General features: G+C 44.1%; 3 protein-coding genes across 5 annotated transcripts; all 3 read left to right on the forward strand.

The window, feature by feature from the left end:
* Positions 1–7,532: 7,532 nt before the first annotated feature.
* On the forward strand, positions 7,533–10,841 carry LOC130289793 (gastrula zinc finger protein XlCGF66.1-like). Of its 2 annotated transcripts, none has more exons than XM_056537542.1 (5): positions 7,533–7,593; positions 8,286–8,489; positions 9,409–9,597; positions 9,709–9,878; positions 10,715–10,841. In XM_056537542.1, the coding sequence occupies exons 1-4, from the start codon at positions 7,537–7,539 to the stop codon at positions 9,838–9,840; spliced, it is 582 nt and encodes a 193-aa protein (XP_056393517.1). In that variant the 5' UTR covers positions 7,533–7,536; the 3' UTR covers positions 9,841–9,878; positions 10,715–10,841. The 2 variants fall into 2 exon arrangements, with proteins under 2 accessions (XP_056393517.1, XP_056393525.1); XM_056537550.1 differs by having other exon boundaries at positions 8,286–8,465.
* Positions 10,842–12,153: 1,312 nt separating this feature from the next.
* LOC130299779 (zinc finger protein 420-like) lies at positions 12,154–70,358 on the forward strand. The gene is made up of 4 exons (XM_056551491.1): positions 12,154–13,691; positions 65,468–65,647; positions 67,071–67,191; positions 67,953–70,358. The coding sequence occupies exons 1-4, from the start codon at positions 12,165–12,167 to the stop codon at positions 69,791–69,793; spliced, it is 3,669 nt and encodes a 1,222-aa protein (XP_056407466.1). The 5' UTR covers positions 12,154–12,164; the 3' UTR covers positions 69,794–70,358.
* Positions 70,359–99,406: 29,048 nt separating this feature from the next.
* Positions 99,407–113,696, forward strand: LOC130284495 (zinc finger protein 501-like). Of its 2 annotated transcripts, XM_056534938.1 has the most exons (7): positions 99,407–99,488; positions 101,831–101,940; positions 106,468–106,647; positions 108,800–108,926; positions 109,024–109,115; positions 109,245–109,353; positions 112,424–113,696. In XM_056534938.1, the coding sequence occupies exons 2-7, from the start codon at positions 101,863–101,865 to the stop codon at positions 113,470–113,472; spliced, it is 1,635 nt and encodes a 544-aa protein (XP_056390913.1). In that variant the 5' UTR covers positions 99,407–99,488; positions 101,831–101,862; the 3' UTR covers positions 113,473–113,696. The 2 variants fall into 2 exon arrangements, with proteins under 2 accessions (XP_056390913.1, XP_056390986.1); XM_056535011.1 differs by lacking the exon at positions 106,468–106,647.
* The last annotated feature ends 14,394 nt before the right edge of the window (positions 113,697–128,090 follow it).

A 128,090-nucleotide genomic window follows, 5' to 3' on the forward strand; every position in this document is an offset into this window, starting at 1 on the left:
GCGCGCGCGCGCCCTAGAGAGCAGAGCCGCGTGCGCCAGAACATGACAGCCGGGGACCAGGACGGGTAAGTGGCTTGGGATGCGATTCGCGAGCGGGCGCGTCCCGCTATGCGAATCGCATCCCCATCGTGAATGACAGTGCAGCGCTCCCGGTCAGCGGGTCTGACCGGGGCGCTGCAGAAAGGAGAACGCCGCGAGCGCTCCGGGGAGGAGCAGGGACCCAGAGCGCTCGGCGTAACAACTTTAATAGCTTTTTGATTATTGTTGGCTATTCTATAGCAGGGAGAGTTTGTACTTAAAGGGGTATTCCAGGAAAAAACTTATATATATATATATATATATATATATATATATATATATATATATATATATATATATATATATATATATCAACTGGCTCCAGAAAGTTAAACAGATTTGTAAATTACTTCTATTAAAAAATCTTAATCCTTTCAGTACTTATGAGCTTCTGAAGTTAAGGTTGTTCTTTTCTGTCTAAGTGCTCTCTGATGTCATGTGTCTCGGGAAACGCCCAGTTTAGAAGCAAATCCCCATAGCAAACCTCTTCTAAACTGGGCGGTTCCTGAGACACGTGTCATCAGAGAGCACTTAGACAGAAAAGAACAACCTTAACTTCAGAAGCTCATAAGTACTGAAAGGATTAAGAATTTTTAATAGAAGTAATTTACAAATCTGTTTAACTTTCTGGAGCCAGTTGATATATAAAAAATTTTTTTTTTCCTGGATACCCCTTTAAGGTAATTTATATCTTCTTACCCACAATTTGTGGGTGAATTTATAGATTTCTGTCCAGGTACAACTTTAATGAATCTGCAGACACTGACATCTATCTGAACAGAATCATTTTAATTGTATTTGTGATTCATATTTTCCAAAAGAAATAGTCCCGAATTATAGAATTAGTAGGGACATTCCCCTCTGCATAGCCATCAATAATTTATATGTTATCATTTATCAAGGAAAAGTTTCATTCATAATATCTCTAAGCGGGAAAATCACTGTTGCATGTATTAACATATCTTGTATTTCATTTACCGTATATACTCGAGTATAAGCTGAGTTTTTAAGCATGATTTTTGTGCTGAAAACACCCCCCTCGGCTTATACTCGAGTGAACTCTCCGCCTGTTCAGTGGTCTTCAACCTGCGGACCTCCATATGTTTCAAAACTACAAGGGCATACTGGGAGTTGTAGTTTTGAAACATCTGGAGGTCCGCAGGTTGAAGACCACTGCGGCCTTCGTCATCATCCAGACCCCCCCCTTTAGTTTTCTACTCACCTCCCATCGGTGGGAAGGAAGGGTGAGCTGGTCCGGGCCATCTATGCTGCAGGGACCGTCCGATGGGGAGGGTTAGTCATTCCGGGCTGTCCATCTTTACCGGGGGGGCCCTCTTCTCCGCTCCGGGCCGGGCCCCGGCTTAGTAACATTGCCTTGACAACGACGCACGATGACTCATGAACGTCCCTGTGCGTCGTAGTCAGGGCAACGTCACTAGTCCGGGCCCAGAGCGGAGAAGAGGGCCCCCCCGGTGAAGATGGACAGCCCAGAACGACTATCCCTCCCCACCGGACGGACCCTGCAGCATAGATGGCCCAGACCGATGGCTGTCTGGGCATGCTGGGAGTTGTAGTTTTGCAACATCTGGAGGTCCGCAGGTTGAAGACCACTGGATTGACAGGCGGTGATGATGAAGGGGGGGGTGGGATGATGACAGCGGTGATGATGACAGGCGGTGATGATGAAGGGGGGGATGATGACAGGGGGGTTAATGACGGGGGTCTGAATGATGACAGGGGGGGGATGATGACATGGGGGGCATGATGTATTTCCCACCCTAGGCTTATAGTCGAGTCAATAACTTTTCCTGGGTTTTTGGGGTGAAATTAGGGGCCTCGGCTTATATTCGGGTCGGCTTATACTCGAGTATATACGGTACTCATTTCTTATGTATACAAGCTGGCAGTGAGCGCATGGTCCCCTTACCTTCTGCTGCCGACGGGGCTGGGACTCGCACTGGGGGACGCACCCGCATGCGAGCCCCAGTTCGTCACTGTCTGGGTGTTTCCCCTGCCTCTGCTTCCACCTCTCTGCTCCGGCGCACGTGTCCCCGTCCCTTAGGACGTGCGCGCGCCGGAGCTTTAAGATTTAAAGGGCCAGTACGCTCATTAGTGTAACCACCTGTGTCTTGCTGATAAATTCCTCCCCCCCTTCTCAGTTCTCTGCCAGATCTTTGTTGCCTTGTGCCCTAGAGAAAGTGTTCCTTTGTATTGCCCTGCCGTGTACCAGATCTCCTGCTCTTGTGACCTTGACCTTGCTTCTCTGCCGCCTGCCTACTGAACTTCTGCTATGTCCCAACTACGCTACTGTGCTGCCTGCCATGACCTACAGCTATCCTGACTACGAGTTGTCTCATCCTTTCTGTGTTTCGCATCTCCTCAGCCACCTGTGTGGTCGAGCCGTTGCCGGGGGTTACGACATGGGTGTCGCCTGCAGCAGCAAGCCCATCCTGTTTGCGGCAGGCTTTGGTGAAGACCAGCGGCACCTTAGACTCCGTTCCCTGGCACGGTCCGAGTCATCTGCCACACAGGTCCAGCGGATCCACATACACTTGAGTTCCTGTCTTCAGAAACGTGAGTGTTACAGTAAGATCCGGCCATGGATCCTGCTGAGGAACCCCTGCCTGAAGTTGCGGATCTTTCCTCCGTTGTGATACGTCACTCAAAGCAGTTGTCCCGATAGGCGCAGCAATTTTCTCAACTTGCAGCAATGATGCAACAGCTTTTGGCCTTGCAACAGCAGCAGGTACCATAATCACTTTTCACATGAGCACTTTCTCAAGGACTGTACAGTTCGCCCGCCCCTAGGGTATGTGGGAGAGGCATCCCTGTGTGTGAATACTACCTCTCCACGTTTAACTATTCCTGTACAAGTCTTCGCTTCAGCCAAGTCTTCCTTCAGCGCTACTGCATTTTTGGACTCCGAATCTGCAGGTGACTTTATTGATGCGGCTTTAGCCCACAAGTATCATCTTCCTCTTACACAGCTTGCCAAGCCCTTGTTCATCTCCTCTGTAAATGGACAAAATCTGGACTGTAAGGTGCACTTCCGTACTGAATCTCTCGTCATGCAAGTGGGAGTATCGCATAAAGAGAAGATTGAATTCTATGTTCTGCCACACTGTACTTCTGAGATTCTTCTTGGTCTTCCTTGGCTGCAACGCCATTCCCCACAACTGGTTTGGAGAACTGGAGAAATAATTAGCTGGGGACAATCCTGTCAAAATTTTTGCCTCCAATCTGCTCTGCGTAAAGTTGTTTATCGTCCTCCACCTTTACCTGGCCTGCCGCCACCTTACTAAGATTTCTCTGATGTCTTCTGCAAGAAACAGGCTGAGTCTCTGCCTCCACATCGTCCTTACGACTGCCCTATTGATCTTCCGCCTGGTACCACTCCTCATTGGGGGAGGATATATCCGTTTTCAGTTCCTGAGACCATAGTCATGGCTGAGTATATCCAGGAGAATCTCTAAAAGGGATTTATCTGTAAGTCCTCTTCTCCTGCAGGAGCAGGTTTCTTCTCTGTAGTAAAGAAGGATGGCTCACTACGTCCATGCATTGACTACAGGGGACTTAACAAAATCACGGTCAAGAACCGTTACCCTCTTCCTCTTATCTCAGAACTTTTTGACCATTTACGTGGTGCCAAGGTCTTCTCCAAGCTGGACTTACGCGGTGCGTATAATCTCATTCGTATCCGCAAGGGAGATGAATGGAAAACGGCCTTCAATACTTGTGATGGACATTTTGAGTATCTTGTTATGCCATTTGGTCTCTGCAATGCTCCAGCCATTTTCTAGGAATTCGTTAATGATATCTTCCGTGATCTTCTTTACACCTGTGTTGTCATATACCTTGATGACATCCTGATCTTCTATTCCAACTTGGAGGAGCATCGTGCTCATGTTCGTCTGGTTCTTCAGAGACTACAGAAGAATCATCTCTATGCCAAATTGGAGAAATGCCTGTTCGAAAAGTCTAGTCTTCCGTTTCTTTGCTATATTGTCTCCCATCAGGGCCTGCGGATGGATCCAGATAAGTTATCTGCAGTTTTGGATTGGCCTCGTCCCTCGGGCCTACGTGCAATTCAATGCTTTCTGGGATTCACTAACTATTATCGTCAGTTTATCCCACATTTTTCATCCTTGGTTGCTCCTATTGTAGGTCTCACTAAAAAAGCATCAAATCCTAAGTCTTGGCCTCGAGAGGCTGAAGAGGCCTTCTCCCGTTTAAAGTCTGCGTTTGCCTCTGCTCCCGTGCTTACAAGACCTGATCCAGAGAGGCCCTTTGTGTTGGAGGTTGATGCCTCATCTATTGGAGTGGGAACCGTCCTCACACAGAAAAACGCCAAGGGCAAGAGTGTAACTTGTGGGTTTTTCTCCAAGACTTACTCTCCTGCTGAGAGGAATTACTCCATTGGAGATCGTGAACTCCTCGCTATTAAGCTAGCTTTGGAGGAATGGCGACATTTACTGGAAGGTTCTTCTCATCCGGTCAGCATCTACTCCGATCATAAGAATCTTCTATACCTTCAATCTTCTCAGCGTTTGAACCCCCGCCAGGCAAGATGGTCACTGTTGTTTTCCCGTTTCAACTTCTTTATTCACTTCTGTCCAGCAGACTAGAACATCAGGGCTGATGAACTTACCAGGTCCTCTGACGTAATTGGGTTGGACTCCACGCCTAGGCACATTATTCCTCCTGACTGTTTGATTCCTGCCGCTCCTGCCGAGATTCAGCAAATTCCTCCGGGAAAATCCTTTGTGCCCACGAGATTGAGATGCAAGGTCTTGAAATGGGGTCATTCTTCCTTGACAGCAGGACATCCTGGAATACGCAAGACCCTACTTCTTATTTCCCGGCACTACTGGTGGCCCCATCTTGAACGTGATGTTTCTGATTTTTCTCGGTCCTGTGTAACTTGTGCCCGTGACAAAACTCCTCGGCAAAGACCTGGAGGACTCTTACAGCCTTTACCCATTCCAGAGACTCCCTGGTCCCATATCGCCATGGATTTCATCACCGATCTGCCACCTTCTCGGTTTTCCAAGATGGCTCACTTCATTCCTCTACCAGGTCTTCCTTCTGCTCCACAGCTGGCGAAGTACTTCTTGTCGCATGTCTTTCGTTTACATGGTCTTCCACAACATATCGTTTCGGATCGAGGTGTGCAGTTTGTCTCTAAGTTCTGGCGAGCCCTTTGTAACCGTCTGGACATCAATCTGGACTTCTCCTTGGCCTACCACCCTCAATCCAACGGTCAGGTGGAAAGGGTCAATCAAATCCTTGAGAATTATCTTCAGTATTTTGTTTCAGCTCGCCAAGATGATTGGGTCGACCTTCTCCCCCGGGCTGAATTCTCATATAATCTTAAGGATTCAGAGTCCACGAGGTTGTCTCCCTTTTTTGTGGTCTACGGACTCCATCTCCGTCCTCCTCTTCCTCTCCCAGTCTCCTGCGGTGTGCCTGCTGTTCATGAGCTGGTCAGTGACTTCTCCACCATCTGGCAACAGACCCGACAGTCATTGTCCCAGGCTTCTTCACACATGAAGGCGCAAGCGGATAAAGGTAGAAGACCTCCTCCGTCCTTCTCTCCTGGTGACATGGTGTGGCTTTCATCCAAATACATCCGCTTCAAGATCCCCTGTTACAAGCTCGGTCCCCGCTACCTTGGTCCCTTCCAGATTCTACAAAAGATCAATCCTGTTTCCTACAAACTCCGTCTACCTGCTACATTACGTATTCCCAATTCCTGCCACGTCTCTCTCCTCAAGCCTCTTGTTGTAAACCGGTTTTCTCAGAAGAATCCTTCCCCAACACCTGTCTCCGGCTCATCAGATGTCTACAAAGTTAAGCAGATCCTTTCTGCAAAAACTGTGAGAGGTAAACAATTTTTTTGGGTCGACTGGGAGGGTTTCGGTCCTGAGGAGAGATCTTGGGAACCTGAGGAGAATATCCTGGACCCTGACCTTCTCAGGAGTTTCCTCTCTCGTAAAAGGAGGGGGAGACCAATGGGGGGGGTACTGTTACGCTATGCGCTCCGGCCTCACACGCTGGCAGTGAGCGCATGGTCCCCTTACCTTCTGCTGCCGACGGGGCTGGGACTCTTACTGCGGGATGCACCCGCATGCGAGCCCCAGTCCGTCACTCTCCGGGTGTTTCCCCTGCCTCTGCTTCCACCTCTCTGCTCCGGCGCACGTGTCCCCGTCCCTTAGGGCGTGCGTGCGCTGGAGCTTTAAGATTTAAAGGGCCAGTACGCTCATTAGTGTAACCACCTGTGTCTTGCTGATAAATTCCTCCACCCTCCTCAGTTCTCTGACGGATCTTTGTTGCCTTGTGCCCTAGAGAAAGCGTTCCTTTGTATTGCCCTGCCGTGTACCAGATCTCCTGCTCTTGTGACCTTGACCTTGCTTCTCTGCCGCCTGCCTACTGAACTTCTGCTACGTCCCGACTACGCTACTGTGCTGCCTGCCCTGACCTACAGCTATCCTGACTAGGAGTTGTCTCATCCCTTCTGTGTTTCGCATCTCCTCAGCCGCCTGTGTGGCCGAGCCGTTGCCGGTGGGTTACAACCTGGGTGTCGCCTGCAGCAGCAAGCCCATCCTGCTTTGCGGCAGGCTCTGGTGAAGACCAGCGGCACCTTAGACTCCGTTCCCTGGCACAGTCCGAGTAATCTGCCACACAGGTCCAGCGGATCCACATACAACGGAGTTCCTGTCTTCAGAAACGTGAGTGTTACATCTATGCTGCCATCTTGTGGTCAATTTTGAATACCATTGTGAACTAGGGCGGTATACTCCCATCTAGTGGGCAAATTTAGGTATTATTGTGACTTAGTATGGTATTATGACATCATATTGATCTGAATATTTTATAATATTTTATATTTCTATATTTTAATTAATAAATTGTATATCTATTTTTACATATTTTATTGTTGAGGTCTTATTTGTGCAAAGATATTCCTATCTTCCAAATATTAACGAATAATAGAGGTATTTATTGTGTCGGCCTCTGAGGATCTCACTTGTTTAAATTTTTTTTTATTCACGATCCTCATTTTTATTTTTGAGAGATTAAAGTTTATTACTTTATCTTCTTCGTGTATAAATTATACAACAATGTGACACATGATCTGGCCCCTGTATGATGTGTAAATATTTGAAACAAAAACCCAATCCTTTACATATGGAGGTTGGATCTGGTTAATTTAACTATTATATATTTTTATTTGACATATAAGTAACATGTGACCAAGTTTTATGTTAATATGTTTAGCCGTTTGGAAGTGATGCTGGAACATACACACATACATACATACATTGAGTTTTATTTATATAGGTAAGTGAGGATGTATATGTGTCATATGATATATGTGACAGGCCCCTGTCTGGTTTAGGGCCCCTTCTCCTATAGGCCCCAGCAAGACTATTCCCCTCCAGCTGATGCAGGAATGAGATGACTAAGAGAATATTACACTTCACCTTGGAGATCCTCCACCTTCTGACCGGAGAGGTGAGGTGACCCATCTACATTTCCACCATTGTTGTCCCCCCCCCCCATCTACATTTCCACCATTGTTGTCCCCATCTACATTTCCACCATTGTTGTCCCCATCTACATTTCCACCATTGTTGTCCCCATCTACATTTCCACCATTGTTGTCCCCATCTACATTTCCACCATTGTTGTCCCCCCATCTACATTTTCACCATTGTTGTCCCCCCATCTACATTTTCACCATTGTTGTCCCCCCATCTACATTTTCACCATTGTTGGCCCCCATCTACATTTCCACCATTGTTGTCCCCATCTACATTTTCACCATTGTTGTCCCCATCTACATTTTCACCATTGTTGTCCCCCATCTACATTTCCACCATTGTTGTTCCCTATCTACATTTCCACCATTGTTGTCCCCCCCATCTACATTTCCCCCATTGTTGTCCCCCATCTACATTTCCACCATTGTTGTCCCCCATCTACATTTCCACCATTGTTGTCCGCATCTACATTTCCACCACTGTTGTCCCCCATCATTGGAGCCGCTTTATGTTCTGGATGTCTCTTTGTAGGTGAGGTCTCCAGAACTTACCCCAGTATTCCAGATGTGCTCACTAGAGCTCTATACAGGGGGCACAATCTCCTCTTTGTAGTGAGGGAGGAATACTGGGGTCAGTCCCCTCATTGTCTCTCTCTATACACAGGATTATACCATAGTGAAGAAGACATGGGGGGAGTGTGTGGCCCCCAGCAGCCATCTCCATGAGTCAGAAGGACAGAGCAGGGCCCGGGGCCCCATCACAGAGCCTTCACCTCACTCACTGATACATGAGAAGAAGATCCTAGAACTCACCCACAAGATCACTGAGCTGTTGACTGGAAAGGTGACCCTACTGGGACATTATACAGTAATGGAGGGTTCTGATGATGAGAGGTGACACTGCTGGGACATTATACAGTAATGGAGGGGTCTGGTGATGACTGGAGAGGTGACACTGCTGGGACATTATACAGTAATGGAGGGGTCTGGTGATGACTGGAGAGGTGACACTGCTGGGACATTATACAGTAATGGAGGGGTCTGGTGATGACTGGAGAGGTGACACTGCTGGGACATTATACAGTAATGGAGGGGTCTGGTGATGACTGGAGAGGTGACACTGCTGGGACATTATACAGTAATGGAGGGGTCTGGTGATGACTGGTGAGGTGACACTGCTGGGACATTATACAGTAATGGAGAATTCTGGTGATGACTGGAGAGGTGACAATGCTGGGACATTATACAGTAATAGAGGGGTCTGGTGATGTCTGGAGAGGTGACATTGCTGAGACATTATACAGTAATAGAGCGGTCTGCTGATGACTGGAGAGGTGACACTGCTGGGACCTTATACAGTAATGGAGGGGTCTGGTGGTGATCACTGGAGAGGTGACACTCCTTGGACATTATGCAGTAATGGAGGGGTCTGGTGATGACTGGAGAGGTGACACTGCTGGGACATTATACAGTAATGGAGGGGTCTGGTGATGACTGGAGAGGTGAAACTGCTGGGACATTATACAGTAATGGAGGGGTCTGGTGATGACTGGAGAGGTGACACTGCTGGACATTATACAGTAATGGAGGGGTTTGGTGATGACTGGAGAGGTGACTCTGCTGGGACATTATACAGTAATGGAGGGGTCTGGTGATGACTAAAGAGGCGACTCTGCTGGGACATTATACAGTAATGGAGGGGTCTGGTGATGACTGGAGAGGTGACACTGCTGGGACATTATACAGTAATGGAGGGGTCTGGTGATGACGGTATCATTGTGTGTCAGGTTCCTATAAGGTGTCAGGATGTGGCGGTCTATTTCTCCATGGAGGAGTGGGAGTATGTAGAAGGACACAAGGATCTGTACCAGGACATAATGGAGAACGACCCCCCAGAGATGGATGAGGACAGCGAACAGACGGCTGCAGAGATATTTGTCCTCACATTGAAAATAATCTACTTGATATCTGGAGAGGTGAGAGGTCACATGACAGTCATTTATTTGTTTTGATAATAGAGAAATAATTGATGAGAAGGTGAAGAATCCTTAGAATATATGTAGTGATCAGTGTCTCCGCATATACAGGATTATACAATAATGAAGAAGTCAACTGGAGAGAGTGTGACCCCCCCCATGAGTCAGGAGGATGGAGAAGGGCCCAGGGCCCCATCACAGAGCCTCCACCTCACTCACCGATACATGAGAAGAAGATCCTAGAACTCACCCACAGGATCACTGAGCTGCTGACTGGAGAGGTGACACTGCTGGGACATTATACAGTAATGGAGGGGTCTGGTAATGACTGGAGAGGTGACACTGCTGGGACATTATATAGTAATGGAGGGGTCTGGTGATGACTGGAGAGGTGACACTGCTGGGACATTATACAGTAATGGAGGGGTCTGGTGATGACTGGAGAGGTGACACTGCTGGGACATTATACAGTAATGGAGGGGTCTGGTGATGACTGGAGAGGTGACACTGCTGGGACATTATACAGTAATGGAGAGGTCTGGTGATGACTGGAGAGGTGACACTGCTGGGACATTATACAGTAATGGAGGGGTCTGGTGATGACTGGAGAGGTGACACTGCTGGGACATTATACAGTAATGGAGAGGTCTGGTGATGACTGGAGAGGTGACACTGCTGGGACATTATACAGTAATGGAGGGGTCTGGTTTTGACTGGAGAGGTGACACTGCTGGGACATTATACAGTAATGGAGTTGTCTGGTGATGACTGGAGAGGTGACACTGCTGGGACATTATACAGTAATGGAGGGGTCTGGTGATGATTAGAGAGGTGACACTGCTGGGACATTATACAGTAATGAAGGGGTCTGGTGATGATTAGAGAGGTGACACTGCTGGGACATTATACAGTAATGGAGGGGTCTGGTGATGATTAGAGAGATGACACTGCTGGGACATTATACAGTAATGGAGGGGTCTGGTGATGATTAGAGAGATGACACTGCTGGGACATTATACAGTAATGGAGGGGTCTGGTAATGATTAGAGAGGTGACACTGCTGGGACATTATATAGTAATGGAGGGGTCTGGTGATGACGGTATCATTGTGCGTCAGGTTCCTATAAGGTGTCAGGATGTGGCGGTCTATTTCTCCATGGAGGAGTGGGAGTATGTAGAAGGACACAAGGATCTGTACCAGGACATAGTCATGATGGAGGATCACCGGCCCCTCACATCACAAGGTAAGAAGAGACATATATATTTAGACCCATTGGGGGAGATTTATTAAAACCTGTGCAGAGGAAAAGTTGCTGAGTTGCCCATATGAACCAATCAGATCGCTTCTGTCATTTTGGAGAGGTCTTTTCAAAAATGAAAGAAGAATTGTGATTGGTTGCTATGAACAACTGGTCAGCTTTTTCTCTGCTCTGGTTTTGATAAATCTTTCCCATTGTACTTTAATGTTAGTGATAAGTTCTGGTTAATACATTCTGCAATTTTACATAAAAAGGCCAAAATTTTGATAAAATTTTGATGTGTTCGATTTTTTTCTGAATTCCAGCTTCTCTACGTGTAATAAAGATCGTCCTGCCCCATAAATTAGTTATTAATTCCCATTTACAATCTGTCTTATTTATGTCGCCTCATTTGTTAATTGTTTTTACGACATGAGCACCGTGTGGATTTGGGGTCTTCCTGTTATTTAGGATATTTTGTGTCAAGATGCAGATGCCTTGGGGGTCCCAAAATACCTAATTTATATACTTTTTTTTTTTTTTTTAAGGACGCTCTTATATCAGAAATGTATATATTTTTCGGGGCTAAAAAAATCATTTATAGTGGGGGGGAGGGGGATTGTGTATGTTTATTTATTTTAGATTTATTGTTTAACTATTTATTTATTTATTTTTATATATTTACTTTTTTTTTTTCTTACTGTCCCATTAGGAGACTTGACACTTATAATACATTACAATGCAGAGCCTGATTGGTTTCCGTAGTCGGGTAACCAGAGGTCGATTGGAGGTCTTTGGTTGCCATGGCTACCATTGGGACCCCACGATCGCATTGTAGGATTGGAGGGAGCTTACTTTCTCTGTTGCCCTGATCGATGCTGCGGTCACACTGTCTGGATTAGAGCGCAGCAATACGGGGCAGACGGCTCCTGCCGCCAATTTTGAATGAGCGTCTATTTGCGACAAGGCAGTGCTAATGTATATATAGGTCCATCTGCGGGAAGGGGTTAACAAAAAAAAGTGGGAGGGGCAAGTCATTTTTCAATTTTGGTTTTCAGCTAAGCACAATCCTAAATTTTCGGTTTTGGACCAAAATTTTCATTTCGTTGCACCAATATTTTTTGATATGTAAATGTGGTCTTATGACCGGAAACCAGGCGGAGTCTACTCCATAAACTGCATGAAAAAAAACTGCGTGTGTGTTTCCTGCCCAATAGAAATTTCTCTACTTCTCAAAAACTTGTTCTTTCAATTTTTTTATTCTTTTTTTTTTTTTGTACAGAAGATGGAGAGATCATGGAGCGCTTCTCAGGAGAAGATGGAGAGATCATGGAGCGCTCCTCAGGACAAGATGGAGAGATCATGGAGCGCTCCTCAGGACAAGATGGAGAGATCATGGAGCGCTCCTCAGGACAAGATGGAGAGATCATGGAGCGCTCCTCAGGACAAGATGGAGAGATCATGGAGCGCTCCTCAGGAGAAGATGGAGAGATCATGGAGCGCTCCTCAGGAGAAGATGGAGAGATCATGGAGCGCTCCTCAGGAGAAGATGGAGAGATCATGGAGCGCTCCTCAGGAGAAGATGGAGAGATCATGGAGCGCTCCTCAGGAGAAGATGGAGAGATCATGGAGCGCTCCTCAGGAGAAGACCTCCTTACCTCTAATGTCCATCCAGATCTATCCTATAATAATCCACCTGATCATGGGGAACCTTCTCCTGACCAACCACACATTGTTACCACAAGGACAGATCAGAAACATGGGAAAGGTTTCTATTGTGATGAATGTGGGAAACAATTTACGAAAAGATCAGCTCTTGTTATGCACCGAAAAAGTCACACAAGAAAGAATCTGCATGCGTGTTCAGAATGTGGGCAACGCTTTAAAAGTTCATCAGCTCTTATTATACATGAGAGAATTCACGCAAGAGAGAAGCTATATTCTTGTTCAGAATGTGAAAAATGTTTCCCAAGTAAATCAGGCCTTGTTAAACATGAGAGAATTCACACAGGAGAGAGGCCATATTCATGTTCAGAATGTGGGAAATGTTTCTCAACTAAATCATATCTTGTTCAACATGAGAGAATTCACACAGGAGAGAAGCCATTTTCATGTTTAGAATGTGGGAAATGTTTCCCAAGTAAATCATATCTTCTTATACATGAAAAAAGTCACACAGGAGAGAATACATATTCATGTTCAGAATGTGGGAAATGTTTCCCAAGTAAATCAAATCTTCTTATACATGAGAGAATTCACACAGGAGAGAGGCCATATTCATGTTCAGAATGTGGGAAATGTTTCTCAACTAAATCATATCTTCTTATACATGAGAGAATCCACACAGGAGAGAAGCCATATTCATGTTCAGAATGTGGGAAATGTTTTAGAGAGAAAATCCATCTAGTTACACATCAGAGAACCCACACAGGAGAAAAGCCATTTTCATGTTTAGAATGTGGGAAATGTTTCTCTACTACATCATATCTTGTTATACATGAGAGAAGTCACACAGGAGAGAAGCCATTTTCATGCTTAGAATGTGGGAAATGTTTCTCTACTACATCATATCTTGTTATACATGAGAGAAGTCACACAGGAGAGAAGCCGCATTCATGTACAGAATGTGGGAAATGTTTCATAAGTAATGTTAAGCTTGTTAGACATAAGATTTGCCACACAGGGGAAAAGCTACTATCATGTTCAGAATGTGGGAAATGTTTTAGAGATAAATTCCATCTTGTTAGACATGAGAGAACTCACACAGGAGAGAAGCCATTTTCATGTTTAGAATGTGGGAAATGTTATAAATCCAAAACATATCTTGATATCCATAAGAGAAGCCACCTTCATGTTTAGAATGAGGGAAATGTACAGATAAATTATGAATATTTTATGGACATGGAATAAAAGTTAAATTTTATTATATTTTCCCTGCACCCTACTGTGTTTGTTGGACATGAGAGAAGTCACACAGGAAAGAAGATATTTTTGATGTATTCCTAGTAAAAGTATTTTATAAAGAAAACAAATATTGAAACTCGCAGAGAATTCAAATAGAGAAGAAACAACAATGTTCTTGTTGGGGCACGTTCACACGGCCGTCTGCCCCGATATCAATACGTTTGATAATTTTTCAAACCGGTTCCAAACGGCTGTATTTTTTTTTTTACAATTTCTTTATTACCCATTTGGTTCTTGTTTTTTTTTCTGATGGGGGTAAAGTAGGTGCATGCAGTAGTTTTTTGCCCGTCAAAAATGACAGAATAGAAACGGATATTATACATTTTAACATTGAAGTCTATGGGTGACGGATGAGCCTTTAATGTCATCCGTTTGCACCCGGTTTACAATATTCGTTATTACTTTTGATCTCAGAAGAGGTGAAATCAACAGACTCCTGCAGTGTTGTGGGACTACTACTACTCCCATCATGGAGCAGAGTCTGTTCCATGTTGGGGGTAGTAGTACAGGGGCTGAGGGATTGATCGCACCGGTCTCACTTCTGAGACCCGATGCAATCAGAAGTTAAGCAGGGGAGTGTGCGGCATGCTCCGCTCCTCTGTGATGTACAGAGTGTTTTAACTTTCCTTTTCAAATACCCCGCCGGGAGCCCTGAATGGCCGGTACCAAGGAGCCATTCATAGATGATTTGATTTTTACCTTTGCTTTGGCCAAACAATTTGTCACCTACCTCAACTCTAATGACTGGGCTCTTTCTTTTACTTTACATTATTCTGAAAATTATATAACATTTCTTGATTTACTTATAAAGAAAGATGGTATTGGAAATATCTCCACCGAAACTTTTTTTTTTTAAACAAATTTTTATTAAGTTTTTCATTTTTATAAACAGACATCACATATAGATGGTTAAGTGCAGATTATCATTGAATAAGAGCCATAAGAACAATCAATATACTATAAACCAAAAACTATAAACTCCACACAGCTAATGGAGAACCCAAGTGGAAATGCGAGGCAGTATCACAGCAATCATTCGCCTCGTGCAAATTAGGCGCGCCATGCTTGTATTATGCTAGGAGTCAGGGTCAAGAGGTAAGTTGTAATGGCCCCAGTGAATCACTCAAAACCCCAAGACAGTACCAGTCTGTCGAGCTAAAGGGCTTTACTATGTCCTCGATTTCAGCTGATGTGTAGTGTGCAACAATAAAGTCTTGCCATTTGGCGAAATATTTTGCTGTGTTTGTGTTCATGTGTCGTTCAGTGTCAAGTCTATCTATCCCACATAACAGTTTAAGTTGCGATATGACCATGGAGATGGTGGGAATAGAAGGGGAGAGCCAGGCTGCGAAGATACACCTAAGTGCCACTAAGAGGACAATGTGAACTAGTTGGGGTGTTTTGGTGGGGCCCTGGTCGGTCAAGTCAGGTGGTCTAAACTGATTAAATAATAGGGCTCTTGGCGTATGTGGTAGTGACATTTCCCATTTCTCTCTGATATATGATATAATCATATGCCAATATCTTTCTGTATGGGGGCACGTCCAAACTCCATGCCACATATTCATCAAAGGGGTAGCACATTTAGGGCAGGCAGTGATACGATCGGGGAAATCCGGGGAAGGCAGTATGTTAAATCCATTTAAGGCTTTGTGGGCCATTTTGTAGTAGGTTTCACGCCATCTCTCATTGATAATACATTTACGGATGATATTCCACCCATTCAAGATACATTCCGAAATATCATCTCCCGGTACCCATGAGGTCCACGCTGAGAAAATAGAAGAGGGAGTAAATTTCAGAAGTACTTTCCTAAGGGATGTGTATATCATGGAGATGGACAATTTACGAGGTTCCGAACCAATAAGACAATCTAGTTCGTTCTTTGTGGTGTGGCCTCTTTGGACAGGTCACGCAATTGACTAAAGAAGAAGGAGTACATCTGTTGTATAGGTAAAGCATGAGACGGGGGAAGGTTGTGTAGGGAGAGCAGTGTGGTTGGTCGGAGCCAGCGTTTTTGAGTAACGTCCATAAAGTGTTTGGCCTTCGTGAGGCCTTTGTCCGACCAAAGGTCGAGCACCCTAGGAGGAAGTCTTGGGGGAAACTCCGGATGTTTCGCCAGTGGTAAATGTTTGGATAAGAGGTAAGGCAGTCCATATAACTTCCTGACTTCTTTCCAGGACGCCACCGTATCCCTCAGCAGTACAGAGCGTTTCACTATGGAGGGGAGTTTAGAGTATGTAGTATGTAAGAGGACCGCTAGGTTCCATGGGGCCGCTAATTCACTCTCTAGATCGTAAAGAGCATGGTAAGAGGATCCATGTATCCAGTCATTAACAAATCGAAAAAGACACGATAAATTGTACCCTCTTACATTGGGAAAATTCAGCCCCCCATCAGGCCTACTGAGCATCAGTTTGTTTAGTGCGATTCTGGGCCTCTTCCCCGCCCAGATAAATTTGGTAAATGCCGAGTTTAGGTTTTTCACATCAGTATGTTTTAACAGGAGTGGTAGGGTTTGCAGGGGGTATAGGAGACGCGCAAAGCTAACCATTTTAATGAGTGCACATCTCCCCATAAAGTTCAGGGGGAGTTTTTCCCATTTACGTAATTCAGCTTTAATCTTGGTGAAGAGGGGAGTGTAGTTTAAACTATAAATGGTGTCAGGCGTTCTCCCTATTTTGATACCTAGGTAGGTGATGGAGGAGTCAGCAATGCGGACTCCCATACCTGATACTTCTGGAAGCCACTGGTGACGAAAAGGACCTAGGGGTAAAAGTTCAGATTTAGATACATTTATTTTGTATCCCGAGAATGCCCCAAATGTTCTCAGATGTTCAAGAATGCGTCCTAGGGAAGCAGTCGGGCCATCAAGGAACAATAAAATATCATCTGCGAACATGGTCAATTTAACTTCTTTCTTCCCCACCTTAATGCCAGGATAAATATTTTCAGACAGTAGGGAAAGCGCCAGGGGTTCTAACGCTAAGTTAAAGAGTAGAGGAGAGAGTGGGCAACCCTGTCTGGTGCCCTTAAAGAGAGGGAAGGGGGTGTATAGGATACCAGGTGTGTGTATTCTAGCCATGGGGGTTGCATAAATCCCAGAAATGTAATTTCTAAATGGCCCTTGAATACCAATCGCATCCAGCACCAGTCCCAGCCAATCCCATTTAACATTATCGAATGCTTTTTCAGCATCCAAAGTGAGTAAGGCAGGAGCTTCACCCCTCTGGGGCTGATGTTGGAGGCGATCCAGAACCGCCATAACCGTTCTCAAATTCATGGTAGCTGATCTGTTCCTGATAAAGCCCACTTGATGGGAACCGATTAAAACTGGCATGAATCGAGAAAGATGGTCAGCTAAAATTTTCGATAGGATCTTGATGTCTTGGTTAATTAGAGATATCGGACGATAGGAGCCCGGGTCAGTTAGGTCCTTACTCGGTTTAGGCAAAACCTTTATGTGTGCAAGAGAGGCTTCTGTGGGTAACGATCCCGTAGACATGAATACCTGAAACATATCCCTTAAGACTGGGGCAATCTGCTCTGATAGGGCTTTATAAAATTCGCCTGAATACCCGTCAGGGCCCGGGGCCTTCCCGTTATTGAGATGACTGATAACTCCCTGTATTTCTTCCACCGACACCGGTGCATTAAGAATCTCCCTCTGCTCTTCCGTCAGTGTGGGAAGTTGGACCTGTTTCAAGAAGGCCTCACCCGCCGAAAGGTCAGAGGGAGAGTTTTCATAAAGCGAGCTATAATAGGAGGACAGCAATTTGTTAATGGAGTGAGGGTTTTTGTGTGTGGCACCAGAGGAATCTTTAAGTGCTGTTATGTGAGAGGTGGGCATCTTTCCCCTAGCTATACGGGCCAGTAAATGTCCCGATTTGTTGCCATGTCTAAAGAGATCTACCTCAAAGTGGGACCTCCCTAGGCGTTCCCTTCTATCCCACCACAATTCAAAATTGGCTCTAGCCGATTTCCAGTCCTCCCGGTTCTGAATAGTAGGGTGGGCTACAAAGGTGGCATAGACATCCCTTAGTCGAGCACTGGCTTCATTCAGATTTTTCAGAGAGGTGCGTTTTAGTTGGGCCACGTGTGCAATCAATTTTCCTCTTAGTACTGCCTTCCCCGATTCCCAAAACAGAATTGGGTCTGAGCGGTGTTCCCCATTATATACGGTATATTCTAACCACCAACCCCTAAGCAATTCGAGGAAGGTATCATCCTTGGCCAAAAGTGAGGGGTAACGCCAAAGTATATCTGTCCCTTTGGGGTAGGAGGGCAAGAGCCGTAGACAGAGAGGGGCATGGTCTGACAACGCCAATTCTCCAATGTCTACTGAGCTAACTTTATGGTAAAGTTCCGGAGATGTCAGTAGGTAGTCTATACGAGACCAGGAAGAGTGGGCATTGGAGAAATGGGTGAATTCCCTGTCGTCCGGATGGGACATTCTCCACACGTCTAGCAGTCCCAATTGATCTAAGAAAGGGGGCAATACACAGTCCCTGCTACGTACGGGGATTGCTTGAGATGTCGAGCCCTTTCTGTCCACTAGGGGGTCGAGGACTGTGTTAAAGTCGCCCCCCACTATTTTGTTCGTCGTGTTATCGTCATGAATTCTGTCCGCTAGAGCGTGAAAAAAGGACTTATTTTCCCCATTGGGACCGTATATGTTATAAATGCTAAAGATCTCTCCATTATGGTCAAGTCGTAAATGTGAGACCCTGCCTTCATCATCAGAGTCGTGTGAAATAAGACTAAATGCAAAAGATTTGTGAATCAAGGTGACAACTCCTGCTTTCCCATCCTGGGCCTGAGAGCCAAACACCTGCCCCACCCATTGCTGCTGTAACCTAAAGAATTCTGAGTCAGCTAGGTGGGTTTCTTGGAGGAGGACAATGTCCGGGTGGAATCGTTTCAAGTATCGTATAAAAAGTCTTCGTTTTTGGGGGGAGCGAAGACCCTTGACATTCCACGATATTATGTTAGGCATGGTAAATCAAGACAGTCTAGACAATCCCTCATGGAGGGCTGTGCAGATATTATATGTGTAAGTAGATATGAAAGGGCACAGCAGCAATGGGGGCATACCAAACATGACCCTGAATAAGTAATACCATGTAAAGTATCTGTAAGGTAGGTTAGGTACCAGATAATAAACTAGGCAGTAGTTTCCACTGGAGGTTCCGAGCTGTGGGAAAGAACAAACAAAACAAAAACAGCATACAAGCAAATAACAGTAAACCATCCTGTAAAAAATCCTAGAAAGTGTTGCTAATTTAGCGACACCTTCCTTTTGGATAATGGACTTCCTTTTTTCGACCGACATAGGCATCTAAGTAATATCATACATTTCAGGACACCCATGTTCCCCCCCCCCCGACCCCTTCTAAGATGGTCGAGTCCCTCAGTCAGGCAGGTGAAAGGCCAACCCTGCCGTGCTGCAGTGTAACACTACAGCACCAAAGTCGGGTTGGAATATAGCAACACTGGAAACCTTCTGCATATCAGCGCCATACAGGCGAGGAGAAAAAAAAATTAATAAATAAATAAAGAGAAAACCTGAACGTCCGGTTCATCATTCACGAAGTCCCAGCAGAAGGCTCAAAGGCAACAAGATGAAGTCATCAGGAACAAGGAACAGCTGTGGTCAGTCAGGTGAAGATCGCCTGTCGCTGTCATAGCCACGACCTGGAGAGCGATGACGTCTACGTCGGTGTCTTTGGCTTGCGGAGAATTGCGAGTCTCTAGGTGCTGAGCGGGAACGATGATACCTCCTCGGTGACCTTGAACGACAAGTGGGTGTCCGAGCCGGTGGACGGGAAGATGACGTGGAAGAAGAGGACAGCAGCTGGTCTACTGATGAAGATGCTTCCTCTGGAGTCTTGAAAGTGGTAGCAGAGCCGTCAGGATGGAACACCCTAAGGGTGGCTGGATACTGCAGTTGGAATCTATATTTCGCCTGAAAGAGCTTAGTGCAAACAGTGCTGAAGGCCCTCCTTCGTTTCGCCACTTCCACCGAGAAGTCCTCAAAAATCAACAGGCGCATTCCATGAATTTCCAGGGGTTGTGACAGACGGCGGTACGCCCTCAGAATATCAACTTTGTCGTTGTAGTCCAGTAGTCGTAGAATGACTTGACGGGGGCGGGTTTCCGGAGTGGAAGATGGTCGGTTAGGCTGGGGGTGTAAAGCCGGGCCAATTCTGTGGGCACGTTCCACCCTGCAGGGATGAGACAGGCCAAGTGACTTAGGAAGATCTCGCTCACAAAAGCGTTGCAGGTCGAGAGGTGCTACTGTCTCCTTAACCCCCACTATACGTAAATTATTGCGCCTAGAGCGAGGTTCTGCGCTCCAATTCTGATAGGCGGCCAGTATGTTCCTGTACTTCTAGTTTTAGGTTTTGGAGAGTTGCTTTTAAGACCTCCTCTACTATGTTTCGTACGGGTAGGGGTAGGGGTAATGCGCAGCGCCATTTCATTCGCCAGGTGCTGGTAGTCTATGGAAAAAGCGGGCCCTGAGGAAAGTTGAGGGGTTGCAATAGTAGTCCCGGGGAGTGAGGGGCCCACGGTGGCAGTGTGCAGTCCCAAGTGTGGGTCAGCTGGCAGGCTGACTTCCATTGCGGTTACCTCAGAGTTCAATTGCCCCTCCGTCCGTGGTGGCCGTGATGTCGCCCCCGATGCGGCCGCCGCCATTATTGCAGAGCCGGGCTGCGCCATTTCTGGGACTGCAGGTGGTGCCGGTTGTTGGGAGCCGCCATGCAGTGTCGCCCCGTCAGTCCCCGGCATTCCCACGCAGGTATCATTCATTGGTGGCAGTGTGAGGACTCCCGAAGCGGGCCGCTGCTTCTGTCCTGTTACCGCCGCCATGACAGGTGCGCCTTGCGGCGTGTGCTGGGGAGGCGCGGGCGGCGATGGACCGGAGGAGCCGCCACGTTGGAGGTACCTGTCCATCCCCTTGGTCTGGCAGAGGTGTCGGGTGGTGTCCGGGGACTTCCGAAGTCCGAAGTACCGAGCTGGTATGAGCCGGGGGTGGAGGAGCACCGGCGCGTGCCGTCTACATCAGGCCGCTCCGGAACCGGAAGTCCGAAACTTTTTTTTTTAAAGGTGATGTGAAAAGTCTACTTGACTACAATAGTTCTCAGTACCCCAAATGGATAAAAAAAAGTCTGAAAAACTGTACAAGTGATCATGATTTTATGAGACATTCGGGCACTCTACGCAATCGCTTCATTGATAAAGGTTACACAAAACCAATTCTGACACATTCTTTTAATAAGGTTAAAAATATATCGCAGGAGACTTTAGTAAAGCAGAAACCTACCAGTGTATGGGGCAATTTAGTTGTTGATGACTCCTATAAATACAACTTCATAACAGATTATAATTTTGCTGCAAGTAATATAAAAAAAAAAAATTCCAAACATTGGTCAATTTTGATGGATGACCCTATTATGAAAAATAGAATACCGCATCAACCAGGTATTACTTTCCGTAGATCTCCAAATTTGAGAAATGTATTAGCTCCCAGTAGGTTTAAAGGGGTACTCCGGTGCTAAGACATCTTATCCCCTATCCAAAGGATAGGGGATAAGATGCCTGATCTCGGGGGTCCCACCGCTGGGGACCACCGTAATCTTGCACACAGCATCCCGTTACAATCAGTCCCCGGAGCATGTTCGCTCCAGGTCTGATGACTGGCGATCATGGGGCAAGAGGATTGTGACATCACGGCTCCTCCCCCGTGTGACATCACGCTCCGCCCCCTCAATGCAAGCCTATGGGAGGGGGCGTGACAGCTGTCAGCTGATGACTGGCGATCACGGGGCCGGAGCATTGGGATGTCACGGCCCTGCCCCCGTGTGACATCATGCTCCGCCCCCTCAATGCAAGCCTATGGGAGGGGGCGTGACGTCACAATGCTCCGGCCCCGTGATCGCCACTCATCAGACCCGGAGCGAACATGCTCCGGGGACTGATGGTAACGGGGTGCTGCGTGCAAGATCACAGGGGTCCCCAGCAGTGGGACCCTGGCAATCAGGCATCTTATCCCCTATCCTTTGGATAGGGGATAAGATGTCTTAGCACCGGAGTACCCCTTTAAATCTGATACTCCTACTGTTAGTGGTCAGGGAGCGGTAGATGCTATGGTAGATACATTTTCCTATTCCGGAGTTCTCCTTTAAACAACAGAGAAGCCTTTTGGATATTTTCCCTTGTCACTTTATTTCCGGATGGTTTGAACGAAACCCTAGAAAATGCCCGTTGAGTTCCATATATATTTTTCTTTCCTTAATATTAATTAATAATTTTATTATTTTTTCTTATATATATTTCATGTTTTTAGCACGTGTTTATTCATGTATATTTCTATATACTGTCTTTACTTTTACATGTATACATTATATTATATATCTGTATTTAATTGTGAAAGTTTATAAAGGGTTAATCTTGTTTCCCATCATGAATTAAAGATTTTCCCTATATAACTCCCACACCTTGTCCAATCCTACATGCCTGAAGAAGCAGAATTTCCGTGAAACGCGTTGTATTGGGGTTAATAAAAATCCCTCGATTTTATCCTGGTCTCAGTGCTTGTATTACCTTGCTGGTGTTGGAGGAAGTCTTATTTTATCAATTTTATGTTGGCTGATCCTAAACCCCCACAACAATACTTTTGCGGTTTTGTCTGAAGGTATCACATTACGGAGCGCATCCTGTTGTTTTTTTATCTTTATATTCAGGGCTCCCGGCGGGGTTTTTAAAAGCACTGTACGGGGCAGACATACAGCGCTATATATCTAGCCCTCCTGACGGCTTCTCTGGCAGATGCGCTGCTGAATACTTTTCACACATAGTGCTGTGTGGGCATATGTATATAGAAGTGCTGTGTGGGTCAGAAAACACTATATGTCTGCCCCCCCCAGCGCATCTATATACATATGGCCCTGCAACGCTGTGTGTAAAAAGTATTCTATCAGCAGCACATCAGGCCAGCTGCGATGGGGTGCTAGATATATAGGGCTATATGTCTGCCCTCTACAGCGCTTTTAAAAAATCCTCCCGGAGCCTTGAATGGCTCCTTGATACTGGCCATTCAGGGCTCCCGGCGGGGTATATGAAAATGAAAGTTAAAGCACCCTCTATACATCACAGGGGAGCGGAGCATGCCGCCCGCTCCCCTGCTTAATAACTTCTAATTGCATCGGGTCTCAGAAATGAGACAGGTGCGATCAATCCCTCAGCCCCTGTACTACTACCCCCAACATGGAACAGACACTGCAGGAGTCTGATGATTTCACCTCTTCTGAGCTCAGAAGTAATAACGGATATTGTAAACTGGGTGCAAACGGATGACATTAAAGGCTCATCACCATAGACCTGGTGCGATCAATCCCTTTGCCCCTGTACTACTACCCCTAATATGGAACAGACTAATGCAGCTGCCTGCAGACTCCCACAGCCAGGAACCACTACTACTCCCCTCATGAAAACAAGTCTGTTTCATGATGGGAGTAGTAGCGGGGGTCTGTAGGTGGCTGACTTTTCATACTAACAGATGAAAAACTGATGCAGAAGGATGCCACAGAATGTCATCCGTTTGCATCTGTTAGTAGTATAGTCTGTTTAGGAGGCAGTGACGGGAGAAAAGGGGGAGGAAGACAACGGCCGTGTGAACATAGCCTTAGGAATGTGAAATGATTTTAACACATCTGGTTCTGCTGACGTTAAACATCCAGGAGAGGGTTTAAAGGGAACCTGTCCTCGCTAGTTTCCTCTTTGGTCACAACACATGAGTTATTTGATAATGTTTCCTCCCATGGGGCTATGGACGCCCTCCGATCCCGATATCTTAAGGAAATTAAACTTGGAGTGTTGTGTGCACTATAGTCACATGGGCCACAAGTAGTCATGTGGGCGGGCACCTCCTGAGAACTAGTTACCTAGTCATGGCTGTAATAACACCTACTGAGGTGTGACTGATAATCCAGAGAGCATCCTCCATCATCTCCACTGTTCTGCCATCTGCCCTATGATGTAGGGTTCTCTCTGGCTTCCCATTCACCCCTCATTATTACAGCCATGACCAGTTGACTGGTTCTCAGGAGGCCCCGCCCACATGACTACTGGGACTCATTTCAATATGGCGCTTGGATCCTGTAAATATCAAGATGGGACGGCTATCATAGGCGCATGGTAGGAACAGATGATGTGTTGTGGGGGTTTAGGATCAGTCAGGTCCCCATGAACTATAGGTGGAATTCTCCTGGATCTGCTGATCTCCCAAATTCTATTTACTGGAGGTCTCCTGTGAGTGGGTCCATGGAGGAAAAGTATTGTGGTTATAAGGAAGAGAAGGAGAGCGTTGGCGACGTCCTAAGCCTTGAGGCTGAATTGTCCCCATGGACGTTCCCATTACTGACCCCACTGCAGGAGAATCCAGAGGGACATAGTAGAGAAGTGAGGACACCCCATGGAAGGTTTTGTTTATTATGTAGAAATATCTGATGGTCGTTCATGTGGTGGATAAAGATAAAGGTGATGGATCCAATAAAAATCTACAACAAATTACATTTAGGCTGAAGTAAACGGATGTTATCCGTTTGGATCCGATATTGTTCAATTAATAAACAAAACATTTTTTTTTCTGAGCATGCTCAGAAGTAAACACGGATCAAAAAATGGATTGAAAAAACATTTACAAACGCATGGCATTAAAGGCTCATCCATTTCCCATAGATTTCAATATTAAATTTATTATATCCGTTTTTTCTTCCATTATTTGACAGAAGAAAAAATACTGCATGCGTTGTCTCTTCTGCTGTAAAAAAACGGAAATAAGCGCAGACGGGTGCAAACGGGTGTGAAAGGATTATAAAAAAAAAAATCGGGATTTTGTTAGAACCGTTTTTAATCTGTTGACAAACGGCCGTGTGAACGCACCCTTATTTCCTTCTTTGTGTTATAGAGAATTTTGACCGCTTGTAACTTATGGTAGCTAACGGTTTAATGCACTCGCGGATTTTTTAGGCTTAATGCTACAATAAAACTGCATCACGTATCCTCGGTTGTTGGTAGATGCCGGAGTTATAATGCACATGGAGGGATCGGAGGCCACAGTGGGGTTTTATTATTATAATTTTTTTTTTTTAAACGTTCCAAAAATTCTCCCACTTTTAGGGAGTAAAAGGATTGGTGACCGTGTCTGAAAATAATGAAGAACCGGAGGACAGTGAAGAAATGGCTTAGTAACACTGAACAGGTTCTCCAGGAGTTTTCGGGATGTACCAATAAATCGACAGATTGTATTCAGTTTGTAACTCGACTCGATTTATTCTCACAAATAATAATTATCAACGTGGTGACAATTGGTATAGACAAATCCATAGTGTGCCCATCCCGCGCTAACATTTTTTTTAGTAATTTTTGTTTTCACAGCTCACAATCCATTTGTGCGCCGCATTATTTTTTTTCACGATTTATCGATTTTTTCAAATTTTTTTTAAAGTGAATAATGTAAACATTAGCTTTTTTTTTGTGGGGGGGGGGGAATTTCTTGATTTTAAGATCAGTAATGATGAGTCTACGTACCTTTTATACAGAGGAAATGAGTGGTCGCCTGGGACGTCGGTACTCAGCCCATACGAGGGTTAAAAAAATTCCCACAATAAACCACACAAAAAAAAAAATAGAGATAAGGGAAATGATAGATGTTTAGTTTTTTTTCAAAAACACTCTACACTACAAGTGACCATGTAAAAACAGCGATCTTTAAAAAATTGGTTCATGCTGCAACAAGGTGAGACTCTTAAAGGGGTATTCCAGGGTTTTTTGTTTATTTGACTATGCTACATGGGCTGTAAAGTTAGTGTAGTCCATAATATAGTGTCTGTACCTGTGTTTGGTGCTCTTGGAATTCTTATGTGATCTCTGCCCTGATGTTCATTTCTAGCAGCATATAAAATGAGTGTTGTCTCGTGCGCAGTGCGGCCCAAGACATTACATAACTTGTCAGGTGTTTAAAGGGTGCCTGTCTGTGCTTCAATGGATGGAGCGACCGCTGGGTGGGAGGGAGATCATTCTCCACAGGACTGCAGGGAATTGCAGTTTCAAGCATGGCATGCGTGGAAGGGAGCCTAGCTGTGCTGCAATGGGTGGGGTGGCTGATGTGTGGGAAGGAGGTCACCTCCCACCAAGAAACAAAGGATCCTCGGGATTGTAGTTGGAGGGAGAGCACAGAAACAGGAATTAATCAGTTTACACAAACAGACCAGCAGCATGATGGGGGACACAGGACACGACCATTTACCACCAACACAAGCACAGATCCTTGGTAAGAATGTCCATTACAAAATGTCTAAGATTGGAAGGTCGGAGGGTCGGCACTTCTGTGGGTGGTGGTGCTCATGGTGGGAAGGAAACAGCTTATAGAAAAAAATGTACCCAGCACTCAACGATGATACTGAACCAGAGAAGGTTTATTGATCCACGTTAAAACTGTTAAGGATACAGGTACAGTATGCGTTTCGGCCTATTAGGCAGCTGAGGAAGTTACTCATCATTTGGATAGGGGATAAGATATTTTCTGGCGGAGTACCCCTTTAAGTCAATTTATTTTCAATAAAATTCCATCAGTCCTACCAGTTCACTGGGGGTGAAATATACCATCTGTACTGCTGGTAGAGGGGGTGGAATATACCATCTGTACAGCTGGTTATGACATAAGGGAAACCGTAAATAAGCGCAAAAAAACCTTGAATCAAATAGATCAAATAGATGTTATAATACCAGACTGAGAAACAAACTCCAGCAGCCACTGAAAAAAAGGGGGGGGGGGGATTGACAACAGCTGGAGGCACGCTATGAGATGGATCACCGCCGAATCAGCATTAAATACATGTGACCCTTATAGAGGAGGTTGTGGTTCGGTTTTCACTTGATCTAATTTATTCTTAATAAAATTACATCGGTTTTTCCAAAGCTCTGGGGTTGGAATATACCATCTGTACTGATGGTAGAGGGGGAGGAATATACCATCTGTACTGATGGTAAAGGGGGTGGAATATACCATCTGTACTACTAGTAGAGGGGGTGGAAAGTTACATCTCACACTGCTGAGCTCCGCCCACTCTTTTCCCATGACCATCCTCACAGGTCCTGCCTCCACAATCTCTTCTATCCTGCAGAGCTCTGCCCCCACATGTATTGATCACATGATTGTGACATCATCACAGGTCCTACACCTCCCCCATCCAGCAGATACAGATCAGGTCCTGGTCGGGCAGTAAGAAGATTAAAGGGGTATTCCAGGCAAAACCTTTTTTTTTTATATATATCAACTGGCTCCGGAAAGTTAAACAGATTTGTAAATTACTTCTATAAAAAAATGTTAATCCTTCCAATAGTTATTAGCTTCTGAAGTTTTCTGTCTAACTGCTCAATGATGATGTCACGTCCCAGGAGCTGTGCATGATGGGAGAATATCCCCATAGGAACTGCACAGCTCCCGGGACGTGAGTCATCAGAGAGCAGTTAGACAGAAAACAACAACTCAACTTCAGAAGCTAATAACTATTGGAAGGATTAACATTTTTTAATAGAAGTAATTTACAAATCTGTTTAACTTTCCGGAGCCAGTTGATATATAAAAAAAAAGTTTTGGCCTGGAATACTCCTTTAAATGAGGAGGAGGTTTGTTACAGTGTGTCACCCCAGTAGTAAGAAGAATACATGTGGAGGTTTGTTACAGTGTGTCACCCCAGTAGTAAGGAGATTACATGAGGAGGAGGTTTGTTACAGTGTGTCACCCCAGTAGTAAGGAGATCACATGTGGCGGAGGTTTGTTACAGTGTGTCGCCCCAGTAGTAAGGAGATTACATGAGGAGGAGGTTTGTTACAGTGTGTCACCACACTAGTAAGAAGATTACATGAGGAGGAGGTTTGTTACAGTGTGTCACACCAGTAGTAAGGAGATTACATAAGGAGGGAATTGTTACAGTGTGTCACCCCAGTAGTAAGGAGATTATATGAGGAGGAGGTTTGTTACAGTGTGTCACACCAGTAGTAAGGAGATTACATGAGGAGGAGGTTTGTTACAGCGTGTCACCCCAGTAGTAAGGAGATTACATAAGCAGGAGGTTTGTTACAGTGTGTCACCCCAGTAGTTAGGAGATTACATGAGGAGGAGGTTTGTTACCGTGTGTCACCTCAGTAGTAAAGAGATTACATGAGGGGGAAGTTTGTTACAGTGTGTCACCCGAGTAGTGAGGAAATTATATGAAGGAGGTTTGTTACAGTGTGTCACCTCAGTAGTAAGGAGATTACATGAGGAGGAGGTTTGTTATAGTGTGTCACCCCAGTAGTAAAGAGATTACATATGGAAGACGTTTGTTACAGTGTGTCACCCCAGCAGTAAGGAGATAACATGAGGAGGAGGTTTGTTACAGTGTGTCACCCGAGTAGTAAGGAGATTACATGAGGAGGAGGTTTGTTACAGTGTGTCACCCCAGTAGTAAGAAGATTACATAAGGAGGGAATTGTTACAGTGTGTCACCCCAGTAGAAAGGAGATTACATGATGAGGTTTGTTACAATGTGTCACCCCAGTAGTAAGGAGATTACATAAGGAGGGGGTTTGTTACAGTGTGTCACCCCAGTAGTAAGGAGATTACATGAGGAGGAGGTTTGTTACAGCGTGTCACCCCAGTAGTAAGGAGATTACATGAAGAGGAGGTTGTTACAGTGTGTTACCCCAGAAGTAAAGAGATTATATGAGGAGGAGGTTTGTTACAGTGTGTCACCCCAGTAGTAAAGAGATTACATAAGGGGGAAGTTTCTTACAGTGGGTAACCCAAGTAGTAAGATTACATGAGGAGGAGGTTTGTTACAGTGTTTCATCCCAGTAGTAAAGAGATTACATGTGGAGGAGGTTTTTTACAGTGTATCACCCCAGTAGTAAGGAGATTACATGAGGAGGGGCTTTGTTACAGTGTGTCACCCCAGTAGTAAAGAGATTAAATAAGGAGGGGGGTTATTACAGTGTGTCACTCCAGTAGTAAGGAGATTACATGAGGAGGAGGTTTGTTACAGTGTGTCACCCCATTAGTAAGGAGATTACATGTGGAGGAGGTTTGTTACAGTGTGTCACCCAAGTAGTAAGGAGATTACATGAGGAGGAGGTTTGTTACAGTGTGTCAACCCAGTAGTAGGGAGATTACATGAGGAGTAGGTTTGTTACAGTGTGTCACCCCAGTAGTAAGGAGATTACATGAAGAGGAGGTTTGTTACAGTGTGTCACCCCAGTAGTAAAGAGATTTCATGTGGAGGAGGTTTTTTACAGTGTGTCACCACAGTGGTAAGGAGATTACATGAGGAGGGGGTTTGTTACTGTGTGTCACCCCAGTAGTAAGGAGATTAAATAAGGATGGGGTTTGTTACCGAGTGCTACTGCTGGAACATTATACAGTAATTGAGGAGTCTGATGATGAGTTGAGAGGTGACACTGCTGGGATATTATACAGTAATGGAGGGGTCTGGTGATAGGTGACACTGCTGGGACATTATACAGTAATGAAGGGGTCTGGTGATGAGAGGAGACACTGCTGGGACATTATACAGTAATGGAGGGGTCTGGTGATGACTGCAGAGGTGACACTGCTGGGACATTATACAGTAATTGAGGGGTCTGGTGATGACTGGAGAGGTGACACTGCTGGGACATTATACAGTAATGGAGGGGTCTGGTGATGACTGGAGAGGTGACACTACTGGGGCCTTATACAGTAATGGAGGGGTCTGGTGATAGGTGACACTGCTGGGACATTATACAGTAATGAAGGGGTCTGGTGATGAGAGGAGACACTGCTGGGACATTATACAGTAATGGAGGGGTCTGGTGATGATTAGAGAGGTGACACTTCTGGGACATTATACAGTAATGGAGGGGTCTGGTGATGATTAGAGAGGTGACACTGCTGGGACATTATACAGTAATGGAGGGGTCTGGTGATGACTGGAGAGGTGACACTGCTGGGACATTATACAGTAATGGAGGGGTCTGGTGATGATTAGAGAGGTGACACTTCTGGGACATTATACAGTAATGGAGGGGTCTGGTGATGATTAGAGAGGTGACACTGCTGGGACATTATACAGTAATGGAGGGGTCTGGTGATGACTGGAGAGGTGACACTGCTGGGACATTATACAGTAATGGAGGGGTCTGGTGATGAGAGGAGACACTGCTGGGACATTATACAGTAATGGAGGGGTCTGGTGATGATTAGAGAGGTGACACTTCTGGGACATTATACAGTAATGGAGGGGTCTGGTGATGATTAGAGAGGTGACACTGCTGGGACATTATACAGTAATGGAGGGGTCTGGTGATGATTAGAGAGGTGACACTTCTGGGACATTATACAGTAATGGAGGGGTCTGGTGATGATTAGAGAGGTGACACTGCTGGGACATTATACAGTAATGGAGGGGTCTGGTGATGATTAGAGAGGTGACACTTCTGGGACATTATACAGTAATGGAGGGGTCTGGTGATGATTAGAGAGGTGACACTGCTGGGACATTATACAGTAATGGAGGGGTCTGGTGATGACTGGAGAGGTGACACTGCTGGGACATTATACAGTAATGGAGGGGTCTGGTGATGATTAGAGAGGTGACACTGCTGGGACATTATACAGTAATGGAGGGGTCTGGTGATGACTGGAGAGGTGACACTGCTGGGACATTATACAGTAATGGAGGGGTCTGGTGATGATTAGAGAGGTGACACTTCTGGGACATTATACAGTAATGGAGGGGTCTGGTGATGATTAGAGAGGTGACACTGCTGGGACATTATACAGTAATGGAGGGGTCTGGTGATGATTAGAGAGGTGACACTGCTGGGACATTATACAGTAATGGAGGGGTCTGGTGATGATTAGAGAGGTGACACTGCTGGGACATTATACAGTAATGGAGGGGTCTGGTGATGACGATATCATTGTGTGTCAGGTTCCTATAAGGTGTCAGGATGTGGCGGTCTATTTCTCCATGGAGGAGTGGGAGTATGTAGAAGGACACAAGGATCTGTACCAGGACATAGTCATGATGGAGGATCACCGGCCCCTCACATCACAAGGTAAGAAGAGACATATATATAGACATGTCCCCCATGACTTCTCGGGTCACTTACCTCTTCTATAAAACATTGTGATGGAAAGGAAAGTGAAATAAAAGGGGGAGGGCGGGGCTTCTTCTAATCTTCCCACAGGTGACTGAGCTGGAGACACCACAGCCCAGTATAGAAGGGAAATACTTTTCCCGCCAATGGGCCTCCAGCCAATCAGAATGCTGTTGTTGGGCTGGAGCATCGCTGGGCAGAAGATCATGGTTACCGGGCAGAATCTGATCCTCCAATCAGAAGCAGGAATCCATCTCTCAGCAGAACAGCTGTTACCGGGCAGAATAACTGAGGAAAACAAGCTGTGGAGATAAAGGGGGAAGAAGGAAATAAGGAGGAGGGGGGGGGGACATGTATACTGGGGACCATGGGGCCGTGTGCCATTGTTCTATATGTCACATCAGGGGGGAGATCTGACTAATAATAAAGTGGAGGATGAAGAAGAGAGGATGAGGGGCCATCACCAGTGTATGAGGGAAGTGAGGGAGGAAATTCCAGGAGGTGTTACCCCAGGTATGTAATTATTCCAGGAGGTGTTACCCCAGGTATGTAATAATCCCAGGAGGTGTTACCCCAGGTATGTAATAATTCCAGGAGGTGTTATCCCAGGTATGTAATAATTCCAGAAGTTACCCTAGGTATGTAACAATTCCAGGAGTTGTTACCCCAGGTATGTAATAATGCCAGGAGGTGTTACCCCAGGTATGTAATAATTCCAGGAGGTGTTAACCCACGTATGTAATAATGCCAGGAGGTGTTACTTCAGGTATGTAATAATTCCAGGAGGTGTTACCTCAGGTATGTAATAATTCCAGGAGGTGTTACCACAGGTATGTAATAATTCCAGGAGGTGTTACCCCAGGTATGTAATAATTCCAGGAGGTGTTACCCCAGGTATGTAATAATGCCAGGAAGTGTGACCCCAGGTATGTAATAATTCCAAGAGGTGTTACCCTAGGTATGTAACAATTCCGGGAGGTGTTACCCCAGGTATGTAATAATTCCAGGAGTTGTTACCCCAGGTATGTAATAATTCCAGGAGGTGTTACCCTAGGTATGTAATAATTCCGGGAGGTGTGACCCCAGGTATGTAATAATTCCAAGAGGTGTTACCCTAGGTATGTAACAATTCCGGGAGGTGTTACCCCAGGTATGTAATAATTCCAGGAGGTGTTACCCCAGGTATGTAATAATTCCAGGAGGTGTTACCCCAGGTATGTAATAATCCCAGGAGGTGTTACCCCAGGTATGTAATAATTCCAGGAGGTGTTATCCCAGGTATGTAATAATTCCAGAAGTTACCCTAGGTATGTAACAATTCCAGGAGTTGTTACCCCAGGTATGTAATAATGCCAGGAGGTGTTACCCCAGGTATGTAATAATTCCAGGAGGTGTTAACCCACGTATGTAATAATGCCAGGAGGTGTTACTTCAGGTATGTAATTCCAGGAGGTGTTACCTCAGGTATGTAATAATTCCAGGAGGTGTTACCACAGGTATGTAATAATTCCAGGAGGTGTTACCCCAGGTATGTAATAATGCCAGGAAGTGTGACCCCAGGTATGTAATAATTCCAAGAGGTGTTACCCTAGGTATGTAACAATTCCGGGAGGTGTTACCCCAGGTATGTAATAATTCCAGGAGTTGTTACCCCAGGTATGTAATAATTCCAGGAGGTGTTACCCTAGGTATGTAATAATTCCGGGAGGTGTGACCCCAGGTATGTAATAATTCCAAGAGGTGTTACCCTAGGTATGTAACAATTCCGGGAGGTGTTACCCCAGGTATGTAATAATTCCAGGAGGTGTTACCCCAGGTATGTAATAATTCCAGGAGGTGTTACCACAGGTATGTAACGTGAACGTTTGACTGAATTGGCCGATAGATTGGATTTGGGTTTTTTGCCTGGTATGACCCCATGTGGTCTCCTATGTTTGTCTTTTACCCCTTTTGGGTCATTCACAGCAAATCTCACAGATCTTCTCCAGAGTCAGGAGAAAGGGGAGAAATGGCGTCTATCAGAGGATGTAATGTGTCCGGAGGGAGAAGACCCCTAAGAAAGTCCAACAATAGGTATTACATCCCCCAATGATCAGGATCGGCCATTATTCACTCATATGGAATCCATTCAGGGGTTAATGATGTTAGTAATATGTCCTTCTGGTCTGTATCATTTCCTCAACACACAATTCCATCTCTTCCCCCAAAATACAGACAGGGAGCACATGACATAGTAACAGTTTATAAGGTTGGAAAAAAAGACACAAGTCGATTGAGTAGAACCTAAAACCCTACTGTGTTGATCCAGAGGAAGTCAACCCCCCCCCCCTCCCCCCATGAGGCTGATGCCGATTGCCCCATGACAGAGGAACAATTCCTTCCCGACTCCAATATGGCGTCAGAATAAACCCCCGGATCAACGTTCTATCCCCATAAATCTAGTATCCATAACCTCTAGACGTAGAGGACGCCCCATCGTCATGGTTACCGGCCTAGTTATAAAGATGGCAGTAAATGTTGGCCCCCCTGAAAGTTTTCAAGAAAATGAAGTATTCCTCACAGGAAAGGATTGCAGTAACACAGGTTTTGCTATTCACATGTTTATTCCCTTTGTGTATATATATATATATATATATATATATATAGATCTCCTCTCCTCTGTGTATATATATATATATATATATAGATCTCCTCTCCTCTGTATATATATATAGATCTCCTCTCCTCTGTATATATATATATATTGCAGTAACACAGGTTTTGCTATACACATGTTTATTCCCTTTGTGTGTATATATATATATAGATCTCCTCTCCTCTGTGTATATATATGTATATATATATATATATATATATATAGATCTCCTCTCCTCTGTATATATATATTGCAGTAACACAGGTTTTGCTATACACATGTTTATTCCCTTTGTGTGTATTGGAACAAAACCAAAAAAGGAGGAAAAAAAGCAAATTGGACATAATGTTACAAAACTCAAAAAATGGGCTGGACAAAATTATTGGCACCCTTTCAAAATTGTGGAAAAATAAACTCACCTGGGGCAAGTAACAGGTGTGGGCAATATAAAAATCACACCTGAAAGCAGATAAAAAGGAGAGAAGTTCACTTAGTCTTTGTATTGTGTCTGTGTGTGTCACACTAATCATGGACAACAGAAAGAGGAGAAGAGAACTGTCTGAGGACTTGAGAACCAAAATTGTGGAAAAATATCAACAATCTCCAGGTTACAAGTCCATCTCCAGAGATCTAGATTTGTCTTTGTCCACAGTGCGCAACATTATTGAGAAGTTTACAACCCATGGCACTGTAGATAATCTCCCTGGGCGTGGACGGAAGACAAAAATTTATGAAAGGTGTCAACACGGGATAATCCTGATGGTGGATAGGCAGCCCCAAACAAGTTCCAAAGATATTCAAGCTGACCTGCAGGCTAAGGGAGCATCAGTGTCAGCGCGAACTATCCGTCCACATTTAAATGAAATGAAACACTATGGAGGAGACCCAGGAGGACCCCACTATGGAGGAGACCCAGGAGGACCCCACTATGGCAGGAGACTCTGGAGGACCCCCACTATGGAGGAGACCCAGGAGGACCCCACTATGGAGGAGACCCAGGAGGACCCCACTATGGAGGAGATCCAGGAGGACCCCACTATGGAGGAGACCCAGGAGGACCCCACTATGGAGGAGACCCAGGAGGACCCCAATATGGAGGAAACCCAGGAGGACCCCACTATGGAGGAGACCCAGGAGGACCCCACTATGGAGGAGACCCAGGAGGACCCCACTATGGAGGAGACCCAGGAGGACCCCACTGCTGACACATAAAAAAGCAAGACTATATTTTACCAAAATGAACTTGAGTAACCAAAATCCTTCTGGGAAAACGTCTTGAGGACAGATGAGACCAAGATAGAGCTTTTTGGTAAAGCCCATCATTCTACTGTTTACCAAAAACAGATTGAGGTCTACAAAGAAAAGAACACAGTACCTACAGTGACATATGGGGGAGGTCAGTGATGTTTTGGGTTGTTTTGCTGCCTCTGGCACTGGGGGCCTTGAATGTGTACAATAGGAAAAAGAGTCGGCACTTCTGTGGTGGGTGGTGCACGTGGAAAAAATAGGCATATAGAACAAAAAGTCCCGGCACTCACCAAGTTGCAAGCCAATTCGTATTTATTGTATGCGGGTAAACAGGACGCGTTTTGGCAAAGCCTTCCTCTGCTGTCTAGCTGGAGATGCGAACAAGCAGTCAGCTATATACATGAGGAGGCGCCCAGTGATGACGTCACCCACTGGCCGGCACGCCGGGTGTGACGTCAACATTGTCATAGTAACAGTGTAAACAGAAATAACAACAATAAACAAAGCAAAACATGTGCGCCGATCGCGCTCCCCAGCAGGGGAGTTGGCACAGCTGATGCGCATCGCAGCATGCAACTAATGAAGCCGTTCTCGGAGAAGAAGCTGTGCATCTAATGTCCTTAGTGTTCCCAGCCGGGAAATGAAAGGCTATGTACTCCTTGCTAAACATAGCAGAAAAAAGTCTCATAGTTCGTAGAGTCGTTCTAGATCCGTACATCGGCTGCATGGTAAGTCTGGTAATCCGGAATTCAGTAGTCCGGCATGTGAACGAGGCTTTAGTAGGAATAAGTGCGCACGTAGCGCTCTGCTATCAATGGAAGTCCGTAGTTAATGTCAAAGCCGATAACGTCGGTATAATAGATGTAAGATGTAAGAGAGCTATGATAGTCTTAAGGAGTAAGACTCCGCAAGGGGAGCTAAATAGGCAGAGCACCCAGGTCGGGGCTATTCCGGGGGGTGACAGCGTGTAGCCGGTCATGATGTATCAAGTATGTAGCAAAAAGTGGTCAGCAGGGGGTAATAATAAACATGTGAGTAGGGTGGTAAATACAATGTAGTCAAGTGTGTCACCTGAAGGAAAGACAACAGTATCAATGTGTATCAATATACATCTATGGTAATAATATGCATCAGATCAATACAAAGACAGCTACAGAGGCATCCAGGGAGCCGCCTGGGCTAGGTGAGCAGAGAGAGAATATTATGCACACAGAAGGTACACAATAGGAAAAGTAACATACCCATCTTGCAGGATGAAAAGGAGACTATGCAATCCCACCTCCCTGAATATTGGGATCTGATCGAGCTTGTGATAACAGGAAGGAAAAAATAGTGTGAGAACAAATCTGAGTATGGTTATAAAAGTCCCGAGATTTCATATTCCCTGTTAAGTCCTTTAGGCTCTAGTGTCTGGAGGGTGTGGATCCAGAATGCCTCCCTCTGTAATAGACGTTTTTTTTATGTCGCCTCCTCTAATTGGCAGGGATACTTGTTCAATAACCTGGTATTTTAATTGGGAAATAGAGTGTTTCTTTTGAGTAAAATGGTAGGGTAAAGGTAGCAGGAGATTGGCACATCTAATGGTGGATTTGTGCTTGCACACTCTGACCCTAACGGTCTGCATTGTCTCGCCTATGTAAAGTAATCCACATGGGCATTTTATAGAGTAGACCACGTTTTTACTTAGGCATGTGTGATATCCCTTTATTCTGTAGGCTCTTCCTGATTGGGGATGGAGAATCTTGTCTCCTTTAAGCACACTGCTACATTGAGAGCATTGGAGGCAGGGAAATGTGCCTGTACGTCTGGTAGTGAGTAGTCTCTGTGTAGTGGTCATCTCATCCTGTCGTGGAATGGCTCTAACTAGGTTGTTGGACAGGTTCGGGGCTCTTTTATTGCAAATGAGTGGTGGGATCGTAAATTCTGAAATGTTCGGGTATGCTTCCTTCAATATGTGCCAGTGTTTACGGACAATCTTGTCAACCTTGGATATGTGTGGGTGATATTCTCTCACGAAAGGTATACGGTGTGATGTCTCTGGAGTTTGGATGCGTGGGGGGGTATCGTGTCTGGCTTCATTTAATAGATGTTCAGGGTACCCTCTTTCTTTAAATTTTGACTCCATTTCGTCTAGTCTGATCTGCTGTGTATGGGGATCGCTGACTATGCGTTGTACTCTTTTAAACTGTGATTTTGGAATGGCTTTCTTAATACTGTATGGATTTGCACTATTGAAATGTAAGAGGCTGTTCCTATCCGTAGTCTTTTGGTACAAGTCAGTGGTAATATGTCCCTCTGTGTCTTTCAAGATCAGTGTGTCCAGGAAAGGTATGGAGTCTTGGCTGAGTGTCATAGTAAATTTTAATTCAGGCCAGATGGAATTTAGGTATGTCAAGAAGGCCAGGACGGATTCACGTGGCCCCTCCCATATGCAAAAAATATCATCAATATAACGACGCCACATTTTGGTGTGTATTTGGAAGGTAGACTGGTTGTAAACAAAAAACTCTTCAAAAAATGCCATATAGGCATTTGCATATGGAGGGGCCACGTTCGCACCCATGGCCGAGCCACGTATCTGTAAATAGTACTTGTTTTTGAACATGAAGTAGTTGTCATGTAGAACTATTTTAAGTAATGACATGAAAAAGTCCTTTTGTTGTTCTGTATACCTACTGCATTGTAGTAGCCATTGTGTAGCAGTCATGCCCTTGTCGTGTACAATGGAAGTATACAAACTGACTACGTCAATAGTCACTAGCCAAGTGTTGGCTGAAATGTCTGTGATGTCTCTGATAGCAGTCAAGAAATCGGATGTGTCAAGTAAAAAGGATGTGGTTTCCCTCACTAGAGGTGTTAGGGCTTTTTCCAAGGTGACTGAGAGAGGGTTGAGAGCAGAATCAATAGAAGCAACTTTGGGACGACCAGGGGGATTGATTATTGTCTTGTGTACTTTGGGCAGAATATATATCACAGGTGTGATAGGGAAGTCTTTTTCTAAGAAGATGCCCATTTTAGTATCTATTGTACCCATATCCAAGTGATGTGTCACTAAGTCATGTATCTCTTTTTGTATGTTGGGCAAGGGGTTCCCTGGAAGTAGTTTATATGTAGTGTTGTCAGAGAGTTGGCGGAGCATTTCATTGTCGTATGCAGCAGTGTCCATAATGACAATGGATCCCCCTTTGTCCGCTGGCTTAATAGTCAAGTCAGTGTCAGTCATCAGATCATTCAGTGCTCTCCTCTCGTCACGTGTTATGTTATTTCTGATTTCTACATTATGGTGTGTATGAGGCATCGTAAGTTTTGTAACCTCTTGCTGTACCAGGTGTATAAATGTTTCAGTAGGGTGATAGATATGTGGAGGATTGTATCTGCTTTTAACCTTAAGCCCAAACTGTTGTAGTGTGAGTATTTCCCCCATTGGTGTGGGTGTTGTGGTGTCGGTCTGGATGTTAGAAAAGTGTGTTTTAAGGCGGACATTACGGTAGAATCTGTGTAGGTCTAAGTCAAGTTGAAAGGTGTTGAGTCTATTGACTGGACAGAAGGAGAGGCCCTTCTGTAAAAGGTTAAGTTGTGTTGTGTTGAGAGGTTTGGAGGATATGTTGAGGACGATGGATTTGTCCCTACCTGTGCTCGTGTCTGGACCTGGGACCCCGTTATGCCGGTGGTGGCGACCGCCCCTCCTCGTTTTCTTGGTTTGCGTCCTCCCCTGGCCCTGGGAAAAGGATAACGTGATTGTGGAGCGCCTGATTGGTCGCTGCTGGACCCGGAGGAATGGTAACCACAACTTGCTTGTCTCCCGAAAGGGCGTGCATTTCCTTGGGTGTCCTGCCATCTGTAGACTGTTTTGTTCAGGTAGTCCTCGGTGTCTCTCAAGAATTTCTGACGTTTGGTTTGTTCGATATCTTTTTTGTAGTTTTCCAATTGATCGTCCAATTTATCCTTCAAGTTTTTCAAATCTTCTGCACTCAGACAGTCTTGTAATTGATTCTCAATACTCTCTATCTTGCTTTTCGATTCGTTGATCGCAGTATGTAATTTGTCCACTGTCAGTACAATAATATCAAAAGAACACTTGTTAATTATTCTTTCAAAATCCTTACAATAGGCTGTGTCATCCAGAAAAAAGGTTGGTCGCAGATTAACCCGAAGGCCCCTCGGGATCTTGCTCTGCTTGTGATATTCCGTGAGGGTTGCTGCGTGTAATTCATAGGCAGTTAGTTTGCGTGACTCTTTTTCATAGTCCCGTTTGATAAATTCACCAGGTGGGATTTGTAAAAAGTCAGTATTGATTGTTGGTTGTGACAATATGCGGGCAGTATCCTCAGTATCAAAAGATAATGTGGTAGACATCTGGCTGCAATCACAGGTGCACGTACAAATGGATCATGTAGTATAGGAAAAAGAGTCGGCACTTCTATGGTGGGTGGTGCACGTGGAAAAAATAGGCATATAGAACAAAAAGTCCCGGCACTCACCAAGTTGCAAGCCAATTCGTATTTATTGTATGCGGGTAAACAGGACGCATTTCGGCAAAGCCTTCCTCTGCTGTCTAGCTGGAGATGCGAACAAGCAGTCAGCTATATACAAGAGGAGGCGCCCAGTGATGACGTCACCCACTGGCCGGCACGCCGGGTGTGACGTCAACATTGTCATAGTAACAGTGTAAACAGAAATAACAACAATAAACAAAGCAAAACATGTGCGCCGATCGCGCTCCCCGGCAGGGGAGTTGGCGCGGCTGATGCGCATCGCAGCATGCGACTAATGAAGCCGTTCTCGGAGAAGAAGCTGTGCATCTAATGTCCTTAGTGTTCCCAGCCGGGAACTGAAAGGCTATGTACTCCTTGCTAAACATAGCAGAAAAAAGTCTCATAGTTCGTAGAGTCGTTCTAGATCCGTACATCGGCTGCATGGTAAGTCGGGTAATCCGGAATTCAGTAGTCCGGCATGTGAATGAGGCTTTAGTAGTCACCTTGGAAAAAGCCCTAACACCTCTAGTGAGAGAAACCACATCCTTTTTACTTGACACATCCGATTTCTTGACTGCTATCAGAGACATCACAGACATTTCAGCCAACACCTGGCTAGTGACTATTGACGTAGTCCGTTTGTATACTTCCATTGTACACGACAAAATGTGGCGTCGTTATATTGATGATATTTTTTGCATATGGGAGGGGCCACGTGAATCCGTCCTGGCCTTCTTGACATACCTAAATTCCATCTGGCCTGAATTAAAATTTACTATGACACTCAGCCAAGACTCCATACCTTTCCTGGACACACTGATCTTGAAAGACACAGAGGGACATATTACCACTGACTTGTACCAAAAGACTACGGATAGGAACAGCCTCTTTCATTTGAATAGTGTACATCCATACAGTATTAAGAAAGCCATTCCAAAATCACAGTTTAAAAGAGTACAACGCATAGTCAGCGATCCCCATACACAGCAGATCAGACTAGACGAAATGGAGTCAAAATTAAAGAAAGAGGGTACCCTGAACATCTATTAAATGAAGCCAGACACGATACCCCCCCACGCATCCAAACTCCAGAGACATCACACCGTATACCTTTCGTGAGAGAATATCACCCACACATATCCAAGGTTGACAAGATTGCCCGTAAACACTGGCACATATTGCAGGAAGCATACCCGAACATTTCAGAATTTACGATCCCACCACTCATTTGCAATAAAAGAGCCCCGAACCTGTCCAACAACCTAGTTAGAGCCATTCCACGACAGGATGAGATGACCACTACACAGAGACTACTCACTACCAGACGTACAGGCACATTTCCCTGCCTCCAATGCTCTCACTGTAGCAGTGTGCTTAAAGGAGACAAGATTCTCCATCCCCAATCAGGAAGAGCCTACAGAATAAAGGGATATCACACATGCCTAAGTAAAAACGTGGTCTACTCTATAAAATGCCCATGTGGATTACTTTACATAGGCGAGACAATGCAGACCGTTAGGGACAGAGTGTGCAAGCACAAATCCACCATTAGATGTGCCAATCTCCTGCTACCTTTACCCTACCATTTTACTCAAAAGAAACACTCTATTTCCCAATTAAAATACCAGGTTATTGAACAAGTATCCCTGCCAATTAGAGGAGGCGACATAAAAAAAACGTCTATTACAGAGGGAGGCATTCTGGATCCACACCCTCCAGACACTAGAGCCTAAAGGACTTAACAGGGAATATGAAATCTCGGGACTTTTATAACCATACTCAGATTTGTTCTCACACTATTTTTTCCTTCCTGTTATCACAAGCTCGATCAGATCCCAATATTCAGGGAGGTGGGATTGCATAGTCTCCTTTTCATCCTGCAAGATGGGTATGTTACTTTTCCTATTGTGTACCTTCTGTGTGCATAATATTCTCTCTCTGCTCACCTAGCCCAGGCGGCTGCCTGGATGCCTCTGTAGCTGTCTTTGTATTGATCTGATGCATATTATTACCATAGATGTATATTGATACACATTGATACTGTTGTCTTTCCTTCAGGTGACACACTTGACTACATTGTATTTACCACCCTACTCACATGTTTATTATTACCCCCTGCTGACCACTTTTTGCTACATACTTGATACATCATGACCGGCTACACGCTGTCACCCCCCGGAATAGCCCCGACCTGGGTGCTCTGCCTATTTAGCTCCCCTTGCGGAGTCTTACTCCTTAAGACTATCATAGCTCTCTTACATCTTACATCTATTATACCGACGTTATCGGCTTTGACATTAACTACGGACTTCCATTGATAGCAGAGCGCTACGTGCGCACTTATTCCTACTAAAGCCTCGTTCACATGCCGGACTACTGAATTCCGGATTACCAGACTTACCATGCAGCCGATGTACGGATCTAGAACGACTCTACGAACTATGAGACTTTTTTCTGCTATGTTTAGCAAGGAGTACATAGCCTTTCATTTCCCGGCTGGGAACACTAAGGACATTAGATGCCCAGCTTCTTCTCCGAGAACGGCTTCATTAGTTGCATGCTGCGATGCGCATCAGCTGTGCCAACTCCCCTGCTGGGGAGCGCGATCGGCGCACATGTTTTGCTTTGTTTATTGTTGTTATTTCTGTTTACACTGTTACTATGACAATGTTGACGTCACACCCGGCGTGCCGGCCAGTGGGTGACGTCATCACTGGGCGCCTCCTCATGTATATAGCTGACTGCTTGTTCGCATCTCCAGCTAGACAGCAGAGGAAGGCTTTGCCAAACGCGTCCTGTTTACCCGCATACAATAAATACGAATTGGCTTGCAACTTGGTGAGTGCCGGGACTTTTTGTTCTTGAATGTGTACAAGACATCATGAAATCTGAGGATTACCAATGGATTTTGGGTCGCACTGTACAGCCCAGTGTCAGAAAGCTGGTTTGCATCCAATATCTTGGGTCTTCCAGCAGGACAATGACCCCAAACAGACGTCAAAAAGCCCCAGAAATGGATGACAACAAAGTGCTGGAGAGTTCTGAAGTGTCAGCAATGAGTCCAGATCTAAATCCCACTGGTCACCTGTGGAGAGATCTTAAAGTTGCTGTGATATTATACTGGTGATCTATATAATATATACAGAGGAGAGCAGTATAACACCCTGTAGACAGTCATGTGATATTATACTGGTGATCTATATAATATATACAGAGGAGGGCAGTATAACCCCCTGTAGACAGTCATGTGATATTATACTGGTGATCTATATAATATATACAGAGGAGGGAAGTATATCCCCCTGTAGATAGTCATGTGATATTATACTGGTGATCTATATAATATATACAGAGGAGGGCAGTATAACCCCCTGTAGACTGTCATGTGATATTATACTGGTGATCTATATAATATATACAGAGGAGGGCAGTATAACCCCCTGTAGACAGTCATGTGATATTATACTGGTGATCTATATAATATATAGAGAGGAGGGCAGTATAACCCCCTGTAGACAGTCATGTGACATTATACTGGTGATCTATATAATATAGACAGAGGAGGGCAGTATAACCCCCTGTAGACAGTCATGTGATATTATACTGGTGATCTATATAATATATACAGAGGAGGGCAGTATAACCCCCTGTTGCAGCCAACATTGGCCACACTAATATAATTTTGATGTGTTTTTATTATGGACTCAAATATATTGGAATGCAGTGGAATTTCATGGATGGAATGGGTGTAGGGTGTCTGCAGGACTGGCCCCAGGAATTGTGGTTGATGCAAACAGCTGATTAGACAATCATTTGCTTTCATCCTGTTTAAAGCCATACGATAAGCCTGTCACCTGAGTGATAAGAATGGAGGTGAGCTACAGTTCCTGTTACCTCCAATAATATAAGCCATAAAACCAGCCCCTGCGGTGTTGGATACAATGGACTGCAAATCATCCTGTCAGCCCACCAAGGTGTGGTTCTCAAGGAAACTTGGATATCTGTCAACACAGTATGGGACAACAAAGAAGACCCCCCACTCAAGAAGACATCAAAAGGACAAGAACTGATTGCAATGCAAATAAACTGTAACTGTTCTGATTGGCCATGGAGATGTCTTGGGATGGGCAATGTATGGGTTATGTGTGTGGATGACTGATATATATTGTTACTTATAGGATGATGAGAGAGAGAGAGCACTTCCTGCCCCCTTCCTTTCACCTTCCCCTCTTCCTTGGACCCCTATCCCTTAATTAGTTAGGATCCCCCTTTGTATTTATATGTATATGTGTAGTTTGTAATAAACCCCTACAAAGATTCAGTTGTCCTCAATCAATTAGTAAGGCACCCCAAAATCAAAGCAGTTTCTACACCCCCTGTAGACAGTCATGTGATATTAAACTGGTGATCTATATAATATATACAGAGGAGGGCAGTATAACCCCCTGTAGACAGTCATGTGATATTATACTGGTGATCTATATAATATATACAGAGGAGGGCAGTATAACCCCCTGTAGACAGTCATGTGATATATTATACTGGTGATCTATATAATATATACAGAGGAGGGCAGTATAACCCCCTGTAGACAGTCATGTGATATTATACTGGTGATCTATATAATATATACAGAGGAGGGCAGTATAACCCCCTGTAGACAGTCATGTGATATTATACTGGTGATCTATATAATATATACAGAGGAGAGCAGTATAACCCCCTGTAGACGGTCATGTGATATTATACTGGTGATCTATATAATATATACAGAGGAGGGCAGTATAACCCCCTGTAGACAGTCATGTGATATTATACTGGTGATCTATATAATATATACAGAGGAGGGCAGTATAACCCCCTGTAGACAGTCATGTGATATTATACTGGTGATCTATATAATATATACAGAGGAGGGCAGTATAACCCCCTGTAGACGGTCATGTGATATTATACTGGTGATCTATATAATATATACAGAGGAGGGCAGTATAACCCCCTGTAGACAGTCATGTGATATTATACTGGTGATCTATATAATATATACAGAGGAGCGCAGTATAACCCCCTGTAGACGGTCATGTGATATTATACTGGTGATCTATATAATATATGCAGAGGAGGGCAGTATAACCCCCTGTAGACGGTCATGTGATATTATACTGGTGATCTATATAATATATACAGAGGAGGGCAGTATAACCCCCTGTAGACAGTCATGTGATATTATACTGGTGATCTATATAATATATACAGAGGAGGGCAGTATAACACCCTGTAGACAGTCATGTGATATTATACTGGTGATCTATATAATATATACAGAGGAGGGCAGTATAACCCCCTGTAGACTGTCATGTGATATTATACTGGTGATCTATATAATATATACAGAGGAGGGCAGTATAACCCCCTGTAGACGGTCATGTGATATTATACTGGTGATCTATATAATATATACAGAGGAGGGCAGTATAACCCCCTGTAGACAGTCATGTGATATACTGGTAATCTATATAATTTATACAGAGGAGGGCAGTATAACCCCCTAGAGACAGTCATGTGATATTATACTGGTGATCTATATAATATATACAGAGGAGGGCAGTATAACCCCCTGTAGACAGTCATGTGATATTATACTGGTGATCTATATAATATAGACAGAGGAGAGCAGTATAACCCCCTGTAGACAGTCATGTGATATTATACTGGTGATCTATATAATATATACAGAGGAGGGCAGTATAACCCCCTGTAGACAGTCATGTGATATTATTCTGGTGATCTATATAATATATACAGAGGAGGGCAGTATAACCCCCTGTAGACAGTCATGTGATATTATACTGGTGATCTATATAATATATACAGAGGAGAGCAGTATAACCCCCTGTAGACAGTCATGTGATATTATACTGGTGATCTATATAATATATACAGAGGAGGGCAGTATAACCCCCTGTAGACAGTCATGTGATATTATACTGGTGATCTATATAATATATACAGAGGAGGGCAGTATAACCCCCTGTAGACAGTCATGTGATATTATACTGGTGATCTATATACTATACACAGAGGAGGGCAGTATAACCCCCTGTAGACAGTCATGTGATATTATACTGGTGATCTATATAATATAGATAGAGGAGGGCAGTATAACCCCCTGTAGACAGTCATGTGATATTATACTGGTGATCTATATAATATATACAGAGGAGGGCAGTATAACCCCCTGTAGATGGTCATGTGATATACTGGTGATCTATATAATATATACAGAGGAGGGCAGTATAACCCCCTGTAGACAGTCATGTGATATTATACTGGTGATCTATATAATATATACAGAGGAGGGCAGTATAACCCCCTGTAGACAGTCATGTGATATTATACTGGTGATCTATATAATATATACAGAGGAGGGCAGTATAACCCCCTGTAGACAGTCATGTGATGTTATACTGGTGATCTATATAATATATACAGAGGAGGGCAGTATAACCCCCTGTAGACGGTCATGTGATATTATACTGGTGATCTATATAATATATACAGAGGAGGGCAGTATAACCCCCTGTAGATGGTCATGTGATATTATACTGGTGATCTATATAATATATACAGAGGAGGGCAGTATAACCCCCTGTAGACAGTCATGTGATATTATACTGGTGATCTATATAATATATACAGAGGAGGGCAGTATAACCCCTTGTAGACAGTCATGTGATATTATACTGGTGATCTATATAATATATACAGAGGAGGGCAGTATAACCCCCTGTAGACAGTCATGTGATATTATACTGGTGATCTATATAATATATACAGAGGAGGGCAGTATAACCCCCTGTAGACTGTCATGTGATATTATACTGGTGATCTATATAATATATACAGAGGAGGGCAGTATAACCCACTGTAGACAGTCATGTGATATTATACTGGTGATCTATATAATATATACAGAGGAGGGCAGTATAACCCCCTGTAGACTGCCATGTGATATTATACTGGTGATCTATATAATATATACAGAGGAGGGCAGTATAACCCCCTGTAGATGGTCATGTGATATTATACTGGTGATCTATATAATATATACAGAGGAGGGCAGTATATCCCCCTGTAGACTGTCATGTGATATTATACTGGTGATCTATATAATATATACAGAGGAGGGCAGTATAACCCCCTGTAGACGGTCATGTGATATTATACTGGTGATCTATATAATATATACAGAGGAGGGCAGTATAACCCCTTGTAGATGGTCATGTGATATTATACTGGTGATCTATATAATATATACAGAGGAGGGCAATATAACCCCTTGTAGACAGTCATGTGATATTATACTGGTGATCTATATAATATATACAGAGGAGGGCAGTATAACCCCCTGTAGACAGTCATGTGATATTATACTGGTGATCTATGTAATATATACAGAGGAGGGCAGTATAACCCCCTGTAGACTGTCATGTGATATTATACTGGTGATCTATATAATATATACAGAGGAGGGCAGTATAACCCCCTGTAGACAGTCATGTGATATTATACTGGTGATCTATATAATATATACAGAGGAGAGCAGTATAACCCCCTGTAGATGGTCAAGTGATATTATACTGGTGATCTATATAATATATACAGAGGAGCGCAGTATAACCCCCTGTAGACAGTCATGTGATATTATACTGGTGATCTATATAATATATACAGAGGAGGGCAGTATAACCCCCTGTAGACGGTCATGTGATATTATACTGGTGATCTATATAATATATACAGAGGAGGGCAGTATAACCCCCTGTAGACTGTCATGTGATATTATACTGGTGATCTATATAATATATACAGAGGAGGGCAGTATAACCCCCTGTAGATGGTCATGTGATATTATACTGGTGATCTATATAATATATACAGAGGAGAGCAGTATAACACCCTGTAGACAGTCATGTGATATTATACTGGTGATCTATATAATATATACAGAGGAGGGCAGTATAACCCCTTGTAGACAGTCATGTGATATTATACTGGTGATCTATATAATATATACAGAGGAGGGCAGTATAACCCCCTGTAGACAGTCATGTGATATTATACTGGTGATCTATATAATATATACAGAGGAGGGCAGTATAACCCGCTGTAGATGGTCATGTGATATTATACTGGTGATCTATATAATATATACAGAGGAGGGCAGTATAACCCCCTGTAGACAGTCATGTGATATTATACTGGTGATCTATATAATATATACAGAGGAGGGCAGTATAACCCCCTGTAGACGGTCATGTGATATTATACTGGTGATCTATATAATATATACAGAGGAGAGCAGTATAACCCCCTGTAGACTGTCATGTGATATTATACTGGTGATCTATATAATATATACAGAGGAGGGCAGTATAACCCCCTGTAGACTGTCATGTGATATTATACTGATGATCTATATAATATATACAGAGGAGGGCAGTATAACCCCCTGTAGACAGTCATGTGATATTATACTGGTGATCTATATAATATATACAGAGGAGGGCATTATAACCCCCTGTAGATGGTCATGTGATATTATACTGGTGATCTATATAATATATACAGAGGAGAGCAGTATAACCCCCTGTAGACAGTCATGTGATATTATACTGGTGATCTATATAATATATACAGAGGAGGGCAGTATAACCCCTTGTAGACAGTCATGTGATATTATACTGGTGATCTATATAATATATACAGAGGAGGGCAGTATAACCCCCTGTAGACAGTCATGTGATATTATACTGGTGATCTATATAATATATACAGAGGAGGGCAGTATAACCCCCTGTAGACAGTCATGTGATATTATACTGGTGATCTATATAATATATACAGAGGAGGGCAGTATAACCCCCTGTAGACAGTCATGTGATATTATACTGGTGATCTATATAATATAGACAGAGGAGAGCAGTATAACCCCCTGTAGACAGTCATGTGATATTATACTGGTGATCTATATAATATATACAGAGGAGGGCAGTATAACCCCCTGTAGACAGTCATGTGATATTATTCTGGTGATCTATATAATATATACAGAGGAGGGCAGTATAACCCCCTGTAGATGGTCATGTGATATTATACTGGTGATCTATATAATATATACAGAGGAGAGCAGTATAACACCCTGTAGACAGTCATGTGATATTATACTGGTGATCTATATAATATATACAGAGGAGGGCAGTATAACCCCTTGTAGACAGTCATGTGATATTATACTGGTGATCTATATAATATATACAGAGGAGGGCAGTATAACCCCCTGTAGATGGTCATGTGATATTATACTGGTGATCTATATAATATATACAGAGGAGGGCAGTATAACCCCCTGTAGACAGTCATGTGATATTATACTGGTGATCTATATAATATATACAGAGGAGGGCAGTATAACCCCCTGTAGACGGTCATGTGATATTATACTGCTGATCTATATAATATATACAGAGGAGAGCAGTATAACCCCCTGTAGACTGTCATGTGATATTATACTGGTGATCTATATAATATATACAGAGGAGGGCAGTATAACCCCCTGTAGACTGTCATGTGATATTATACTGGTGATCTATATAATATATACAGAGGAGGGCAGTATAACCCCCTGTAGACAGTCATGTGATATTATACTGGTGATCTATATAATATATACAGAGGAGGGCATTATAACCCCCTGTAGATGGTCATGTGATATTATACTGGTGATCTATATAATATATACAGAGGAGAGCAGTATAACACCCTGTAGACAGTCATGTGATATTATACTGGTGATCTATATAATATATACAGAGGAGGGCAGTATAACCCCTTGTAGACAGTCATGTGATATTATACTGGTGATCTATATAATATATACAGAGGAGGGCAGTATAACCCCCTGTAGACAGTCATGTGATATTATACTGGTGATCTATATAATATATACAGAGGAGGGCAGTATAACCCTCTGTAGACAGTCATGTGATATTATACTGGTGATCTATATAATATATACAGAGGAGGGCAGTATAACCCCCTGTAGACAGTCATGTGATATTATACTGGTGATCTATATAATATAGACAGAGGAGGGCAGTATAACCCCCTGTAGACAGTCATGTGATATTATACTGGTGATCTATATAATATATACAGAGGAGGGCAGTATAACCCCCTGTAGACAGTCATGTGATATTATACTGGTGATCTATATAATATATACAGAGGAGGGCAGTATAACCCCCTGTAGACAGTCATGTGATATTATACTGGTGATCTATATAATATATACAGAGGAGGGCAGTATAACCCCCTGTAGACAGTCATGTGATATTATACTGGTGATCTATATAATATATACAGAGGAGGGCAGTATAACCCCCTGTAGACAGTCATGTGATATTATACTGGTGATCTATATAATATATACAGAGGAGGGCAGTATAACCCCCTGTAGACAGTCATGTGATATTATACTGGTGATCTATATAATATATACAGAGGAGGGCAGTATAACCCCCTGTAGACAGTCATGTGATATTATACTGGTGATCTATATACTATACACAGAGGAGGGCAGTATAACCCCCTGTAGACAGTCATGTGATATTATACTGGTGATCTATATAATATAGACAGAGGAGGGCAGTATAACCCCCTGTAGACAGTCATGTGATATTATACTGGTGATCTATATAATATATACAGAGGAGGGCAGTATAACCCCCTGTAGACTGTCATGTGATATTATACTGGTGATCTATATAATATATACAGAGGAGGGCAGTATAACCCCCTGTAGATGGTCATGTGATATTATACTGGTGATCTATATAATATATACAGAGGAGGGCAGTATAACCCCCTGTAGACAGTCATGTGATATTATACTGGTGATCTATATAATATATACAGAGGAGGGCAGTATAACCCCCTGTAGACAGTCATGTGATATTATACTGGTGATCTATATAATATATACAGAGGAGGGCAGTATAACCCCCTGTAGACGGTCATGTGATATTATACTGGTGATCTATATAATATATACAGAGGAGGGCAGTATAACCCCCTGTAGACGGTCATGTGATATTATACTGGTGATCTATATAATATATACAGAGGAGGGCAGTATAACCCCCTGTAGACAGTCATGTGATATTATACTGGTGATCTATATAATATATACAGAGGAGAGCAGTATAACCCCCTGTAGACAGTCATGTGATATTATACTGGTGATCTATATAATATATACAGAGGAGGGCAGTATAACCCCCTGTAGACTGTCATGTGATATTATACTGGTGATCTATATAATATATACAGAGGAGGGCAGTATAACCCCCTGTAGACTGTCATGTGATATTATACTGGTGATCTATATAATATATACAGAGGAGGGCAGTATAACCCCCTGTAGACAGTCATGTGATATTATACTGGTGATCTATATAATATATACAGAGGAGGGCATTATAACCCCCTGTAGATGGTCATGTGATATTATACTGGTGATCTATATAATATATACAGAGGAGAGCAGTATAACACCCTGTAGACAGTCATGTGATATTATACTGGTGATCTATATAATATATACAGAGGAGGGCAGTATAACCCCTTGTAGACAGTCATGTGATATTATACTGGTGATCTATATAATATATACAGAGGAGGGCAGTATAACCCCCTGTAGAGAGTCATGTGATATTATACTGGTGATCTATATAATATATACAGAGGAGGGCAGTATAACCCCCTGTAGACAGTCATGTGATATTATACTGGTGATCTATATAATATAGACAGAGGAGGGCAGTATAACCCCCTGTAGACAGTCATGTGATATTATACTGGTGATCTATATAATATAGACAGAGGAGGGCAGTATAACCCCCTGTAGACAGTCATGTGATATTATACTGGTGATCTATATAATATATACAGAGGAGAGTAGTATAACCCCCTGTAGACAGTCATGTGATATTATACTGGTGATCTATATAATATATACAGAGGAGGGCAGTATAACCCCCTGTAGACAGTCATGTGATATTATACTGGTGATCTATATAATATATACAGAGGAGGGCAGTATAACCCCCTGTAGACAGTCATGTGATATTATACTGGTGATCTATATACTATACACAGAGGAGGGCAGTATAACCCCCTGTAGACAGTCATGTGATATTATACTGGTGATCTATATAATATAGACAGAGGAGGGCAGTATAACCCCCTGTAGACAGTCATGTGATATTATACTGGTGATCTATATAATATATACAGAGGAGGGCAGTATAACCCCCTGTAGACTGTCATGTGATATTATACTGGTGATCTATATAATATATACAGAGGAGGGCAGTATAACCCCCTGTAGATGGTCATGTGATATTATACTGGTGATCTATATAATATATACAGAGGAGGGCAGTATAACCCCCTGTAGACAGTCATGTGATATTATACTGGTGATCTATATAATATATACAGAGGAGGGCAGTATAACCCCCTGTAGACAGTCATGTGATATTATACTGGTGATCTATATAATATATACAGAGGAGGGCAGTATAACCCCCTGTAGACGGTCATGTGATATTATACTGGTGATCTATATAATATATACAGAGGAGGGCAGTATAACCCCCTGTAGACAGTCATGTGATATTATACTGGTGATCTATATAATATATACAGAGGAGGGCAGTATAACCCCCTGTAGACAGTCATGTGATATTATACTGGTGATCTATATAATATATACAGAGGAGGGCAGTATAACCCCCTGTAGACAGTCATGTGATATTATACTGGTGATCTATATAATATATACAGAGGAGGGCAGTATAACCCCCTGTAGACAGTCATGTGATATACTGGTGATCTATATAATTTATACAGAGGAGGGCAGTATAACCCCCTGTAGATGGTCATGTGATATTATACTGGTGATCTATATAATATAGACAGAGGAGGGCAGTATAACCCCCTGTAGACAGTCATGTGATATTATACTGGTGATCTATATAATATATACAGAGGAGGGCAGTATAACCCCCTGTAGACAGTCATGTGATATTATACTGGTGATCTATATAATATATACAGAGGAGGGCAGTATAACCCCCTGTAGACAGTCATGTGATATTATACTGGTGATCTATATAATATATACAGAGGAGGGCAGTATAACCCCCTGTAGACAGTCATGTGATATACTGGTGATCTATATAATATATACAGAGGAGGGCAGTATAACCCCCTGTAGACAGTCATGTGATATTATACTGGTGATCTATATAATATATACAGAGGAGGGCAGTATAACCCCCTGTAGACAGTCATGTGATATTATACTGGTGATCTATATAATATATACAGAGGAGGGCAGTATAACCCCCTGTAGACAGTCATGTGATATTATACTGGTGATCTATATAACATATACAGAGGAGGGCAGTATAACCCCCTGTAGATAGTCATGTGATATTATACTGGTGATCTATATAATATATACAGAGGAGGGCAGTATAACCCCCTGTAGATAGTCATGTGATATTATACTGGTGATCTATATAATATATACAGAGGAGGGCAGTATAACCCCCTGTAGACTGTCATGTGATATTATACTGGTGATCTATATAATATATACAGAGGAGGGCAGTATAACCCCCTGTAGACAGTCATGTGATATTATACTGGTGATCTATATAATATATACAGAGGAGGGCAGTATAACCCCCTGTAGACAGTCATGTGATATTATACTGGTGATCTATATAATATATACAGAGGAGGGCAGTATACTGGTGATCTATATAATATATACAGAGGAGGGCAGTATAACCCCCTGTAGACAGTCATGTGATATTATACTGGTGATCTATATAATATATACAGAGGAGGGCAGTATATCCCCCTGTAGACAGTCATGTGATATTATACTGGTGATCTATATAATATATACAGAGGAGGGCAGTATAACCCCCTGTAGACAGTCATGTGATATTATACTGGTGATCTATATAATATATACAGAGGAGGGCAGTATATCCCCCTGTAGACAGTCATGTGATATTATACTGGTGATCTATATAATATATACAGAGGAGGGCAGTATAACCCCCTGTAGATGGTCATGTGATATTATACTGTGATCTATATAATATATACAGAGGAGGGCAGTATAACCCCCTGTAGACAGTCATGTGATATTATACTGGTGATCTATATAATATATACAGAGGAGGGCAGTATAACCCCCTGTAGACAGTCATGTGATATTATACTGGTGATCTATATAATATATACAGAGGAGGGCAGTATAACCCCCTGTAGATGGTCATGTGATATTATACTGGTGATCTATATAATATATACAGAGGAGCGCAGTATAACCCCCTGTAGACAGTCATGTGATATTATACTGGTGATCTATATAATATATACAGAGGAGGGCAGTATAACCCCCTGTAGACAGTCATGTGATATTATACTGGTGATCTATATAATATATACAGAGGAGGGCAGTATAACCCCCTGTAGATGGTCATGTGATATTATACTGGTGATCTATATAATATATACAGAGGAGGGCAGTATAACCCCCTGTAGACAGTCATGTGATATTATACTGGTGATCTATATAATATATACAGAGGAGGGCAGTATAACCCCCTGTAGACTGTCATGTGATATTATACTGGTGATCTATATAATATATACAGAGGAGGGCAGTATAACCCATTGTAGACAGTCATGTGATATTATACTGGTGATCTATATAATATATACAGAGGAGGGCAGTATAACCCCTTTCATGTGATATTATACTGGTGATCTATATAATATATACAGAGGAGGGCAGTATAACCCCCTGTAGACAGTCATGTGATATTATACTGGTGATCTATATAATATATACAGAGGAGGGCAGTATAACCCCCTGTAGATGGTCATGTGATATTATACTGGTGATCTATATAATATATACAGAGGAGAGCAGTATAACCCCCTGTAGACTGCCATGTGATATTATACTGGTGATCTATATAATATATACAGAGGAGGGCAGTATATCCCCCTGTAGACAGTCATGTGATATATTATACTGGTGATCTATATAATATATACAGAGGAGAGCAGTATAACCCCCTGTAGACGGTCATGTGATATTATACTGGTGATCTATATAATATATACAGAGGAGGGCAGTATAACCCCCTGTAGACAGTCATGTGATATTATACTGGTGATCTATATAATATATACAGAGGAGGGCAGTATAACCCCCTGTAGATGGTCATGTGATATTATACTGGTGATCTATATAATATATACAGAGGAGGGCAGTATAACCCCCTGTAGACTGTCATGTGATATTATACTGGTGATCTATATAATATATACAGAGGAGGGCAGTATAACCCCCTGTAGACAGTCATGTGATATTATACTGGTGATCTATATAATATATACAGAGGAGGGCAGTATAACCCCCTGTAGACTGTCATGTGATATTATACTGGTGATCTATATAATATATACAGAGGAGGGCAGTATAACCCCCTGTAGACAGTCATGTGATATTATACTGGTGATCTATATAATATATACAGAGGAGGGCAGTATAACCCCCTGTAGACGGTCATGTGATATTATACTGGTGATCTATATAATATATACAGAGGAGAGCAGTATAACCCCCTGTAGACAGTCATGTGATATTATACTGGTGATCTATATAATATATACAGAGGAGGGCAGTATAACCCCCCGTAGATGGTCATGTGATATACTGGTAATCTATATAATATATACAGAGGAGGGCAGTATAACCCCCTGTAGACAGTCATGTGATATTATACTGGTGATCTATATAATATATACAGAGGAGGGCAGTATAACCCCCTGTAGACGGTCATGTGATATTATACTGGTGATCTATATTATATATACAGAGGAGGGCAGTATAACCCCTGTAGACAGTCATGTGATATTATACTGGTGATCTATATAATATATACAGAGGAGGGCAGTATAACCCCCTGTAGACAGTCATGTGATATTATACTGGTGATCTATATAATATATACAGAGGAGGGCAGTATAACCCCCTGTAGACAGTCATGTGATATTATACTGGTGATCTATATAATATATACAGAGGGCAGTATAACCCCTTCCATGTGATTATATTCAGAGCTCAGAAGAAGAGAAGAGATTGTGGATGAAGGACCTGTGAGGATGGTCATGTGACAGCAGTGGGCGGATCTCAGCTGGGAGGAGTTGGAATGTGTGAGGTAAGATTCCATGAGAAGTTTTGTTACATTGTTATCTAATAATTCAGGTTGTGTGAGGAGATGAGGGGCCCTTGTAGAGGAGATGAGGGGCCCTTGTGGAGGAGATGAGGGGCCCTTGTAGAGGAGATGAGGGGCCCTTGTGGAGGAGATGAGGGGCCCTTGTAGAGGAGATGAGGGGCCCTTGTGGAGGAGATGAGGGGGCCTTGTAGAGGAGATGAGGGGCCCTTGTAGAGGAGATGAGGGGCCCTTGTAGAGGAGATGAGGGGCCCTTGTAGAGGAGATGAGGGGCCCTTGTAGAGGAGATGAGGGGCCCTTGTAGAGGAGATGAGGGGCCCTTGTAGAGGAGATGAGGGGACCTTGTAGAGGAGATGAGGGGCCCTTGTAGAGGAGATGAGGGGACCTTGTAGAGGAGATGAGGGGCCCTTGTAGAGGAGATGAGGGGACCTTGTAGAGGAGATGAGGGGCCCTTGTAGAGGAGATGAGGGGCCCTTGTAGTGGTGACCCCCTCACTTGGGATTAGTGACCCCACTTGAGTGCACGCTCTTTCCTCTCACTCACCTCTAGTGTTCCGGTCGGATGTATCACACGGTCACTTATTTATTTCGGTCACTGCCACGGTATGTGTTTTCTCCAGTAGGATTGGTCGGGGTGCGGAGCCCTTCTGGGGCCCCTCTGTCCGGTCTAGGGGAGGTGTGTGCGGCCATCAGGTTCTTCACCCCCTGTATCCCGGGTATTCCTGTAGGGGAACCAACCGGTTTTATGGCTCCTCTGCTGATATCCGGGTGATAACCTATATGGGCTCCAGGGGCCCCTAATAACTTCACTGATAAGAGACATTACACCTGGAACCTTATAGAAGCCTTATGGCCAGAGGTGAAGGGTTTGGTTTATTGGGGCCCCTATACACTCCGAGACCGGCTTGTGATGGAGCAAATCCTCCTGATATATGATGTGACCCCTGTATAATATATATAATAAGTGAGGATGTGTATGTGATATATGATGTGATCCCTGTATGATATATAATAAGTGAGGATGTGTATGTGATATATGATGTGACCCCTGTATGATATATATAATAAGTGAGGATGTGTATGTGATATATGATGTGACCCCTGTATGATATATATAATAAGTGAGGATGTGTATGTGATATATGATGTGATCCCTGTATGATATATATAATAAGTGAGGATGTGTATGTGATATATGATGTGATCCCTGTATGATATATATAATAAGTGAGGATGTGTATGTGATATATGATGTGATCCCTGAATAATATATATAATAAGTGAGGATGTGTATGTGATATATGATGTGACCCCTGTATAATATATATTATAAGTGAGGATGTGTATGTGATATATGATGTGACCCCTGTATGATATATATATATATAAGTGAGGATGTGTATGTGATATATGATGTGATCCCTGTATGATATATATAATAAGTGAGGATGTGTATGTGATATATGATGTGACCCCTGTATAATATATATAATAAGTGAGGATGTGTATGTGATATATGATGTGATCCCTGTATGATATATATAATAAGTGAGGATGTGTATGTGATATATGATGTGATCCCTGTATGATATATAATAAGTGAGGATGTGTATGTGATATATGATGTGATCCCTGTATGATATATATATATAAGTGAGGATGTGTATGTGATATATGATGTGATCCCTGTATGATATATATAATAAGTGAGGATGTGTATGTGATATATGATGTGACCCCTGTATGATATATATAATAAGTGAGGATGTGTATGTGACATATGATGTGACCCCTGTATAATATATATAATAAGTGAGGATGTGTATGTGATATATGATGTGATCCCTGTATGATATATATAATAAGTGAGGATGTGTATGTGATATATGATGTGATCCCTGTATGATATATATAATAAGTGAGGATGTGTATGTGATATATGATGTGACCCCTGTATGATATATATAATAAGTGAGGATGTGTATGTGATATATGATGTGATCCCTGTATGATATATATAAGTGAGGATGTGTATGTGACATATGATGTGATCCCTGTATGATATATATATTGTGACGATCCGTCTTGGGGATTAGCTCTGGGATCGTCCTGGACCACGCCACAGGATACGTTTCTTCTCAATAAACCAGCATACAAACGCTTATAATGCAAATCTGACACCTTGCCAGTTTTATTAGACAGGTTGCAGGGTAAGAAATCAACAAAAAGCAGGAACAAAACAAAATCCTAGACCGTCTGGTCACTGACTAAACAGATCAGCTTGTCCTGACTAACAACCGCTGAGCTACCCTCAGCCGGTTAAACATATGTCCCCTGCAACCTTTTACTCACAATTCATGTCACTCTCTTTGAGCCACTCAGCTCGGGCTGTGTACTCCTCAGCAGGCTCTGTCTCTTCCCTACAGCCCACATACTGTCTCCTAGGAAGAGCCTCCATTACACTGAGTCTCCATCTCATATACACTTCCCTTCCCTCCTGCTTCATTACTTAAGAAGCAGGTGAGAGCTTCTGCAGGGTGAGCCAAGGAAATACACCCTTTCCTTGCCACACTGCCACATATCCCCCCCCTTTGCTCAGACCACCGGGAAAGAGCACATGTATTTGAAAGGCAGAAACCATCTGCCTTTCCTTTCTCTTGGACAACTTTTGTCCCACAGTCTCTGAAGTCCTTGACTTTTTTTCTTCCGGACTTTTACCAGCCACCAATTGCAAGTCTCTCGGTCACACCTCTCCAGTACCAGGTTCTTCACCCTGGTGTGGGCAGGATTCTTGAAATTAAGGAGTGAGAGGACCGATGCTTCTAACCTTTGTCTTCTTCTTGCTTGCCGGACCTCTGCCTCTGCTTTAGAGAATCTTTCGGCCTCAGTGGCTTCACCAACCACTGTCTTGTTCTCTGTACCGTCAGAGGACCTCTGACACGGGTCCATCTCAGTTTCAACTTTAGAGGACTTCCCACCTGGTTTCACCTCAGTCTTGTCTTCAGTGGATTTCTCACATGGTTTCACCTCATCCCATCCAGCTTTCTCTTCTGGGGCACCAGCTTCCTCAGGTTTGGCTTCAGAGTCTTTGGCTCCTTCAGATTCTTGTGTAGAATCAGCTTTTACTACTGCAGCTTCTTCAGGCTTACTCTTATCTTCACCTGTAGCTTCAGTTGTGCGATTCTCTTTACTCACAGCTTTTGAGGTTGACTCTGGTTTAGCTTCTGCTTCAGAGGATTTCTCTGCCTCAGCATTACCTTCAGAATTTTTGGTCTGCTCAGGTTCAGAGGATTTCCCACCTCTCTTCTCCTTAGTCTTCACTTCAGAGGATTTCCCACCAGGTTTCAGCTCAGTCCTAGCTTCAGGAGACTTCTTACAGGACTTCACCTCAATCTTAGCTTTAGAGGACTTTTTCGCAATCAGAGAAAGCATCCCTGTATCCTGTAACTTCAGCCCCAGAAGCCTTTCTTGAGCCAATTCCGCCATATCTTGGTCTCTGCTCACTTTTAGAACTTCCTGGTCCTCTTCCTTTTTCTCACATTTTCGCAGCTTACACTGGAGCTTAGCGGACTTCATCCTCTCACTGTCAAGTAACTCTCAAGTCCCTGACAGTATCTTCCGAAGACAGCAATTGTTTCCTCAATTGTTCATTGTCCGCCAGCACAGCTACCTGCTCGTGGAGTTGCGCTCCCAGCAAAACCAAGGCAGCTACGTGGGACCTTCTGCGCGTTTCGTTCTGCGCTTTCAGGCTCTCTTTTAAGATCTTCATGTCATCTTCCAGCTTTATATATCTCAGCTGCTCACTCTTGAGTTGTGCGGAGATCACCCTCTCACTGTCCAGCAACTGTTTCTTGGACTTCACTAACTCATTGATAGATTTTCCACTCTCACCAATCTGTTGAGATAGATCTGAGATCTCCTGTTGCAAGTTCTTGTTTTCATGTTGCAGAGTCTCAACTTGTTCCAGGGCCTCCTCATACTGCTCACAGAGTAAGTCATTGTCATGACGAGCAGATTGAAGAGCATGTGCAAGGGCATTCTTCACCTTGACTTCCTCCTCAAGTTGTCTCTTAGCTTTAGAGACACTCTCCAGATTGCTGGCAAGAGCTTCAGCTTCCATCTTCATTTCATTCTTCTCTTTTTCTATTTTTTCCATGGCTACCAGGCTAGCCTTGTGATCACTTTGTAGAGCCAGATATGCCCCACACAGGACATTCACTTCTTCATCCTTGAATGAGATCTGCTTGGCCAGAATCTCCAATTCTCTCTCCTTGCTGGTCATAAGACCCTGGGAGCGGGACAGTTCATCCTGCAGAGCCGCAAACTCACTTTTGTGGCGCTCCATATCTTTCTGCAGCTGAAGCGTCGCTTCCTGCTCTTTATTCAGGTCTCCAAGCGTTTTTTCTTTCTCCTCTGTCAGGTGATGAACTACTTCTTCCTTTTGAGACAATTTAGCAGAAACCATCTGTAAGGTTTCTTCAAGGTTCTGGATCTGCTCCCCTTTTTTACCAAGACCAGCGCGTTTTTTCCGAGATCTCTTACTTACAGCGGTCTCCTTACTCTCGCTGCTGGACCTTGTGACATTCTCTTGTCCTCTGACAGTCACCTGTGCTTGGCCTGTCTCTTCCTTCAAGCCAACTTGTTCAGACTCTTTTCCACCTTTAGGAGTAGTCTCCCCCTTTTCAAGGGTCTTGGCCACTTGGGCTTCACGGTAGTTCCTGGACAGTCTCTCTGGACTGTCTCTCTGCTCACTGGCAGACTTCTCTTTCACTTCAACACTGTCTCTCTGCTGCCCAGCAGAAAGGTCTAGGGCTCCTGGGTCTGCAACAACATCTGGTCCAGTGGTTCGACCTTCCTGGTCACGATCCATCTCTGGTCCAGACATCACATCTCCTTCACTCAGGACTCTGTCTGTGACATTAAGTGCAGCACCCAGCTCCACATGTACTCTCTTCAGTACTTCTGCATTATCCACAGACATATCTGTAGCTTCTTTTCCAGTCACCTCTTCCAGATGACCGCGCAACTCTAGCCCCACCTTGGGCTCATCTTCAGCTGGCGGATGGAACCCATGTTCCTGTACCTGATCCGTTTCTGGTTTCACTGAAGATTCTGTTTCAGTCAGAGGCACACTTGTCACTTGAGTCGCTGGATCCTCTTGGACTTGACTCATGGTCTGGTCTTCAGCTCCCCCAGCAGTCTGGCAGACCCCTATCTGACCTACATCTAGTAACTGCTGACACTCCCCGTCCTCAGCCTCTGCTGAGTAACTCTCCTCTAATGTGTGATGCAAGTCAAGTGTTGTGGGCCTATCAGGTGTACCCGCTCTAGTCACCTGACAGTCTTCCCATAATTGCTGAAAAAATTGAAAATCCGTCCCCAGTACTACATCATACTCCAAGGAGGGCTCTATTGCATCCTTATGACCTATAGTACCATAGGGAGTAGAAATACAGACATTAACCGTTTTATAACCCCAAATACCAGCCTGCATAGACACTATAGCGGGGTCCGGCCTGTATAGACATTATAGCGGGGTCCGGCCTGTATAGACATTATAGTGGGGTCCGGCCTGCATAGACACTATAGCGGGGTCCGGCCTGCATAGACACTATAGCGGGGTCCGGCCTGTATAGACACTATAGTGGGGTCCGGCCTGCATAGACACTATAGCGGGGTCCGGCCTGTATAGACACTATAGCGGGGTCCGGCCTGTATAGACACTATAGCGGGGTCCGGCCTGTATAGACACTATAGCGGGGTCCGGCCTGTATAGACATTATAGCGGGGTCCGGCCTGTATAGACACTATAGCGGGGTCCGGCCTGTATAGACACTATAGCGGGGTCCGGCCTGTATAGACACTATAGCGGGGTCCGGCCTGTATAGACACTATAGCGGGGTCCGGCCTGTATAGACACTATAGCGGGGTCCGGCTTTCTCCTGCTGGACTTTACCAGACTTATTACACATCTAGGGTCTAACAAAACCGTCATCTTTTTACCTTCTATTTCCAGCTCACACAGCTTTTCTTTTGTCCTGTTAGGTGCGATCAGTTCTCTTTACATCTGAACACAACATAAGTTTTTCAACAAAAACCTTATCAGATTGCACATGTTCAGAATGTACAGGACAGTTCATAGCACTAGGACCTAACTCAGGCAAAGTGTGTTTTGTTACATTTTCTCCCAGTCCTGCATTTAACATTTTCTGTTCACCAGATTTTTTCAATCCGATCTGCACAGTGTGAACAGTCTCATCAGTCTTCATGAGGGGTTCCCCACCCTCACATGATTTTGCAACTGGACATAGGTTGTTACCACCTTGAACACTGTTCACACAGTCAACTAGGGAAACACCACCCTCCGACTCAGCTTTTTTATGCACAGTCCCATCATTTTTATGCACAGTCTCATAGTCACTAAACATGGCCCCCATAACCCCTGGAACAGTCTTATCAGAATCTCTTGCCGTCCAATCAGTTAAGGGCTGGTGCTGGACACCTCTCACCAGCTTCTCTGCTGCAGAACATCGCTCCACTTGCTCTTTAAGTAGCTCTGTAACCTTAAACCCAGCCTCCCTGTTAGGCCGCAGTGCACACTGTAGTCTTGCAGCTTGGCTTACTCCCACTTTAGTCAGGATCTCTGTCTTGACTTTCTCATAGTCCCGTAAGATCTTTGGATCCAGTTCACAATGAACTTTTTGGGCATCTCCTCCAATGAATCCAAACACCAAGTTTCCCCCCGTGTCTTGGGCCGCGCCTCATGTGTAGCAATCTTTTCAAACTCTGCAAAGCTTGTGTCCTCCTGCGCTGCAGCCGTCTGCAACAAAGCACTTATCAGGACATCCATCTTGCAACACTTCAAACCTTGTAAACACAGTATAGTCCTCTGCCGAAATGTCAGCCGCTTGCCAACAAAATTTTTCCGTTGCCCCTAGCAACGCCTTTATACACAGTCTCAAAACGTAATCTGCACTCTGCAGGTGGCCCGTCCACCTGTCTCCTTACTTGAGAAAGAGCGCCCACTCGCTTGATGCGATCTGTTGCCCCTAGCAACAACTTCACCACAGGAGCAGTCCTGCTCTTGTACACCACAGCTGGGCCCGTCCCACTGTCTCCTCTCTGAGAAAGAGTACACCCTTGCACCATGCACGGTAGTTTTCTCTTGGCAACAACTTCACTGCAACTCGACCACTGGTTGCTCCTAGCAACGTGTTTGCCCGCATCCTCCACCATAATGTGACAATCCGTCTTGGGGATTAGCTCTGGGATCGTCCTGGACCACGCCACAGGATGCGTTTCTTCTCAAAAAACCAGCATACAAACGCTTATAATGCAAATCTGGCACCTTGCCAGTTTTATTAGACAGGTTGCAGGGTAAGAAATCAACAAAAAGCAGGAACAAAACAAAATCCTAGACCGTCTGGTCACTGACTAAACAGATCAGCTTGTCCTGACTAACAACCGCTGAGCTTCCCTCAGTCAGTTAAACATATGTCCCCTGCAACCTTCTACTCACAATTCATGTCACTCTCTTTGAGCCACTCAGCTCGGGCTGTGTACTCCTCAGCAGCCTCTGTCTCTTCCCTACAGCCCACATGCTGTCTCCTAGGAAGAGCCTCCATTACACTGAGTCTCCATCTCATATACACTTCCCTTCCCTCCTGCTTCATTACTTAAGAAGCAGGTGAGAGCTTCTGCAGGGTGAGCCAAGGAAATACACCCTTTCCTTGCCACACTGCCACAATATATATATATAATAGGAGAGGATGTGTATGCGATATATGATGTGATCCCTGTATGATATATATAAGTGAGGATGTGTATGTGATATGATGTGATCCTTGTATAATATATATATATAATAAGTGAGGATGTGTATGTGATATATGATGTGACCCCTGTATGATATATATATATAATAAGTGAGGATGTGTATGTGATATATGATGTGATCCCTGTATGATATATATATATAATAAGTGAGGATGTGTATGTGATATATGATGTGACCCCTGTATGATATTTATAATAAGCGAGGATGTGTATGTGACATATGATGTGACCCCTGTATGATATATATAATAAGTGAGGATGTGTATGTGATATATGATGTGGCCCCTGTATGATTTAGGGCCCCTTGTTCTCTCATATAGGCCCCAGCAAGACTAATTTTCCTCCAGCTGAACCAGTTGTCTCCTCTTCTCCTGAATAACCCCCAAGGATGGACAAGGACAGGAATGAGATGACTAAGACAATATTACACTTTACCTTGGAGATCCTCCACCTGCTGACCAGAGAGGTCAGGTGACCCATCTACATTTCCACCATTGTTGTCCCCCCATCTACATTTCTACCATTGTTGTCTCCATCTACATTTCCACCATTGTTGTCCCCATCTACATTTCCACCATTGTTGTCCCCCCATCTACATTTCCATCATTGTTGTCGCCATCTACATTTCCCCATTGTTGTCCCCATCTATATTTCCACCATTGTTGTCGCCATCTACATTTCCACCATTGTTGTCCCCATCTACATTTCCCCATTGTTGTCCCCATCTACATTTCCACCATTGTTGTCCCCCGTCTACATTTCCACCATTGTTGTCCCCCCATCTACATTTCCACCATGGTTGTCCCACCATCTACATTTCCACCATTGTTGTCCCCCATCTACATTTCCACCATTGTTGTCCCCATCTACATTTCCACCATTGTTGTCCCCCCATCTAAATTTTCACCATTGTTGTCCCCATTTACATTTCCCCCATCGTTGTTCCCATCTACATTTCCACCATCGTTGTCCCCATCTACATTTCCGCCATCGTTGTCCCCCCATCTACATTTCCACCATTGTTGTCCCCATCCATCTACATTTCCACCATCGTTGTCCCCATCTACATTTTCACCATTGTTGTCCCCCATCTACATTTCCACCATCGTTGTCCCCATCTACATTTCCACCAATTTTGTCCCCATCTACATTTCCACCATCGTTGTCCCCATCTACATTTCCACCATTGTTGTCCCCCATCTACATTTCCACCATCGTTGTCCCCCCATCTACATTTCCACCACCGTTGTTCTTCCATCTACATTTCCACCATCGTTGTCCTCCATCTACATTTTCACCATCGTTGTCCCCCATCTACATTTCAACCATTGTTGTCCCCATCTACATTTCCACCATTGTTGTCCCCATCTACATTTCCACCATTATTGTCCTCATCTACATTTCCACCATTGTTGTCCCCATCTACATTTCCACCATTGTTGTCCCCCATCTACATTTCCACCATTGTTGTCCCCATCTACATTTCCACCATTGTTGGCCCCCCATCTACATTTCCACCATTATTGTCTCCATCTACATTTCCACCATTGTTGTCCCCATCTACATTTCCACCATTGTTGTCCACCATCTACATTTCCACCATTGTTGTCCCCCATCTACATTTCCACCATTGTCGTCCCCATCTACATTTCCACCATTGTTGTCCCCCATCTACATTTCCACCATTGTTGTCCCCCATCTACATTTCCACCATTGTTGTCCCCCATCTTGTGAGCCGCTCTATGTTCTGGATGTCTCTTTGTAGGTGAGGTCTCCAGAACTGACCCCAGTATTCCAGATGTGCTCACTAGAGCTCTATACAGGGGGCACAATCTCCTCTTTGTAGTGAGGGAGGAATACTGGGGTCAGTCCCCTCATTGTCTCTCTCCATACACAGGATTACACCATAGTGAAGAAGACAGGGGGGGAGTGTGTGGTCCCCAGCAGCCATCTCCATGAGTCAGGAGGACGGAGCAGGGCCCGGGGCCCCATCACGGAGCCTCCACCTCACTCACTGATACATGAGGAGAAGATCCTAGAACTCACCCACAGGATCACTGAGCTGCTGACTGGAGAGGTGACCCTGCTGGGACATTATACAGTAATGGAGGGGTCTGGTGATGACTTGAGAGGTGACACTGCTGGGACATTATACAGTAATGGAAGGGTCTGGTGATGACTGGAGAGGTGACACTGCTGGGACATTATACAGTAATGGAGGGGTCTGGTGATGACGGGGGAGGTGACACTGCTGGGACATTATACAGTAATGGAGGGGTCTGGTGATAATTAGAGAGGTGACACTGCTGGGACATTCTACAGTAATGGAGGAGTCTGGTGATGACTGGAGAGGTGACACTGCTGGGACATTATACAGTAATGGAGGGGTCTGGTGATGACTGGAGAGGTGACACTGCTGGGACATTATATAGTAATGGAGGGGTCTGGTGATGATTAGAGAGGTGACACTGCTGGGACATTATACAATAATGGAGGGGTCTGGTGATGACTGGAGAGGTGACACTGCTGGGACATTATACAGTAATGGGGGGGTCTGGTGATGACTGGAGAGGTGACACTGCTGGGACATTATATAGTAATGGAGGGGTCTGGTGATGATTAGAGAGGTGACACTGCTGGGACATTATACAATAATGGAGGGGTCTGGTGATGACTGGAGAGGTAACACTGCTGGGACATTATATAGTAATGGAGGGGTCTGATGATGATCAGAGAGGTGTTGCCACAAGTTTGCCTCTTGAAAACGCCGTGGAGACGGCGAAACATGTAGAGGCGGCAATCTAGTGTTTTTAGTTGGTGTTAGAGTAGGCGCACAGGGCTACTGCAGAACCCTTGACAGTGGAGCAATGATGCTCAGATCTCACAAGCACTAACCTACCTGACATCCCATTTTTAATATTTATCTCACTGGGTTTACATTAATTTTATTTTAATTGGATATACAATAAAAGTTATGTTTTAGGGGATTACTATTTAGAGGTGTTTTGCACCCCAGGCTACGGCCTTGGGGTTAGGTAATTAGTTGTGTTTCTTGGCCTCTATAGTCCCCTTTTGGTCTAATTGGGTTTTTGTTGTTCAGAGAGGTGACCCTGCTGGGACATTATACAGTAATGGAGGGGTCTGGTGATGATTAGAGAGGTGACACTGCTGGGACATTATACAGTAATGGAGGGGTCTGGTGATGATTAGAGAGGTGACACTGCTGGGACATTATACAGTAATGGAGGGGTCTAGTGATTATTAGAGAGGTGACACTGCTGGGACATTATACAGTAATGGAGGGGTCTGGTGATGACTGGAGAGGTGACCCTGCTGGGACATTATACAGTAATGGAGGGGTCTGGTGATGACTGGAGAGGTGACACTGCTGGGACATTATACAGTAATGGTGGGGTCTGGTGATGATTAGAGAGGTGACACTGCTGGGACATTATACAGTAATGGAGGGGTCTGGTGATGACGGTATAATTGTGTGTCAGGTTCCTATAAGGTGTCAGGATGTGGCGGTCTATTTCTCCATGGAGGAGTGGGAGTATGTAGAAGGACACAAGGATCTGTACCAGGACATGATGGAGGATCACCGGCCCCTCACATCACAAGGTAAGAAGAGACATATATATATATATACATATTGTACTTGATGTTAGTGATAAGTTCTGGTTGATACATTCTGCAATTTTACATGAAAAAGTCCAAATGTTGAAAAAAATTGGAAAAGTTTGAATATTTTCTGAATTCCAGCTTCTCTACGTGTAATAATTAGAGATGAGCGAATTTACAGTGATTCAATTCGTCACGAACTTCTCGGCTCTGCAGTTGATGACTTTATCCTGCATAACCCGGTTATATAAAAAATGTATATATCATTTTTCGGGGCTAACATCATCATTTATAATGGGGGGGGGAGAGGGATTGTGTATATTTATTTATTTTATATTTATATATTTACTTTATTTTGACAGTTTTTTTTTTTTTTTACTGTCCCATTAGGAGACTTGACACTTATAATACATTACGATGCAGAGCCTGATTGGTTTCCGTAGTTGGGTGACCAGAGGTGGTTTGTAGGTCTATGGTTGCCATGGCTACCATCGGGACCCCACGATCACATTGTAGGATTGGAGGGAACTTACTTCCTCTGTCGCCCTGATCAATGCTGCGGTCACACTGTCTGGATTAGAGCGCAGCAATACGGGGCAGCCGGCTCCTGCCGCCAATTGTGAACGAGCGTCTATTTGCTAATGTATATATAGGTCCATCTGCGGGAAGGGGTTAACAAAAAAAGTGGGAGGGGCAGGTCATTTTCAATTTTGAGTTTCAGAGTTTGTTCTTTCAATTTTTTAATTCTTTTTTTTAAACAGAAAATGAACATGAAGATATGATGGAGCGCTCCTCAGGAGAAGACCTCCTTACCCCTAATGTCCATCCAGATCTATCCTATAATAATCCACCTGATCATGTGGAACCTTCTCCTGACCAACCACACATTGTTACCACAAGGACAGGTCTGAAACATGGGAAAGGTTTCTATTGTAATGAATGTGGGAAACCATTTACAAAAAGATCAGCTCTTGTTATTCACCAAAAAAGTCACTCAAGAAAGAAGCAGTATGTGTGTTCAGAATGTGGGCAACGCTGTCAAAGTCCATCAGATCTTATTATACATGAGAAAATTCACACAAGAGAGAAGCCATATTCATGTTCAGAATGTGAAAAATGTTTCCCAAGTAAATCAGGTCTTGTTAAACATGAGAGAATTCACACAGGAGAGAGGCCATATTCATGTTCAGAATGTGGGAAATGTTTCTCAACTAAATCATATCTTGTTCAACATGAGAGAATTCACACAGGAGAGATGCAATTTTCATGTTTAGAATGTGGGAAATGTTTCCCAAATAAATCAAATCTTCTTATACATGAGAGAATTCACACAGGTGAGAGGCCATATTCATGTTCAGAATGTGGGAAATGTTTCTCAACTAAATCATATCTTGTTCAACATGAGAGAATTCACACAGGAGAGAAGCCATTTTCATGTTTAGAATGTGGGAAATGTTTCCCAAGTAAATCAAATCTTCTTATACATGAGAGAATTCACACAGGAGAGAGGCCATATTCATGTTCAGAATGTGTAAAATGTTTCTCAACTAAATCATATCTTGTTCAACATGAGAGAATTCACACAGGAGAGAAGCCATTTTCATGTTTAGAATGTGGGAAATGTTTCCCAAGTAAATCAAATCTTCTTATACATGAGAGAATTCACACAGGAGAGAGGCCATATTCATGTTCAGAATGTGGGAAATGTTTCTCAACTAAATCATATCTTGTTCAACATGAGAAAATCCACACAGGAGAGAAGCCATATTCATGTTCAGAATGTGGGAAATGTTTTAGCGATAAATTCCATCTAGATACACATCAGAAAACCCACACAGGAGAAAAGCCATTTTCATGTTTAGAATGTGGGAAATGTTTTACAACTACATCATATCTTGTTCAACATGAGAGAAGTCATACAGGAGAGAAGCTATTTTCATGTTCAGAATGTGGAAAATGTTTCTCAAATACATCATATCTTGTTATACATCAGAGAAATCACACAGGAGAGAAGCCGTATACATGTACAGAATGTGGGAAATGTTTCATAAGTAAAGTTAAGCTTGTTAGACATGAGATTTGCCACACAGGGGAGAAGTCACTATCATGTTCAGAATGTGGGAAATGTTTTAGAGATAAATTCCATCTTGTTAGACATGAGAGAACTCACACAGGAGAGAAGCCATTTTCATGTTTAGAATGCGGGAAATGTTTCTCAAATAAATCAAGTCTTGTTACACATGAGAAAATTCACACAGGAGAGAAGCCATTTTCATGTTCCGAATGTGGGAAATGTTTTATAACTAAAGGAGAGCTTGTTTTACATCAGAGAACTCACACAGGAGAGAAGCCATTTTCATGTTTAGAATGCAGGAAATGTTTCTCACATAAATCAAGTCTTGTTACACATGAGAAAATTCACACAGGAGAGAAGCCATTTTCATGTTCAGAATGTGGGAAATGTTTTAAAATGAAAAAACAGCTTGTTTTACATCAGAAAACTCACATAAAAGAGAAGCCATTTTCATGCTCAGAATGTGGGAAATGTTATAAAACCAAATCATATCTTGGTATCCATAAGAGAAGCCACCTTCATGTTTAGAATGAGGGAAAAGTCCAGATAAATTATGAATATTTTATGGACATGGAATTAAATTGAAATTTTATATTTTCCCTGCACCCTACTGTGTTTGTTGGACATGAGAGAAGTCACACAGGAAAGAAGATATTTTGATGTATTCTTAGTAAAAGTATTTTATAAAGAAAAAAAATATTGAAACTCGCCAAAGAATTCAAAAAGAGAAGAAACAACAGTGTTCTTGTTGGGGCACGTTCACACGGCCGTGTGCCCCGTTATCAATAGGTTTGATAATTTATCAAACGGTTGCAATTGTTTTTACAATTTCTTTATCCCCCGTTTGGTTCCTGTTCCCTTTGCAGTACTTTTTCGCCCGTTGAAAATTACGGAATAGAAATGGATATTATAAATTTAACACTGAAGCCTATGGGTGACGGATGAGCCTTTATGTTATCGTTTGCACCCGGTTTATAATATTCGTTATTACTTCTGAGCTCAGAAGAGGTGACATCAGCAGAGGGACTACTACTCCCATCATGGAACAGACTCCTGCAGTGTTGTGGGACTACTACTACCCCCATCATGGCACAGAGTCTGTTCCATGTTGGGGGTAGTAGTACAGGGGCTGAGGGATTGATTGCACCGGTCTCACTTCTGAGACCCGATGCAATCAGAAGTTATTAAGCAGGGGAGTGGCCGGCATGCTCCGCTCCCCTGTGATGTATAGGGTGTTTTAACTTTCATTTTCAAATACCCCGCTGGGAGCCCTGAATGGCCAGTACCAAGGAGCCAATCAGGGCTCCCGGCGGGGTTTTTAAAAGCGCTCTGGGGGGCAGCCATACAGCGCTATATATCTAGCCCTATTGACTGCTTCTCTGGCAGATGCGCTGCTGATAGAATACTTTTCACACATAGTGCTGCGTGATCATATGCATATAGAAGTGCTGCGGGGGCCAGATAATGCTATATGTCTGGCCCCCCCAGCGCATCTGCCAGAGAAGCTGTCAGTAGGGCTAGATATATAGCGCTATATGTCTTCCCTCTACAGCGCTTTTAAAAACTCAGCCAGGAGTCCTGAATGGCTCCTTGGTACCGGCCATTCAGGGCTCCCGGCGGGGTATATGAAAATGAAAGTTAAAACACCCTATACATCACAGGGGAGCGGAGCATGCCGCCTGCTCCTCTGCTTAACAACTTCTAATTGCATCAGGTTTTAGAAGTGAGACCTGGTGCGATCAATCCCTCAGCCCCTGTAATACTACCCCTAACATGGAACAGACCCTGTTCCATGATGGGGGTGGTAATACAAGCACTAATGCAGCTGCCTGCAGACTCCAATAGCCAGAAACTACTACTCCCATCATGAAAACAAGTCTGTTTCATGATGGGAGTAGTAGTAGTCCTGGCTGCACGAGTCTGTAGGTGGCTGACTTTTCATACTAACGGATGAAAAACTGATGCAAACTGATGACATTCTGTGGCATCCTTTTGCATAGTCTGACAAGAGAAAAGCTGGAGGAAGACAACGGCCGTATGAACATAGCTTTAGGAATATGAAATGATTTTAATATATCTGGTTCTGCTGACATTAAACATCCAGGAGAGGGTTTAACCCCTTAAGGACCAGACCAATTTTATTTTTGCATTTTCGTTTTTTCCTCCTCGCCTTCTAAAAATCATAACTCTTTTATATTTCCATCCACAGACCCATATGAGGACTTGTTTTCTGCATCACCAATTGTACGTTGTAATGACGTCGCTTATTTTACCATAAAATGTACGGCGCAACCAAACAAATATTATTTATGTGGGAAAATTGAAAAGAAAACCGCAATTTAGCAAATTTTGGAAGGTTTTGTTTTCATGCTGTACATTTTCCGGTAAAACTGACATGATTTCTTTATTCTGTGGGTCAATACGATTAAAATGATCCCCATGTTATTTGCTTTTCTATAATTGTACCGCTTAAACCGCTTAAAAAAAATCTCAAACCATTTTAACGAAATGTGTATGTTTGAAATTGCCCTATTTGCCCTACCACCTATAACGTTCTCATTTTTCCATATATGGGGCGATATGAGGGCTCATTTTTTGCGCCATGATCTGTAGTCTTTATCAGTACCACTTTTGCTTAGGTTTTACTTTTTATTAATTTTTTGGGGAATAAAATGTGACAAAAAAAGCAGCAATTTTGGACTTTTTTTTATTTTTTTACGTTTACGCCGTTCACCATACGGGATGATTAACAATATATTTTAATAGTTCAGACTTTTATGCATGCGGCGATACCAAATATATGTATTAATTATTTTTATTACGCTTTTTGGGGGGTAAAATGGGAAAAACGGACGTTTTACTTTTTTATTGGGGGAGGGGATTTTTCACATTTTTTTACTTTTTTACTATTTTATTTTTATTTTCCCCATAGGGGACTATTCATTGCAATCAGTTGATTGCTAATACTGTTCAGTGCTATGTATAGGGCATAGCACTGATCAGTATTATCGGTCATCTTCTGCTCTGGTCTGCTCGATCTCAGACCAGAAGACCCCGGGAGACGGCCGGAGCCAGGTGAGGGGACCTCCGGCCGCCATGCTGGATGATCAGATCCCCGTGGCAGCGTTGTGGGGCGATCCGATCATCCGTGCAAAGTACCGCACTGCTGCAGATGCCGTGATCTGTATTGATCACGGCATCTGAGGGGTTAATGGTCGCGGATGTCCGCCATTACTGGCGGGTCCCTGGCTGCTGATAGCAGCCGGGACCTGCCGGGCATGGTGGCCCGTAAATGTACGTCATGGTGCGCTAAGTACCATGTCACCATGACGTACATTTACGTCCATTGTTGTTAAGGGATTAAAGGGAACCTGTCCGCGCTAGTTTCCTCTTTGGCCATGTCAGGCTCAAGGCCTGATTATGGAATCATACATGTGTATTATAATTGTATTTGTGTATAATGTATAATCTAAGACATGGGTGCGGGTTCGTTCAGACTGTGTATTTGTTTTTGTGTATTCCAGTTTTATTGGGGGGGGGGGGGGTCTGTCTACCTGTGTTATACTTATTTTGAAGTCAAAAGCCTTTGTAGCAGCAGGATATGAGATGTCTCTGGTCCAATCATAAAATCAAAATGAGATAAGGAACCCGGAAGAGAGATTCCCCCCCCCCCCCCTGGTGGGATCAGAGGGGGGTGGAGTTTTCCCTCCAGAAAAACCACTATAAAACTGAGATGCTGGACAAACCTTTGAAGCCTGTGGAAAAAGCTGACAAGATCCTAAGATCCAGCTGGACTCTCACTCACAAGGATTGCTAAACCATTTTGCTGTAAGGACTTTTTGTTTTCTGAACTTGTCTTACTGAACTCTTTTATATATTCTTATACCTGTATGTCATTTGTTTATTTTATACGTAGCACTATGATACCTTTTATCAGATTAAATGTTTAATTAATCAGCTCTGGTCTTTGATCTCTAGATATAGGAGCTCACCTCTCTGAAGGAGGCTCTGGAGAAACACGTTTATCAAAGGGTTAATTTGGTGACTTGCTGGGACTAGTAGTGGATACCTGCTTTTGAGGTTCACAACCTTTCTTTTAACAGACAAACAAACTGAAGCAAACGGATGTTATCCGTTTTGGATCCGTTATTGTTCAATTAATAAACAAAAAAAAATATTTTTTTCTTCTGAGCATGCTCAGAAATAAAAACGGATGCTAACGGATGGCATTAAAGGCTCATCCATTTCCCATAGGCTTCAATGTTAAATTTATTATATCCGTTTTTTTTCTTCCTTTTTTTTGACTGGAGAAAAAAATACTGCATGTGCCGTCTTTTCTGTCATGAAAAAAAATTGAGAAATAAGCGCAGACGGGTGTGAAAGAATTGTAAAAAAAATCCCATTGACATGAACGGGATTTTGTTAGAACCGTTTTTAATCCGTTTACAGTCTGCAAGAACGGAACCTCAACGGGGATTAAAAAAAACGGGGACAGACGGCCGTGTGAACGCACCCTTATTTCCTTCTGTGTGTTATAGAGAATTTGTCTTTAGAAAATGGCCGCTTGTAACTTATGGTAACTAACGGTTTAATGCGCTTGCAGATTTTTTGGCTTAACGCTACAATAAAACTGCATCACGTATCCTCGGGTGTTGGTAGATGCCGGAGTTATAATGCACATGGAGGGATCGGAAGCCGCAGTGGTTTTTTTTTTTTTATTTTATTTTTTTAAACGTTACAAAAATTCTCCCACTGTTAGGGAGTAGCAACAGGATTGGTGACCGTGTCTAAAAATTGTGAAGAACCGGAGGACGGTGAAGAAATGGCTTAGTAACACTGAACAGGTTCTCCAGTTTTCGGGATGTACCGATAAATCGACAGATTGTATTCAGTTTATGACTCAAATCGATTTATTCTCACAAATAATAATAATTAACATGGCGACAATTGGTATAGACAAATCCGTAGTGTGCCCATCCCACGCTAACATGTTTTTTGTTTTGTTTTTTAGTAATTTTTGAAAGAATTTTTGTTTTCACATCTGCCAATCCATTTGTGCGCCGCGTTATTGTTTTTTTTTTATTGTTTTTTTTTAAAGATCTGTGGACATTATTATTATTATTGAAAACAAGGAAATATTAGTCCTCAGCTCAATATCTGAAATATATTCAATGATGGATGTCTGGTATCAGAAAGACTGAAAAAACTGGGATGTGCAATCAAATGATTTAATTAATATAAATAGAAAATAAGGGAATTTTGCGTTTCCCGCAGGGCCCTACGATAGCGCAATAATAAAATCACAATAAATGAAAATATCTAAAATGTCCACTACAGCTGTTATGAATGGATAGCACTTATAGATAAAATAGCATATATGGTACAAAAATATCAATAGTATATATCATATAACGATTTCATCCAAGTGTAATAAAATGTGTTCTATTTGTATCCAAATGTTTCAACCTGTATCCATAAGCAAATCACCCCGCAAAAACAATGGTAAAATCACCCTGCAAAAACAATGGTAAAATCACCCCGCAAAAACAATGGTAAAATCACCCCGCAAAAACAAGGGTAAAATCACCCTTCAAAAACAATGGTAAAATCACCCCGCAAAAACAATGGTAAAATCACCCCGCAAAAACAATGGTAAAATCATCCCGCAAAAACAATGGTAAAATCACCCCGCAAAAACAATGGTAAAATCACCCTGCAAAAACAATGGTAAAATCACCCCGCAAAAACAATGGTAAAATCACCCCGCAAAAACAATGGTAAAATCACCCCGCAAAAACAATGGTAAAATCACCCCGCAAAAACAATGGTAAAATCACCCCGCAAAAACAATGGTAAAATCACCCCGCAAAAACAATGGTAAAATCGCCCTGCAAAAACAATGGTAAAATCACCCTGCAAAAACAATGGTAAAATCACCCCACAAAAACAATGGTAAAATCACCCTTCAAAAACAATGGTAAAATCACCCCGCAAAAACAATAGTAAAATCACCCAGCAAAAACAATGGTAAAATCACCCAGCAAAAACAATGGTAAAATCACCCAGCAAAAACAATGGTAAAATCACCCTGCAAAAACAATGGTAAAATCACCCCGCAAAAACAATGGTAAAATCACCCAGCAAAAACCATGGTAAAATCACCCTTCAAAAACAATGGTAAAATCACCCCGCAAAAACAATGGTAAAATCACCCAGCAAAAACAATGGTAAAATCACCCCGCAAAAACCATGGTAAAATCACCCCGCAAAAACAATAATAATTATCTTGTTGAATATGAGGGTTTTTGTGACCTGAAATAGATAAGTCCTGTGCACTAAAAAATTGTGCTCGTGGGTTAACGTCCTGAAACAAAAAAGTCCTGCAAAAGAAGCGTTAATTTTTAACGTAAATTTGTTTTCCCTTAGTCCTAACAGCAGCACAAGTGGGGTGTTCTGCCCCTGTGAAGCTGGCAGGACGGTGCAATTTTTAATTCCGCCCAAGTAATTAAACATTTATTAGTACCCCATATAAGGCCTCCTCCCTTAGGCCACATTGCTTTATAACAAGTAACAAACAAAAATATACGGGCGGGAAATTTGTGTGCTGCTGTTAGGACTAAGGGAAAACAAATTTACATTAAAAATGAATGCTTCCCTTATGTCCTAACCAGCAGCACAAGTGGGGGCTTAGCAAGTAACAACACAAATAGGGAGGGACTACGGCAGAGTGGCACTTAGGATTGATTGCCCAAAGGCCAACTCTTCCGATCGTTTGGCATTAACCCTGTAATGACTAATAAACGTATTATGGGTGCCCCAGGAGGCAGCCGCACAGATTTGTTCTAGAGGAACAGCTTTCCTTTCTGCAAAGGAAGTAGAGACTGCCCTAGTAGAATGGGCAGTAACAAAGGTAGGAGGAGTTAAGTCCTGGGCTACAAAGGCCTCCCGGATTGCCTCCTTAATCCATCTACTCAGAGAGGGTTTAGAGGCTTTAAGACCTTTGTTCTTTCCTGAAAAGGAAACAAGAAGGTGCTCCGATCTTCTAAACTCTTCAGTTCTGGAGACGTAGACTCTGAGAATTCTTGAGATGTCCAGAGTGTGGTCAGCAACTTCCTCGGGAGAGGATGGATTAGGACACAGAACTGGAAGGGATATGACCTGTGTCACGACTCGGCTGGCTGGAGGTGGCCGCGCGCGCCGGGACAACACAGACGGGGAACGGGTCAGGTACGGGAGCCGAGATGCGCATCGCGAGCGGGCGCGTCCCGCATCGCGAATCGCATCCCGGCTGGGAGTAATATCGCAGCGCACCCGGTCAGCAGGTCTGACCGGGGCGCTGCGAATGAGAGAACGCTGCGAGCGCTCCGGGGAGGAGCGGGGACCCGGAGCGCTCGGCGTAACAGTACCCCCCCCCCCCTTGGGTCTCCCCCTCTTTTTGGAGCCTGAGAACCTGAGGATAAGACTTTTGTCCAGAATGTTGTCCTCAGGTTCCCAGGATCTCTCCTCAGGGCCGCAATTCTCCCAGTCGACCAAGAAGAATCTTTTACCTCTGACCGTTTTGGATGCTAGAATCTCCTTTACAGAAAAGACGTCAGAAGATCCGGAAACTGGAGTGGGAGAAACAACTTTGGGAGAGAAGCGGTTAAGGATGAGTGGTTTAAGGAGAGAGACATGGAAGGCATTGGGAATACGGAGAGAAGGAGGAAGAAGGAGTTTGTAAGAGACAGGGTTGATCTGGCACTTGATTTTGAAAGGACCAAGATAGCGTGGTCCCAGTTTGTAACTGGGGACACGAAAGCGGACATATTTAGCGGAGAGCCATACCTTGTCTCCGGGAGCAAAAATGGGGGGAGTTCTTCTTTTTTTATCAGCAAATCTTTTCATCCGGGATGAAGCCTGTAAAAGAGAATTTTGGGTCTCTTTCCATATGGTGGAAAGATCACGAGTCACTTCATCCACAGCGGGCAAACCAGAGGGCAAGGGAGTAGGGAGGGGGGGAAGAGGGTGACGGCCGTACACCACGAAAAATGGGGACTTGGCAGAAGATTCGGAGACTCTGAAGTTGTATGAGAATTCGGCCCATGGTAGAAGATCTGCCCAGTCATCCTGGCGGGAGGAAACAAAATGCCGTAAATAGTCACCCAGGACCTGATTAATTCTTTCTACTTGCCCATTGGATTGGGGATGATAAGAAGAAGAGAAGTTTAATTTGATCCTGAGCTGTTTACAGAGGGCCCTCCAGAATTTAGACACGAATTGGACTCCTCTATCTGAGACGATATGCGTGGGCAAACCGTGAAGGCGAAAAATGTGTACAAAAAATTGCTTTGCCAACTGAGGCGCTGAAGGAAGACCAGGAAGAGGAATAAAATGTGCCATCTTGGAAAATCGATCAACGACCACCCAAACAACTGTGTTGCCACGGGATGAGGGCAAGTCCGTAATAAAGTCCATACCAATCTGTGACCAAGGCTGTTCAGGAACAGGCAGAGGATGAAGGAGGCCAGCAGGCTTCTGGCGAGGAGTCTTATCCCGGGCACAGACAGTACAGGCCCGCACGAAATCAATAACATCAGTCTCCAGAGTCGGCCACCAATAAAAACGAGAGATGAGTTGCAAGGATTTTTTGATGCCCGCATGGCCTGCGAGGTGGGAGGAGTGTCCCCATTTGAGAATCCCGAGACGCTGGCGTGGAGAAACGAAGGTCTTCCCTGGAGGAGTTTGCCTGATGGAAGCTGGAGAAGTGGAGATCAGACAGTCCGGAGGAATGATGTGTTGCGGAGAGACCTCTACTTCAGAGGCATCAGAAGAACGAGAGAGGGCATCGGCCCTAATGTTCTTGTCAGCAGGGCGAAAATGGATTTCAAAGTTAAAACGGGCAAAGAACAACGACCACCTAGCCTGGCGAGGGTTCAGTCGTTGGGCAGACTGGAGATAGTAGAGATTCTTGTGATCAGTGTATATGATAACTGGAAATTTTGATCCCTCCAGCAGGTGCCTCCATTCCTCAAGCGCCAATTTAATGGCCAGTAGTTCTCGATCCCCGATGGAATAGTTTCTCTCCGCCGGGGAGAAGGTCCTAGAAAAAAAACCACAAGTCACAGCATGCCCGGAAGAATTTTTTTGTAGAAGGACAGCTCCAGCTCCCACTGAGGAGGCATCTACCTCCAATAGGAAGGGTTTAGATGGGTCAGGTCTGGAGAGCACGGGAGCAGAAGAAAAGGCAGACTTGAGATGTTTAAATGCGTCTTCCGCTTGGGGGGACCAGGACTTGGGATTGGCATTTTTCTTGGTTAAAGCCACGATAGGAGCCACAATAGTGGAAAAGTGTGGAATAAACTGTCTGTAATAATTGGCGAACCCCAAAAAACGTTGGATAGCACGGAGTCCGGAGGGGCGTGGCCAATCTAAGACGGCAGAGAGTTTATCTGGGTCCATTTGTAGTCCCTGGCCAGAGACCAAGTATCCTAGGAAAGGAAGAGATTGACATTCAAAGAGACATTTCTCCATTTTGGCATAAAGTTGATTGTCACGAAGTCTCTGAAGAACCATGCGGACATGCTGGCGGTGTTCTTCTAAGTTGGCAGAAAAAATCAGAATATCGTCCAGATACACAACAACACAGGAATACAAGAGATCACGAAAAATTTCATTAACAAAGTCTTGGAAGACGGCAGGGGCGTTGCATAGGCCAAAGGGCATAACCAGATACTCAAAGTGTCCATCTCTGGTGTTAAATGCAGTCTTCCATTCGTCCCCCTCCCTGATGCGGATGAGATTATAAGCACCTCTTAAGTCCAGTTTGGTAAAGATGTGGGCACCTTGTAAGCGATCAAAGAGTTCCGAGATAAGAGGTAAGGGGTAGCGGTTTTTTACCGTGATTTTATTAAGTCCGCGGTAATCAATACAAGGACGTAGGGAGCCATCTTTTTTGGACACAAAAAAAAATCCAGCTCCGGCAGGAGAGGAGGACTTGCGGATAAACCCCTTTTTTAAATTCTCCTGGATGTACTCCGACATGGCAAGAGTCTCTGGAGCAGACAGAGGATAGATTCTGCCCCGGGGTGGGGTAGTACCCAGGAGGAGGTCAATAGGACAGTCATAAGGCCTGTGAGGAGGCAAAGTCTCAGCTTGCTTTTTGCAAAAAACGTCAGAATAGTCCATATAAGCCTTAGGAAGGCCGGATACAGGGGGAACCACAGGGTCACGGCAAGGAGTACTGGGCACCTTGTGACAAGAAGTACCCCAGTTCTTGATTTCTCCTGTGGACCAATCAAGGGTTGGGGAATGGCGTTGAAGCCACGGTAATCCAAGAAGAATTTCAGAAGTGCAGTTGGAGAGGACCAAAAATTCAATTTTTTCGTGATGAGGTCCGATGCACATTAGGATAGGTTCCGTGCGGTAACGCACGGTACAGTCCAATCTTTCATTGTTAACAGAATTGATGTAGAGGGGTCTGGCGAGACTGGTCACCGGGATGTTGAACCTGTTGATGAGAGAGGCCAAAATAAAATTTCCTGCAGATCCGGAATCCAAGAAGGCCATGGTAGAGAAGGAGAAGGTAGAGGAAGATATCCGCACAGGCACAGTAAGGCGTGGAGAAGCAGAGTTCACATCAAGGACTGTCTCATCTTTGTACGGAGTCAGCGTACGTCTTTCCAGGCGGGGAGGACAGATAGGACAATCTTTCAAGAAGTGTTCGGTACCGGCACAGTACAGGCATAGGTTCTCCATGTGGCGTCGTGTCCTCTCTTGAGGTGTCAAGCGAGACCGGTCAACTTGCATAGCCTCCACGGCGGGAGGCACAGGAACGGATTGCAGAGGACCAGAGGAGAGAGGAGCCGGGGAGAGAAACCGCCTCGTGCGAACAAAGTCCATATCCTGGCGGAGCTCCTGACGCCTTTCGGAAAAACGCATGTCAATGCGGGTGGCAAGATGAATAAGTTCATGCAGGTTAGCAGGAATTTCTCGTGCGGCCAGCACATCTTTAATGTTGCTGGATAGGCCTTTTTTAAAGGTCATGCAGAGGGCCTCATTATTCCAGGATAATTCGGAGGCAAGAGTACGGAATTGGATGGCGTACTCGCCAACAGAAGAATTACCCTGGACCAGGTTCAGCAGGGCAGTCTCAGCAGAAGAGGCTCGGGCAGGTTCCTCAAAGACACTTCGGATCTCCGTGAAGAAGGAGTGTACAGAGGCAGTGACGGGGTCATTGCGGTCCCAGAGCGGTGTGGCCCATGACAGAGCTTTCCCAGACAGAAGGCTGACTACGAAAGCCACCTTAGACCTTTCAGTCGGAAACTGGTCCGACATCATCTCCAAGTGCAGGGAACATTGCGAAAGAAAGCCACGGCAAAACTTAGAGTCCCCATCAAATTTATCCGGCAAGGATAATCGTAGGCCTGAAGCGGCCACTCGCTGCGGAGGAGGTGCAGGAGCTGGCGGAGGAGATTGTTGCTGGAGCTGTGGTAATAGCTGCTGTAGCATCACGGTCAGTTGAGACAGCTGGTGACCTTGTTGCGCTATCTGTTGCGACTGCTGGGCGACCACCGTGGTGAGGTCGGCGACAACTGGCAGTGGGACTTCAGCGGGATCCATGGCCGGATCTACTGTCACGATTCGGCTGGCAGGAGGTGGATCCTCTGTGCCAGAGAGGGATTGGCGTGGACCATGCTGGTGGACCGGTTCTAAGTTGCTACTGGTATTCACCAGAGCCCGCCGCAAAGCGGGATGGTCTTGCAGCGGCGGTAGCAACCAGGTCGTATCCACCAGCAACGGCTCAATCTCTCTGACTGCTGAAGATAGGCGCGGTACAAGGGAGTAGACAAGAGCAAGGTCGGACGTAGCAGAAGGTCAGGGCAGGCAGCAAGGATCGTAGTCAGGGGCAATGGCAGGAGGTCTGGAACACAGGCTAGGAACACACAAGGGAACGCTTTCACTGGCACAATGGCAACAAGATCCGGCGAGGGAGTGCAGGGGAAGTGAGGTATAAGTAGGGAGTGCACAGGTGAGAATACTGATTAGGCCTGCTGCGCCAATCAGTGGCGCAGCGGCCCTTTAAATGGCAGAGACCCGGCGCGCGCGCGCCCTAAGGAGCGGGGCCGCGCGCGCCGGGACAACACAGACGGGGAACGGGTCAGGTACGGGAGCCGAGATGCGCATCGCGAGCGGGCGCGTCCCGCATCGCGAATCGCATCCCGGCTGGGAGTAATATCGCAGCGCACCCGGTCAGCAGGTCTGACCAGGGCGCTGCGAATGAGAGAACGCTGCGAGCGCTCCGGGGAGGAGCGGGGACCCGGAGTGCTCGGCGTAACAAATCATATATTGATTCACATATACAAGATGTCTATTTTATGTTTTTACTTTTGGAGACATCAGAGGCTTCAAAGTTCAGCAGCAATTTTCCAATTTTTCACAACATTCTCAAAATCGGAATTTTTCATGGACCAGTTCAGGTTTGAAGTGGATTTGAAGGGCTTTCTTATTAGAAATACCCTATAAATTGCCCCATTATAAAAACTGCACCCCTCAAAGTATTCAAAATGACATTCAAAAAGTGTGTTAACCCTTAAGTTGTTTCACAGGAATAGCAGCAAAGTGAAGGAGAAAATTCAAAAATCTTCAATTTTTACACTCGTTCTTGTAGATCCAGTTTTTGAATTTTTACAAGGGGTAAAATTAGAGAAATCACCCTAAAATTTGTAACCCTGGTTGACACCTGGAGGGAGCATAATTTGCAACAAAGGGGATACACATATTACTCCCCTTCCCATGGCCTGTACACGCGCATAGACTGGATTCTAACCAACTCTTCCACTCTTGCCCACCTACTGTATGCACGTCATATAAATTGTGTCTGGTCGGACCATGATTTGGTCCTATCTGATTTTAGTATGGGTACCCGTTGTTCTACACCCTTCTCTTTGAGACAGAACGAGTCTTTACTCTGTAGACCTCATGTTCGTACCCAACTTGAAACCGACCTCTCTGACTACTTTTCTTTGAATTCTTCCTCTTCTACTGATGTTGGATGGGTCTGGATGGCACATAAGGCCTATATCAGGAGTAAGATAATTTCTCTAGCCTGCCGTTTGAAGTGAGATAGATTGAAAGCTCAGACTATGCTTGAAAACAAACTGGCATGATTAGCAACTGTGCATCAGCTTAATCCCTCTATGTATCTATTGCATGCATTGCGTACCACTAAACTACAATTAGATGCTGTCCTTTCAGAACGTAGAGAAAAGGCCTTACGCTGGACGCCGGCTATTTATTCTGCCTGACCGCCTTTTGGCCTCTATGCTGCGACATAGACAGAGGATCAATAAGGTACATAGGATACAGCTGAGACCTGGTGTGCCTACTTCGGACCCATCCCGCATCTACTCTTGTTTTTCATTCTTTCTATTCCTCTTTATATGGTACGTGTCCTGCTTCCTCCTCCCCATCTGCTATCTCCTCGTTTCTATCTACGGTGTCTCTTCCAAAGCTGACTTCTTCTGCTAGGGACTCGCTTAACTCTCCTATCTTAGCTGAGGAGGTGGATGCAGCGATCTCCAACTTGAAATTAGGAAAGGCACCAGGCCCTGATGGCCTTTCTGCCCTATATTACAAAAAATTTGCTTCCATATTGATTCCTCATATTGTGACTTACTGTAATAAATTATTGTCCGGTTCTCCTATGCCCCCAGAATTCCTACAAGCATCTATAGTGGTTATACCCAAACCTAATAAGGACCATCTATTGCCTTCTAATTATAGGCCCATTTCGCTTATTAATTTAGATGCTAAATTATTTACCTCCATATTAGCTCGGCGCCTCAACAGTCTATTGCCTAGCCTCATACACAAAGATCAGGTAGGTTTTATCCTGGGCAGACAGGCCCCCGACAACATACGGAAAGTACTGTCTATAATTCAATGGGCCTCAGTTACTAAAACTCCTCTAGCTTTACTAGGCCTTGACATAGAGAAGGCTTTCGATACCGTTTCTTGGCCTTACTTGTTCGGGGACCTGTTGATGAGAGAGGCCAAAATAAAATTTCCTGCAGATCCGGAATCCAAGAAGGCCGTAGCAGAGAAGGAGAAGGTAGAGGAAGATATCCGCACAGGCACAGTAAGGCTTGGAGAAGCAAAGTAGACATCAAGAACTGTCTCATCTTTGTGCGGAGTCAGCATACGTCTTTCCAGGCGGGGAGGACAGATAGGACAATCTTTCAAGAAGTGTTCGGTACCGGCACAGTACAGGCATAGGTTCTCCATGCGGCGTCGTGTCCTCTCTTGAGGTGTCAAGCGAGACCGGTCAACTTGCATAGCCTCCACGGCGGGAGGCACAGGAACGGATTGCAGAGGACCAGAGGAGAGAGGAGCCGGGGAGAAAAAACGCCTCGTGCGAACAAAGTCCATATCCTGGCGGAGCTCCTGACGCCTTTCGGAAAAACGCATGTCAATGCGGGTGGCAAGATGAATAAGTTCATGCAGGTTAGCAGGAATTTCTCGTGCGGCCAGCACATCTTTAATGTTGCTGGATAGGCCTTTTTTAAAGGTCATGCAGAGGGCCTCATTATTCCAGGATAATTCGGAGGCAAGAGTACGGAATTGGATGGCGTACTCGCCAACAGAAGAATTACCCTGGACCAGGTTCAGCAGGGCAGTCTCGGCAGAAGAGGCTCGGGCAGGTTCCTCAAAGACACTTCGGATCTCCGTGAAGAAGGAGTGTACAGAGGCAGTGACGGGGTCATTGCGGTCCCAGAGCGGTGTGGCCCATGACAGAGCTTTCCCAGACAGAAGGCTGACTACGAAAGCCACCTTAGACCTTTCAGTCGGAAACTGGTCCGACATCATCTCCAAGTGCAGGGAACATTGCGAAAGAAAGCCACGGCAAAACTTAGAGTCCCCATCAAATTTATCCGGCAAGGATAATCGTAGGCCTGAAGCGGCCACTCGCTGCGGAGGAGGTGCAGGAGCTGGCGGAGGAGATTGTTGCTGGAGCTGTGGTAATAGCTGCTGTAGCATCACGGTCAGTTGAGACAGCTGGTGACCTTGTTGCGCTATCTGTTGCGACTGCTGGGCGACCACCGTGGTGAGGTCGGCGACAACTGGCAGTGGGACTTCAGCGGGATCCATGGCCGGATCTACTGTCACGATTCGGCTGGCAGGAGGTGGATCCTCTGTGCCAGAGAGGGATTGGCGTGGACCATGCTGGTGGACCGGTTCTAAGTTGCTACTGGTATTCACCAGAGCCCGCCGCAAAGCGGGATGGTCTTGCAGCAGCGGTAGCAACCAGGTCGTATCCACCAGCAACGGCTCAATCTCTCTGACTGCTGAAGATAGGCACGGTACAAGGGAGTAGACAAGAGCAAGGTCGGACGTAGCAGAAGGTCAGGGCAGGCAGCAAGGATCGTAGTCAGGGGCAACGGCAGGAGGTCTGGAACACAGGCTAGGAACACACAAGGGAACGCTTTCACTGGCACAATGGCAACAAGATCCGGCGAGGGAGTGCAGGGGAAGTGAGGTATAAGTAGGGAGTGCACAGGTGAGAATACTGATTAGGCCTGCTGCGCCAATCAGTGGCGCAGCGGCCCTTTAAATGGCAGAGACCCGGCGCGCGCGCGCCCTAAGGAGCGGGGCCGCGCGCCCCGGGACAACACAGACGGGGAACGGGTCAGGTACGGGAGCCGAGATGCGCATCGCGAGCGGGCGCGTCCCGCATCGCGAATCGCATCCCGGCTGGGAGTAATATCGCAGCGCACCCGGTCAGCAGGTCTGACCAGGGCGCTGCGAATGAGAGAACGCTGCGAGCGCTCCGGGGAGGAGCGGGGACCCGGAGCGCTCGGCGTAACAAATCATATATTGATTCACATATACAAGATGTCTATTTTATGTTTTTACTTTTGGAGACATCAGAGGCTTCAAAGTTCAGCAGCAATTTTCCAATTTTTCACAACATTCTCAAAATCGGAATTTTTCATGGACCAGTTCAGGTTTGAAGTGGATTTGAAGGGCTTTCTTATTAGAAATACCCTATAAATTGCCCCATTATAAAAACTGCACACATCAAAGTATTCAAAATGACATTCAAAAAGTGTGTTAACCCTTAAGTTGTTTCACAGGAATAGCAGCAAAGTGAAGGAGAAAATTCAAAAATCTTCAATTTTTACACTCGTTCTTGTAGATCCAGTTTTTGAATTTTTACAAGGGGTAAAATTAGAGAAATCACCCTAAAATTTGTAACCCTGGTTGACACCTGGAGGGAGCATAATTTGCAACAAAGGGGATACACATATTACTCCCCTTCCCATGGCCTGTACACGCGCATAGACTGGATTCTAACCAACTCTTCCACTCTTGCCCAACTACTGTATGCACGTCATATAAATTGTGTCTGGTCGGACCATGATTTGGTCCTATCTGCTTTTAGTATGGGTACCCGTTGTTCTACACCCTTCTCTTGGAGACTGAACGAGTCTTTACTCTGTAGACCTCATGTTCGTACCCAACTTGAAACCGACCTCTCTGACTACTTTTCTTTGAATTCTTCCTCTTCTACTGATGTTGGATGGGTCTGGATGGCACATAAGGCCTATATCAGGGGTAAGATCATTTCTCTAGCCTCCCGTTTGAAGCGAGATAGATTGAAAGCTCAGACTATGCTTGAAAACAAACTGGCACGATTAGCAACTGCGCATCAGCTTAATCCCTCTATGTATCTATTGCATGCATTGCGTACCACTAAACTACAATTAGATGCTGTCCTTTCAGAACGTACAGAAAAGGCCTTACGCTGGACGCCGGCTATTTATTCTGCCTGACCGCCTTTTGGCCTCTATGCTGCGACATAGACAGAGGATCAATAAGGTACATAGGATACAGCTGAGACCTGGTGTGCCTACTTCGGACCCATCCCGCATCTACTCTTGTTTTTCATTCTTTCTATTCCTCTTTATATGGTACGTGTCCTGCTTCCTCCTCCCCATCTGCTATCTCCTTGTTTCTATCTACGGTGTCTCTTCCAAAGCTGACTTCTTCTGCTAGGGACTCGCTTAACTCTCCTATCTTAGCTGAGGAGGTGGATGCAGCGATCTCCAACTTGAAATTAGGAAAGGCACCAGGCCCTGATGGCCTTTCTGCCCTATATTACAAAAAATTTGCTTCCATATTGATTCCTCATATTGTGACTTACTGTAATAAATTATTGTCCGGTTCTCCTATGCCCCCAAAATTCCTACAAGCATCTATAGTGGTTATACCCAAACCTAATAAGGACCATCTATTGCCTTATAATTATAGGCCCATTTCGCTTATTAATTTAGATGCTAAATTATTTACCTCCATATTAGCTCGGCGCCTCAACAGTCTATTGCCTAGCCTCATACACAAAGATCAGGTAGGTTTTATCCTGGGCAGACAGGCCCCCGACAACATACGGAAAGTACTGTCTATAATTCAATGGGCCTCAGTTACTAAAACTCCTCTAGCTTTACTAGGCCTTGACATAGAGAAGGCTTTCGACACCGTTTCTTGGCCTTACTTGTTCGGGGTTCTGTCTGCCATGGGCTTTTCTGGTCCCTTTGTGAAAGCCGTTCATGCATTATATTCCAATCCCGCGGCATACCTTAAACTTCCGTCTCCTAATCCTTCCCCAATACCTATTCTGCGGGGTACTCGCCAGGGGTGTCCCTTTCCCCAGCTCTCTTTGCTCAGGTTATGGAGCCCCTTGCAAGTCTCATCCGCAATCACCCGGACATTACTGGAGCCTCCGTTGGCTCATCACAATATAAGACTCATTTATTCGCCGATGATTTGTTACTCACCCTAACCAACCCTCTAATTTCCCTTCCAAATTTGTTTCCATTACTTGACCGCTTTTCTACAGTTTCGGGCCTGGTGATAAACAGATCCAAGTCGGAGATCCTTTTCTGTAACACACCCCCTCAGGTACGTGACTCCATATCCAATAGTTTCCATCTTAATCCCTCCTCATCTTTCCTTCCGTATCTAAGTATCTTTCTTCCATCTACCCTTACGAATCTCCATAAACGTAACTATCTTCCTCTTTACAAGTCTATTAGGGAGGACCAAGCCAGGTGGAATCTTCCACATATCTCGTGGCTTGGGCGTATCCATTCTATAAAAATGGTAGTACTTCAAAAACTTCTTTATCTTTTCAGGTCTTTGCCTATTCCTATTTGAATGGCAGACCTTCGAAAACTACAACGAGATGTTTTTGAGTTCATCTGGCGGGGTCTTAAACCTAGAATTCCTCGAACTATTATGTTCTATCATAAAAGTCTAGGCGGCCTGTCTGTACCCAACTTTGTAGAATATTATACTTCTGCACATCTGGCTCAGCTGCTTCTATGTAATGCTCCTTCTTCTTTTCCTCGTTGGGTGGCCTTAGAGAATGACTTGCTTTCACCTTACACGCTGCAGTCTCTCATGTAGTCTAATCCTTCGGTCTCCTCTTATGCGCCTTCCTTGGCTATTCTCTCGCTTCATTCTCTTCTTCTTTGGCGGTCTGTCCGTTTCAAGCTTAAACTTCAATCCCCTGTTTCTCCTGTCACTCCTCTGCTTGCTAATCCCCTCTTTCCCCCTGGTCTACAGAGGTCGGATTTTTCTTGGTGGCTGTCTCAAAAACTATATTTGCTTCACCATTTCCTTATACGTAAACAACTGATTAACCAGACTCTGTTCATCGATAGATATAACCCTCCCCCGGAGGAATTATTTAGGGTATCCCAGGTTTTCTCATTTTGGCACTCCCTAACCACCACTTCTGGAGCTGTGGAAAACTCCTTTTTTGAATCCATGGCCCCATACTCTCCATTACGCACTGGAGCCCTCTCCCTTATATACTCAGTCCTTAACCATCCTCCTAAAGACAATAACTTATTGTTTATGTGCCAATGGGAAGAGGACCTACAAATTTCTTTGTCACTACCACAATGGCAAGAATGTTGTGTGCAGTTAAGTAAAGTATTATGTTCCCTCCTATATATCCTTGGGTCTCTCCTCTTTGCTTTAGGGGTTGTCCAGCAACTGGTGATATGTTACACATCTGGTGGACCTGTCTGTATGTTTCTGCTTTTGGGCATCAAATCAGGGATCTGATATTCTCTATTTTACAGTTCTCCTGCCCATTAGACCCAGCGGTTTATTTATTAGGCCATAAACCTCAAGGTCTACCTTATGCCAAGTTTAGATTGCTTCAATTTATCCTCTTGGCGGCAAGAATTCATGTTGCATCCAAATGGAAAACCTCCGTGCTATCCTTCGCTGCAGTTATAACTAAAATTAATGATATTATGCTATCTGAACGGCTCAATGCGATTAGAGGGGATGAAATGATACAGTTTGACAAGGTGTTGGGTCCTTGGATTAGCTCCTCGTATGGGATGGACATCTCTTATTATCTTTCTTTGTAAGACTGTTTAGTTTGTTCTGACTCATTTCCACTATGTTTTTTTCCTCCATTCGTAATGCATTGACCATGCTTTGTATTTTATTGCTGTTAGTACAATGTTCTGATGCTGGACGGTTATTACTGGATATATTATCTGCTCCATATATTTCTGGATTTATACCATTGTCTATAGCTCCATATTTTTTCCCCTCCCTCCCCGTCCCTTCCCCCCTTAGGGCTTTTCTGTTATATTGCTGTTACTTGGGCCTTGGCTCTTATATTCATTGTTGTATTTACATTGCATATAATGTATATGAGCTGTGTATTGTATTCTATGCTTCAGTTTGAATAAACTTACTCCGTTTGATACTAAAATTTGTAACCCAATTTCTCTCGAGTAAGGAAATTCCTCATATGTGTATGTAAAGTGCTCTGCGGGCGCAGTAGGGAAGGAGCAACAATGGGATTTTGGAGAGTGATTTTTTTCTGAAATGGTTTTTGGGGGGCATGTCACATTTAAGAAGCCCCTATGGTGCCAGAACAGCAAAAAAAAAAAACACATGGCATACTATTTTGGAAACTACGCCCCTCAAGGAACATAACAAGGGGTACAGTGAGCCTTAACACCCCACAGATGCTAGACAACATTTCGTTAAAGTTGGATGTGTAAATGGAAAAAAAAATTTCACTAGAATGTTGTTTTTCCCCCAAATTTTACATTTTTACAAGTGGTAATAGGAGAAAATGCCCCCCAAAATTTGTAACCCCATTTCTTCTGAGTATGGAAATACCACATGTGTGGATGTAAAGTGCTCTGCTGGCGAACTACAATGCTCAGAAGAGAAGGAGCGACATTGATCTTTTGGAGAGAGAATTTGTTTGGAATAGAAGTCAGGGACCACGTGTGTTTACAAAGCCCCCATGATGCCAAAACAGTGGACCCCCCCCCCCGCATGTGACTCCATTTTGGAAACTACACCCCTCACCGAATTTAATAAGGGGTGCAGTGAGCATTTACACCCTACTGGCATTTGACAGATCTTTGGAACAGTGGGCTGTGCCAAAGAAAAATTACATTTTTTATTTTCCTGGGCCACTGTTCCAAAAATCTGTCAGACACCAGTGGGGTATAAATGCTCACTGTACCCCTTTTTAAATTATGTGAGGGGTGTAGTTTCCAAAATGGGGTCACATGTGGGGGGTCCATTGTTCTGGCACTACGGGGGCTTTGTAAACACACATGGCCTTCAATACCAGACAAATTTTCTCTCCAAAAGCCCAATGGTACTCCTTCTCTTCTGAGAATTGTAGTGCGCCCGCAGAGCACTTTACATCCACATATGGGGGTTACAAATTTTGGGGGGCTTTTTTTCTCTATTTTCCCTTGTGAAAATGAAAAATATAGGGTAACACCAGCATTTTAGTTTAACATTTTTTTTTCTTTTTCCCATCCAACTTTATTGAAAATTCGTCAAACACCTGTGGGGTGTTAAGGCTTACTATACCTCTTGTTTTGTTCCGTGAGGGGTGTAGTTTTCAAAATGGGGTCACACGTGGGTATTTATTTTTTTGCGTTTATGTCAGAACCGCTGTAAAATACACATAGTGTATATGTAGTGTTTTACCCTTTATTATGTGTTAGTGTAGTGTAGGGTATATGTAGTGTTTTACCCTTTATTATGTGTTAGTGTAGTGTAGTGTATATGTAGTGTTTTACCCTTTATTATGTGTTAGTGTAGTGTATATGTAGTGTTTTACCCTTTATTATGTGTTAGTGTAGTGTAGTGTATATGTAGTGTTTTACCCTTTATTATGTGTTAGTGTAGTGTAGTGTATATGTAGTGTTTTATCCTTTATTATGTGGTAGTGTAGTGTAGTGTATATGTAGTGTTTTATCCTTTATTATGTGTTAGTGTAGTGTATATGTAGTGTTTTACCCTTTATTATGTGTTAGTGTAGTGTAGTGTATATGTAGTGTTTTACCCTTTATTATGTGGTAGTGTAGTGTAGTGTATATGTAGTGTTTTACCCTTTATTATGTGTTAGTGTAGTGTAGTGTATATGTAGTGTTTTACCCTTTATTATGTGTTAGTGTAGTGTAGTGTATATGTAGTGTTTTACCCTTTATTATGTGTTAGTGTAGTGTAGTGTATATGTAGTGTTTTACCCTTTATTATGTGTTAGTGTAGTGTAGTGTATATGTAGTGTTTTACCCTTTATTATGTGTTAGTGTAGTGTAGTGTATATGTAGTGTTTTACCCTTTATTATGTGTTAGTGTAGTGTAGTGTATATGTAGTGTTTTACCCTTTATTATGTGTTAGTGTAGTGTAGTGTATATGTAGTGTTTTACCCTTTATTATGTGTTAGTGTAGTGTAGTGTATATGTAGTGTTTTACCCTTTATTATGTGTTAGTGTAGTGTAGTGTATATGTAGTGTTTTACCCTTTATTATGTGTTTGTGTAGTGTAGTGTATATGTAGTGTTTTACCCTTTATCATGTGTTAGTGAAGTGTAGTGTATATGTAGTGTTTTACCCTTTATTATGTGTTAGTGTAGTGTAGGGTATATGTAGTGTTTTACCCTTTATTATGTGTTAGTGTAGTGTAGTGTATATGTAGTGTTTTACCCTTTATTATGTGTTAGTGTAGTGTAGTGTAGTGTATATGTAGTGTTTACCCTTTATTATGTGTTAGTGTAGTGTAGTGTATATGTAGTGTTTTACCCTTTATTATGTGTTAGTGTAGTGTAGTGTATATGTAGTGTTTTACCCTTTATTATGTGTTAGTGTAGTGTAGTGTATATGTAGTGTGTTACCCTTTATTATGTGTTAGTGTAGTGTAGTGTATATGTAGTGTTTTACCCTTTATTATGTGTTAGTGTAGTGTAGTGTATATGTAGTGTTTTACCCTTTATTATGTGTTAGTGTAGTGTAGTGTATATGTAGTGTTTTACCCTTTATTATGTGTTAGTGTAGTGTAGATGTAGTGTTTTACCCTTTATTATGTGTTAGTGTAGTGTAGTGTATATGTAGTGTTTTACCCTTTATTATGTGTTAGTGTAGTGTAGTGTATATGTAGTGTTTTACCCTTTATTATGTCTTACTGTAGTGTAGATGTATATGTAGTGTTTTACCCTTTATTATGTGTTAGTGTAGTGTATATGTAGTGTTTTACCCTTTATTATGTGTTAGTGTAGTGTAGTGTATATGTAGTGTTTTACCCTTTATTATGTGTTAGTGTAGTGTAGTGTATATGTAGTGTTTTACCCTTTATTATGTGTTAGTGTAGTGTATATGTAGTTTTTTACCCTTTATTAGGTGTTAGTGTAGTGTAGTGTATATGTAGTGTTTTACCCTTTATTATGTGTTAGTGTAGTGTAGTGTATATGTAGTGTTTTACCCTTTATTATGTGTTAGTGTAGTGTAGTGTATATGTAGTGTTTTACCCTTTATTATGTGTTAGTGTAGTGTATATGTAGTGTTTTACCCTTTATTATGTGTTAGTGTAGTGTAGTGTATATGTAGTATTTTACCCTTTATTATGTGTTAGTGTAGTGTAGTGTATATGTAGTGTTTTACCCTTTATTATGTGTTAGTGTAGTGTAGTGTATATGTAGTGTTTTACCCTTTATTATGTGTTAGTGTAGTGTATATGTAGTGTTTTACCCTTTATTATGTGTTAGTGTAGTGTAGTGTAGATGTAGTGTTTTACCCTTTATTATGTGTTAGTGTAGTGTAGTGTATATGTAGTGTTTTACCCTTTATTATGTGTTAGTGTAGTGTAGTGTATATGTAGTGTTTTACCCTTTATTATGTGTTAGTGTAGTGTATATGTAGTGTTTTACCCTTTATTATGTGTTAGTGTAGTGTAGTGTATATGTAGTGTTTTACCCTTTATTATGTGTTAGTGTAGTGTAGTGTATATGTAGTGTTTTACCCTTTATTATGTGTTAGTGTAGTGTAGTGTATATGTAGTGTTTTACCCTTTATTATGTGTTAGTGTAGTGTAGTGTATATGTAGTGTTTTACCCTTTATTATGTGTTAGTGTAGTGTATATGCAGTGTTTTATCCTTTATTATGTGTTAGTGCAGTGTAGTGTATATGTAGTGTTTTACCCTTTATTATGTGTTAGTGTAGTGTAGTGTATATGTAGTGTTTTACCCTTTATTATGTGTTAGTGTAGTGTAGTGTATATGTAGTGTTTTACCCTTTATTATGTGTTAGTGTAGTGTATATGTAGTGTTTTACCCTTTATTATGTGTTAGTGTAGTGTAGTGTATATGTAGTGTTTTACCCTTTATTATGTGTTAGTGTAGTGTAGTGTATATGTAGTGTTTTACCCTTTATTATGTGTTAGTGTAGTGTAGGTGTATATGTAGTGTTTTACCCTTTATTATGTGTTAGTGTAGTGTATATGTAGTGTTTTACCCTTTATTATGTGTTAGTGTAGTGTATATGTAGTGTTTTACACTTTATTATGTGTTAGTGTAGTGTAGTGTATATGTAGTGTTTTACCCTTTATTATGTGTTAGTGTAGTGTAGTGTATATGTAGTGTTTTACCCTTTATTATGTGTTAGTGTAGTGTAGGTGTATATGTAGTGTTTTACCCTTTATTATGTGTTAGTGTAGTGTATATGTAGTGTTTTACCCTTTATTATGTGTTAGTGTAGTGTATATGTAGTGTTTTACCCTTTATTATGTGTTAGTGTAGTGTAGTGTATATGTAGTGTTTTACCCTTTATTATGTGTTAGTGAAGTGTAGTGTATATGTAGTGTTTTACCCTTTATTTGGTGTTCGTGTAGTGTATATGTAGTGTTTTACCCTTTATTATGTGTTAGTGTAGTGTAGTGTATATGTAGTGTTTTACCCTTTATTTGGTGTTCGTGTAGTGTATATGTAGTGTTTTACCCTTTATTATGTGTTAGTGTAGTGTAGTGTATATGTAGTGTTTTACCCTTTATTATATGTTAGTGTAGTGTAGTGTATATGCAGTGTTTTACCCGTTATTATGTGTTAGTGTAGTGTAGTGTATATGTAGTGTTTTACCCTTTATTATGTGTTAGTGTAGTGTAGTGTATATGTAGTGTTTTACCCTTTATTATGTGTTAGTGTAGTGTAGTGTATATGTAGTGTTTTACCCTTTATTATGTGTTAGTGTAGTGTATATGTAGTGTTTTACCCTTTATTATGTCTTACTGTAGTGTAGATGTATATGTAGTGTTTTACCCTTTATTATGTGTTAGTGTAGTGTAGTGTATATGTAGTGTTTTACCCTTTATTATGTGTTAGTGTAGTGTAGTGTATATGTAGTGTTTTACCCTTTATTATGTGTTAGTGTAGTGTAGTGTATATGTAGTGTTTTACCCTTTATTATGTGTTAGTGTAGTGTAGTGTATATGTAGTGTTTTACCCTTTATTATGTGTTAGTGTAGTGTAGTGTATATGTAGTGTTTTACCCTTTATTTGGTGTTCGTGTAGTGTATATGTAGTGTTTTACCCTTTATTATGTGTAGTGTAGTGTATATGTAGTGTTTTACCATTTATTATGTGTTAGTGTAGTGTAGTGTATATGTAGTGTTTTACCCTTTATTATGTGTTAGTGTAGTGTAGTGTATATGTAGTGTTTACCCTTTATTATGTGTTAGTGTAGTGTAGTTTATATGTAGTGTTTTACCCTTTATTATGTGTTAGTGTAGTGTAGTGTATATGTAGTGTTTTACCCTTTATTATGTGTTAGTGTAGTGTATATGTAGTGTTTTACCCTTTATTATGTGTTAGTGTAGTGTAGTGTATATGTAGTGTTTTACCCTTTATTATGTGTTAGTGTAGTGTATATGTAGTGTTTTACCCTTTATTATGTGTTAGTGTAGTGTAGTGTATATGTAGTGTTTTACCCTTTATTATGTGTTAGTGTAGTGTAGTGTATATGTAGTGTTTTACCCTTTATTATGTGTTAGTGTAGTGTATGTGTAGTGTTTTACCCTTTATTATGTGTCAGTGTAGTGTAGTGTATATGTAGTGTTTACCCTTTATTATGTGTTAGTGTAGTGTAGTGTATATGTAGTGTTTACCCTTTATTATGTGTTAGTGTAGTGTACTGGTTAATGAACTGATGCCAGAAAGTTAAACAGATTTGTAAATGACTTCTATAAAAAAAAATCTTTACCCTTCCAGTACTTTTTAGCAGCTGTATGCTACAGAGGTAATTCTTTTCTTTTTGAATTTCTTTGTTGTATTGTCCACAGTGCTCTCTGCTGACACCTCTGTCCGTATCAGGAACTGTCCAGACCAGGAGAGGTTTGCTATGGGGATTTTCTCCTGCTCTGGACAGTTCCTGATAAGGACAGAGGTGTCAGCAGAGAGCACTGTGGACAAGACAAAAAAGAAATTCAAAACAAACAGAATTTCCTCTGTAGCATACAGCTGCTAAAAAGTACTGGAAGGGTAAAGATTTTTTAACAGAAGTCATTTACAAATCTGTTTAACTTTCTGGCACCAGTTGACTTATAAAGACCTAAAAAAAAAAATGTTTTCCATTGGAGTGCCCCTTTAAGTTTCTCCACTTGACTGCACACAAGCTGCCTTTCTCCCAGCAGCCTCGCGGCCCGTAAAGCCATTACCAATAGGCAAAACTGAGGAGAAGACATAAATAGGAATTGAAGAAAAAAACTTAAAGGGGTACTCCGGCGCTTAGACATCTTATCCCCTATCTGAAGGATGGGGGATAAGATGCCTGATCGCGGGGGTCCCGCCGCTGGGGATCCCCGGGATCTTGCACAACGCACTCCATTAAAATGAGTCCCTGGAGCGCGTTCACTCTGATTACTGTCGATCACGGGGCGGGAGCGTTGTGACGTCACGACTCCGCCCCCGTGTGACGTCACTCGCCACCTCCTCAATGCAAGCCTATGGGAGGGGGCGTGACGGCCGTCACGCCCCCTCCCATAGACTTGTATTGAGGGGCGGGGCGTGACATCACACGGGGGGGCGGAGTTGTGACGTCACGCTCTTTCTCCCGCGTGGTCGGGATTCGAAGCCTCCAGCGTTGCCGGAAGCCGTTGAGGTGGGTGCTGCAGCCGAGATCCCGGCAGTCCCCAGCAGCAGGACCCCCGCTATCTGACATCTTATCCCCTATCCTTTGGATAAGATGTCTAGGGGCGGAGTACCCCTTTAAATGTGAAAGAAAAACAAAGATCCAATAAATCTTATAATGTACTGCACTTAACCCCTTCATGACCCAGCTAATTTTTTTTTCTCCTGGCTCACGTTTTTTCCCTCCTTACCTTCTAAGAACCATAACTTTTTTATTTTTTTTCGCCTGACATCATACAACGTATTACAAAGCCTAAAAAAATGATTTGTAGGGCAAAATGAAAAAAAATTTAAAATAAAAAATTTTTAAAAATAGAATTTCAAAATTTTGTAGCGCAATTTTTGGAGTTCAAAATACGGTAAATCTGACATGCCAACTTCATTCTATGGGTCAGTACGATTCCAATGATACCAAACTTGAATCATTTTTGTTTCGTTTTATGGTTTAAAAAAAAAAAAAAACATAAACCTTGAAAAATGTTATAAAAATTTAATAAAAACTTTGTTCACGTTCTCGCCCCTATAACGGATTTGTGTTGGGGTTTGATTTTTTTGCGCCATGCGCTGTAGTTTTTAGAGATACCACTTTTGTGATCACTTTTTGTTACATCTATTTTGGGATGTAATGTAAACAAAAATCAGCAATTTTGGCGTTTGGAATTTTTTTTTTTTGGGGCGTTTACGCCATTCACTGTTCAGGAACGGAAACATAATAAATCATTAGTTTGGACAATTACGCACGCGGCCATACCAAATATCTGTATTTTTTGTTTGTTTGTAAGGTGTTTTATTTAAAAAAATTGGAAAGGGGTGGGGGGGGGGGGATTCAAATTTTTATTGGGGGGCACCCCGCGATTAGAGACAGGGAAGACACAGAGGACAAGGTAACCCATCGGCACCCCACGATTAGAGACAGGGAAGACACAGAGGACAAGGTAACCCATCGGAACCCCGCGATTAGAGACAGGGAAGACACAGAGGACAAGGTAACCCATCGGCACCCCGCGATTAGAGACAGGGAAGACACAGAGGACAAGGTAACCCATCGGCACCCCGCGATTAGAGACAGGGAAGACACAGAGGACAAGGTAACCCATCGGAACCCCGCGATTAGAGACAGGGAAGACACAGAGGACAAGGTAACCCATCGGCACCCCACGATTAGAGACAGGGAAGACACAGAGGACAAGGTAACCCATCGGCACCCCGCGATTAGAGACAGGGAAGACACAGAGGACAAGGTAACCCATCGGCACCCCGCGATTACATCATGATGGGACCACTAGACACCAGGGAATAGTGGCATTTAAAGGGGTACTCCGGTGCTAAGACATCTTATCCCCTATTCAAAGGACGCTGGAGACCCCCGTGATCTTCCACACCCCACCCCGTTAGAATCAGCCCCCGGAGCGTGCTCGCTCTGGGTCTGATTACGGGGACAGAGCATAGTGACGTCACGGCTCCGCCCCCATGTGACATCAAGCTCTGCCACCTCAATGCAAGCCTATGGAGGGGGCGTGACAGCTGTCACGCCCCCTCCCATAGGCTTGCATTGAGGGGGCGGGGCTGATTCTAACGGGGTGCGGCGTGGAATATCACGGGGGTCCCCAGTGGCGGGACCCCTGCGATCAGGCATCTTATGCCCTTCGCTTTTGATAGGGATAAGATGTCTTAGCGCCAGAGTACCCCTTTAATGTTTAAATGTATAGATCACGGTATTTAACCAGTTAAATGACGGACATCGGAGCGATCTCTGATGTCCATTATTACTGGCAGATGTCAGCTGATGATAGCAGCAGCGGGGGGGGGGGGGGGGGGGGGGTCTCCAGGTCAAGATGCGGGAAGGGGTTAAAGGGGTATTCCAGGAATTTTTATATATATATATATATATATATATATATCTCAACTGGCTCCAGAAAGTTAAACAGATTTGTAAACGACTTCAATAAAAAAAAATCTTAATCCTTTCAATAATTATCAGCTGCTGAAGTTGAGTTGTTGTTTTCTGTCTGGCAACAGTGCTCTCTGCTGACACCTCTGTCTGTCCCGGGAACTGCACAGAGTAGAAGAGGTTTGCTATGGGGATTTGCTTCTACTCTGGACAGCTCCCGAGACAAATGTCATCAGAGAGCACTTAGACAGAAAAGAACAACTCAACTTCAGCAGCTCATAAGTGCTGAAAGGATTAAGATTTTTTAATAGAAGTAATTTACAAATCTGTTTAACTTTCTGGAGCCAGTTGAGATATATAATAATGTTTTTTCCTGGAATACCCCTTTAACTCTTCCTAAATATCAAGTCCGCCATGTTGTATACCCTGCATGGGCTACAATGATATGTATATTAATATTTCATATATTTTTACTACAACTCCCAGTATGTTGGACTATATAGTGGTATATAGTATAGGTCAATGTTTCCCAAACAGGGTGCCTCCAGCTGTTGTCAAACTACAACTCCCAGTATGTTGGACTATATAGTAGTATATAGTATAGATCAGTGTTTCCCAAACAGGGTGCCTCCAGCTGTTGCAAAACTACAACTCCCAGTATGTTGGACTATATAGTAGTATATAGTATAGATCAGTGTTTCCCAAACAGGGTGCCTCCAGCTGTTGTCAAACTACAACTCCCAGTATGTTGGACTATATAGTAGTATATAGTATAGATCAGTGTTTCCCAAACAGGGGTGCCTCCAGCTGTTGCAAAACTACAACTCCCAGTATGTTGGACTATATAGTAGTATATAGTATAGATCAGTGTTTCCCAAACAGGGGTGCCTCCAGCTGTTGTCAAACTACAACTCCCAGCATGTTGGACTATATAGTAGTATATAGTATAGATCAGTGTTTCCCAAACAGGGGTGCCTCCAGCTGTTGCAAAACTACAACTCCCAGCATGCCCGGACAGCCGTTGGCTGTCCGGGCATGCTGGGAGTTGTAGTTTTGCAACAGCTGGAGGCGCTCTGGTTGGGAAACACTGGTATAGGTTATGGTGAAACATTCCGGGAGTCGGAGGATTGGTTGGATAAATAGCGGCCATTGCATTGCTGGTATCTTTCATAAAAAAATACCGTCAGGTGGTCACCCTAGTAGGGACCTATGGGTAATGGTAGGAACCCCGACTACAGCGCCAAGATAAGGGCGACGGGAAGAGACAAAAGACACAAGAAAATAATCCTATAAAGAGAAGTGATGGAGACTAACAGGGTGATCCCCCCTTTATAGTAAGCACAAGGACCCATAAGGGGGAACCCCGACACTGAGGAGAGGGGAGTACACAGGGTCTGAGAGTGATCCCCCCCTTTTATAGCATTGGTTTGGTCGGTTTTCACTTTATCTAATTTATTCCTAATAAAATTTCATCGGTTCTACCAAACATCCGGGGGGTGGAATATACCATCTGTACTGCTAGTAGAGGGGGTGGAATATACCATCTGTACCGCTGGTAGAGAAGGTGGAATATACCATCTGTACTGCTGGTAGAGGGGGTGGAATATACCATCTGTACTGCTGGTAGAACGTAAAGAAACAATTACATCCCACACTGCTGAGCCCCGCCCACTCCTGTCACATGACCATCCTGACAGGTCCTTCATCCACAATCTACTCTATCCTGCTGAGCTCCGCCCCCACATGTACTGGTCACATGATTGTGACATCATCACAGGTCCTACACCTCCCCATCTACCAGATACAAAGGATTGGATGTGATTACATGAGGAGGAGGTTTGTTACAGTGTGTCACCCCAGTAGTAAGGAGATTACATGAGGAGGAGATTTGTTACAGTGTGTCACCCCAGTAGTAAGGAGATTACATGAGGAGGAGGAGGTTTGTTACAGTGTGTCACCCCAGTAGTAAGGAGATTACATGAGGAGGAGGTTTGTTACAGTGTGTCACCCCAGTAGTAAGGAGATTACATGAGGAGGAGGTTTGTTACAGTGTGTCACCCCAGTAGTAAGGAGATTACATGAGGAGAAGGTTTGTTACAGTGTGTCACCCCAGTAGTAAGGAGATTACATGAGGAGGAGGTTTGTTACAGTGTGTCACCCCAGTAGTAAAGAGATTACATGAGGAGGAGGTTTGTTACAGTGTGTCACCCCAGTAGTAAGGAGATTACATGAGGAGGAGGTTTGTTACAGTGTGTCACCCCAGTAGTAAGGAGATTACATGAGGAGGAGATTTGTTACAGTGTGTCACCCCAGTAGTAAGGAGATTACATGAGGAGGAGGAGGTTTGTTACAGTGTGTCACCCCAGTAGTAAGATTACACGAGGAGGAGGTTTGTTACAGTGTGTCACCCCAGTAGTAAGGAGATTACATGAGGAGGAGGAGGTTTGTTACAGTGTGTCACCCCAGTAGTAAGATTACACGAGGAGGAGGTTTGTTAAAGTGTGTCACCCCAGTAGTAAGGAGATTACATGAGGAGGAGGTTTGTTACAGTGTGTCACCCCAGTAGTAAGGAGATTACATGAGGAGGAGGTTTGTTACAGTGTGTCACCCCAGTAGTAAGGAGATTACATGAGGAGAAGGTTTGTTACAGTGTGTCACCCCAGTAGTAAGGAGATTACATGAGGAGGAGGTTTGTTACAGTGTGTCACCCCAGTAGTAAAGAGATTACATGAGGAGGAGGTTTGTTACAGTGTGTCACCCCAGTAGTAAGGAGATTACATGAGGAGGAGGTTTGTTACAGTGTGTCACACCAGTAGTAAGGAGATTACATGAGGAGGAGGAGGTTTGTTACAGTGTGTCACCCCAGTAGTAAGGAGATTACATGAGGAGGAGGTTTGTTACAGTGTGTCACCCCAGTAGTAAGGAGATTACATGAGGAGGAGGTTTGTTACAGTGTGTCACCCCAGTAGTAAGGAGATTACATGAGGAGGAGGTTTGTTACAGTTTGTCACCCCAGTAGTAAGGAGATTACATGAGGAGGAGGTTTGTTACAGTGTGTCACCCCAGTAGTAAAGAGATTACATGAGGAGGAGGTTTGTTACAGTGTGTCACCCCAGTAGTAAGGAGATTACATGAGGAGGAGGTTTGTTACAGTGGGTCACACCAGTAGTAAGGAGATTACATGAGGAGGAGGTTTGTTACAGTGGGTCATCCCAGTAGTAAGAAGATTTCATAAGGAGGAGGTTTGTTACAGTGTGTCACCCCAGTAGTAAGGAGATTACATGAGGAGGAGGTTTGTTACAGTGTGTCACCCCAGTAGTAAGGACATTACATGAGGAGGAGGTTTGTTACAGTGTGTCACCCCAGTAGTAAGGAGATTACACGAGGAGGAGGTTTGTTACAGTGTGTCACCCCAGTAGTAAGGAGATTACATGAGGAGGAGGTTTGTTACAGTGTGTCACCCCAGTAGTAAAGAGATTACATGAGGAGGAGGTTTGTTACAGTGTGTCACCCCAGTAGTAAGGAGATTACATGAGGAGGAGGTTTGTTACAGTGTGTCACCCCAGTAATAAGGAGATTACATGAGGAGGAGGTTTGTTACAGTGTGTCACACCAGTAGTAAGGAGATTACATGAGGAGGAGGTTTGTTACAGTGGGTCATCCCAGTAGTAAGAAGATTTCATAAGGAGGAGGTTTGTTACAGTGTGTCACCCCAGTAGTAAGGAGATTACATGAGGAGGGGGTTTGTTACAGTGTGTCACCCCAGTAGTAAGGAGATTACATGAGGAGGAGGTTTGTTACAGTGTGTCACCCCAGTAGTAAGGAGATTACATGAGGAGGAGGTTTGTTACAGTGTGTCACCCCAGTAGTAAGGAGATTACATGAGGAGGAGGAGGTTTGTTACAGTGTGTCACCCCAGTAGTAAGGAGATTACATGAGGAGGAGGTTTGTTACAGTGTGTCACCCCAGTAGTAAGGAGATTACATGAGGAGGAGGTTTGTTACAGTGTGTCACCCCAGTAGTCAGGAGATTACATGAGGAGGAGGTTTGTTACAGTGTGTCACCCCAGTAGTAAGGAGATTACATGAGGAGGAGGTTTGTTACAGTGTGTCACCCCAGTAGTAAGGAGATTACATGAGGAGAAGGTTTGCTACAGTGTTGCTGGTTCTGTTATTCAGGCTCCTCCTCTTCTCCTGAATGACCCCCAAGGATGGACAAGGACAGGAATGAGATGACTAAGAGAATATTACACTTCACCTTGGAGATCCTCCACCTGCTGACCGGAGAGGTGAGGTGACCCATCTACATTTCCACCATTATTGTCCCCCCATCTACATTTCCACCATTGTTGTCGCCCCATCTACATTTCCACCATTGTTGTCCCCATCTACATTTCCACCATTGTTGTCCCCATCTACATTTTCACCATTGTTGTCCCCCCATCTACATTTCCACCATTGTTGTCACCATCTACATTTCCACCATTGTTGTCCCCATCTACATTTCCACCATTGTTGTCCCCCCATCTACATTTCCACCATTGTTGTCCCCCCATCTACATTTCCACCATTGTTGTCCCCATCTACATTTCCACCATTGTTGTCCTCCATCTACATTTCCACCATTGTTGTCCCCCCATCTACATTTCCACCATTGTTGTCCCCATCTACATTTCCACCATTGTTGTCCCCATCTACATTTCCACCATTGTTGTCCCCATCTACATTTCCACCATTGTTGTCTCCATCTACATTTCCACCATTGTTGTCGCCCCATCTACATTTCCACCATTGTTGTCCCCCATCTACATTTCCACCATTGTTGTCCCCCATCTACATTTCCACCATTGTTGTCGCCCCATCTACATTTCCACCATTGTTGTCCCCATCTACATTTCCACCATTGTTGTCCCCCATCTACATTTCCACCATTGTTGGCCCCATCTACATTTCCACCATTGTTGGCCCCATCTACATTTCCACCATTGTTGTCTCCATCTACATTTCCACCATTGTTGTCCCCCAGCTACATTTCCACCATTGTTGTCCCATCTACATTTCCACCATTGTTGTCGCCCCATCTACATTTCCACCATTGTTGTCCCCATCTACATTTCCTCCATTGTTGGCCCCCCATCTACATTTCCACCATTGTTGTCCCCATCTACATTTCCACCATTGTTGTCCCCATCTACATTTCCACCATTGTTGTCCCCATCTACATTTCCACCATTGTTGTCCTCCATCTACATTTCCACCATTGTTGTCGCCCCATCTACATTTCCACCATTGTTGTCCCCCCATCTACATTTCCACCATTGTTGTCCCCCCATCTACATTTCCACCATTGTTGTCCCCCCATCTACATTTCCACCATTGTTGTCCCCCCATCTACATTTCCACCATTGTTGTCCCCCCATCTACATTTCCACCATTGTTGTCCCCATCTACATTTCCACCATTGTTGTCCCCCATCTACATTTCCACCATTGTTGTCCCCATCTACATTTCCACCATTGTTGTCCCCATCTACATTTCCACCATTGTTGTCCCCCCATCTACAGTTCCACCATTGTTGTCCCCCCATCTACAGTTCCACCATTGTTGTCCCCATCTACATTTCCACCATTGTTGTCCCCCATCTACATTTCCACCATTGTTGTCCCCATCTACATTTCCACCATTGTTGTCCCCCCATCTACATTTCCACCATTGTTGTCCCCCATCTACATTTCCACCATTGTTGTCCCCATCTACATTTCCACCATTGTTGTCCCCATTTACATTTCCACCATTGTTGTCCCCCCATCTACATTTCCACCATTGTTGTCCCCCCATCTACATTTCCACCATTGTTGTCCCCATCTACATTTCCACCATTGTTGTCGCCATCTACATTTCCACCATTGTTGTCGCCATCTACATTTCCACCATTGTTGTCCCCCATCTACATTTCCACCATTGTTGTCCCCCATCTACATTTCCACCATTGTTGTCGCCCCATCTACATTTCCACCATTGTTGTCCCCATCTACATTTCCACCATTGTTGTCCCCCATCTACATTTCCACCATTGTTGGCCCCATCTACATTTCCACCATTGTTGGCCCCATCTACATTTCCACCATTGTTGTCTCCATCTACATTTCCACCATTGTTGTCCCCCAGCTACATTTCCACCATTGTTGTCCCATCTACATTTCCACCATTGTTGTCCCCCATCTACATTTCCACCATTGTTGGCCCCATCTACATTTCCACCATTGTTGGCCCCATCTACATTTCCACCATTGTTGTCTCCATCTACATTTCCACCATTGTTGTCCCCCAGCTACATTTCCACCATTGTTGTCCCATCTACATTTCCACCATTGTTGTCGCCCCATCTACATTTCCACCATTGTTGTCCCCATCTACATTTCCTCCATTGTTGGCCCCCCATCTACATTTCCACCATTGTTGTCCCCATCTACATTTCCACCATTGTTGTCCCCATCTACATTTCCACCATTGTTGTCCTCATCTACATTTCCACCATTGTTGTCCCCCATGTACATTTCCACCATTGTTGTCCCCATCTACATTTCCACCATTGTTGTCCGCCATCTACATTTCCACCATTGTTGTCCCCATCTACATTTCCACCATTGTTGTCCCCATCTACATTTCCACCATTGTTGTCCCCATCTACATTTCCACCATTGTTGTCCCCATCTACATTTCCACCATTGTTGTCCCCCATCTACATTTCCACCATTGTTGTCGCCATCTACATTTCCACCATTGTTGTCCCCATCTACATTTCCACCATTGTTGTCCCCATCTACATTTCCACCATTGTTGTCCCCATCTACATTTCCACTATTGTTGTCCCCATCTACATTTCCACCATTGTTGTCCCCATCTACATTTCCACCATTGTTGTCCCCCATCTACATTTCCACCATTGTTGTCACATCTACATTTCCACCACTGTTGTCCCCATCTACATTTCCTCCATTGTTGTCCCCCCATCTACATTTCCACCATTGTTGTCCCCCCATCTACATTTCCACCATTGTTGTCCCCATCTACATTTCCACCATTGTTGTCCCCCCATCTACATTTCCACCATTGTTGTCCGCATCTACATTTCCACCATTGTTGTCCCCATCTACATTTCCACCATTGTTGTCCCCATCTACATTTCCACCATTGTTGTCCCCATCTACATTTCCACCATTGTTGTCCCATCTACATTTCCACCATTGTTGTCCCCATCTACATTTCCACCATTGTTGTCCCCCATCTACATTTCCACCATTGTTGTCCCCCCATCTACATTTCCACCATTGTTGTCCCCATCTACATTTCCACCATTGTTGTCCCCATCTACATTTCCACCATTGTTGTCCCCCATCTACATTTCCACCATTGTTGTCCCCCCATCTACATTTCCACCATTGTTGTCCCCATCTACATTTCCACCATTGTTGTCCCCATCTACATTTCCACCATTGTTGTCCCCATCTACATTTCCACCATTGTTGCCCCCATCTACATTTCCACCGTTGTTGTCTCCATCTACATTTCCACCGTTGTTGTCGCCCCATCTACATTTCCACCATTGTTGTCCCCCATCTACATTTCCACCATTGTTGTCCCCCATCTACATTTCCACCATTGTTGTCTCCATCTACATTTCCACCATTGTTGTCCCCCATCTACATTTCCACCATTGTTGTCCCCCATCTACATTTCCACCATTGTTGTCCCTTCATCTACATTTCCACCATTGTTGTCCCCCATCTACATTTCCACCATTGTTGTCCCATCTACATTTCCACCATTGTTGTCCCCCCATCTACATTTCCACCATTGTTGTCCCCCCATCTACATTTCTACCATTGTTGTCCCCATCTACATTTCCACCATTGTTGTCTCCATCTACATTTCCACCATTGTTGTCCCCCATCTACATTTCCACCATTGTTGTCCCATCTACATTTCCACCATTGTTGTCCCCCCATCTACATTTCCACCATTGTTGTCCCCCCATCTACATTTCTACCATTGTTGTCCCCATCTACATTTCCACCATTGTTGTCTCCATCTACATTTCCACCATTGTTGTCCCATCTACATTTCCACCATTGTTGTCCCCCCATCTACATTTCCACCATTGTTGTCCCCCCATCTACATTTCCACCATTGTTGTCTCCATCTACATTTCCACCATTGTTGTCCCCATCTACATTTCCACCATTGTTGTCCCCCATCTACATTTCCACCATTGTTGTCCCCATCTACATTTCCACCATTGTTGTCCCCCATCTACATTTCCACCATTGTTGTCGTCCCATCTACATTTCCACCATTGTTGTCCCCATCTACATTTCCATCATTGTTGTCCCCCCATCTACATTTCCACCATTGTTGTCCCCATCTACATTTCCACCATTGTTGTCCCCATCTACATTTCCACCATTGTTGTCCCCATCTACATTTCCACCATTGTTGTCCCCATCTACATTTCCACCATTGTTGTCCCCATCTACATTTCCACCATTGTTGTCCCCCCGTCTACATTTCCATCATTGTTGTCCCCCATCTACATTTCCACCATTGTTGTCCCCCATCTACATTTCCACCATTGTTGTCCCCCATCTTTGTAGCCACTCTATGTTCTGGATGTTTCTTTGTAGGTGAGGTCTCCAGAACTGACCCCAGTATTCCAGATGTGCTCACTAGAGCTCTATACAGGGGGCACAAGCTCCTCTTTGTAGTGAGGGAGGAATACTGGGGTCAGTCCCCTCATTGTCTCTCTCCATACACAGGATTACACCATAGTGAAGAAGACATGGGGGAAGTGTGTGGCCCCCAGCAGTCATCTCCATGAATCAAGAGGACTGAGCAGGGCCTGGGGCCCCATCACGGAGCCTCCACCTCACTCACCGATACATGAGAAGAAGATCCTAGAACTCACCCACAGGATCACTGAGCTGCTGACTAGAGAGGTGACCCTGCTGGGACATTATACAGTAATGGAGGGGTCTGGTGATGACTGGAGAGGTGACCCTGCTGGGACATTATACAGTAATGGAGGGGTCTGGTGATTAGAGAGGTGACACTGCTGGGACATTATACAGTAATGGAGGGGTCTGGTGATGATTAGAGAGGTGACACTGCTGGGACATTATACAGTAATGGAGGGGTCTGGTGATGACAGGAGAGGTGACACTGCTGGGACATTATACAGTAATGGAGGGGTCTGGTGATGATTAGAGAGGTGACACTGCTGGGACATTATACAGTAATGGAGGGGTCTGGTGATGACAGGAGAGGTGACACTGCTAGGACATTATACAGTAATGGGGGGTCTGGTGATGACAGGAGAGGTGACACTGCTGGGACATTATACAGTAATGGAGGGGTCTGGTGATGACTGGAGAGGTGACACTGCTGGGACATTATACAGTAATGGAGGGGTCTGGTGATGATTAGAGAGGTGACACTGCTGGGACATTATACAGTAATGGAGGGGTCTGGTGATGATTAGAGAGGTGACACTGCTGGGGCATTATACAGTAATGGAGGGGTCTGGTGATGATTAGAGAGGTGACACTGCTGGGACATTATACAGTAATGGAGGGGTCTGGTGATGACTGGGGAGGTGACACTGCTGGGACATTATACAGTAATAGAGGGGTCTGGTGATGATTAGAGAGGTGACACTGCTGGGACATTATACAGTAATGGAGGGGTCTGGTGATGATTAGAGAGGTGACACTGCTGGGACATTATACAGTAATGGAGGGGTCTGGTGATGATTAGAGAGGTGACACTGCTGGGACATTATACAGTAATGGAGGGGTCTGGTGATGACTGGAGAGGTGACACTGCTGGGACATTATACAGTAATGGAGGGGTCTGGTGATGATTAGAGAGGTGACACTGCTGGGACATTATACAGTAATGGAGGGGTCTGGTGATGATTAGAGAGGTGACACTGCTGGGACATTATACAGTAATGGAGGGGTCTGGTGATGACTGGAGTGGTGACACTGCTGGGACATTATACAGTAATGGAGGGGTCTGGTGATGATTAGAGAGGTGACACTGCTGGGACATTATACAGTAATGGAGGGGTCTGGTGATGATTAGAGAGGTGACACTGCTGGGGCATTATACAGTAATGGAGGGGTCTGGTGATGATTAGAGAGGTGACACTGCTGGGACATTATACAGCAATGGAGGGGTCTGGTGATGACAGGGGAGGTGACACTGCTGGGACATTATACAGTAATAGAGGGGTCTGGTGATGATTAGAGAGGTGACACTGCTGGGACATTATACAGTAATGGAGGGGTCTGGTGATGATTAGAGAGGTGACACTGCTGGGACATTATACAGTAATGGAGGGGTCTGGTGATGATTAGAGAGGTGACACTGCTGGGACATTATACAGTAATGGAGGGGTCTGGTGATGACTGGAGAGGTGACACTGCTGGGACATTATACAGTAATGGAGGGGTCTGGTGATGACTGGAGAGGTGACCCTGCTGGGACATTATACAGTAATGGAGGGGTCTGGTGATGATTAGAGAGGTGACACTGCTGGTACATTATACAGTAATGGAGGGGTCTGGTGATGACTGGAGAGGTGACACTGCTGGGACATTATACAGTAATGGAGGGGTCTGGTGATGACTGGAGAGGTGACACTGCTGGGACATTATACAGTAATGGAGGGGTCTGGTGATGACTGGAGAGGTGACACTGCTGGGACATTATACAGTAATGGAGGGGTCTGGTGATGATTAGAGAGGTGACACTGCTGGGACATTATACAGTAATGGAGGGGTCTGGTGATGACTGGAGAGGTGACCCTGCTGGGACATTATACAGTAATGGAGGGGTCTGGTGATGATTAGAGAGGTGACACTGCTGGGACATTATACAGTAATGGAGGGGTCTGGTGATGACTGGAGAGGTGACACTGCTGGGACATTATACAGTAATGGAGGGGTCTGGTGATGACTGGAGAGGTGACACTGCTAGGACATTATACAGTAATGGAGGGGTCTGGTGATGATTAGAGAGGTGACCCTGCTGGGACATTATACAGTAATGGAGGGGTCTGGTGATGACGCTATCATTGTGTGTCAGGTTCCTATAAGGTGTCAGGATGTGGCGGTCTATTTCTCCATGGAGGAGTGGGAGTATGTAGAAGGACACAAGGATCTGTACCAGGACATAGTCATGATGGAGGATCACCGGCCCCTCACATCACAAGGTAAGAAGAGACTTATATATAGATATCACTCTCACTACCTAGTAACATAGAAATCTATCCAGCACTGATGTATTCATTCTCTGTGTGTTCCCTACAGATGGGGTCATTGATAGAAATCCACCCGAGAGGTGTCCCCGCCCTCTGTATTCCCAGGACTGTCCAGAGGGAAATGTCCCAGAGAAGCATCAGGTAGATGAGGCTGATCCTATATCTCTATAGGGGGGTCCTGCAGTCATAGATGTGGGGGTAGATTTTGGGGGTCTCTGTTGCTCCTCCTGTCTGCTGTATTGTAGTGAATTGTTCTGTATGTCACATCAGGGGGGAGATCTGACTAATAATAAAGTGGAGGATGAAGAAGAGAGGATGAGGGGCCATCACCCGTATATAAGGGACGTGAAGGAGGAAATTCCAGGAGGTGTTACCCCAGGTATGTAATCATGCCAGGAGGTGTTACCCCAGGTATGTAATAATTCCAGGAGGTGTTACCCCAGGTATGTAATGATTCCAGGAGGTGTTGTCCCAGGTATGTAATAATTCCAGGAGGTGTTGTCCCAGGTATGTAATAATTCCAGGAGGTGTTACCCCAGGTATGTAATAATTCCAGGAGGTGTTACCCCAGGTATGTAATATTTCCAAGAGGTGTTGTCCCAGGTATGTAATAATTCCAGGAGGTGTTGTCCCAGGTATGTAATAATTCCAGGAGGTGTTGTCCCAGGTATGTAATCATTCCAGGAGGTGTTGTCCCAGGTATGGAATAATTCCAGGAGGTGTTGTCCAGGTATGTAATATTTCCAGGAGGTGTTGTCCCAGGTATGTAATATTTCCAGGAGGTGTTGTCCCAGGTATGGAATAATTCCAGGAGGTGTTGTCCCAGGTATGTAATAATTCCAGGAGGTGTTACCCCAGGTATGTAATATTTCCAAGAGGTGTTGTCCCAGGTATGTAATAATTCCAGGAGGTGTTGTCCCAGGTATGTAATAATTCCAGGAGGTGTTGTCCCAGGTATGTAATCATTCCAGGAGGTGTTGTCCCAGGTATGGAATAATTCCAGGAGGTGTTGTCCCAGGTATGTAATATTTCCAGGAGGTGTTGTCCCAGGTATGTAATATTTCCAGGAGGTGTTGTCCCAGGTATGGAATAATTCCAGGAGGTGTTGTCCCAGGTATGTAATAATTCCAGGAGGTGTTACCCCAGGTATGTAATATTTCCAAGAGGTGTTGTCCTAGGTATGTAATAATTCCAGGAGGTGTTGTCCCAGGTATGTAATAATTCCAGGAGGTGTTGTTCAAGGTATGTAATAATTCCAGGAGGTGTTGTTCCAGGTATGTAATAATTCCAGGAGGTGTTACCCCAGGTATGTAATAATTCCAGGAGGTGTTACCCCAGGTATGTAATATTTCCAGGAGGTGTTGTCCCAGGTATGTAATAATTCCAGGAGGTGTTGTCCCAGGTATGTAATAATTCCAGGAGGTGTTGTCCCAGGTATGGAATCATTCCAGGAGGTGTTGTCCCAGGTATGGAATAATTCCAGGAGGTGTTGTCCCAGGTATGTAATATTTCCAGGAGGTGTTGTCCCAGGTATGGAATAATTCCAGGAGGTGTTGTCCCAGGTATGTAATCATTCCAGGAGGTGTTGTCCCAGGTATGGAATAATTCCAGGAGGTGTTGTCCCAGGTATGGAATATTTCCAGGAGGTGTTGTCCCAGGTATGTAATATTTCCAGGAGGTGTTGTCCCAGGTATGGAATAATTCCAGGAGGTGTTGTCCCAGGTATGGAATAATTCCAGGAGGTGTTGTCCCAGGTATGTAATATTTCCAGGAGGTGTTGTCCCAGGTATGTAATATTTCCAGGAGGTGTTGTCCCAGGTATGTAATATTTCCAGGAGGTGTTACCCCAGGTATGTAATATTTCCAGGAGGTGTTGTCCCAGGTATGTAATATTTCCAGGAGGTGTTGTCCCAGGTATGTAATATTTCCAGGAGGTGTTACCCCAGGTATGTAGTAATGGATTACAGAGGGAATTCCGAGGTTTCTTCAGGGGAGGCTCCACCTTAGATCTACATGACATTAACCCTTCAGGCCCCAGTGATCCCCTGTGTTATGTATAATCAGGACCTGAGGGAGGTGACTATATAGAGATCCTCTCCAGGGTCATCTATGGATCCTTATGAAATGGACGTCGCTCATTCTTTTGCATGTATCTAATTGTTAATTGTTCCTCCATAATTCTGGTTATTGTTCTATGTCCAGCAGTAATACAGCACTGTTATGCTTCAGTCTGTGTCCAAGTGACATTTTTTTTATATAATGTAATTTCTGATGGTAAACTTGGGAAAGGTTTGTCAGGAGCCACATGGAATCACCACAAAGGGAAGGGTCGTGACTGTCTAGGAAGATTAATAGGACTTTTTGATGCCTTCGCTGTAGAGTGTTCCCATTCATCAGCTTCTGCTCCCAATATACAGATAATTTCACCCATAAAACCTATTTGCTCACTGTATATGAGCGGGGTTATTCCACATGTCTGTCTGTATATGTGACAAAGACAATCCGTCAGTTCCGTGGAAGAATTCTTGTGGGGGATGGGAAGAATTCTTGTGGGGGATGGGAAGAATTCTTGTGGGGGGTGTCGTCAGTCAGAGCAACGTGAGTTATATCTAACCAATAGTTGTATTTACTTCATTGATACTTTCCTATAGTGCATTTACCTTAAAGGGGCACTCCAGTGATTAAAATGTATTCTTATCCACCGGGGTGGGTCCATCCTCTGGGACAGGAGATAAGATTCATATACAGGATAACCCCCCTTTTAAAGGGGAACTCCACTACCCCAGTGTCCGGAACATTTAGTTCTGAAATTTGGGCACAGGCTGCTGTGGTCGTGATGTCACGACCATGCCCCTTGTGACGTCACGCCACGCCCCTAAATGCATGTCTATGGGAGGGGCGTGACGGTAGTCACGCCCCTCCCATAGACTTGCAGTTAGGAGGCGTGATGTCAAGAGGGGGTGTGGTCATGTCACGATCCCCGCAGCCGGCCCCCGCATTCGGAAAGAAATGTTCAAGATGCTGAGGCAGTGGAGCTCCCCTTTAAGGCACTCACGTTTCCCAAGCCATGTACCTCCCCTTTCTCTACATAGACATGCTAGTTCGTTAATTTGCATATCTCCGCCCTTGTTTCCTCCTGTGGCCGTAGGGTTCTAGGATGGGGCATTTCTGGTGGTCACATGATCTGGCCATGTCACGAGGAGACCCCCACGTCACTCAAACTTCCAGCATTGGCACCCCTGCCCTCGTCCTTATTCACCTGCACCTGGTTCCTTTAGTCATGTGACTGACAGGGAGCAGATGATTGGATTACTTTTCTTTTTTTATGTAAATGTGGTCCTTAATGGCCTAAAAGGAGGAGGAGTCTACTCCATAATCTGCATGCAAAAAAACTGCATGTGTGTTTCTTGCCCAATAAAAATGGATTCTGCAATTTTATTTCCAAACAGAAAACTCTGAGGAAAACGTCATGATATTGCTAAATTATAAAGGAGAAGATGAAGATTTTATGCAGCACTCCCCAGAAGAGAACTTCCTTACCCTTAATGTCTATCCAGATCTATCCTGTAATAATCCCCCTGATTATGAGGAACCTTCTCCTGACCAACCACACATTGTTACCTCAAGGACAGATCAGGAAGGGGGCAAAAAGTTTCAATGTGATGAATGTGGGAAAAAGTTTACAGCAAGCTCGGGTCTTATAGCACATAAAAAAATTCACACAGGAGTGAAGCCACATTTATGTTTTGAATGTGGGAAAGGTTTCATTAATAAAGGCAAACTAAGGAATCACCAGAGAATTCACACAGGAGAGAAACCGTATTCATGCTTAGAATGTGGGAAATGTTTCATAACAAAAGACAAATTAAAGAATCATGAGAGAATTCACACAGGAGAGAAGCCACATTCATGTTCAGAATGTGGGAAACGTTTTGCATGTAAACAAAGTCTAGTTACACATCGGAGAGTTCACACAGGAGAGATGCCATATGTGTGCCCAGAATGTGGGAAATGTTTTAAACATCTATCAACCCTTGTCAAACATCGGAGAATTCACACAGGAGAAAAGCCATATTCATGTTCAGAATGTGGGAAATGTTTTACTAATAAAGCAGAGGTGGTTGTGCATCTGAGAAATCACACAGGAGAGAAGCCGTTCTCATGTTCAGAATGTGGGAAATGTTTCTCAAGTAAATCAATGCTTGGTACACACGAAAGACATCACAGGGGAGAGAAGCTGCATTCCTGTTCAGAATGTGGGAAGTGTTTCGTTACTAAAGGTAAACTAAGAAATCATCAGAGAATTCACACAGGAGAGAAGCCGTATTCATGTTCGCAATGTGGGAAATGTTTCTCACGGAAATCACATCTTGTAAGACATGAGAGAATTCACACAGGAGAGAGGCCGTATTCCTGTTCACAATGTGGGAAATGTTTCATTACTAAAGAAAAACTAAGTAATCATCAGAGAAACCACACCCTAGCGACGATATTTTGATGCATTATCAGGGAAAAAAAATTTCATAAAGAAAACAAAAGTAAAAAAAAATGACCAGGTAATTTTAAATGGAGAATAAACCATGTTCTTGTTTGGAATGTGAGAAATGTTATAAGAGGAGAAAATATTTTGAACACATCTGGTACTTCAGACATTAAAGGGGTATTCCGAACGCTGGAGCCGACGCCGGGAGCTCGTGACATCATAGCCCCACCCCTTCATGATGTCACACCCGCCCCCTCAATGCAAGTCTATGGGAGGGGGCGTGACAGCCGTCACGCCCCCTCCCGTAGACTTGCATTGAGGGGGTGGGACGTGACATCATGAGGGCGGAGCTATGACTTCACAAGCTCCCGGCTCCAGCTTTAGGAACAGTTTGTTTCAAAAGCTGAGCAGCGGAGTACCCCTTTAAACATCCGGGAGAGGGTTTAAAGGGAACCTGTCCGCGCTAGTTTCCTCTTCACAACACATAATCAGTTATTTGATAATGTTTCCTCCCATGGGGCTGTGAACGCCGCCCGATCCCGATATCTTAAGGACATTAAACATGGAGAGTCGTGTGCACCGTAGTCACATGGGCCACAAGTAGTCATGTGGGCGGGCACCTCCTGAGAACTACTCACCTAGTCATGGCTGTAATAACACCTACTGAGGTGTGACTGATAATCCAGAGAGCATCCTCCATCATCTCCACTGTTCTGCCATCTGCCCTAGGATGTAGGGTTCTCTCTGGCTTCTCATTCACCCCTCATTATTACAGCTATGACCAGGTGACTGGTTCTCAGGAGGCCCCGCCCACATGACTACTGGGACTCATTTCAATATGGCACATTGACCCTTAATGGACGCCCCATGGAAGGTTTTGTTTATTATGTAGAAATATCTGATGGTCGTTCATGTGGTGGATAAAGGTGATGGATCCAATAAAAATCTGCAACAAATGACATTTATTTCCTTCTGGGTCTTAAATGTATTTTTTTTTATTTAAACATAATTTTTTAAAATTTTTGTTGTTTTCTTTCTAATAAAATAATCCTAAAATCTTGCAGTTTGTATTCTGGCCACTAAGCCTAATAATAGGCTGACACTGTTTTGTAGAGATCACTGTATCGTACTCTCCCCTCATCACAGGCTGGATTACAGTGGAAGGTGACACCAGTAGATAACAGAGGATCAGACCATTCACAATGAGTAATGGTCAGAGAAAAAGCATTAGGGCCATTGTCTGCTGACTCTGGTAGGTGTGTTATAATGGGGAAGCAGATGACCTTGTGGACCGGTGAGTAACATAATCTGAGTATGTGCTCCCTATTGTTCCTTCTTTCTGTATGTCCGTGTATGAGAAGCCTTAAAGGGGTACTCCGATAGGGGATAAGATGTCTGATCTTGGTGGTCCCGCTGCTGGGGCCCCTGTGATCTCCCACAGCACCCGGCATCCTAAACAAACGCCGGGTTCCTGTGACATTGGTCGTTACGTCACGACCACGCTCCCCTTGTGGTGTCGTGCCACTCCCCCTCTATTCATGTTTATGGGAGGGGTGTGTCAGCTGACGCCCCCTCCCATAGATATGAATAGAAGGGGCGTGGCTGTAAAGTCACGATCGTAGCCTCCGGCTCTGAGCATTCTGAACAAAATGTTCAGAGCGCTGGAGTACCCCTTTAAGTAGTCAACAACTATATGATGCTCAAAAATAGGAAACCAGCAGCTCATCAGGGACACTTGTCGGATACTCTTGTCTCTCGTAGAGGACACCAAATTTGTTAGCAGGTACAACCACAAGATGAATAATGTCATCCCATTAATCTTCATCTTAGAGCAGATATTGGGAAGATGGATGGAGGAAGAAGAACCTGAGGAAGAACAAATGAGGAAAAGCTGGTGGTGGAGGGGGACATGGACATCTCTCAAACATAAGTAGGGGATGAATATACTTAAGATGTGGTCCAGACTGGTTCCCGAGCTGCAATGGTGTATATTAGGTGAGGCACCAACCTATGGCTCTTTCCTATTCCAGGAGCAGTAGCCAGTGTAAGGAATAAATAAATTATATTCTCAATAAAAATGTGGGATGACGCGTTTCAAAGGGCTCGAACCCCCTTCATCAGGTCACTTATTCATATGGTAGAAAAAATAAAGACCATGCACTAGCGCCTTGTGTATCACCCAAAGGAGAGGAAAACCCCAGAAATGCGTAATTGTATTTGTTTTATTTCTTTCTGCGATAAAAGCATATTAAGAGGTCTCAATCTGATAAAGGGGGAGGTGAACCCTGAAACGTGTAATTGTATTTGTTTTATTCCTTTCTGCGATAAAAACATATTAAGAGGTCTCAATCTGATAAAGGGGGAGGTGAACGCTGAAATGCTTAATTGTATGTATTTTATTCCTTTCTGCAATAAACGCGTATTAAGAGGTCTCAATCTGATGAAGGGGGAGGTGAACCCTGAAATGCGTAGTTGTATCCGTTTTATTCCTTTCTGCAATAAAAGCATATTAAGAGGTCTCAATCGGATGAATGGGGAGGTGGCCCCCAAAATGCGGAATTGTATCCATTTTATTCCTTTCTGCAATAAGATTTCTAAGAGGTCTCAGTCTGATAAAGGGGGGGGGGGGGGTGAACCCCAAAATGCATATTTGTTTTATTCCTTTCTGCAATAAAAGTGTATTAAGAGGTCTCAGTCTGATGAAGGGGGAGGTGAACCCCAAAACACATAATACTCTTATTGCAGAAAGGAATAAAATGAAAATAAAGGGGTACTCCGGTGCTCCAGCGTTTTGAACATATTGTTCAGAATGCTTGGATGCCCCATTGTGATGCCACGCCTCCTCCACTCATGTCTATGAGAGGGGGCATGTCGGCCGATACAACCCCCTCCCATAGACATGAATGGAGGGGGGCACGGCCGTGACATCACAACCGCTACTGCAGGAACCTGGCATTTGTATCAATTCCTATGTTTATGTGACGTTATTATTATAATGTCACATAAACAAAGGTAAATTATATGGTCAAGTAAACATAGAACTATGACAATAGTAGAAAACCCAGTGACATTATTTTATTCGGGGAAAAAAACGGAAAAAAAAAATTCGCCCTGAAATAAGTGAAATTTTACCAAAGTAACAAATATTAAAAAAATGACTGAAAATTGGCTTTGCTTTTGAATTGTGGTTCAACATAATAATTTTGAGAAACAAATTATTGAAACCGGCCTAGATAAAAATGATGGTGTCCTGAACATATGATTGTTCTGTCAGCCAAATGTTCGTTTAGCTGACATCTTAGCCTATTGTTCAGGTGTTCTCAATGGGAAGAGGAGGGGTAAGCCGCAGTCAGACAGCATCCAAAACAATAGGGTCAGGTGGTAATAATCAAACACACCCAACCTGACAAACTAATGGCGGTAAGTCGAGTCTGCCGGCATTCTGTACCAGTGCTGTGTCATACGCACAGCTCTCCACCACACTGTAAGCTCCAGGCATATTGCCCCCGTTTCATTTCCAGTGTACATTGTGGACCACAACTGTGATGTTTGATGTCAAAATGAATAATTGAGCTGTGTCCTTTCCTTGAAGGGCAGGTTCTTGTAAGAAGTGATGTTTAATGGGTATCAGAGAGCAGTGAGCTCTGTCCCCTGTCCTGCTGTGTCAGCGCAGGACCAGTGATGTAAAAGAGGGGGTGGTTGTATGGCTCATTGGCTTTATGACTGATTAGATAAGGCAGCAGGGAGTCCCATTCTCACAGCATTCTCCATCTATAGCTGTCATCAGGACAGCAAGGCAAGGACCATAGATCAGAAGTTTAGTGACAACTCTAGAAAGATTGCTGTGACTGTAAACCAGGCTGCCATGTTGTGCCAGAACTCTCCGGTAATAGACTGGCACACTGGGGCATATCCTGCATCGGAGTCCTCCATTGTTGTATTACCTGCCTGTCTGAAGACTATCTGACTTCTTCTCCGGTGTCCCCGAACTTGACTGGTCTAACTCCAGTATGGTGACATCTTTTGCGAGAAGGCAGAAACACCGCCACCTTCTGCGATGGGGATCCGTTTTTTTGATCCGATAGAACTCCAATAAGCCTTTACCCTTGAATCGTTGCTAGTAATATTATACACTAATATGATTCAGATGTCCATTGGCAAACTTCAACTGGTGTAATGAAGAAAACTGTCTCCCTGTAGCGGAATGTGACCCTCCGCACAGGGACACACTATTCTGCTCTACAGCCGGCTCCCTCTCGTTCCCTAACCCCTAATCCTATCCTCTAACCCTAATCTTAACCCCTGAACCTAACCTTTAACCCTAATCTTAACCCCTAAATTTAACCTTTAACCCTAATCTTAACCCCTAACCCTAAACTGTAACCCTAATCCCTTATCCCAACCTCTAACCCTAACAATGATCAGCAAGACAGCTCCCTCTCATTTTCTAACCCCTAATCCTAACCCCTAAACCTAATCTTAACCCCTAACCTGTAACCCTAATCCCTTATCCTAACCCTTAATCCTAAACTCTAACTCCAACCCCTAACCCTAATCTTGACCCCTAATCCCTAACAATGATCAGCGCTGAGTTTAGGAGCTCAGGTCACATTCAGCTGCGGTTCACAGTTTTTCACGTCAGCCGGCCTGTACATGTAATTTCACGAGCAGGGGGATCTTGTGGGCGTTGCAGGATTGCAGTCCTTCACGACATAGTGTGTTACCGATTGTTTCTTGGTGACAATGGTCCCAGCTGCCTTGAGATCAAGACTAACATGGAGAACCCCGACCAAGGGAGATGAACAGATAATTTGTGTTTCCTCCATTTGTGAATAATGGTGCAAACTTCTCACCGAGCTGCTTGGCAATGGTCTTGGCGATGGTCTTGTAGCCCATTCCAGCCTTGGGTATGTCACCATTTTGTCCCTGACATCCTTGGACGGCTCTTTGGTCTTGGCCATGGTGGAAAGTTTGGAATTGGATTGCTTCACTGGACATCTTTTATACAGGTAACTCTCCCTTTAAGAGAGTGCTCCTAATCTCAGCTCCATATCTGTATATAACAAACCTTGCTGAGTGATAGGGGGATAGGAATAAATTCGGGATATTTTTGTCTGTTATTTCGTCTCTCACTGGTCAAATAAACCGACCAATGAAATTGTAGACGGATCATTTCCTTGTGGGGGGGGGGGGGGTGGGAGAATGTACCAGATCAACATCAAATACTTTTTACCTTCACTGTATGATGCTCTGGGGTCACCTGGGAGGTCTCCAACTCTTTTTATGTCCAAATTTTATCTTTTTTTTTTTTTTTTTTGAGAAGTAGCAATAAATTTGTTGTTATATTTGATGTGTGGTCGTGACTGTGTGCATGATGGTCCCCAAAAGTGAAAAACCAATGGATTCAAAGGATAGGGGATAAGATGTCTGATCGCGGGGGGCCAGACACTGGAGACCCCTGCAATCTCCGCTACGGCACCCTAGACATCCTCTCCATGCCGGATGACTGGCAACTACTGCCACCACGCCCCCTCCATTCATGCCTATGGGAGGAGGCATGACGACTACTAAGTAGCCGTCACGCCTCCTCCCATAGACATGAATGAAGGGAACATGGCGTGACATCACACACATGGAAGATCTGCTGCCAGAACGGAGATGGCGGCGTCCCCCGTGATCAGACATCTTATCCCCTATCCAAAGGATAGGAAATAAAATGTTTTCTGGCAGAGTACCCCTTTAACAAGGCCATCAAAATTATCCAATTTTTGGGAGCAGTGTAAGGTATGATAAAATTGTAGGTGGGGTTCCCAACAGCAGCAGTACAGCATGGAACATGATAGACACGGCAGGAGATTGGCAGCTCCAGAGGGCAAGGAGTAGCATCTGCAGCAAGAGCCGTACATCATAGAACATGGCCGATAGTAGATGTGCGGCTGTGTAGGGCGAATAGTAGAAAGAACCCGTACACATTACCATCACATACAGCATGGCCACCTATCACAGATAAGGACCCGTACACATTACCATCACATACAGCATGGCCACCAATCACAGACAAGGACCCGTACACATTACCATCACATACAGCATGGCCACCAATCACAGATAAGGACCCGTACACATTACCATCACATACAGCATGGCCACCAATCACAGACAAGGAGCCGTACACATTACCATCACATACAGCATGGCCACCAATCACAGACAAGGAGCCGTACACATTACCATCACATACAGCATGGCCACCAATCACAGACAAGGAGCCGTACACATTACCATCACATACAGCATGGCCACCAATCACAGACAAGGAGCCGTACACATTACCATCACATACAGCATGGCCACCAATCACAGACAAGGAGCCGTACACATTACCATCACATACAGCATGGCCACCAATCACAGACAAGGAGCCGTACACATTACCATCACATACAGCATGGCCACCAATCACAGACAAGGACCCGTACACATTACCATCACATACAGCATGGCCACCAATCACAGACAAGGACCCGTACACATTACCATCACATACAGCATGGCCACCAATCACAGACAAGGAGCCGTACACATTACCATCACATACAGCATGGCCACCAATCACAGACAAGGAGCCGTACACATTACCATCACATACAGCATGGCCACCAATCACAGACAAGGAGCCGTACACATTACCATCACATACAGCATGGCCACCAATCACAGACAAGGAGCCGTACACATTACCATCACATACAGCATGGCCACCAATCACAGACAAGGAGCCGTACACATTACCATCACATACAGCATGGCCACCAATCACAGACAAGGACCCGTACACATTACCATCACATACAGCATGGCCACCAATCACAGACAAGGACCCGTACACATTACCATCACATACAGCATGGCCACCAATCACAGACAAGGACCCGTACACATTACCATCACATACAGCATGGCCACCAATCAGACAAGGACCCGTACACATTACCATCACATACAGCATGGCCACCAATCACAGACAAGGAGCCGTACACATTACCATCACATACAGCATGGCCACCAATCACAGACAAGGAGCCGTACACATTACCATCACATACAGCATGGCCACCAATCACAGACAAGGAGCCGTACACATTACCATCACATACAGCATGGCCACCAATCACAGACAAGGAGCCGTACACATTACCATCACATACAGCATGGCCACCAATCACAGACAAGGAGCCGTACACATTACCATCACATACAGCATGGCCACCAATCACAGACAAGGAGCCGTACACATTACCATCACATACAGCATGGCCACCAATCACAGACAAGGAGCCGTACACATTACCATCACATACAGCATGGCCACCAATCACAGACAAGGAGCCGTACACATTACCATCACATACAGCATGGCCACCAATCACAGACAAGGACCCGTACACATTACCATCACATACAGCATGGCCACCAATCACAGACAAGGACCCGTACACATTACCATCACATACAGCATGGCCACCAATCACAGACAAGGACCCGTACACATTACCATCACATACAGCATGGCCACCAATCACAGACAAGGAGCCGTACACATTACCATCACATACAGCATGGCCACCAATCACAGACAAGGAGCCGTACACATTACCATCACATACAGCATGGCCACCAATCACAGACAAGGAGCCGTACACATTACCATCACATACAGCATGGCCACCAATCACAGACAAGGAGCCGTACACATTACCATCACATACAGCATGGCCACCAATCACAGACAAGGAGCCGTACACATTACCATCACATACAGCATGGCCACCAATCACAGACAAGGAGCCGTACACATTACCATCACATACAGCATGGCCACCAATCACAGACAAGGAGCCGTACACATTACCATCACATACAGCATGGCCACCAATCACAGACAAGGACCCGTACACATTACCATCACATACAGCATGGCCACCAATCACAGACAAGGAGCCGTACACATTACCATCACATACAGCATGGCCACCAATCACAGACAAGGAGCCGTACACATTACCATCACATACAGCATGGCCACCAATCACAGACAAGGAGCCGTACACATTACCATCACATACAGCATGGCCACCAATCACAGACAAGGAGCCGTACACATTACCATCACATACAGCATGGCCACCAATCACAGACAAGGACCCGTACACATTACCATCACATACAGCATGGCCACCAATCACAGACAAGGACCCGTACACATTACCATCACATACAGCATGGCCACCAATCACAGACAAGGACCCGTACACATTACCATCACATACAGCATTGCCACCAATCACAGACAAGGACCCGTACACATTACCATCACATACAGCATGGCCACCAATCACAGACAAGGACCCGTACACATTACCATCACATACAGCATGGCCACCAATCACAGACAAGGACCCGTACACATTACCATCACATACAGCATGGCCACCAATCACAGACAAGGACCCGTACACATTACCATCACATACAGCATGGCCACCAATCACAGACAAGGAGCCGTACACATTACCATCACATACAGCATGGCCACCAATCACAGACAAGGAGCCGTACACATTACCATCACATACAGCATGGCCACCAATCACAAACAAGGAGCCGTACACATTACCATCACATACAGCGTGGCCACCAATCACAGATAAGGAGCCGTACACATTACCATCACATACAGCATGGCCACCAATCACAGACAAGGAGCCGTACACATTACCATCACATACAGCATGGCCACCAATCACAGATAAGGAGCCGTACACATTACCATCAAATACAGCGTGGCCACCAATCACAGATAAGGAGCCGTACACATTACCATCACATACAGCATGGCTACCAATCACAGATAAGGACCCGTACACATTACCATCACATACAGCATGGCCACCAATCACAGACAAGGACCCGTACACATTACCATCACATACAGCATGGCCACCAATCACAGACAAGGACCCGTACACATTACCATCACATACAGCATGGCCACCAATCACAGACAAGGAGCCGTACACATTACCATCACATACAGCATGGCCACCAATCACAGACAAGGAGCCGTACACATTACCATCACATACAGCATGGCCACCAATCACAGACAAGGAGCCGTACACATTACCATCACATACAGCATGGCCACCAATCACAGACAAGGAGCCGTACACATTACCATCACATACAGCATGGCCACCAATCACAGACAAGGACCCGTACACATTACCATCACATACAGCATGGCCACCAATCACAGACAAGGACCCGTACACATTACCATCACATACAGCATGGCCACCAATCACAGACAAGGACCCGTACACATTACCATCACATACAGCATGGCCACCAATCAGACAAGGACCCGTACACATTACCATCACATACAGCATGGCCACCAATCACAGACAAGGAGCCGTACACATTACCATCACATACAGCATGGCCACCAATCACAGACAAGGAGCCGTACACATTACCATCACATACAGCATGGCCACCAATCACAGACAAGGAGCCGTACACATTACCATCACATACAGCATGGCCACCAATCACAGACAAGGAGCCGTACACATTACCATCACATACAGCATGGCCACCAATCACAGACAAGGAGCCGTACACATTACCATCACATACAGCATGGCCACCAATCACAGACAAGGAGCCGTACACATTACCATCACATACAGCATGGCCACCAATCACAGACAAGGACCCGTACACATTACCATCACATACAGCATGGCCACCAATCACAGACAAGGACCCGTACACATTACCATCACATACAGCATGGCCACCAATCACAGACAAGGACCCGTACACATTACCATCACATACAGCATGGCCACCAATCACAGACAAGGACCCGTACACATTACCATCACATACAGCATGGCCACCAATCACAGACAAGGAGCCGTACACATTACCATCACATACAGCATGGCCACCAATCACAGACAAGGAGCCGTACACATTACCATCACATACAGCATGGCCACCAATCACAGACAAGGAGCCGTACACATTACCATCACATACAGCATGGCCACCAATCACAGACAAGGACCCGTACACATTACCATCACATACAGCATGGCCACCAATCACAGACAAGGAGCCGTACACATTACCATCACATACAGCATGGCCACCAATCACAGACAAGGAGCCGTACACATTACCATCACATACAGCATGGCCACCAATCACAGACAAGGAGCCGTACACATTACCATCACATACAGCATGGCCACCAATCACAGACAAGGACCCGTACACATTACCATCACATACAGCATGGCCACCAATCACAGACAAGGACCCGTACACATTACCATCACATACAGCATGGCCACCAATCACAGACAAGGAGCCGTACACATTACCATCACATACAGCATGGCCACCAATCACAGACAAGGAGCCGTACACATTACCATCACATACAGCATGGCCACCAATCACAGACAAGGAGCCGTACACATTACCATCACATACAGCATGGCCACCAATCACAGACAAGGACCCGTACACATTACCATCACATACAGCATGGCCACCAATCACAGACAAGGACCCGTACACATTACCATCACATACAGCATGGCCACCAATCACAGACAAGGACCCGTACACATTACCATCACATACAGCATTGCCACCAATCACAGACAAGGACCCGTACACATTACCATCACATACAGCATGGCCACCAATCACAGACAAGGACCCGTACACATTACCATCACATACAGCATGGCCACCAATCACAGACAAGGACCCGTACACATTACCATCACATACAGCATGGCCACCAATCACAGACAAGGACCCGTACACATTACCATCACATACAGCATGGCCACCAATCACAGATAAGGAGCCGTACACATTACCATCACATACAGCATGGCCACCAATCACAGACAAGGAGCCGTACACATTACCATCACATACAGCATGGCCACCAATCACAGACAAGGAGCCGTACACATTACCATCACATACAGCGTGGCCACCAATCACAGATAAGGAGCCGTACACATTACCATCACATACAGCATGGCCACCAATCACAGACAAGGAGCCGTACACATTACCATCACATACAGCATGGCCACCAATCACAGATAAGGAGCCGTACACATTACCATCAAATACAGCGTGGCCACCAATCACAGATAAGGAGCCGTACACATTACCATCACATACAGCATGGCTACCAATCACAGATAAGGAGCCGGACACATTACCATCACATACAGCATGGCCACCAATCACAGATAAGGACCCGTACACATTACCATCACATACAGCATGGCCACCAATCACAAATATACATAAAATGATGGTACCGATCTATGGTCTCTTTGTATACAGCTACATTCAGTGTTCGGACAACACAGCTACCACACGCGGAACTAATCCAACTGCACGGGAGAGAGCGCCCCGGCCGGAAGAGTCTCAACCCAGTGCGGATCTAAAGCAAAACGGAGTCTAATGATCGCATCTGATCAGAGCATCCAACACAGACAGAGCTGTTAGGACCTGGTTAATCACATGTGACCAACCCTGATGAAGGAGCACATCTGCTCCGAAACACGTAGGCTTTTTGGTCCTCTGTGTCTGTGATAATGATGTCAGTATTTTCAGGATCTAGGCTCCTTTTTGCTTTAGATCGTGGTTTATAAATCTGAAGTTTTCTCTGTGAAAAAAATAATAGACCGTATTAGGGACTCCACCAGGGTCATTCTCTGAGACCCAGAAGGAAATAAATGTCATTTGTTGTAGATTTTTATTGGATCCATCACCTTTATCCATCACATGAACGACCATCAGATATTTTTACATCATAAACAAAACCTTCCATGGGGCGTCCTCACTTCTCTACTATGTCCCTCTGGAGTCTCCTGCAGTGGGGTCAGTAATGGGAACGTCCATGGGGACAATTCAGCCTTAAAGGGGTACTCCGCTGCTCAGCGTTTGGAACAGTGATGTCATAGCCACGCCCCCTCATGATGTCACACCCCGCCCCCTCAATACAAGTCTATGGGACTGCCATCACACCCCCTCCCATAGACTTGCATTGAGGGGGCGGGGCGTGATGTCATGGGGGCGTGGCTATGAGGTTACGAGCTCCCGGCGCCGGCTCCAGTGTTTGTAAATCATCCATTTTAATGACCGCGATGCTGCAGAGGATCTGCTAGGATCGGTTGTCTGCCATTAACCCCTCAGGTGCCGTGGTAGGTTATCAGGTAGGTTCTCTGCATTCTGGGATTTACATATCAGGTTCATTCATTGTATTTCCATTGAATTACCGTATGTTTCGCCATATAAGACGCTGCGGCATATAAGACGCACCCAATTTTAAAGGAGGAAAATCTAGAAAAAAAAGATTTTGAACCAAATACAATGTAAAGTATAGGACAGTGGTCTTCAACCTGCGGACCTCCAGATGTTGCAAAACTACAACTCCCAGCATGCCAGGAGTTGTAGTTTTGCAACATCTGGAGGTCCACAGGTTGAAGACCACTGGTATAGGAGGTAATACTCACGTGTCCGCGCCGCTCCGGACCCGTCACCGCTGCCCTGGATGTCGGCCTCCATCGCTGTCGCCGCGTCCCCATGGTGTCCCTGTCACTCCGGAACGTCTCTGCTGCCAGGTATCCTCGCTCTCCATCGCCAACATCACGTCGCTTCGCGACGACACGATGACGATGAAGGAGATCGCCTTCATAAAGGTCCCCCCCGGTGTCCTGTAAGCTGTTCGGGACGCAGCGATTTCACCGCGGCGGTCCCGAACAGCCCGACTGAGCAGCCGGGTTAGTGTCACTTTCGCTTCAGACGCGGCGGTCAGCTTTGATCGCCGCGTCTGAAGGGTTAATACAGGGCATCACCGCGATCGTGATGTCCTGTATTAGCCACGGGTCCCGGCCGTTGATGACCGCAGGGACCGCCGTGATAGGACAGGGTTTTAATGTGTATTTGCCGTATAAGACGCAGCAACTTTTCCCCTCCCCCAGGTTTGGGGTTGAAAAAGTCAACTCAGCGCGTACTCACATTGCGCTTGTTTATATCCATTCATTGTGTATACAAATTAATTTAGAAATCTATCAGTGCATGATACGGGTGTGCAGGCAGTGAACGAAATTTTGAAAAAGAACTGAGAACTCTAAACAATATATTAAATTTGTACAAGACGCCCTCAAATTCGTCCTACAGAACAGTACTTTTGTATATGAAGGCAGGTGGTATAGACAGGACACCGGGACCCCGATGGGGACACCGGTGTCCTGTACATACGCTAATCTGTATCTAGCTAATTTTGAGAATAACATAGTATATACTACTGCTAATCCATTCATAAAATACATAAGAACTTATGTCCGATTTGTGGACGATATTTTGTTAATATGGTCAGGAACTAAAAACCAATTTTATCAGTTCGTAGATTACCTTAATGATGCTAAGGGTTATAATATGGAGTTTACACACCAATATGGCGGAGATACGCTAGAATTTCTAGATATTAAATTGTTAGTGAAAGAAGGGAAACTAATAAGTGAAGGTTACAGGAAAGAAGTGGCAAAGAACACGATACTTCACTATCAAAGTTCCCATACACAAGCAGTTAAAAACGGTATTCCATACGGACAGTTTTTACGTTTAAAAAGAAATAACACTCAAGATTCAACATATCAAAAACAGGCAACCGGGTTAGAAAGAAGATTAATAGAACGTAACTACCCAGTAGATCTAATTAAGAAAGGGAGACAAAAAGCAGATGAGAAAAATAAAGAATTATGCAGAAAAAAACATAAAAACGCGCCCTTGAATAGGTTCACGTTCACATTTCAGAATTCACCGGTAAATAAAATGATAGAGAGAGCAATTAGGAGGAATTGGTATATACTAGAGACAGATGAAGACCTCAAAGAAATGGCAGGGAAAGAAACCATTAATCTCCTATAGGAAAACGAAAACAATAGGAGAAGTATTGAAACGTGCACATAATACACAAAAAGATAAAGAAAAGAAGAGTAAAACAGACTGGTTAACTAGCCATGTACCAACAGGGAATTTTCAATGTAAAAATTGTAATTTTTGTAAATATAATCTCGGCTTGCAAACATTCAGAATAGGTCCAATCACCCATACGGTTAGCGAACTTATTACGTGTAAGACAAAAAACGTGGTCTCTGTTATATTTTGCCCATGTGGCTTCTACTATATAGGAAAAACTATCAGACAAATGTGCGCAAGAATTAGAGAGCACTTCTACTCTCTACGCACCAAAAAGGGAGCTCCCAGATTTATTTCCCATGTAGTAGAAGCCCATGGAGGAAGTCACGAATCATTAAGGTTTGCAGGAATAGAAAAAGTAGCTGCACGACCGGGGCTAAGATCTGATAAAAACCTTCTTAGAAGAGAGACACAATGGATAATTGCTACTGACGCAACGGGAGTCTAAGGGCTTAATGATAAAGTTGATGTCTCAGTTTGCTTCTAAGTATGTTTTTTACGATACCAGTCTTGACAGTCTGAACAATGAGCTAGAT

Source organism: Hyla sarda, chromosome 1 (genome assembly GCF_029499605.1).
Source record: "Hyla sarda isolate aHylSar1 chromosome 1, aHylSar1.hap1, whole genome shotgun sequence".
Classification (NCBI taxonomy): domain Eukaryota; kingdom Metazoa; phylum Chordata; class Amphibia; order Anura; family Hylidae; genus Hyla; species Hyla sarda.

Excerpts from the sequence above, each read along its gene's own strand:
- LOC130289793 (XM_056537542.1), top strand. The coding sequence starts at position 7,537 with ATGACTAAGAGAATATTACACTTCACCTTGGAGATCCTCCACCTTCTG. Across the intron at positions 8,490-9,408 it reads CCCTACTGGGACATTATACA|GTTCCTATAAGGTGTCAGGA; the intron begins GTAATGGAGGGT and ends ATTGTGTGTCAG. Across the intron at positions 9,598-9,708 it reads TCTACTTGATATCTGGAGAG|GATTATACAATAATGAAGAA; the intron begins GTGAGAGGTCAC and ends CCGCATATACAG.
- LOC130299779 (XM_056551491.1), top strand. The coding sequence starts at position 12,165 with ATGGAGCGCTCCTCAGGACAAGATGGAGAGATCATGGAGCGCTCCTCA. Across the intron at positions 13,692-65,467 it reads AGAGAAGCCACCTTCATGTT|GATTACACCATAGTGAAGAA; the intron begins TAGAATGAGGGA and ends CTCCATACACAG. Across the intron at positions 65,648-67,070 it reads CTGAGCTGCTGACTGGAGAG|GTTCCTATAAGGTGTCAGGA; the intron begins GTGACCCTGCTG and ends ATTGTGTGTCAG.
- LOC130284495 (XM_056534938.1), top strand. The coding sequence starts at position 101,863 with ATGGACAAGGACAGGAATGAGATGACTAAGAGAATATTACACTTCACC. Across the intron at positions 101,941-106,467 it reads TCCACCTGCTGACCGGAGAG|GATTACACCATAGTGAAGAA; the intron begins GTGAGGTGACCC and ends CTCCATACACAG. Across the intron at positions 108,927-109,023 it reads CCGGCCCCTCACATCACAAG|ATGGGGTCATTGATAGAAAT; the intron begins GTAAGAAGAGAC and ends TGTTCCCTACAG.